Source organism: Crotalus tigris, unplaced genomic scaffold (genome assembly GCF_016545835.1).
Source record: "Crotalus tigris isolate CLP2741 ecotype Arizona unplaced genomic scaffold, ASM1654583v1 scf7180000019789.198917, whole genome shotgun sequence".
Classification (NCBI taxonomy): Eukaryota; Metazoa; Chordata; class Lepidosauria; order Squamata; family Viperidae; genus Crotalus; species Crotalus tigris.
The window spans coordinates 64,275-198,917 of record NW_024097710.1 but is presented as its reverse complement, the minus strand read 5'-3'; the positions used below and the strand labels follow the sequence as shown (position 1 = coordinate 198,917).

General features: G+C 38.3%; 1 protein-coding gene across 1 annotated transcript; it reads right to left on the bottom strand.

Moving 5' to 3' along the window:
- Nucleotides 1-13,460: 13,460 nt before the first annotated feature.
- LOC120317717 (metabotropic glutamate receptor 7-like) lies at nt 13,461-132,494 on the bottom strand (the record flags this gene model as incomplete). Its single annotated transcript, XM_039364529.1, has 5 exons — nt 13,461-14,491; nt 23,381-23,581; nt 55,065-55,205; nt 122,886-123,040; nt 132,353-132,494. Coding segments are annotated over 5 exons (806 nt in total), but the record flags the coding sequence as incomplete, so codon positions are not given.
- Nucleotides 132,495-134,643: the final 2,149 nt, after the last annotated feature.

Below are 134,643 nucleotides of genomic sequence, written 5' to 3'. Positions count from 1 at the left end.
CTGATTCAGTCGATCCCTCAAGACCGCAATGGCAAGTTCTTGCGGGATGGAAGTGAACAGGGAGACTACATCGAAGGAGACCATGATTTCATCTTCTTCCACCTTCAGGGCCCTAATTTTGTCAAGGAACTCCTCTGCCGACCTCACAGTGGTGTTGCTATTATCTGTCAAATGGCTGATGCGTGTGCTCAGCCAGTTAGCCAGTCGATAGATGGGGGTGCCCCGAAACGCGGACAATGGGGCGTACGGGGACGTCGGGTTAGCACTTTTGGTAAAAACATAAAACTGGCAAGCGCTGAATCGCCAGGGCGTATCTTCCTCAATACGTCCTCCCCCATTCTCCCAGTGCGTTTCAGGGCATCAAGGAGCTTGTTAGTATAATTCCTTAGCGTAGTGGAGGGATCTCTATTAACTATTCTATAGGCAGCACTGTCTTGGAGTAGTTCTAAAGCTTTACTTATATACACCTCTTTGTCCAAAACCACCGTTGCTCTCCCCTTATCAGCTGGAAGGATGACAATGGTGTCATCCTTTCTAAGCTGGCTCAGGGCTACTTTTTCCCTTGCTGACAGTGTTTGGTAGCATTTATGGCCCATGACAAGGCTTGTGACCTGTTGCCTGACTAGGTTCTTGGTCTCCTCTCCCGCTCCCATACGGAGCAAAGCAGGCTCTAACGCTGCTATGAAATCAAGCGCGCTAGCATCAGTAAGATTATAGCCTGTATCTCGCTGTAATAGGGAGAGTTGTGACTGGCTTAATACTTTAGAAGATAGGTTGTGTATCACTTTTCCCGACAAGGTATTATTACTGGACTCACGTAACGTGTTCACTCTTTTTAGGAACACCTCCGTCATGCGCTGAGTCATCTGAGTCATGGTTTGCCGGATGTATTGGTCTAGCATCACAAAATGCTGGTTTCTCAATTCCATGTTGCAGAAATCTCGGTGTTCTTGAATCCATGCTTTTAGGTGCCGAATCCTCCTATGTTGGTCATTGATTAGTGCATAGAGGGTACGTCGTTGGAATTGATGTACTGCTCGCCAGCATTCTAAGGAGTCCACCGTTGGTCTTCTCCTCAATGATTTTGGTGTTAAATTCTCCTTAATGCATCTATGGAGGAATGTTAGTTTGCAGTAGTTGGCCGATACGCGTCGTGCAGACTTCTCCCACTTCCTGGCTCTGAGCAAAACTGCTCTATCATATTCGCATTTAAGAAAATTAAAAACGTGAACCCTGGGAGTGTTCATGATAGGAAATAAAATGATCACCAGGGTAATAAAACTATAAAATTTATTAAAAAGCGCCTAGCTTTCGCCGTCACCTGCCGGCATCCTCAGGGCTAGTGCGCCAGGGAGTGGGAGGGTCATTCTTATAGGTGTGGTGAGGTCTGCGCACGACTCCTCGACCTCGTCATTGGGCCTAAATAGGATAACTGCGTGCGGCTGGTCTGTTCCTTTCTATTCATCTCAACCGCCCGTTCATCCTCCTCCATCCTTCTCTCCCTCAATCTTGAGGTGGGCGGGCAAATGTCTCTATGGTTGCAACAGTCTCTCTATTTGAGCTCTTTTCCCTCGGGGGTAGGTGGCAGTGTGCATTTCGTGTTTCTTTTACAGTCCTCCTTCGTTCCATCGTTCTTCCTATGGCAAGTTTTTTGTTGTTGACTTTTGGTATCTTTGTTTCTTATACAGGTATCATTTAAGTGATCACATGGGTCCTTTCGAGGTAGTTGTAATTCGTTAACGGTCTGGGGCTGGAGGGGGGGACCTTTCGAATGTGGAGGGGGTAGTGATTCTTCAATTGTCCCTGTGTGTAGTCGCTGTGTGCGCGCTACGCCCTGTTCGGGCGATCCGGAAAGGGTAGCGGTGGGGCCATGCCTTCGCTCTTCCTCTTGGGGTAGGTATCGTCCAGGTGATCTCACACGCCCCTCCCGACTAGATATAGTTCGTCGGCAGTCCAAAGCCGAAGGGCAAGCCACTCGGTCGTGGGTGGAGGGGGGCGGAGGCTCCCCGCCCGTCGCCACCCCCAGCTGTCCGGCGCGTCTCCTGCTATGAGTGATCGATCCGGGGGGAAGGTTAGCAATAGAGTCGTGATCTGTTTGGTCTTTGCAGTGTCCTTCCTCGCTACAAGTAGATATAGATCGTCGGCAGTCCGGAGCCGAAGGGCAGGCCATTCGGCCATGGGTGGGGAGGGGCGGAGGCTCCCCGCTCGTCGCTACCCCCAGTTGTCCGGCGCGTCTCCTGCTGCGGGTGATCGGTCCGGAGGGGAGGGTGGCGATAGAGTCGCAATCTGTTTGATCTTTGTAGCATCTTTCCTCGACTTGTCTCCTCCTCCCTGCGTCGTCAGTGGTCATACGAATCCTCCGAAGCTCTCCGGAATACGCAAGCGGGGGGAACGGTGGCTTGATCTCTTGAGTTCTTTCTCCTTCTTGCGGTTTCCTCTCTCCTAACTTGGTCCCCTTAATCCAGCGGGGGGCTCTCTCTTTTCTTTCTGAAATGACTGGCATATTTCCTCCCATATGCAGGTGGATTGCCATATCTAAGGGTCTCCCCCCTCCTCCAACCGCGATGTCTTCCTTAGTATTGGTCACCACATTTCGAGTATCTATATCTTCCTTAATGCCATTAGAGTTATTATTGGAACGTCGGGGGTGCTGTCCTTGATTACTAGTGCTCCACAGCCTTAAAGCCATATATGCCGGGCACAGGTCCACATGCCGGTTAATAGAATTGTCATCCGAGAGCCATGCCTCCTTAAGTCGGCGGCCCCCCTTGGTATTGTCGCTAGCCAATACGCTGACCTCACTGAAATTAAATTTGTGATCTAATTCCGCCATGTGTGCCCATATTTGAGAATGTGGATCTCCCCTTCTTACTGCTAACTTATGCTCGTGGACCCTGGTTTTAATCCGTTTGGCTGTCTCCCCAACATAGTTGGATCGGCAGTCCATACAATTGATCTTATAAAGGGCTGCCGACCTTTCAGTGTTGGGGAGCGGGTCCTTTGGGCGCATTACAGCTGCCCGCAGTGTTTGGTTGGGTCTATGGGCCACTTGTATCTTGTGCGGTGCTAAGATCCTTGCAGTGGCCTCTGAGACGTTGTGGATATAGGGGAGAGTAATACGTGTGGTTACTTGAGATGTAAGTCTTTGGGGTGTGTGGTCACTCCGGGGTCCAGATGGTTTGCTGAACCGATTAATAAATTTGGCCGGGTACCCATTGTGTTTACACACCCGGAAGAGATAAGTTCTCTCCTCCCTCTTGGCTCTGGCAGTGCTGCAGTGCGACTCCACTCGCTTGAATAAGGTCCTGACACAGCTGGCTTTATGAGCCATGGGGTGATTGCTCTCAAAGTGTAACATCCTGTCTGTACATGTGGGTTTTCGGTATACCCTGGTAGTCAGACATCCGTCCACCTGGCGCTGTACTAACACATCTAAAAACGCTAAACTGCCCTGGTGTTCCTCTTCCATGGTGACCTGGATGTCTGGGTATACCGAATTCAGGATGTTCATAAAGCCAGTCTTGTGCCGCTCCTTGATGACCACAAACGTATCGTCCACATAGCGGGCCCAAAATTTTGGTTGATATTGGGCCAACGCTATGTGTTCCAGTCGCTGGAGCACCACCTCTGCGATCACGCTGGAGATCGGCGACCCCATGGGAGTTCCCTTAATCTGTTCGTATGTCGTGCCCTGAAAGGTGAAATAAGTGTTAAGGCAGACCCCCATTAATTTTATAAGGTCTTCCGTTCGAAGGGAGTCTTGGTGTAATCTTTGGTCTCCCTGATTCAGTCGATCCCTCAAGACCGCAATAGCAAGTTCTTGCGGGATGGAAGTGAATAGGGAGACTACATCAAAGGAGACCATAATTTCATCTTCTTCCACCTTCAGGGCCCTGATTTTGTCCAGGAACTCCTCTGCCGACCTCACTGTGGTGTTGCTGTTATCTGTCAAATGGCTGATGCGTGTGCTCAGCCATTTAGCCAGTTCGTAGATGGGGGTGCCCCTAAACGCGACAATGGGGCGTAGGGGGACGTCTGGTTTATGCACTTTTGGTAAACCATAAAACCTGGCAAGCGCTGAATCGCCAGGGCGCACTCTCCTCAATACCTCCTCCCCCATTCTCCCATTACGTTTCAGGGCATCCACCCACGACCGAGTGGCTTGCCCTTCGGCTTTGGACTGCCGACGAACTATATCTATTCGGGAGGGGCGTGTGAGATCACCTGGACGATACCTACCCCAAGAGGAAGAGCGAAGGCATGGCCCCACCGCTACCCTTTCCGGATCGCCCGAACAGGGCGTAGCGCGCACAAAGCGACTACACACAGGGACAATTGAAGAATCACTACCCCCTCCACATTTGAAAGGTCCCCCCCTCCAGCCCCAGACCGTTAATGAATTACAACTACCTCGAAAGGACCCATGTGATCACTTAAATGATACCTGTATAAGAAACAAAAATACCAAAATTCAACAACAAAAAACTTGCCATAGGAAGAACGATGGAACGAAGGAGGACTGTAAAAGAAACACGAAATGCACACTGCCACCTACCCCCGAGGGAAAAGAGCTCAAATATAGAGACTGTTGCAACCATAGAGACATTTGCCCGCCCACCTCCAGATTGAGGGAGAGAAGGATGGAGGAGGATGAACGGGCGGTTGAGATGAATAGAAAGGAACAGACCAGCCGCACGCAGTTATGCTATTTAGGCCCGATGACGAGGTCGAGGAGTCGTGCGCAGACCTCACCACACCTATAAGAATGACCCTCCCACTCCCTGGCGCACTAGCCCTGAGGATGCCGGCAGGTGACGGCGAAAGCTAGGCGCTTTTTAATAAATTTTATAGTTTTATTACCCTGGTGATCATTTTATTTCCTATCATGAACACTCCCAGGGTTCACGTTTTTAATTTTCTTAAACGCATATAATATATATATATATATATATATATATATATATATATATATATATATATATATATGTTAGCAACCTATATATATATATAGGTCTTGGTTGTTCGGGTTTTCTCCCGCGTAAAATTGGAAGTGTCTTGGCGACGTTTCGACGAAGTCCCATTCATCATCTTCAGGCTGGTGTTTTCAGCTTCGTGCTTTGAGCAGCAATGTGTGGTCTTAGCTGTTTCTTCCTTTTAACTGCCAGTGGGGGTATGAACTGATTGGGTGGGAGCTTGGCTGTGTTCTGATTGGGTGGAGGTCTGTTCTGATTGGTTAGGGGCTTGGCTGTGCTCTGATTGGCTGGGGGGTTGGCTGTGCTCTGATTGGCTGGGGAGTGTTCTGCTTGTTGTGCTCAGGTTAGTCTGAGTTGCAGAGGGGTTTAAGATTTTGGGCTGCCTTGCTATTTTTTGGCTTCGCGTTCGTGGTATTTTAAAGTCAATTTCATGTCTGTGGCTTTAAGGTGTTGGACCAGGGAAGATGTTGGTTCCTCTTTTTTGACTGAGTTCTTATGTTCTTCAATGCGTGCACTTATTCTTCTGTTGGTTTGTCCGATGTATGTGGTGGGACAAGTGGTGCATGGGATTTCGTATACTCCTTGATTTTCTAATTCAATTTTATCTTTGGGGTTTCTAAGGATGGTGGATATTTTTCTGTTTGTGCAGAATGCTGTTTTGATGTTGTGTTTATGGAGGACCTTACTGATTCTGTCTGTGGTGCCTTTGATGTATGGGAGGAGGGCTTTGCCGTTTTCTTGTTCTTTGTCTTGGATTTTAGTGGGAGTTTTTTTTTGGATTAGGTTTGTAATCTTATTTCTTTGGAATCCATTGGATGTTAGTACATTGATGAGAGTGTGTAGTTCGGTTTTTAGGTGTTGTTCGTCAGCTAAACGTTTTGTTCTGGAGATGAGTGTCTTGGCTACAGAGTTGATCTGTGCTGGGTGGTGGTGTGAGAGAGCGTGCAGATAGCGGTTTGTGTGTGTTTTCTTCTGGTAGATGGTGTGTCCTAGGGAGCCATTGGATTTCTTGTAGACTAAGACATCCAGGAAGGGAAGTTGGTTGTTAGCTTCTGTTTCCATGGTGAACTGTATTTTGGGGTGTAGGCTGTTGAGGTGTGTGAGGAAGTTGTCCAGTTTTTCTTTCCCATGTGGCCAGATTATGAAGGTGTCGTCTACGTATCTGAGCCAGAGTTTGGGTTTGTGATCCGATTTTTCTAGAGCTTGGGTTTCAAAGTGTTCCATGTAGAGGTTTGCAATGACAGGTGAGAGGGGTGATCCCATGGGTGCTCCTTCTGTTTGTTTGTATTTTTGTCCATTATAGATGAAGTATGTGTTGGATAGGCAGTGGTTGGTCAGATCTAAGATGTGTTTGGGGGGGTTATATTTGTTTTGAATAGCTGTCAAGGCTTCTTTGATAGGCACTTGGGTGAAGAGGGATATGACATCGAAGCTCACGAGTAGGTCGCTGGGCTGTAAGTTTTGTTTCTTTATGATCTCTATAAACTGGAATGAGTTTTTTACGTGTGAGGTGATGGATTCTGCATAGGGCTGTAGTTGTTTGGCGAGAAATTTGGCTAGGTTTTGTAGAGGTGAGCCTATGGAGCTGACTATAGGTCTGAGTGGGGTTCCTTCTTTGTGTATCTTGGGGAGACCATAGAGTTTGGGGCATCTGGATGATTTCTCTCTGGGAATGATTCTTTGCTGGATCTCTTCGCTAATGGGGGAGGCTTTTATTTGGATCTGGTGGTTTTTTCAGGTAGGTGGTGGGATCTGTATTTAGGGGTTTGTATGTGGAGTCTTGGAGTAGGTTGGTTAATTTGGTTTGGTAGTCAGATGTGTTCATAACCACCGTGGCGTTGCCCTTGTCTGCTGGTAGGATTATTATGCTGGTGTCTTCTTTAAGGTTACGTAGTGCTGTCTGTTCCTCTTTGGGTAAGTTGCTTTTGGGTGGCTTGCTGGTGCAGAGGATGTTGGTGATTTCGAGTCTGATTCTGTTGGCGTCGTCGGGGTTGATTTTAGTCAGGCTGGTTTCAACTCCACATATAATGGTTTCAGTGGGGATGTGTTTGGGAGCGACTGCAAAGTTGAATCCTTTGGAAAGGACATTGGTTTCGGCTTTGGTGAGGATCCTATCTGAGATGTTATGCACTGTTTGCTTCATGTGTGGCTGTGAGGGAGGAGGGGTTTGTTTCTGGCGTTCTTGTAGTCTTCGGAGTTTGTTGGTGTGTGTATCTGTCTTGAAGGTGGTCTGTGTTTCGGCTCTCCAGACGGCAAGTTGTTTGGATTTGTCCCAAAGTGCGGGGTGGATCTTGTTGCTGAGTTTGAGGTGGAGTGTGAGGAGATCTTTGTTAATTCGGTCTAGGAGGAATCTTTTTGTGTGAAGTTCATTTCTGATTAGGGCCAATTCTGTTCTTTTCAGGATCCGTTTGGTGGCTGCAGAGTTGGAGTGGAATTTCAGTTGGAAACATGTGGGGATTAGATTTTGATCTCGGCAGTTGCGTAGGAATGCGAGGTCGCATAAAATGGAAGCTCTTTGGACTTCAAGTTTTTCATAGGTCCTGGTCAGATGGTGGATTTCCTCCCCGTAGAGGTTCAATATTTGTTTTCTGAGGTTTTCGCAAAGTTGAATCCTTTGGAAAGGACACTGGTTTCGGCTTTGGTGAGGATCCTATCTGAGATGTTATGCACTGTTTGTTTCATGTGTGGCTCTGAGGGAGGAGGGGTTTGTTTCTGGCATTCTTGTAGTCTTCAGAGTTTGTTGGTGTGTGTATCTGTCTTGAGGGTGATCTCCTCACACTTCACCTCAAACTCAGCAACAAGATCCACTCCGCACTTTGGAACAAATCCAAACAACTCGCCATCTGGAGAGCCGAAACACAGACCACCCTCAAGACAGATACACACACCAACAAACTCCGAAGACTACAGCAGATAGAGCAGCGGATCAGGAAGGAAAAGATATTGAGGAAGAGAACATCAATAAGAATGGTCGATGAAAGGCAGGAGCAATATGTTAATCAACAGGTGGGAGGGTTGAAGGAGGGGGGGGAGGGGGGGGAAGGATGATAGGAATGGACAACAAAGGGTGCATGAATCGGCAGGCTGGGATAGGAGGGGGTTGGAGGAGGGAGTTGAAATAGGAACCGGCAATGGTATGCAAAAATGGCAGACAGATCAGCAGCCCAACAGGATTCGTGTAGTGCCAAGTTGGAGGAGGCATCTTGCATTGGATAAGGAGGAGGGATTGAGGAGTGTGTTAATGATAACAGCGCAGGGAGGGGGAGACAATACAAGGATGACAAAGCAGGAAAATACAATGTTAGAGTGCAAAAAAGAGAGGGCGGAACAGGCAAGGCAGTCACAGACAATCAGGAAGAGTGGCCCTGTCACGAGGGCAATGAGTAGGCAATTGGATCAGCAAGGGGATAAAAAGAACTTCCCACCCCCTAAGCCCCACTCTGAGGATGCTGGCAGAGGACCAGCGAAAACTAAGTTGTTTTAATTTTTGTATATAACTGTTTTTATTGTTTTAAATGTTGTTTTAACAATAAATAACTGGAGTATACTCTTCCTGGAGATCGAAGATTGCATCATTGAACAATATGCCCGGGATTCGTATTTTTATAACCATTCCCGCGTAAAATTGGAAGTGTCTTGGCAACGTTTTGACGAAGTCCCATTCGTCATCTTCAGGCTGGTGTTTTCAGCTTCATGCTTTGAGCAGCAATGTGTGGTCTTAGCTGTTTCTTCCTTTTAACTGCCAGTGGGGGTATGAACTGATTGGGTGGGAGCTTGGCTGTGTTCTGATTGGGTGGAAGTGTGTTCTGAATGGTTAGGGGCTTGGCTGTGCTCTGATTGGCTGGGGGAGTGTTCTGTTTGGTTGTGTTCAGGTTAGTCTGAGTTGCAGAGGGGTTTAAGATTTTGGGCTGCCTTGCTATTTTCTGGCTTCGCATTCGTGGTCGTGTCTCCTCTTCATGGAGGGTGTCAGTTTGCTTCATGTATGGACTGGAGGGGTTTAAAGTGGCTAATCATGCAGCTGTGGTCTGGTTTCTGGTTTGTGGTCGTGCCTCGTCATCGGTGTGGCTTTGGGTTTGTTTTTTGTGTGGATGTGTGGTGGTGACCTCCTGTGTGGTTTTTGTGAGTGTGGGTCTGGTATCATTTTTTGTGTTAGGGAGTCGTTTGTCAATAAGGGCGGGTTTCCAAATGGCTGGTAGGCGGGAAGTATCATCTCGCTTGTTCATGCTGTGTGGGCGTTTTTCTATCTCGATGGCTTCTCTGATTATTCTGTTATTAAAATGTTCACTTTTGGCAATGGTTCTGGTATTTTTAAAGTCAATTTCATGTCCTGTGGCTTTAAGGTGTTGGACCAGGGAAGATGTTGGTTCCTCTTTTTTGACTGAGTTCTTATGTTCTTCAATGCGTGCACTTATTCTTCTGTTGGTTTGTCCGATGTATGTGGTGGGACAAGTGGTGCATGGGATTTCGTATACTCCTTGATTTTCTAATTCAATTTTATCTTTGGGGTTTCTAAGGATGGTGGATATTTTTCTGTTTGTGCAGAATGCTGTTTTGATGTTGTGTTTATGGAGGATCTTACTGATTCTGTCTGTGGTGCCTTTTATATATGGGAGGAGGGCTTTGCCGTTTTCTTGTTCTTTGTCTTGGATTTTAGTGGGGGTTTCCTTTTGGATTAGGTTTGTAATCTTATTTCTATGGAATCCATTGGATGTTAGTACATTGATAAGAGTGTGTAGTTCGGGTTTTAGGTGTTGTTCGTCAGCTAAGCGTTTTGTTCTGGAGATGAGTGTCTTGGCTACAGAGTTGATCTGTGCTGGGTGGTGGTGTGAGAGAGCGTGCAGATAGCGGTTTGTGTGTGTTTTCTTCTGGTAGATGGTGTGTCCTAGGGAGCCATTGGATTTCTTGTAGACTAAGACATCCAGGAATGGAAGTTGGTTGTTAGCTTCTGTTTCCATGGTGAACTGTATTTTGGGGTGTAGGCTGTTGAGGTGTGTGAGGAAGTTGTCCAGTTTTTCTTTCCCATGTGGCCAGATTATGAAGGTGTCGTCTACGTATCTGAGCCAGAGTTTGGGTTTGTGATCCGATTTTTCTAGAGCTTGGGTTTCAAAGTGTTCCATGTAGAGGTTGGCAATGACAGGTGAGAGGGGTGATCCCATGGATGCTCCTTCTGTTTGTTTGTATTTTTGTCCATTATAGATGAAGTATGTGTTGGATAGGCAGTGGTTGGTCAGATCTAAGATGTGTTTGGGGGGGTTATATTTGTTTTGGATAGCTGTCAAGGCTTCTTTGATAGGCACTTGGGTGAAGAGGGATATGACATCGAAGCTCACTAGTAGGTCGCTGGGCTGTAAGTTTTGTTTCTTTATGATCTCTATAAACTGGAATGAGTTTTTTACGTGTGAGGTGATGGATTCTGCATAGGGCTGTAGTTGTTTGGCGAGAAATTTGGCTAGGTTTTGTAGAGGTGAGCCTATGGAGCTGACTATAGGTCTGAATGGGGTTCCTTCTTTGTGTATCTTGGGGAGACCATAGAGTTGGGGGCATCTGGATGATTTCTCTCTGGGAATGATTCTTTGCTGGATCTCTTCGCTAATGGGGGAGGCTTTTATTTTGGATCTGGTGGTTTTTGCCAAGACACTTCCAATTTTACGCGGGAGAAAACCCGAACAACCAAAGACCTACATATATATTTTAAAGTCAGTATAAAAAAGTTAGCTGCTGCATTATTGAACATATTAGTATATTATAGAAAATATAACAGAACCTTTAAAACATAGAGTTGCTTCATTGCTTTTCCATTCTTGGGACTTTATCATGCAAATGTCACCATTACATACTTGAGTTTGATTAACTACAAAAGTGATAACATGACAAGTATTGATATCTGCCTCTTTTTTCCACCCTCCAAAGCCCATGAAAAAGTTCTTGTTTTCTACACCTTTTCTACTGCACCATCTACTATTATAGTTCAGTAAATGCAAAATGAATGGTAAACCAAAAAGCATAATATAAAACAGGAGAGGCATATGTCATAATCAAGAGTTGAAAGGTGAGTAACTATCCACAGATTGGATTTTAAAATTAGAAGATTAAGGAAAAATAAAGAAATCATAGGTGAACCCTCTCCAGATGTTTTTAAAACAGGCAAACTTTTTTTCTATCCATCACTAAATTGTCTGCCTTGGGAAGAGATTCTCTCCCAAGTTTTGATCTTTGTTTCCAGGTATGATTCAAGGTCCTGATGGTTACTTACAAAGCTCTACGTAGTACAGAGCTTCATTATCTGGGAACTGACAACTGCCTGACCAATTTGATCTTGTATGGTTGGCACATTCTGAATTTCTTTGATTAAACCATGTCATCTCTCAGGACTCCAGAAGTGCCTATTCTCTGGAGGAGAACCTGTCCTCTAGAATGATGTTCTTCCTGAGATCTGGATGCCTCACACTTTTCACCCAGATCTTTGAGGAGGAACATTGAGACCCCCTCACTTCATTGGGTCTGCCATCTTTTATCTTTATTTTAAATTTTATAATGATTTTATTGTAATTTCTTTGCTTGTTGCGAGTTACTCACAGTCATTGAGAGTCAAGAGGCATACAAATTCAATACATTACTAAATTACTATTATTATAGTAGTTGTTATACTTTAGCAAAGTGTAGACTGCTTCTTTAACATTTCATCTGTGCTGTTTCATGAGAAAGAAGACAATCAGTTATGAAGACGATCAATTCAAGAATATTGGGAATGCAATCAGGTTTCCATTTCTTTGAACATGCATGACACTCTCACCCATCTCAACTACCTGCCTTGCATCCTCAGTTTACCTGGGGAACTATTACTATAGCTGGGATACAAATATGTCAGAAAAAGAAAAAAAAATATCTCAGACTTTGGGTTTTGGTATCAAGAAGCAGGAGGCCTCAACATAATGCTCTGCTCCGTATTTCAGTCTGATACCTAAAGCAACTTAATGGGTGGAATAATTCTGCAGAGCTCTGCCAAGACAATATTTTACTGCATGGGTTTTCAGACTTGGCCCTTTTATGACTTGTGGACTTCAACTCCCAGAATTCCTCAGCCAGCATGCCTGGCTGAGGAATTCTGGGAGTTGAAGTTCACAAGTCATAAAAGGGCCAAGTTTGAAGACCCCTGTTTTACTGCATTCACAGTCATACAGGCAAAGAAAGTATTAGAGAAGGCAGATTTTCTTTTATGCTTCACCACAATTATTTTTTCTCCCCGAACTACCTTTAGCTAATACCCATTCTGCTTTTTTTCAGAATCATCTCCATAAATTTGGACAACAATATCACAGCTTTAAAAAGCTTTCCCCTTAAATTAATGCAATTTAGATAATTTGGCATTTTTGTAAAGCATGACATGGCCTGAAAATGCATGAGCAGCTGGACAGGTTTTAGGCATTGAAATCCAGTATTTGGAAGGGAGAGAGACTGACAGAAATATTCTTACCCTGATAAATGGGATACCAGACAAGGCTGTTAAATGATCATCACAAATTCAAAAGCAGGCACATATTCTTTAGCAGATCATGAAAAAGGACAGTTTTCTCCCTGCCTTTCTAAAGGAGTAATATTTAATCCCAACATATTGTAAGCTGAATAGCAGCCCATATATATCAAATCAGGCATCTGTTCGTTTATGATATTCAGAGAATACAGCCACTTTTTTTATTTAATCAAACGTAAATCCACAGGAGCTCAGACTTCAGTGCCAAATCAGTCATGAAAAGGTTTATAGAGGAACCTATATCTATGGTGGTAGTGTTTTTTTCAAAGTGTATTTTACAGTCTTCACAGGGTTTGCCTATGTTCATATTTCTGCAGCTTTTGCTTACAAAAATATCACTTCCTCATATTTTGGAATAGCAGCAACATGTGGCCATATAGTCTTTCACACACACACAGAGAGAGAAACACATACAAATATATGCATACATACACACACCCTTCTTTTATTTATTTATTTTTATTTTCAAGGATCTTGGGTAGAAACATTCATCACATTTTTTGGACTTTTTTTTTTTTGCTTTGCTCAAAATACATATAAACCACCACAACCATCTAAGTCTATCTTTGTTGTTGTTAATTGTGAAGTCGTGTCTGACCCATCATGACCCCATGGACAACGTTCCTCCAGGTCTTCCTGTCCTCCACCATCTTTTGGAGTCCATTTAAGTTCATACCTACTGCTTCAGTGACTCCATCCAGCCATCTCATTCTCTGTCGTCCCCTTCTTCTATTGCTCTCAATCTTTCCCAGCATTAGGCCCTTCTTCAGTGAGTCCTTCCTTCTCATTAGATGGCCAAAGTATTTGAGTTTCAACTTCAGGATCTGGCCTTCTAAAGAGCAGTCAGGGTTGATCTCTTTTAGGACTGACCGGTTTGAATGCCTTGCAGTCCAAGAGACTCGCAGGAGTCTTCTCCAGCACCATAGTTCAAAGGCCTCAATTCTTTGGCGCTCAGCCTTTCTTATGGTCCAACTTTCACAACCATACATACCTTTTTTCTCTGACACTACTCCTGCCATACACATAGACACACACGCACGTACGTATGTGTGTGTGTGTGTAATCGGAAGAACTAATGATTTATTAAATCAATCCTTTTTTCACTTGACTCAACATATTTTCATACATTTAGTATATTATGTTTAGGATAAGATAATATTGAGGAAATTATGGCAATTGAGATGTCAATATTAACAGAAGATTTCAGATTTTTTCAGCTAATGCAGTTGCAACAAAATTTCAGTATCAACTCTTTTTCTCCAGTCATTAGTTCTATTACATGAAGAATTTTGTCTGTGTGTGTCCAAGCAATTAAGTTTCCTATCATGTTTATTTGCCATACAATTAATGGCCCTTCCAAATGAGATATCAACCATATTGTTTCAAACATACTTTGAAAAATCATACACCGCTGTAAATCTTTTCATATTATTAGACAGGCAGACAGACTCAGAGTTATTAATCAGGGAGTTCTTTGCAGGGGGAAATTATATAATGGAATCTATAATACATACTGCATTTTTACTGAATGGAACATTCTGATTTAATTCTACAAATAAGGAAAATACAGACAATTGGTAAACTTATACTATGTAAGTCTACTTGCTGGAATCATTTTGGATTCTTCCCAACCCCAAGATTGTAACACTTCACAAGAATCACCATAAGTTCCAAGCACATAATGGGAACATACAATATACAAGGCTTTCATTCATGTGAGATTTCTCTCATTATCCAAAAAGAAACTTATACAAAATAATAGAGACATATTCAACATGTATTTGGCAAAAAAATTAGCATACTTCTTACTGTAACATCAATCAAAGAAGAAAATAAAGGGGACCTACATTGAGCTGTAGGTCATCTGTCCATTGGCCTATCAGATGGTAGCCTGGCAAGGAGGTATTTGTGGTTTGATATTGAAAGATGTCATAACGTCCTGGTGCATCACCATTCTTATTAAACATCACTGGAGTGCCAGCACTACCTAAGAAAGGGTGTGAAGCAAAAGAAAAAAGAAAGCAGGCAAAACTTTTTTTTTAAAAAAAAAAAATCCTTGCTTTGTTTTGTTTCTGTGAGCATGACTGACAAGCATTAATAAATTTCTTCATTTGTTCAATTTTAAGCTATCCAATAACAAAGTTCTCTTGGCAACAGATAGAGAAATTAAACATAAAAGACAAAATGGAGCAATAATGAAAAATAACATTAAAAGAACATCTTTAAGAAAAGAATAATTAAAAAATTACTTTTAACCCAGTAAAATACTGTATATATATATCAACACAAACCAATCTAAATGTTTGAAAAATGATCAGTTATGCCAGCTTAAAGGTTTTGAAAACTGAAATTAAACTTACCCACCAATTCCTATCAGCAGCATTAAATGGTCCTTTTAAAAATGCTCTACCTCTATATCAGTTTTTGATTAATAGTCATGAGCCATGTGGTTCTTGCTTAATAAGAAACTAAAAAAGAGCAGTAATTGTCCTGTTTCTATTTTAAATCATATGTAGGACAGGTTATATGACATTCCTCCATTCTATCACATAAGAATTATTTTTTTATCAAAAATTAGAACTTCAGAATATAATTTTGTGGGTTTTCTGCCCAGAAAAAAATCTCTTTGCTTCATAAAGAAACAGCCAGCAGAAGATAGTCTTGATGTGGCACATCTTGACCAGCATCCCGAAATAGCTTAATTTTCCAAAATCTGTTTTTATTCTACTAACCCCCATACTTATGAAAGAGAAAAAACAACAACATAGGTCATAGCAAATAATCCTTGTGTTTGGCTTATTTTAAACTCATGAATTTAATATTTTGGCAGTTTCTGAAAATTGCTAATTATTCATTGAAACTGTTGAAATATATAATTTGATTTAAAAAGTGAAATTACAACAATAGAAAGTAGTAGAAATTAAAAAAGGATAAAAAAGAAAAGCGAAAAGTGTAGAAAAGAAAGAAAAAGATACAATACAAATATAGTAAACAAAAAGAAAGCTATAAAGAAATGACTTTATCACAAGTATAAACAATTTTAGCAACATATAACTTTCTCTTAAAATGCAACAAATTATCTTCTCTTATCTATAATCATATCCCTAAAAGCTTGCTATTTCACTCCTGATTCATCATAAAATATGTTAAAGATTACCAATATAATGACATGCCTATTTTAGCCTTGATCAAATAGAGCAATATTATGTTGCTCCCTTTATTTCTAACAGTCCTGATCTTTAGTCCCTTTAAATAATGTCACTGAACGTGATTTCTTTTCATTTTTTATTTGATCCATTTCACAATATTCATCAAAATTTTAACAGGCCTTTTTTGGAAATCCAGTATAGGAAAATTATCTAAGTCATATTCTTGGTCTGTGGCTTGTATATTTTTAAAATTATTAAGGTATCAACCACTTTCTTTTAGAAGTCCAGTGTCACATCTTTTCCCATGTCATTCTTGTAGCCTGTCGCTTTAAAATACACTTTCAGATCATTCCTAATAATGTCAAATATTGTTCCTCTTTCATAAAATCTTTTAGAACTAGTCTATTTATAGAGGCAGACACTATTAAAATTAACTTCTGGGTGCATTCTTCAAAGATATTCTTCAATATATCCAATATTAAAGTATTTTTAATTCTGTAATTATAAGTTGAATTTGAATGTTCTCCTTTAATTGAAAATTTTAGTTCATTTTAGCTCCTTTTAGTATCCAATGTTAGTCTTATCTTATTTATTTTAAAAAAATCAAAACAAAACCATTTCTCACAGGAAGGTTTCTTTATAATTAATTCCAAAATCTTATTTTTAAGACTTCCAGTTTTTCACAATAACACAGAAGCCAAGGGATTGTGAGGCTCCGTACCCTATAGCTGATTTTCTTCCTGTTAGGGGACCCTAAATGGGCCAGAAGTTCCCCCAAAGAGGTGGCAAAAAAGGAAGGAAATCCCGTGGATCACAAAGAGATGGCGGTCAACCCGATCGGTCAAGGAGAAGCCTTCCAGAAACCAACAGGAGAAAGGCTAGCCTAACTTCAGAGTCTAACTCAAGCTACAAGCAACCAAAGTAAAAAAGTATTACTTTAAGCTGATTGTAAACAGCACATTTGAATCTGGGTAAGAACATCAATTTTCTCTATCCTACTGATCAATTAATTTCCTGGAAAAAAAATCTCAAGAAGCAAAAAACCTCCGAAAGTGAAGGAGGGGGATCTTTGCCCCATCCTTTTACTAATGGAAGCAGTGAATTAAACCTTTTATGGAGGACTAAAACATATAGAAATGAAATGAAATGAATATAAAACCTAAATTTAGATAAGTTTGAAATTGCTGAATGGTTAAGATTCTCATTTTAAAGACAACTGTTTACTTTAAAAAATGAAAAATGAACTGGTGCTGACATCTAGTGGTGTATGAAGACTATGACAGCTATGGCTTGGCAAAATCTGGAAAAACTAATTTGTGCTTCTGACCTTCAAAGCTCTAACAATAGAAAACAGCTGTGACAAAAAGAAAAAAGAAAAATATCTGGGCTATAGACAAAGAGAGAATTATAAACTTCAGGAAAATATCTACTTAACTGTGACTCCAAAGCTATTTGTACAGAAAAGAAAACCTTGATTCTTGGCTATCATGGAAAATCAGAGATTTGTAGAAAGAACTAATTAAGAAAAAAACAAATACCTTTCAAGAGGAGATATATGATATGCTGCAACTAATTCAAACAACAATGATTTCAAACCACAAAGAAATCCAAAAAAACTTTGAAAATATAAACCAATCCATGTCCAATTTAACTTTACAAAAAAAAAAAAAAAATCCCAGAAAACAACACTAGAGAAAGAGCAGATAAAACAGATAACTGAATACAAATTCCAGGATAGAGACTTAAAGATGGGACCTAAGAAAACAGCTGGGAAAGCAGATAATAACAAGACCTGGCAATGGCTAAGAGCAGGAAAATTAAAGAAAAAGACTGAGGGACTAATTCTGCCTGTACAAGACCAAGCCTTAAGGACAAATGCTTATAAAGTCAAAATTGAGAAGACAGCAACAGACAGTAAGTGCCGCCTATGCAAAGAAGCTGAAGAAACAGTGGACCACCTGGTAAGCTGCTGCAAGAAGATCGCCCACACTGACTACAAGCAGCGGCATGACAAAGTAGCAACAATGGTGCACTGGAAGATCTGCAAGAAATATCATTTACCTGTAAGCAAGAACTGGTGGGATCATAAAATAGAGAAAGTCATAGAAAATGATAAAATTAAATTGCTCTGGGACTTCAGAATTCAAACAGACAAGCACCTGCAACATAACACTTAACAATAGTTGATAAGAAAGACAAAAAAGTCTGGATAGTTGACATGGCAGTGCCTGGAGACAGCAGAATAGACGAGAAAGAAGTGGAGAAGATAACAAAATACAAAAACCTACAATAGAAATAGAAAGACTGTGGCAAAAGCAAGCAAGGGTAGTACCAATAGTCATAGGCTCCTTGGGTGCAATCTCAAAACAACTGGAGCACCACTTGAACACCATTGGCATTGACAAATTTGCCATTAGTCAATTGCAAAAGGCAGCCTTACTAGGAACTGCTTCCATCCTGCGACAATATTTTTAATACCATCAAACATCCACATCTGCCTATCCCAGGTCCTTGGTAAGGACTCGATAGATAGACAAAATGCTAAATCCAGTCTGAACATCTGGCTGACTGTGCGATGATCCATAACACTAATATTAGTACTACTACTACTAATAATAATAATAGGAAGGGACCTTCTTTTCAATAAACTAGACATATCCAAATCAAGCAATGTTCTTTATATGTTTTAGCCTTCAGTTCCCTAATCATCTTTGTTTCTCTTCTCTGTACTCTTTCCAGAGTCTCAACATCTTTTTTACATCGTGATGACCAAAACTGGATGTAGTATTCCAAGTGTGGTCTTACCAAGGCATTATACAGTGTTATTAACACTTCACACGATCTTGATTCTATCCCTTTGTTAATGCAGCTTTGCACTGTGTTTGCTTTTTTGGCAGTTGCAGCACACTGCCTGCTCATATTTAAGTGATTGTCCACTAGGACTCTGAGATCCCTCTTACAGTTACTACTATTGAGCAAGATACCACCTATACTGTAAGTGTGCATTTGTTTTTTCTTGCCTAAATGTAGAAACTTACTTTTTTCACCATTGAATTTCATTTTGTTAGATAGTGTCCAATGTTTAAGTCTGTCAAGATCCTTCTGTATCTTTTAGAGTTTTGACTATTCCTGCCAGCTTGGTGCCATCTGCACATCTGATGAGTTCCTCTTCTGTCCCCTCATCCAAATTGTTGATGAAGATGTTGAAGAGCACTGGGCCTAGCACAGAGCCCTGGGGCACTCCACTACACATTTCCCTCCATGTGGATGCGGTTCCATTGAGGACCACACACTGAGTACGGCCGGTCAGCCAGCTATGAATCCATCTGGTGGTGATGCTATATAATCCACATTTTTTCTATCTTATCAAGTAGTAAGTTGTGGTCTACTTTATCAAATGCATTACTGAAGTCCAAGTAAAGTGAGCAATCTCACATTCTCTTCTTGTCTAGAGAGGAATTATTGAAGAGCTAGTCTACCCTCCAGCTCTTCATTCCACCACAGTATTTAGCTCCACTTTTTGAGGAGCCATCTTCAGTTCACCATTTCTTTCCTGGATATCTCTTTCTCCAATAATATTTTCCTTATATATATGTACTGTACAATAAGTATAAATTAAAGACTGATAAAAGATTGTAAAGGCATAATAAAGCCATTTTATAAAAGAAAAGGCTGACTTTTGTAAATAAATGAGAGCAAAATCTATGCAAATGAAGATATATATATATATATATATATATATATATATATATATATATATATATATATATATATATATATATATATGTTATTCATCAGAAGACCAATGTTTAGGAAATATAAAATTCCCATTTATTTAGACATTGTGGTTAACTATAAACAGTGAAAGATTTTTAACAGAATATAAAAAGAAGGATTGCACAGGAGACAGATGTTCACACTGAGAGAGCAAGAACTATTGTAATAAGCTAACACATTGCATTCTATTGCTAAAGCTTGACTAAAACTTTAAACTAAAATTCTATCAGAAGGGAGACAAAGGAGCAGTCCATCACAACAGCCACTCAATATTACTTGACAAACCTGGGTTGAATAAATATATTTTCTTTGACCTCCATTGATCATCTAGTGTGTTTTATTATATTCCTGACCAGTGCTTTTTTCTAAAAAAAAAAAAAAAAAAAGGTGCCAGAACTCACACACATCATACAACCCGCCTTGCCTACCCTACAAGGTTCCATCTAAAAAAGGTACGGGAACTCTGTTCTGGGCGTACTATGAGAAAAAAAGCCCTGTTTCTGATTATGGGAAAAGAAGGTGTCAAATCCTTCCGATAATAGAAACACAGATTCTTTTGAAATTCATACTAAAATTGTCTTCTAAAACTCTTTGATCTTAGATTACTTCTAAAACCTAAGTAACCAATTGTAGCCTTAACTTCTCCCTTTTACATAATTAACAAATGTTAACATTAAATCTTGCTTCCTTTGTTTTGTCATCAAGTGTAGAAATGCTGGTCTCATCCATATAACCTCCTAGCTCTGTCAAGATGACTATTAACAATTTGCTAAGGTTATGTCTTCATAGTAGAGAACCCATCAATCATCATCATGACCATCATCTCTAAACAGAAATGTGTAATAATGTCTAAAGTATAGTGCAAAAATATTCAAGCAGCAATTAGCAGCATAGGGGAAAAAAGGGAGGGGGGGAGAAAGGAAGGGCTATCAGAATGTTTTTTTTAAAAAAATAATGTTTTGTTCTTTATTGTTGTTTTTTCTGCTTTTTAAATAGTTGTTTCCTTTTTTATAATCATCATTTGAATGTTTACATGTATCAATCAATCAATCAATCAAAATAGAGCTGGAAGGGTCCTTGAAGGTCTAGGAATCCAACTCCTTGCTCAAGTAGGAGACCCTATACCAGGGGTAGGCAACCTTGGCTCTTTTATGACTCATGGACTTCAACTCCCAGAATTCCTGAGCTCAGGAATTCTGGGAGTTGAAGTCCATGAGTCATAAAAGAGCCAAGGTTGCCTACCCCGGCCCTATACCATTTCAGATAGTTAGCTGTGCAATCTTTTCTTAAAAACCTTGAGTGAGAAAAATATCAGTTTTCTTTTTCTTTGTTTTTGCTTATTTTCTTTGCAAGTTTTACTTAAGTAATAGAAAGAGATGTTAAAAATACTGAAAACTTCAATACCACTCAGATTTACATTTATATAAAGTGCCTGAAGGTAGGACAAGAAGCAACGGATGGAAACTAATCAAGGAGAGAAGGAACCTAGAACTAAGGAGAAACTTCCTGACAATTAGAACAATTAACCAGTGGAAAAACCTGCCTCCAGTAGCGGTGAATGCTCCAACACTGGAAGTTTTTAAGAAGAGACTGGATAGCCATTTGTCCGAATCCCTTCCAACTTTATTATTCTTATTATTATTGACATCTGAAATATTTCCATTCTATTTTATTCATATGTTTAATGATTCACAGCTTCCAGCAAAATAATAGCAGTAGCACTTAATCTTATATATCTGTTCACAGTGTTTTACAGCCCTCTCTAACTGGTTTACCAGTTGCCCCCAACAATCTGGGTCCTGATTTTACCAATCTCGGAAGGATGGAAGGTTGAGTCAATCTAGAGCCAATGAGAATCAAATTTCTGGCAGTCAGCAGAATTAGCCTGTAATACTGCATTCTACCTACTGCATCACCACAGCTCCTTACTACATTTTAGATTACATTGTTTTCAATAAGAAATATTTTTTTCAGAAATGGCTTCATTGAAATCCAGTAAGAAATAATATTTCAGAAATTACTTCATTTAATTTAATGTAGTATAAATGGTGAGATTGCTGGGGATGAAGAAGAATTAATACTTTATTTAAATACATTTTTATAGCACTCAATAATTGTTCCACTTGGGAAAGAAGTTATTGCATGCATTAACTTAATTTTGAGATTTTGTGTTTTTAGATGTTTGTATTCTTTTGAAGTGTATCCCTATCACATAATTGTTCGGCATTGGAAAGACGAATATACAGCTCCAACTATTCAATGGCCTGTAGAATCAATCAGCCTAAGTAGAATAGCTATGAATGACTATAAGGAATTATAATTTCCATTTATTGAAATATATATATTATAATTTTATATATGTAGGTTTGTCTGTGCATATAAGTCCTATGTATTTTTGGGGGAGAGTTAGCTTTCTTAATAATGATGATGATGATGATGATGATGATGATGATGGAATGGACCTTTCCTGCTCAGGCAGGAAACCTTATACCATTTCAGACAAATGGCTGCCCAGTCTCTTCTTAAAAACTTCCAGTATTATTTTTCTTCTTGTTTGTGTCTATAACAATAGATACAGAGTTCTGTCTTGGTGCCAGCCTCCCACCAAGAAGATTAAAGCTGGATAAAAATTTTCTGACAGAGAAATGGTGTTTTTTACCAGAAAAATATATTCTTTTTTGAATAATCTTTTGGTTTGCAATGGGGAAGATCAAAAGCAGATTCAACCGCATGCTTCTATGCCCATTTCTACTCTGGCTGTCAGAAAGAATGGAACTTTTCTGGCAATCAGTTTCTTTTCTTTTTCAAGTACAAATAATGACTCATGCAAGCTAATATGTGAGAGTGCTATCCCTGCCATCTCCCACCACCTGTTTTCCAACCTTTTTTTCCTAACATGTGATGTTCCTTCACCCTTTTTTTTAATTCCAATCTTCCCTTATCAAAACCAAGAAATCAGTTCCACAAAAAGTTTAAACAATATATTTGTTATTAATATAACTTTAGTAATAGAATTCTTCAAGTCTGACAATGCTTTATTCCCAAAATCCTCAGTAGCCACTCATGTGAATTAGGGCAGTGTCTATGTCTGAGTCTTTTGTGTATACCCTCTTCCTCTTTTGGACTTAAATAATGTCTTTCCCATCACTGCCTTGCCAAAGGATCTGGCCTATTCCTGCAAGTCCTCTTCCTTACTCTCTGCAACAGACTAACTGCATAAATTTTATAAATGTGGGACTGTAAATGCATATATTATGACAATAGAATTACCACATAGTGAAGACCAGCAACAAGCAACATGGCTTTGAAGTACAATCATTACCAATAGATTGTAAGTATTAGTTTAATTTTATTAATATTCATTCACATATCTTATAAAACAGTGTTGAATCCCATTTCCCTTGGAGTTTTAAAACTGAGGATATAGAATAGAATAGAATAGAATAGAATAGAATAGAATAGAACAGAACAGAACAGAATAGAAATATTTTTATCCCACCTTTATTAATTTTATAATAGGTGACAAACATACTTAATTCTCCTTCCTCAACCTATTTTCCCCACAACAGCTACTCTGTGAGGTGGGTTGGGCTGAGAGAGATTGACAGCCCCAAAGTCACCCAGTCTACTTTCTCACCTAAAGTGGGACTAGAACTCACAGACATCTAGTTTCTGGCATGGTACCTTAACTTCTAGGCCAAACTGGATATCTATCTCCCATTACATTTTTAATTAGCCGTATAGTAACAGGAAAGTTGTTAGACAAAAATAAATGCCAGAAAGTTTCAAAATAATTCATCCCCCTGGTAAACCTGAGCAAAACAACTCTTCAAGCAACACATTTTACATTATATCACATCATTATTATTAGGTTAACAAAGTATTGGTTAACCAGTTATTTAGGATTATTAAGATGAACTAAGATATAAGATATAAGAACACGGACTCACCATTGAAGTTAACACTGCGTATATATCTCAGTAGTTTCTTGCCCCCTGCATGTTCCATCTCTGGGCAGATCCCAGAATAATCACTGCACAGATCCTTGTTCATCTGATGGAGGGCATGAGCCAAGGCATAAACAGCATCGATCACAAACTGCACTCGACCCTCCTGTTCATAGTGAGAGTCTTTTCCGATCCTTTCCTGCCCTGCATATTTAAGGATATAGACACAGAGACAGGGGAGATTTTGATAAACATCAGATAAAAGCATAAAGTCTATATCAAAAATCATGGGTGAGAATGAGAAAAAATAGTAATTATTTGAAAAGGACAATCTTAAAAAAAATCTAACATGAAATTCATAATAGGACTTAGTTCACTTTAGGAAATTCTGGAAAAATGATTTTGAAGCCAAATCAGCAGTAGTTTAGAAAAAAAAATATTCTCTCTCTCTCTCTCTCTCTCTCTCATCTGCCTGTCTATCATCTATCATCTATCATCTAGTACAAAGTCTTATGATCAAGATGGGCAGCATATAAATTTAAATAAATAAATAAATAATAAACAAAGGAATAATAAACAAAGGAATCTATCTGCCCCAGCGCTATCAGTAACCTAGAGTTAGTTATTAAGAACTTATGAAAATTTTGGTCTGATATTCAAAAACTAAATTTAGTTTTTCTAATCTAAAGCTAAAAAAAAAACATATTAATAACCAAACGGATAATTCTTTGTGGGATCATTGTTAAACACATAATACAAAATAAAATAAAGTGTATATTAGTTTTACTTTAATTGAATATTTAAATTTAAGATCTTTATTTATTTTTGTTAATGTTTTAATGTTTTATACTGTATTTTATTCAATGTCTGCAAGCTGCCTAGAGTTGCCTTTGGCAAGATAGGTGGCATGCAAGAAAAGAAAAAAAGAAAGAAAGAAAGAAAGAAAGAGAGAGAGAGAGAGAGAGAGAGAGAGAGAGAGAGAGAGAGAGAGAGAAGGAAAGAAAGAAACCTAATCATAACAGAAAAAAATTATCTGAAAAGAGATATTTTTTTCTGTTCATTCATTTAGCAAAGTACACATTTTTCCAAAGTTTTACACTTGGAATACTCTTCAGTCAAAGACTAACTGAAGTTCTTGACAAAATGCAAAATTATTTCTGTGTGTATGTGTTTCCTTTCTTAATCCAGAAGAAATAAAATAGCTGTGGGATATACAAAATGCCAATTAAATGTTCATTTGCAAGGCAGTCCATATTTCTTCATTCTTTGCAGAAGAAATTGTAACAATCATTTCTTGGATACCGCAAGTGCTGATTCTAAAACCAATTATAATAAAAAACAAAAATGGAGAAAACACTATATTTCCATGTTCACAGATTCTTCTTTTAAATGGCTTTTCTCCTCTGCTTTGGTAGGCAATTCACATTGAACTTCCTTTCCCCCCCCCCCTTACACTGCACTCCTAAATAGAGAATCTCATGAGGAAAACCAACACCATTTGTTACGGTGAAATAATTTGCAGAAGATCAGAATCAGGATCCTTCTGTGTCCAGAAATATTCACTTCATCAACTTTTCTTTACGAAAGTCACTCTTTCTCCATTCATCTGTAAAATATGCAATCCATCATTGTGGACAATGAGCTAAAGATCGTACATGTTCTCCAAAAGCATTGCTGCATGGTTAATAATTAAATCACATTCTAACATAGAATAATAAACTTGGGGGGGGGGAGAAAGGCTATTATGCTCTTAAACTATTTTGGGGGTCTTCTGTTCTAAAATACATTTTCTACCCATTCAAACATTTTGCAAGTGGACTGAAGCTAAAGATGCAACTCATTGAACACTAATATTTAATAAGTTCTACCTGTTTTTTGAATACAGGACCAGCCATGACCCCAGGAATGGGATGATAAAATGGCTATTCTTGTTTGCAAGACTTTCAATGGCTGTCTGAGGTGCTGCTTTAGAGCAGGGGTCTTCAAACTTGGCCCTTTTATGACTTGTGGACTTCAACTGCCAGAATTCCTCAGCCAACGTGCCTGGCTGAGGAATTCTGGGAGTTGAAGTCCACAAGTCATAAAAGGGCCAAGTTTGAAGACCCCTGCTTTAGAGATAGCTATACACTCTATCTGTAAGGCTGGACTTAGGAGATCAGATAACAATGTAGTTTGAAGTGGACATCCTGCCAAACAATTCAATACTATTGCAGGAGTGGTAGTGGAGCTCTTCAGAGCTGTGGTACTGGAGAATTTCAATGTAACTTCCCTAAGGCACAGAGTCTGAGACAGCTTGGGAATTCATATCTACCCTGGTCACCATGGAGTGGGTCATGACCCAGATCACCAAAAGTTTGATTGAGAGTCCCGCGTAAGATATAGTTTCTGATTCAGGCAGTTTCAGTGTGATTTGGTTTTTCAGTCTTAAGAAGCTATGTCATGCTAAGGTCAGAAATTATTATTATTATTATTATTATTATTATTATTACTATTATTATGGAGCTCTTCCATGTTAGTCCTCATTGAATGATGCCTGAAAAGTGCTTTGAAGGTTTGAAGGCAACCCATAATGATATGGGCCTATAGGTTTTATTGTTGTTGTTGTTAAAATCAAATCTTGTCCCTCCTTAGAAATTAATGCCATATTGACCCTTTTCCAATTCTCTGGCATTTTTCCTCCCTTTAGGACAGAAGTAATTGTGTTTTGTAAAGATTGTAAAAGTATCAAAACTTTGATAACAAGAACCTGATAATCCATCTGGTCCTAGAGCCTTTCCTACTTTACCCTTTTTTATAGCTTCAGAAACTTTCTGTACAATGACAGATGTATTTATAATCTGTCGCTGTTCCTCTGTAATACAAGATAAATTGTGTTTCTTTAGATAGTCTTTATTTTCTCTACAGAAAATGTCACTTCTATTATATAAATTAGAATAATGTTAATGCAATGCTTTTTGTAAGGCTGCAAGACAGAGGTAATACCTCTCTTACAATTTCAGTATAATGTTTTTCTTAATTTATATGCTAGCCACATCCCTGTTTTATTTGCAAACTCAATATATTTACTATACAGAATTCGTTTTTATTTCCATTTCCCTTACTCTTAATAAAGATAATTGTAGTTGTAGAAGTGTAATTTGTTGAGAAATACTTGTCTCCTCTAGAGAATGTTTTAATTCTTTTTCATTTCTCTTTATTTAATCCAAAAGAGTTAGTGTTTCCTCTTGACTCTTCTACTCTTGATGTACAACTGGACTTAATAGTCCTATTGGAGTGGAAAATATCCTCTTGGATAAACATTTGTATTATTGAGAATATGCATCAATTTGATGAGAATATGATTATATATTTTACAAATATTATGTGAAATGCTTTTTAAAATATATAAGGCAAAGCTGCTGTAGTGAACCACATTATTGCCTCCTGAATTGGCCTTATCATTACGGCTCCATCACACACTATTGGGCTGTCAGCCCCATTAAGTAGACTGGACAGGGAAATCAACTCCACAGGATTTTACTGAGATTAATCAAAGAATTTTTCAAATCTGATGTACTATACCTCTTCCTCCTCAATACATTTGAATTAATAGGTAGTTATCTATATAAGATGCTTTCAAATGTTATCTGGGGGGGGGGTTTCCAGACTTAATAATACTTTAGCCCCCTTTGCTTAAGCAACAGCTTTTGCATATCTCCATCAAGGAAATCCTTCTTATTCCCTACAGATTATTCACAGCTCATCTGAGGAGTCATAGGACTTCAGCTGTTATAGATCACCATTAACAGTGTCACAAATATACAATATAAAGATTATCAGTATGTGTATTAAGACATGTTCCCTAAGGCAAAACTATATATCCTATATCATTCACCCTTAACACTTAGATTTCTTTGCAGATAAACCCATTTCATTCCCATGTAGAACAAATGATAGATCTGTGGAATTAGAAGAGGTCACTTCTAATCCAACCATCGGCCACATGCAGGAAAATTATTCAACTGTCCATGAGAAGAAGCTGCCTAGTCTTTTTTTAAAAAAATCTCCAGAGATGGAGTCCCCACAACTTTCATAGGCAAATTTTTCCACTAATGAACGGGCCACTCTATCTGGAAGTTTTTCCTTATAATTTAGACAAAATCTAGGAAGCTGCAATTTATATACAGAAATAACAATGAAACATTTTTACTAGAGAACTCGAAGTATAGTTGCCCCTCACAGTAGCATTCATACTGGAAGTATTTCTGGTCTAATCAGATAAGGATATTTTTTATCTGATTCCCATTTTGAAGCTCTTTTATCTGCTCTTCTTATCTCTACATTGGTTAATGTAACTTCTAATAAACTGCAGTATACACAGTAAAGTGTATTTATTTACATTTATTTCAAATTATGACAAATCTGTGTTTTTGCAAAAAAATTGTTATTTTTGTTATAGCTGTACAGAAACAAGACATGTACACAATTCATATGCACATTAGGGTTTTAGAATATGAAAGAAGATTTTTTTACTAATCTGCAAAAAATACAAACTGAATTTTATAGGAAAGAAGGTAACTGCTCAAGACGGTAACTGTAGAATCTTGTGAAAATCTTGAACGGCTGGTTGCAATAAGATCTAAGAAGAAATATATATTTTCAATGTTTCCTAGAATTGCCTTGTTCTTCCTGTAGTCAAATAAGTGTGAATGGGTCAGACACGCGGTGGTGCCACATCAGTTGCTTTCAAACTCAATGAGTCGGAGAGAACTACATTATGGATATGCATTAGGTTTCCCTGAAGTTTAAATGTTGAGTCAAACTAGATTGAAATGGAAATGTTGCAAGATGTCTTAAGAACTGTACAGGGGTGTCTCTGGAGATTTAAGCATTAGAGAAAGGGGTGTCTGCAAAAAAAATGAGACATGTGTTGTGGTTTCTCCATAAATGCTAAAACTGGAAACTGGGGAAGAGAGCCAAGAAAAAAAAATGTGCTTTAAGGATTTTAAAGATAATTTCTGCATCGAAATACTTGCTACACTGTGGTTTTCTCATGCTAATCAATAAATCTTATTTTGAACATGAGCTTTGAGTAGAATCAGGTGACTTCAAAAAACTCTAATCCCAATTGAATCAGATGCTCTAAAAATCATAGGATTACATCTGAATTGAATCTGGTAATCAGTACAGGTAGTCCTCAGCTTACTACCACAATTGGGATCAGAAATTTGGTCATTAAGTGACTGAAAACTGATTATTACCTTTTTGCTGTGATTATTAAGCAAATCATTTGGCTTTCCCCATTGACTTTGCTTGTTGGAAGTCAGCTGAGAAGCTTCTAAATGGTGACCCTGGGATGCTATAATAATAATAATAATAATAGTAAAGTTGGAAGGGACCTTGGAGGTCATCTAGTCCAACCCCCTGCTCGGGCAGGAAACCCTACACCATTTCGGACAAATGGCTGTCCAGTCTCTTCTTAAAAACTTCCAGTGTTGGAGCATTTACTGCTTCTGGAGGCAAGCTGTTCCACTGATTAATTGTTCTCACTGTCAGGAAGTTTCTCCTTAGTTCTAGGTTGCTTCTCTCCTTGATTAGTTTCCACCCGTTGCTTCTTGTCCTGCCTTCAGGTGCTTTGGAAAATAGCTTAATTCCCTCTTCTTTATGGCAGCCCCTGAGATATTGGAATACTGCTATCATGTCCCCCCTTGTCCTTCTCTTCGTTAAACTAGACATACCCAATTCTCGCAACCGTTCCTTATATGTTTTAGCCTCCAGTCCCCTAATCATCTTTGTTGCTCTTCTCTGTACTCTTTCTAGAGTCTCAACATCTTTTTTACATCGTGGTGACCAAAACTGGATGCAGTATTCCAAGTGTGGCCTTACCAAGTCATTGAAGAGTGGTATTAATACTTCGCGTGATCTTGATTCTATCCCTCTGTTAATGCAGCCTAGTACTGTGTTGGCCTTTTTGGCAGCTGCCGCACACTGCTGGCTCATATTTAAGTGATTGTCTACTAGGACTCCGAGGTCCCTCTCACAGTTACTACTATTGAGCATGGTGCCACCTATGCTGTACTTGTGCATTTGGTTTTTCTTGCCTAAATGTAGAACCTTGCTTTTTTCACCATTGAATTTCATTTTGTTAGTTAGTGCCCAGTGTTCAAGTCTGTCCAGATCCTTCTGTACCTGAAGCCTGTCTTCTGGAGTGTTGGCTATTCCTGACAGCTTGGTGTCATCTGCAAATTTGATGAGTTCCCCATCTATCCCTTCATCCAAATCGTTGATGAAGATGTTGAAGAGTACTGGGCCCAGAACAGAGCCCTGGGGCACCCCACTACACACTTCCCTCCATATAGATGCAGTTCCATTGAGGACCACTCGCTGAGTACGGCCGGTCAGCCAGCTACGGATCCATCTGGTGGTGGTTCTGTCTACCCCACATTTTTCTATCTTGTCAAGTAGTAGGTTGTGATCTACTTTATCAAATGCCTTACTGAAGTCCAAGTAAATTATGTCCACAGCATTCCTCTGATCCACTAATTTTGTCACTTGGTGGATCAGAGGAATGCTGTGGACATAATCATTGTAAATATATGCCACTTGCCAAATCCTGAATTTTGATCATGTGACTATGGGGATGCTGAGACATAAGTGCAAGGACTTGTCATAAGTATGAGGACTAGACATTTTTCAGAACCATCTTAACTTTGGCCATTAAATGAAAGATTGTAAGTTCAGGACTACCATATACATTTTAAAAAAAATATAGTCCTTTCTGCAAATATATCTATATTTCTTTATTCTTTTGAATCTTTGGATCACAAACAAAACATAGTCCAAATCTTCTCCAAGCCGGCCGAGGATGTGAGCTGGGGCGGCGCAAGCGGCAAGAGCAGCCAGCTTCTGACAAACAAAATCAACGGGGGAAGCCAGATTCACCACCGACACCAACCCCAGCGAGGGACCAGCCGGTGCCGGGCTTGCCCGAAAGCAGCCTCGCCGGACGGGACGGCGTGTGGTGGAGGAGCTGCGCCCGCTTCGCCCTGCAGTCTCCAGGCCTTTAATCCAGTTCGGCTCTGCCTTGGACGCCGAAACTCCAGGCTGAGGAGCCGAACTTCGCCTGGGTGCAATGGCCACTTCTGTTCGTCTCCGAAGACTGAGAGCCCCCAAGCCCAGCGCGGGGCGGGCGCAGCTTCTTTCCACCGACAGAGGCTCGTTCGCGCCCTTCTTGTGGAGCCCGCGGCAGCTTGCAAAGGTTCAAGGACGAAGGAAAGCTCCAAGGCCGACGCCACCATTGCTGCGCCGGAGCTGAAAATAGGCGGGGACTAGAGCCGGGCTAGTGGTGGCATTCGGGCCTATCAACAAGTTTGGAAAAGAGGCAGGGCTCGGGCGAAGCAGGCGACGGAGCTGCCGGGTAGTTTCCCGGGCAGAGGAAAATTTCTCAACCTTCGCCAAGGAGAATGCATGCCTCGTCCGGGGCTTTTACAGCTGCCGCTGCCTCGCCTTACCCTGCTGCCCCGCTTTACCCTGCCTTACCCTGCCCGCCTTACCCCGCCTTACCCTGCCCAGCCCAGTGTTCTTACCCTCATGGCTTCCTTTCCCCTGAAGCTTGGTCTGGTTAGCCAGTTTTCTAACTGGGTTTGTGTAGAGCTTTTGTCTTTTGCCTCGGCCGCTTTGCTGTGCCTGGAGGCTGCCACCGCCTCGTCCCCGCTGCCCGGCATATCCTGCGTCCCGCATGGCAGCGACCCACAGCCTGACTTTCTGCCGCTGGAGAGTGTCGGCCTGCTCCACCAGCAGCCACAGCCCCCCCGTGGCGTCAGGACTCGCCGCAGCAGCCCACCTGGGCAACCCGTCCCGGCGCTCAGCCAACCTTCGCTGCCCCGTGTGTGGCTTCCTTTTCCTTCTCCGCTATCATCGCCGCCGCCGCCTCGTCGTTTTCCTCAGGCTCCGCAGCGGGGCCTTCTCCAGTGACCTGGGTCCCCCGTGTGACTTCGCCCGTTGCCTTGGCAGCAATTGCCGCTGTTGCGCTGACGGCCAGTAACAACTTGGAGAAGTTGACCCAGCTCTTTGAGGAGCATAAGGCTAAGTACAGTCTGCCCCAAGACAAGTACTTAACGATCATCTAGCCGGCCACATTGGACCAGCCTGGGACACAGAGGAGCAATACTATTTTTTTTAGAGAATGTTTGCTGTGGGTGTGAGTATGCATGTAGATGAATGGTGGCCCTGTTATATATACATTTATTATTGTATTTAGGGTGTATGAATGCAGACATTTTTTACTTTTTATGTATATAAATTGAGTGTGAATGTGTATTGAGTGTTTGGGGTATGAGAATGGTGGAGTCGGGGGTGGAGCCTGGTACCCCCTCTGCTGAGTGCAATAGCAAAAGTAGGGGGGGCAGGACTTACCCTTGGGCTTGGTTTGTATGGAAAGCGAGTCCGGTCAGGAAGGGAGAAGGCTGGTGAGGGTGGAGGTATTCCGGGGAGGGGAGAAGGTCGGAGCATCCTGGTCATGACTGGGATGGGCAGATATGGCGGGAGCCGAGGGGCAGGCCATCTTTGGGGAACGAGGACTCGCTATGTTAGAGCGATTCCTTGTTCCGGCCCCTCAAAAGGCTCATCCTGTAGTACTGGTGACAGGGGAGTACAGGGCCCTAATTGTAGGCTGCTGTTGCTTAATGCCAGGTCCGTTGTCAGCAAAGCCCCCCTTGTCCATGATTTAATATTGGACAGCGGGGCGGACCTGGCATGTATAACCGAAACCTGGCTGGGCCCTGAGGGGAGTGTTTCCCTCTCGGAGATGTGCCCGGACGGGTTTGTGGTGCTCCATCAGCCTCGACATCAGGGCAGGGGTGGGGGAGTGGCAGTCATCGCTCGGAAGTCCTTGAGCCCTCGTGGGATTCCTGCCCCAGAGGTTGTTGGGTGTGAGTCCCTCCTATTGAAGTTGGGTTCACGGGTTCAGTTGGGCTTGTTGCTGACGTACCTACCTCCCAGCTGCATTGCAACAGCCCTGCCTGCGTTGCTGGAGTCAGTAGCCGGGTTGGCGGTGGAGTTCCCCAGACTTATAATACTGGGGGACTTTAACCTGCCATCACTCGGTGATCGCTCAGAGGCGGCGCAGGAGTTCATGGCTTCCATGGCAACCATGGACCTGACCCAGGTAATTCAGGATCCAACTCATAGGGGTGGTCACACACTCGACCTTGTGTTTCTCTCGGGGCAATGGAGACATGATCTGGAATTAAGGGGAATAGAGATCTCGCCCTTGTCATGGACAGATCATTTCCTATTGAGGCTGGACTTCAGAGCATCACTCCCCCATCGCAGGGAGAGGGAGCCGACTAGGTGGTTCCGCCCCAGGCGCCTAATGGACCCAGATCGGTTCCAGGAGGAGCTTGGGGAAATACCTGACTCCCTTGTCCACAACTCGTCCGGGTCCCTGGTTGCGGCCTGGAATGAGGTGGCGTCCAGGGCCCTGGATCGAATTGCGCCTTTGCGACCTCTCTGTGGTGGTGGTCCCCGGAGGGCCCCTTGGTTTACTGAGGAGCTCCGTGAGATGAAGCGCCACAATAGACGTCTATAGCGATGTTGGAGGGCCAGTAACTCTGAATCTGACCGATCACTATTAAGAGCCTATCTTAGGACTTATTTAGTGGCGATAAGGGCGGCAAAGCGTGTTCACTTTTCCGCACTTATTGCATCCGCAGAATCTTGCCCGGCCGCCTTGTTTAGGGTGACCCACTCCCTTCTTTTTTTTTTTTTCTATTGAAAATTTTTATTTTTTTAAAACATACAATCATTTATAAAAATACAATAAAATTTTAAAATAGAGAAACCCCCCCTTACCCTCCCTCCCACCCCCACCCCCCTCCCTTCACTTCCCAGAGCAGAATACAGGGTTAAGAAAAAAAAAGAAAAAGAAAATTATAATAATTAAAAAAAAGAAAAAAAAAAGAGAGAAAGAAAAAAAATATCATAATTAACCTTTAACTCCATAACTTATAAAACAATTCTCTATAATATTTGATATTCATTCATAAAATAAATAAAACTTTTTAATTCCATATTTTTTCTGAATATAATCTATCCACCTTCCCCATACAGTAATATATCTTTCTTGTGTATGATCCTTTAAATAAGCAGAAATTTTTGCCATTTCTGCAAAACTAGATACTTTAAATATCCATTCTTCTAAAGTAGGCAAAGAATCTTTCTTCCAATATAGACCTACTAGTAACCTTGCTGCAGTTAATAAATTCAACATCAAAGTAGTTTCTTTTTCATTTAAGTCAACAAAAATACCAAGTAAAAATAGTTGAGGAGTAAACTTTATCTTCTTTCTAAAAATCTTTTGAATGTTCCACCAAATCATAATCCAAAAAGCCTTTACTTTTTTACAATTCCACCAAATATGAAAGTATGTCGCATCATTATTGCCACATCTCCAACATTTGGGCTGTATGTTGGAATACATACAAGATAATTTTTTAGGATCTAAATGCCATCTATAAAACATTTTATAAAAATTTTCTCTCAAATTTTGAGCTTGTGTAAATTTAACATTTCTTATCCAAATTATCTCCCATAAATCCAATGAGATCGGCTCCTGTATATTCTGAGCCCATTTAATCATACAATCTTTAACCAATTCTGTTTCCGAATCTAACTCTAATAAAACATTATATATTCTTTTTATATGAGCCGGACCTTGGTTTTTAATCTGAATAACCAATTGTCTATCTTCTAGTGTTATTCCCTCTTTCTTGTCTACAGTCCATCTATCCATTATTTGTAAATATTGAAACCATGACTGTAGAATATTTTGCTGCCTTAATACATCTAGGGATTTCAAATGCCAATTCGAACCAGAACAAATTAACAATTCTTTATATGAAATTTTATCAAAATTTGTCCCCTTAGAGGTTCCCTCAATTGCATGTCTGGGAATCCCCCAGATAGGTATTTTATAATTTAATCTATAATAATACTTCTTCCAAACACGAAGTAAGGCATTCCTCAAAATATGTGATTTAAAAGTCCGATCAACTTTCTTATTAAAAATTAAATATGCATGCCAACCATATATTAAATCCCAACCTTCCAAAAAAAGAATATCCATATTTGTTAAATTAAGCCAATCACTTAACCAAGTTAGGGCGGCTGCATCATAATATAATTTCAAATTGGGTGCCTTAAGTCCCCCTCTTTCTCGAGCATCCTGTAATATCTTAAATTTAACCCTTGGTTTCTTCCCGGCCCATATAAAATTATTGATACCCTTTTGCCATTCCTCCAAATTTGCCTCTTTTTTAAGAATAGGTATCATCTGAAACAAATAAAGAAACTTTGGTAGAACATTCATTTTTACAGCTGAAATTCTCCCCAACAATGACAATTGCAATTTTTTCCAATCTATTAAATCCTTTTGGACTTTTGCCCATAGTGGTCCATAATTGTTCTTGTACAATTTTCCATTTGAAGCAGTTAGATATACTCCCAAGTATTTAACCTTTTTTACCATCTGAAAACCTGTGGCTTTAATCAAACTTTCCCTTTCTTTAACTGACATATTCTTAGATAATATCTTAGTCTTATAATTATTAACTTTAAAACCAGAAACATTCCCATACTGTGTTATAAGTTCTAATAAACCATCAATCGCCTGATTCGGCTGTTCCAAAATTAAAACCAAATCATCCGCAAATGCCCGCAATTTATACTCATTCTTCCTTATCTTTACACCCTTAACTAACTTCGATTCCCGAATCTGAATCAATAAAATTTCCAATGTTAAAACAAATAACAATGGGGATAATGGACATCCTTGTCTTGTCCCTTTTTGAATATTGAAATTCTCAGTCAATCCCCCATTTACAACAATTTGTGCAGATTGCTGCTGATATATAGCTTTAAGTGCATGTAAAAAATTATCCCCAAAATTCATTTTCTCTACCAAAGAAAATAAAAATTGCCAGTCCAATTGATCAAAAGCTTTTTCAGCGTCCAAAAAGATAAAAGCCACAGGAATCTGATTATTCTTATCCAAGTACTCAATTAAGTTAATAATTTGTCTAACATTATGTTTCATATATCTCCCTGTTATAAATCCTGCTTGATCACTGTGAATCAAGTCTTTCATAACCTGCATTAATCTATTTGCCAAAATTTTTGTAAAGATCTTATAATCAACAATAGATCTTCTAGACAAATAAATAACCACATCTCTTGGTAGATTTCTCTGTCTAGCAACCCGTGAATTAACTCTAAAATTTTTTTCTATCTCATTCTCAATTATTTCAGGCCGCCAACCAATATTAGGAGCAATATCTTTCACAATAAGCATCTTTAAGTCTTCCTGAGGGTTCTCCCTCAGGCCTCTGATACGCAATGCGTGTTCCATCTCCCTATATTGTGAAATGATTTGTTCATCCTGTGTAATTTCTATCTTGTTCTCTACCTCCTGCATTCTAAATTCCATCCTTGATGCATTTTCAGTAATCTTTTCCATCTGGTCATCAATCCTTTCTATGTGCAGGGCTAGGCCCTGAAAGGCCAGAAGGATATGGTCTCTTACTTGTTTATTCTTTTTCTCCAATAATTCTTCTGTATTAGCCCTCTCTGCAATTATAAGATCTTTTACCTCCTCCTTAATATCCAAGGCATGCTGTTTTAAAGCATCTTGTAAATCATTAAGAGAAATTGCAGGAGGAGGAGGAGAAGGTGGAGGTGATTTTGGTTTCTGAGATGCAGGCTGAGGCATTGGAGAAGAAATAGGAACCTTAGGGGCGGGAGGCAGACGTTTTGAAGCCATTTTCTTAAGTTCCAAGAAGAAAGATTCTTATTGAAAAAAAAAAAGGGCACAGTTCTTTTAAGTGTTCTTAAAAAAAAGAGAAAAAAAAATAGAGAAAAAAAGAGGAAAGAATAAAAGCCAAATTCTTACTTCTGTATTTAAAGAGTTAATCTGTATCCAGGTTTTACTCTGTAATGCAAATCAGGCAAGAAAGACGATCGCCATTTTAGTTTTCACTTTCCCTTTCTTCTAAAGGGAAAGTGAACAAAAGAAAAGGAAGAGGAAACTTGCTGAAGTTAAAGGCACCATCAAACTTAAGCACAGTCTCTCCTGGTCTGCTCCGTCTGCTTTCAAATACTCACAAGCAGCTGGAAAAAAAAGCAGATGTGGAAGCGGCAACTTGCTTCATCCCAAAAACTTCGGAATGAAGTCTCCCTGGAACGCGGAGTTGCTCAGGCTCCGAGGGAGCTCTACCCTCCGATCCCCAAAATAACAGGAATCCAGGGGAGCTCTTACCTCTACCTGAGAGCTCTCCTCCTCCCTTTTTCCCAGGGAGGAGATTCAAGCCACGGGACAGCTGATTGTCAAAGTCCCGCGGCTTTTACACGCACCAGGAACGGGCGGCTTTGTAAAACGCCGCCATTCGTCATCGCTGGAACCACCGGAAGTCCCCCCACTCCCTTCTTAAAGTGGAGGAGGCGGAGGAACCCTTGCAGGGGAGAGCTGAGGAGTTTGTTCAGTTTCTGTCGGACAAAATCGCTCAGATTCAGAGAGACCTGGGCAGTGCCAGCCGAGTTGCCAGGGGCTGGTCTTAGTCATGTTATCTGGAGCGAGTTTGAGCCTGTGACCCCTGATGAAGTGGACAAGGCCGTGAGGGCAATGAATGCCACCACCTGTTTATTGGACCCGTGCCCCTCCTGGCTGGTTTCTGCCAGTAGGGAGGTGACACGAGGCTGGCTCCAGGCGATAATCAACGCCTCCTTGATGGAGGGGTCTTTCCCGCAACCTTTAAAGGAAGCGGTGGTGAGGCCCCTCCTCAAGAAGCCTTCCCTGGACCCAGCTGTTTTGAAGAACTTTCGTCCCGTCTCCAACCTCCCCTTTGTGGGGAAGGTTGTAGAGAAGGTGGTGGCGTCTCAACTCTTGCGATCCTTGGAGGAAACCAATTATCTGGACCCTTTTCAATCTGGTTTCAGGCCCGGCTACAGCACTGAGACTGCTTTGGTCGCACTGACCGATGACCTCTGGCGAGCCCGGGATAGGGGTTATTCCTCTATCCTGGTGCTTCTTGACCTCTCAGCGGCTTTCGATACCATCGATCATGGTATCTTTCTGCGTCATCTCGAAGAGGTGGGGGTGGGCGGCACCGTATTGTGGTGGTTCTCCTCCTACCTCTCTGACAGGTCGCAGTCGGTGTTGGCAGGCGGACAGAGATCGACCCCTAGGCGCCTCGATTATGGGGTGCCTCAGGGCTCGGTCCTGTCCCCCCTCCTTTTTAACATCTACATGAAACTGCTGGGTGAGATCATTCGGCGACACGGGGTGAGGTATCATCAGTATGCGGATGATACCCAATTGTATATCTCCACCCCGTGTCCTTTCAGTGAAGCAGTCGACGTGATGTGCCGGTGCCTGGAAGATGTGAGGGTCTGGATGGGGGTGAACAGGCTTAGACTCAACCCTGACAAGACCGAGTGGCTCTGGGTCTTGCCTCCCAAAGGCCAACTGGATGGTCCATCTTTAGTCCTGGGGGGGGCAAATTTACCTCCCTCAGTGCAGGCACGCAACTTGGGTGTCCTCCTGGACTCACAGCTAAATTTGGAACAACATCTATCGGCTGTGGCCAGGGGGACCTTTGCACAGGTTCGCCTAGTGCACCAGTTGCGGCCTTATTTGGACCGAGAGGCTTTAATCACAGTCACTCATGCCCTCGTCACCTCAAGACTGGATTACTGTAACGCGCTCTACATGGGGCTACCCTTGAAGGGCGTTCGGAGACTGCAGTTGGTTCAGAACTCAGCCGCGAGAGCGATTGTGGGCGCGCCAAGGTACACCCACGTGTCACCTATCCTCCGCGAGCTGCACTGGCTTCCTGTGGGTCTCCGGACGCAATTCAAGGTGTTGGTTATCACCTTTAAAGCCCTTCATAGCATAGGGCCAGGTTACTTACAGGACCGCATTCTGCCGCACAGCTCCCAGAGACCGGTGGGGTCCCATAGATTGGGCCTCCTTCAGGTTCCGTCGGCCAGACAGTGTCGGCTGGTGGGCCCCCGGGGAAGGGCCTTTTCTGTGGTGGCTCCGACCTGGTGGAATCAACTTCCCCCCGAGGTTCGAACTACTCCCACCCTGCCGGCCTTTAAGAAAGCCGTTAAAACTCTCCTGTTCCGGCAGGCCTGGGGCTGATGTCCCCGGGGGGCCGGGATATGATCGGACTCGCGGTATGACTGGATTATTTTATTCTTTTATGACTGTTTTTAACCTTGTACGTCGCCCTGAGTCCTTTGGGATTGGGCGGCATATAAATATTTGTAAATAAATAAATAAATAAATAAATAAATAAATAAATAAAATTTGGAATAGTTCATATTTAAATTAGGACAAATTTAGAGGCTTATGTCTCTCCTATTTTGCTTGCTCATTCCAAATGATGATGAGGAGCACTCCTCTTTGTCTTCTCCAGAACATGGCAAATTAGACATAGATATAGAATAATAGAGTTGGAAGGGACTTCGGAGGTCTTCTAGTTCAACCCTCTGCTTGAGCAGGAGACCCTATACCATTTCAGACAACTAGTTGTCCAGTCTCTTTCTGAAAGCCTCCTGTAATGGAGTACCCACAACCTCTGAAGGAAAGCTATTCCATTGGTTGATTGCTCTCATTGTTAGGAAATTTCTTCTTAGTTCTAGGTTGCTTCTCTCCTTGGTTAGTTTCCAACCACTGTTTCTTGTCTCACCTTTTGGTGCTTTGGAAAATAGTTTGACCCCCTCATCTCTGTAGGATCCTCCAAATATTGAAACACTGCTATCACATCACCCACACTTTTTTCATTAGACTAGACATACCCAATTCCTGTAACTGTTCTTTATATTTTTTAGACTCCAGCCTCTTAATCATTATTTTTGCTCTTCTCTGCACTCTTTCAGGAGTTTCAACAACCTTTTTATTGTGGTCTAAGACTTTGTAAAGCAGTACTACAGTAGAATTTCATATGATCATGATTCTATCCTTCTATTAATGCAGCCTAGGATTGCATTGGCTTTTTTGGCTGTTGCCACACACTGTTGGCTCATATTTAAGTGATTGTCCACTAGGACTCCAAGTTCCCTCTCACATATTATTCATATGTAATAATTATTAATATGTAATAATTATATATTGGTTGATGTATTTAATGAGCTTAATAAAACTAAAGGTTTATATTTGTTTTGTCGTCAGAGATAAATAATGTTGACTGAATCAGTTTCTTCAGTGTAAATCTTTTGCTACACTTATTAAAGTGAATCCAGATTATATTGTACAGAGCAAGATTAGGCCATCAGCAAGTTCCTTTGGTACTCTGAATGTAACTGAACTAGTTTCACAGTTGCCTGGTGGATGCATAATCTATTTTCTCTGGACACCATCAAGTTTGTCAAAGTCCTTTGAATACATAATGTTTTGTTGTGGTCTCACTAATACAGAGTTAAATAGAATTATTACCTCTCATAAAAGGGACTCCTTTAAATTTTTCTTTCAGTAGTTGCATGATATGACTTTCTTATGTTCAATTTAGAATGATTTAAGACATATGTATTGCTAGCAAGCTGTCTTTTCAATTTTTTCCTGGGTTTGATTCAATGTATCAAATTATCAAAATCAAACTGAAGATCCCAGAATCAAGATTCCATCTTAAAAGGGATCGTTATCAATTCTATCCAATTTTAACAGTCCAATTCTGTCACATCAACAATCCATTCTCACTAAAATGCTGCTTGAGTTCAGGAATATTCTTAGGAATCTTTTTTTAATGAAGGCCTATATGATTAGGCTTGGATATCTCATGCAGAATTGTCATATATTTTGTCAATAATTCTCTAAATGTTATTCACAAAGGCCATCAGCAATTTGCCTTGCATTAATCAAGTCATTAACATTGCTCAAAGTAAGCCTGAATATAACCCTGCAAAGGACAAACAATTACTTGTGAGGTTAGTTTCAAGTTCCTCAGGGAATTAGATGATTGAAATTGCCAACCTTTTTTTCTTCCAGTAATGCTTTTCATATCAGGAAAAAAGATGTTTTGATATTTTACTTGACCTTCATTTACATGATTTTCTTTGTAATTCATGGAAATTATATTTTCCCTCCTAATAATTTTGCTTTCTATCTACTATAATGTACATTAAAATGATATTTTTTTATAATTCCAACTTCTAATACCACCTGGGGTATCTATGATAAATTTGTGATATCTTGGAGACTACAAAGGCTAATTGCTCATCAAAAACCTCTTTCTGCAATCAAGAAGATAGTGCTTGTTATGAAACCAGCACATATCACATTCCACTTTTTAAATATACATACATACATACATACATACATACATACATACATACATATATGTTCAATGATGCAATCTTCGATCTCCGGGAAGAGTATACTCCAGTTATTTATTGTTAAAACAACATTTAAAAACAATAAAAACAGTTATATACAAGGTTAAAACAACTTAGCTTTCGCTGGTCCTCTGCCAGCGTCCTCAGAGTGGGGCTTTTTATCCCCTTGCTGATCCAACTGCCTACTCATTGCCCTCGTGACAGGGCCACTCTTCCTGATTGCCTGTAACTGCCTTAACTGTTCCACCCTCTCTTTTTTGCACTCTAACATTGTATTTTTCTGCTCTGTCATCCTTGTGCCGTCTCCCCCTCCCTGCGCTGTTATCACCAACACACTCCTCAATCCCTCCTCTCTACCCAATGCAAGGTGCCTCCTCTGATTCGGCACTACACGAGTCCTGTCACGGAGTTTCTCCTTTTTATTCTCCCTGTTGGGCTGCTGGTCTACCTGCCGTTTTTGTATTCCATTGCCAGTTCCTATCTCATCTTCTTCCTCCAACTCCCCTCCTCTCCTAACCTGCCGATTCATACACCCTTTTTGTCTTCTGTTTTCCATTTCTGTCATCTTTCCCTTCTCCAATATTTCCCTTTCCCTGACCTGCTTACTTGTGTACCATTCCTGCCTACCATCATCCTCTCCTATCACTCTTCCCTTCTCCAAATTATCTCTCCTCCTCTTCTGTCGGTCTCCCTTCTGTTCCTGTTTCCCATCCTGCCTTCCTATCAACCTTCCTCTCTCAGGTAGTTGGTCTACCCCCTCAGTCTGCTGATCCCCCTGCTGTTCCTGTCCTGCCCGATCCATTCCTGTCCTTCTTTGCTCCCTCAACACTTCTCCCCCCCACCCGCCGATCCGTCCATGCCTGTATTACATCATTCATTCCCATTACCCCTTCTTTCTCCAATTCTCCTCTATCTCTAACCTGCCCGTCCTGCCCTACTCCATCCATTCCTGTCAATCCTCCTTCCTTCAACCCTCCCACCTGTTGATTAACACATTGCTCCTGCCTTTCATCAACCATTCCTATCGATGTTCTCTTCCTCAATATCTTTCGCTTCCTAGTCCGTATCTTCCTCAATATCTTTCCCTTCCTACCTGCTGTTCCTGTTTGCCCTCCTCCACTGCTGTCCATCTTCCCCTCTCCAATGTCCCCCTTGTAATCTGCTGACCTGCCTGCTGTTCATCCATTCCTGGATGAACAGCAGGCAGGTCAGCAGATTACGAGGGGAACATTGGAGAGGGGAAGATGATGGGCAATGAGAAATGTGTAAAATAAGAAACAAATAAGCATTTTAAACCAAAATAAAATGTATAAGTCTCTCACATAAGTATTTCATTGCCTGAAATATACTAAAGGAAGACAGATATTTACTTGTGAATTTTCATGTGGATAAGATATATTCTGATGGGCAAACTTAGAGTGCAAATAAACTCATATAGGCATAAAATCTGCATCTGAAATATTTTCTTTAAGATCAGGAGAAAAGTTCACTCATGACATGACCAAAAGCACTGCCTTTAAAGTTATCACTCACAGTGCACATAATGAGGCAAAATGTGCCCTCTAGCACAACTTGTGTTATGTTTAAGGGGACATCAGCATATTTGTCACATGAGACAAACTACAGGGTTACATAAGACAAATCCCTATTATGGTCCTAAGAGCATGGATCTGTCTAGACTGGTTTATTTCTATTTGCTTCAGAGTTTTGACATTGCTGATTCTTTTTGGAGATATTTTTTTTCTTTAATAAATCTAATAAACATAAATGTTGTATTTAGTTTGCAGATTTTAAAAGGAAAACTAAGGGAAGATGATGTGATAACATTCTATAAAATCTGCCTTGTGAAAGAAGAGAAGAATGAGAAAAGGACAAGACCCAATGCAATGAAAGCAAAGTAAGGAGATTCAAGCTGAATTTCTGGAATTTCTGAAGTTCTGGAAGAATTCATGATAGTAAAAAGCCCTAGGCAGGGCTAGATGAATCAAAAGTTGGAATTAAGATTGCCGGGAGAAATATCAACAACCTAAGATATGCAGATGATACCACTCTAATGGCAGAAAGTGAAGAGGAACTAAAGAGCCTCTTGATGCGGGTGAAGAAGGAGAGTGCAAAAGTTGGCTTGAAACTCAACATTAAGAAAACCAAATCATGGCATCCGGCCCTCTCAATTCCTGGCAAATAGATGGGGAAGAAATGGAGGTAGTGACAGATTTTATTTTTCTGGGCTCCAAGATCACCTCAGATGGAGACTGCAGCCAAGAAATTAAAAGACGCTTGCTCCTGGGGAGGAAAGCTATGGCAAATCTAGACAGCATTCTAAAAAGCAGAGACATCACCCTGCCAACAAAAGTTCACATAGTCCAGGCCATGATTTTTCCAGTTGCAATGTATGGCTGTGAAAGTTGGACCATAAGAAAGGCTGAGCGCAAAAGACTTGAGGCCTTTGAACTGTGGTGCTGGAGAAGACTCCTGCGAGTCCCTTGGACTGCAAGGCGTTCAAACCGGTCGGTCCTAGAAGAGATCAACCCCGACTGCTCTTTAGAAGGCCAGATCCTGAAGTTGAAACTCAAGTATTTTGGCCACCTAATGAGAAGGAAGGATTCACTGGAGAAGAGCCTAATGTTGGGAAAGATTGAGGGCAATAGAAGAAGGGGACGACAGAGAATGAGATGGCTGGATGGAGTCACTGAAGCAGTAGGTGTGAATTTAAATGGACTCCAGAAGATGGTAGAGGACAGGAAGACCTGGAGGAATGTTGTCCATGGGGTCGCGATGGGTCGGACACGACTTCGCAATTAACAACAACAACAACAACAACAACAAAAATTGTTAAATAGAGGAAGAGTCTGTCTAGAACAGGGCTGGACTTCATCCTGCTCAGGTTAAATTGAATCTTGCACTGATCAGGACTACATAAATAAGAAGATTCCTTTCAAGTCATAATATCTGATGATTCCCTGGATAGATTAATAACTTAATGCAGCCTCTGCATCACAGAATTTGTATAATAGAGAAGAATTATAGACTTAATTCAATCATATTATAGTTCTTCAATCATATGCATCAGCCTTCTATTGGCTCTATAGCTGTCTAAAATAGTTGAAAGGGGAATACAGAGGCTTAAATATTATGTGTCAGCAGCAACTGGCCCATTCTGAATGAAGAAGTTAGTTTCTCAGTTTGCTCCTCACTCAGAATGGTGAAAATAAAACAGGAAAATGAAGCCCCAAATGAAGATCTCAAGGGATGTTGTTTCAATATTAGTCATAAATTAAAATAACTGATTTGAAAAGGTGTGAATGAATAAGAAAATATGCATTAGCATATTTGTCCTTAAAATAAATGTCATTTTGAATAATGTGAGAATTTAGACAGTCAGATGTTTGCACACTGGATCAAGTTCATGAGAAGATTTTAAAAATAATCTCCTTCCTTTAGCTATCTATTGGCCATAGTAAGATCTTTCTACTTGTCTCAAAGAAGGAAAAAAAGCTTAGGATTAATATATTCATTTATTTTGGAAAAATGTATCTCAGCAATCTAAACTAAACCATTCAAAGTAGCATGCATGCAGAAACTGACTTAACCTCTCTCCCTCAATAAATAATAAAAGTCAACACTCTAAGATAAATGTCAATAGGGAAACACTAAGATTAATGAAAAAAACTCTAAAAATAGCCCTCAGAACCCTGAGGCACATAGAAATGAACCTCATAGAGTACTCACATCCATATTCTTAGGGCCATAATAGAAATTTATCTCATGCATCCCTGTGGTTTGCTAGAGGTAAAGACACCATATTGAGGTTATAATTGCAACTATAATTCATTATGTTGCAGCTTTTTAAGAATTATTTTGAACTCTCTATGTATGAAGATATGGAAGTTATTCAGAGTCCTTTTGGGACTGAAGTAGCACACACACAAAAAAAATCAATCTGTCAGTCAACTGTTAAACCTTTCAAAAATTCAGAGTTTATATTTTTAATACTGACATTTTCCTACAGATCAAGCAATGTTAAATAAATTAAGTAGGAATTCTCATTTATTGGTAAAATGGGAGAGGGAAACTGTGAAGGAAAAGTTCTTTAGTATAACATACGTATAGGATAAATAAGAAGATTTAGTTTGGTTTAGTTGGTTAAGGATAGCCAGAAACTGGGAGATCGTAAGTTCTAGTCCCGTCTTAGGCCCAAAGCCAACTGAAGCCAATCATTCTCTCTCAGCCCTAGGAAGAGGGCAATGGCAAATCAATTCTAAAACTTGCCAAGAAAGCAGCAGGGACTTGCCCTTGCTTGCATATGCATTTGTTCCTACCCCTATATCAACATAACAACACTTGAAGTGTTGACTTCAACATTTAAAAAAGTTAAAAAGCTACAATATGGACTCTAAAGCATTATGTTTTTGTCAGCTACAAGGATCTATTCAGTTTACAATGAAGGACAAATGGCATTTATCATTAGAGTAGAATAGAATAACAGAGTTGGAAGGGACCTTGAAGGTCATCTAGTCCAACCCCCTGCTCAAGCAGGAAGTCCTATACCATTTCAGACAAATGGTTGTCCAATCTCTTCTTAAAAGCTTCCAGTGTTGGAGCATTCACCGCTTCTGGAGGCAGGTTGTTCCACTGATTAATTATTGTAGCTGTCTGGAAATTTCTCCTTAGTTCTAAGTTGCTTCTCTCCATGATTAGTTTCCATCCATTGCTTCTTGTCCGGCCTTATGGTGCTTTGGAGAATAGCTTGACTCCCTCTTCTTTGTGGCAATCCCTGTCAAGCTATTCTCCAAAGTACCTGAAGGTGGGACAAGAAGCAATGGATGGAAACTAATCAAGGAGAGAAGCAACCTAGAACCAAGAAGAAATTTCCTTCTTAAGACATGTTACCTAGTTAGTTAATAGGTTACTGTTATATGATATCAAATACTAAAAATGAGCTGATGTCAAAAAAAGATCAAAAATAGATTATTTGTATAATGGTATATTAAGAGTATTTGTTTCTCTGACAAATTTCTTTCCATTCCAGGTTAGGGGATGGAAGATGGATTGATATGCAGTGTTTATTCTCCTGCTAAATAGCTACCTTTGACAATTTCTGCCCAAACATGAGCTCATTGTTTGCCCCTTTGACCAAGTTGTACCTCCAAGTCAATTGTACATTATAGATAATTGAAAAAGCTCTAGGAATTGTCTTTCTTTTCACATGTTGCTACTTAGGATGATGTCATTAGGACCTCACTTCATTCTGTCCTACTATATATAACCAGACAACATTTAAAACAGTGAGTAGTAAGAAGAAACAGCTATCTCTCTTGGGACTCCATTTGTATACATGCCAGATCAAAGGAATACAGTTCATTAAACATAGTTTATCTGCTGGCATAGTAAAATAAATAGATTCATTCAGAGAATCAAAAACATAGAAACAACCAATGGATTTTATAAAACAATTTTATAAAACAATTCTTTATTGGCTCATTTGTACACAGAGGAGAGGCAGTGAATTAATTTAGTATTGTTTCAATTTATATTTGCCTGTTCTACTCGTATGGTAGCAAAAGGCTGAAGAATACGGTATTTTTGTGGCACTCTTCTTGTTTGCACTGAACTTCAAAAACTGTGCAAAATTTCAATGTCAGAGAGTTTTAGAATTTCTTTCAAATTCCTTTCTGGTAGCATTTTTGAGCCTTATTTCCTGTTGTATACCAGAAGTTTATTTTTGGTTTTCTATTACACTTATTGCTGTCACTTTGTAGTTTTTCTGGTTATCCGTGTGTTCCTGAATTAAAGGAGAACTTCTGATCTGCCCTAAATGTGAAGAGAATTATTTCATGATATCTTTCTTGGATTAAGTGAACTGTTGGAAGCTAGAGGAGCTGTAGGCATCCATGAGGGGCATCCATGGGGGTGGGGAAGCAGTGGTCAAGAAGACAAATGATAAACCATATAACTTGGTACACTACAGGGTGCAAGTACAAAAGATTAATACAGTATAGCTTTGACTGCATTGGATACACATTCAACATTGTGACTGCATTGGATACCCATGAGAGAGGCTGCATTGAATCCGTATCTTCCAAGAATAAGATTGCCCATTCAGTAGCAAGAATTCTTTCAGCCCCAGTTACTGTGTTTTTTTTTTTTTGCTTTATTTTGTGGCATGCATTTTTCCAGAGCTTGAAGAGAATGTATATTGAGATGGAGAAAGGAACTTAGACTGATATTTTTCCCAAGTATCCTCTGTTTTTATAATTGGAAACAGTACAGGCACACCTGTGTTTTTAATGATGTTTATTAGTCTACTTTTTAAAAAATAGACGTTGTTTGACTTTACTAATTGCTAGAATCTTGGGATCATTTGTTGGCAGACAGAGAAGCTCTTAAAGGGCAGCTACCTGTCCATGACAATAGAAGAATAAACATTAAAACTGTAAACAAAACAATAATACTAGATTGCACTGAAGAGAGAAAAGCATATCAAATGTGCCTTGAATTGTTAAGCCATTGCAGATAGGGCTGTCTCTGAATGTTGTTGATGTCCTCCAGAATATGCTGATCATGTATAGGGGTTCCTATAATATTGTCCCCATCTTTTTTTTCTTGAATAACCACTAGGAATTAAAAAAAATGCATGAAGTGGAAATTACTCATCCCAACTACTGCTGAGTGTAAAACATCTCTGTCTGGCAATGACCATTCACCCTCTGTTGGAAAATTTCCAATGGAGGGAATCAAGATTGGTATATGCAGTCTGTTCCACTGCTAAACAGGTCTTTCTGTTTAGAAAATTTATCTTAACATTATCTTAAAGCTTTCTTTCAGTCAACTGGTCATTAGCCTGCACTTGGGGTTTCAGCTGAAAAGAGGTCTGGCTTTTTTTTTTTTTTTGCACCTTATTGCAATTTTCAGGATATTTGTAAATTGCTATATTTTTTCTCCTTCATTTTATCATTTGGAAATGAATCATTTCCAGCACCTTCAAGTATTTCCCATTGTTCTTGGTTTCCATATCATCATCCTGGTTGCTCATCTCCTCCAAAAACACTCTATTTTCTCCATGTTCCTTTTAAAGTTTGGTGCTCAGAACTGAACACAGTTTTCTAAATGCAATCTAACCAATCCTGAATAGTAGATTATGATCTGCTCCTGACATAATGCCTCTGCAATGGAGATCAAGACTGTACTGATCATTTTAACAATTGAACATAATCTTGTTTTCAAGAATTTTCTTACTCAGAATTTTCCCTATCTAATTTATATGAGCTTAACAATAAGAACATTTGATTATTTCAGCTGAGATACCCATTTGCATATGTTTATAACACTGGAAAATGGTGGTACATAATTTGTGGGACCTAGACTTTACTCTTATAGGGCACTTAAACAACATCTAGCAATGTAATATAATTCCTACTGTAATATTCCTGAGATTTTATGGCATTGATTTAAAACTGCCCCTAAATGAACATTCAGACTAATAAAACTAAATCCATAATAATATCTATATCCTTTGGATATTATTTCTTATCCAGAGAGTTTACTTGTCATAATTGTATATGTATTGATTTCATTTGCCAGTAATACCAAGTTGCATATAACATCTATACTTAAACTCATTTGAATAGACTTTATAGGGTGATTTACTTATTTGACCTATGAATATAGTACAGCTTCGTTTTGAGATTATTGTTATTGTTGGAGAATCTCATAGAGATGCACATCAAAGTGGATGTCAGGATAATATGGGTGAAGCTATAACTGCAACACACAGTATGCAGAAAAAAAGGCACTCCACTAAATGTTTAGTGATATCCTTTTCAAAGGAGGAAAAGATAGAAGCTCATAAAGCTAAAAATATTCAACTTAAGTAATATGGACAATCACCACCAGAGAAAGGAGGGGTCTAAGGGAAAAAGAGTGGTCTAAGTAAATATTATTTTAGGCATCTTCAGTAGGTAGCTTCTCAAATGAGTTCACCAAAGGAATGAATTTTTTTTAGTCCAGTAAAGTGTAATACTAGGAGTGAATCAGTGGTGGGATTCAAATATGTGAACACCCGGTTCTCTGTGTGGATGCTGCTTCCGGAAGTCCATTCTGTGCCTGGGCAACAACAAATTAGCTACCAGTTATGGTGCAAACTGGCTGAATCCCACCACTGGAGTGAATGGATTTCAAAAATTCCAGTTCAAACCAACTGCCCGTCTTTCCTTTCTTACAGAATATTTATCATTCATTTTAAAATCAGCACACACCATTTTTTTTTTGCTTTTTAACCCAATGGTTTGCCAAGAATCTTTATTTTTTTTTAACCACTGTGTAAAATGGTGTTTAGCGTTCTTTCCAAAGGCAAAGCTTTGTTTTGTTTAATCAGTGTTTAGGGGAAAATACAACTGGTTGGATTTATACAACATTGATACATTATATGACATCAAATTGGTGCTGACCATTAACAATCACCTATAATTTTTTTCCCAAGATGATCTGTCCCCAAGCCTTGCACTTGACATCACCCAACCATGCAGCCCTATTTTCACTGTGCTTCTTGACTTTCATACTAGATTTATAAATCTTGATCCATAGAATTAAACCATGGTGCTCATCCAAAACCAGAGTTAATTATGATTTAATTAAAGTGTCAATAAGTGTAGTACTAATGTAAATCAATAGCAATTCAGAAATCACTATATCTTAGCAAGGTGGCCAGAGTTTAAATAGGAAATTTAAAAGGTTCTTCTCCATCAGAATTTGTTTTGTAAAGAGAGAGAGAGAGAGAGAGAGAGAGAGAGAGAGAGAGAGAGAGAGAAACACTAAGAAGATGGTTTAAGCCTGAGCCAAACAGAATATGAACATTTAGTATATGAACATTTAGTAAAATTGTGTTTTTATGTTTTCATGTTTCCTAATTGTTCTTCTTTATTTCTTTTTAATTTGTCATTTTAATTTGCAGGTTGAAATTTGTGATTAAATGTGGGTAGGAATTGTATTCTCTGTCAAAGAAAATAATTTAAACTGCAGTGTACAATTGGAAGGGTTTCAACATCTATTAGAGGACCCAAATAGAGGAAAATCTCAAGGAAGTCGACCCATATAAGACCATTCATACCTAATACAGAGATTTAAGTTTTCCTGCTTAAAACAACAAACAAACAAAACTGCACTCTCTCATTCAATCTGTCAAAAAAGCAATTCCATGAAAATTTCCTTAACATTGAATTCCATGAAAATTCAAATTCTGTGAAAATTTTCTGAATGGAAAGTAATATTCTTAGACATATTTAATGTTTTTTTGAAACTCAAAGAGAAACTCCCAAGAAAATGTATTCTGTTATGTTTTCTAGTCATGATCCTCCTATCACTCTTAAGGCTCGTGAGAAATGGTTGGAGGATTTGGAAAGGTCACTTGTGTCTTTAATTTATCAGTCCAGTTTGGCTGGTGGTCAATTGTTACAGCCCGCTGGTAGAATTCTTTCAATGGCTTGTCACATTCACACAGAACAGTATACGCTAGGATATTAAAGTGCTTGAAATCCTATATTATTCTTGTCTTTAGATTTTGGCTTGTTATGAAAGAAACACTCCAAAATTTCTGCTTCATGATAAATACCTGATAGGAAAGTTGCTTGGTTTACTGCTCAAGACACAAGGAGCAGCAGGACTGATCAGAGTGATTAATGATAGGTAAATTGGAATTCTTCATCCTTTGATCATTTTATCATTCTGTGTGAAAGGATCCTATGTTTATGCCATGAGATAGCAGATTAATGATTGGTGACAACAAATAAATGTCCTGAAACATATCAGGATTAATCCGGGATAGTTTTCTTTTTTTGTCATAGTTCAAAAATTTACCAGTATTCTTGTAATCTATCTTCGAAAAGCAAAGTTCATACTCTAAAGCTTCCAAGACGCATACACTGTTCCAAAGCTCTGTTTGTACCCTGTGACTGTTTCCTATTTTCCACTGGATTAATTTTTAATGTGGCATAAAGGGAAAATGATTAAACACGTGTGGAGTAATTATAGCATTATCCATAATTAATTTAATTTAATAACTTATTTTAATTGTTGTCCTCAGTCTACCCATCTTTTGGAGAGTGGCTCTTCCATGCCATGCAAAAACTTTTTATTTCTTCTTTTCACTACTTGCCTCAAAATGTCAACATCTAATATTTACAAACTCTCCAAAATCAAGCATAATGGAATGTGGGAGTGACTCTGGGGAAAGGGGAAAGAGATGCTGCCTAGGAAACAATCAGAGAAGAGAAGCAGAAGCCATTAGTGACTTCACAGTCAGGACAAAAAATAAAAAGAACCTAGCAGCAGGAAGTTTGGTATTTTCAAGCTTTCAAGATTCCATTGATGTACTGTATTTTCCGGCGTATAAGACGACTTGGCGTATAAGACAACCCCTGACTTCGGAGAAGATTTGCATGGTTAGAAAGTCATCTTATATGCTGGAGAATATGGTATTTTCCGGCGTATAAGATGACTCGGCGTATAAGACGACCCCCGACTTTGGAGAAGATTTGCATGGTTTAGAAAGTCGTCTTATATACAGGAAAATACGGTACTTTTATAATAATGCAGATTTACCTCATCTAATCTTGTTTCCCATCTGGCTTATCTGCAAGTGCTGACCTCAGTCTTGCAAGTCTCCTACTCTCTTCTGAAAAGAGGAATTTCAAGATCAGCCTTCCCAAGGAACCCCACTAACCATTAAGCATCTGGCAGCTGCACTGTCACAGCACCAAGACTGCGTACCGTAGATGTACAGATGACCAATTTACAGAATGCCATGCTACAACTAACATCACAATTGGGGACAAATTTGTCTTAACCCATGGCAGCACAACAGATAGCAGCTCAGCCAATGCACTTCTCTTCCCAGAGAAACTTTCTAGAGAAGTTTGGAGGGAACCAGGATCAATTCCACAATTCCATTTGTCACTTGGTATTAAATGTTTATGGATGGAATTTGCCACTGATTGTACCCAAATGACTTTTGTATTCAGGCTCTGGGAGGAAACAACTCTAAGTGGGCAATACTATTCACTGAGGGGAATGATTCAGTGCTAGACAACTATCATGAGCTAGACAACTTCAGGAGTAAACTTAAAGGACACTTGGGGGATCCTATACAGAGTTCACAGATTTGGAAGCTCAACCAGAGACAAGGAAGAGTAACGGCATTGTTTGTTGGAGATGTAGAGTGAAATGATTTTAGCCCTAATTAACCAGTTCAGAGAAAGACTGGCCAATGGCCTTAGAGATAAGCTGAGACAAGGCACCTCAAATAGCCTGGAAGAGCTCTATCAATGTTGTGTAATCATACATGCCTGGCTGGAAAGGTTGAAACAAGGAAGAATTGGGACGGAGAAAAGAAACTTATAGCTGTCATGCCTCTCAATGACCTCTTTGAAATACAACATTGGAGAACCCATGCAAAACAAGATAGCCAGGAGATCACTGGCACCCAGAGAGAAGCAAAAGAAGAGATCAAGGACTATGCTTTTATTGTAACTCCCCACAGGTCATGATCTGGCAATGTAGCCAGATCATGCCCAGTAAAAGCGCCAGTGATGGTCATAACAATAAGATATAAAAGTTGCAAATCAGCGAAGCATGGGACCAACAAATGTCCACTTCAGTCTCAGACAACACCTCAGGGAAACTTTACTAGCCTCCCTTCTCAGAGCTCTGAGGAGGGGAGGATCCAACATTTGAGGCAACTGAGAACAGCCAAGCATATTTCATTACTCCTGTTATTGTTACTTCAGATTCCAGGCAGAAGGTGGAGATTTCAGCTCTTCCCATAGACTCTGAACTCTAATTTCATAGATTCAGAAACAGCACAGAAACTAAAGTTGCCTACTAAAGCCATAGAAAGCAACTGACTGTTGGAAGTATTGATAGGCAGCTGCAAAAGGCAGGATGATTCCTACACGTAGTTCCTCAAAGATCACACAGAGTACTTACCACTTTATGTAACTGTCTTCTTACAAGTACCCATAATCCTGGGAATACAGCAGATTCAGTTTACTCAGTTATATGATGGAAGCAAGAAACACTTTCATTTCCCTCACCTACATTCCAACAATATCACTTACTAACAGTGAAAGCTGATTCTCCCCCATCCCAACTCCACTGCAGAACAAGGGAAGATCAGCACTGCCAGAAAAGTATGCACACTTTGCAGATGTATTTGGGGAGAAAGAGATGGCTGTCTCACCCTCCCCCCACCCAAATTGGGTGTGTGACATCATTATCAAGTTGAATGCAGGAATCCAAACCCCAGCAAAGAAACAGTACCCCATGTCTACATGTGAGTTAGCAATCCTCAAATAATATCTAGATACCAGACTTTCAAAGAGATTCATCCTCCCTTTCAGTTCACTAGCATTGTGCAAACAAATGCATCAGGTGAGGTGAGAGAAGTAGTCCTTCTTCATGCAGAGAAAAAGGGAAAGGAGTGTTTATTTCATCCATTACATAAACACAGATCATGATCACATGACCACTGTTCCACAGAGTTGTAACTTTGAACAATTGCTGAATAAATAGTCATAACTCAAAACTATTGGTATTGAATATATTTTGGGCTTGTTTTTTTAAAGTAGTAGTATTTGTTTACTAAATAATAATATAGTTGGTCTCACAGTTACTTAGATATTCAAACTATATTATTATTATTTAGCAATCAAGGCAAAATCTCCATGAAGACATCTAAAAAGAATCTAGTTTTAAGTTGTTTTTTTTTTTACTTTCCTTAATTTCATCCAGCTACCTTTATTCTGCTTTTGCAGTTTGAGTAATCACAAGCCATCCCACCAGTTATTTTATACAAATACATAAATTACCTTAATTTTACAGGATTATCACCTTTTAGATATCCTGCCAGATCTTGTGATCCTGAAGTCTTCCAGATTTCTGAACAATTTTTGTTTGTTTTCTACGTTGAAATGATCATGCCCTTAGAATAATCTTGCAGAAAAAAATCTGCATATTTAGACTGTATTTTTTTACCTCCAGGAAGTGCTGCTGAATTAAACATTATAGTACTTGAGTACTCATATGCTTCAAGTATCCATCTGGCCTCCAGCCAAGATAGCTACAAACAAGAAGATCAGACAAATGCATAGAAGAAAAGGTTACTCATAACTATTCATTGATCATCTTTAACCCATTCTCACTTTGGAAAACAACAAGTGTAGATTTGCTGATACAGGAGAATATTTGTAACTCAGAGTTGAAACGATGAGTGCTTGATGCTGTCTAAGCTTGGTTGTTTTGTTGTAGACCAGGGGTGTCAAACTGCCAGCCCATGGGCCACGTTTGACATGGTGAAACCATGCCCACCCCATTGCCGACAATGGAAGAACAGTCAAGATACGTCGCGACACGTCACGTGACGTTGAGAGCTTGACACCCCTATTGTAGACATTTCATTACCCAAACTAGATAACATCATCAATGCTGGTAGGGGGTGGGGTTTGCTCTCATTTTAATTTGCTCTCAACTTACCTATCCTGACATTCATTTATTGAATAGATCTCTGCCTTCAAAACACTTTCTGTTAAAAAAGAGAACAACCTAAGGTAGTAAGTTTCTTACATCACAACTCCCAGAGATCCTCTGAAGCTTGGTAGAAAGGGTAATTCTTGATTTCATTGAAAATATTCAGATACATAATTGAAGAGTAGACTTATTGATTTTATTTATTCATTATATTTAAAATATCTATGCAGTTGCCCAGCTTCTATCAAACACCGGGCACCTCCCAACCAGCCCAGCACAGTTAAAGATGCACCTTTAATGAACTGAGATCTCAGTGAATTGAAACAACATTTAATGTATGAGGTCTTTGCTTCATCCACCTGGCATATCATTGAAAGATCAGAAATGGCCTTTAATGAAGAGAAGTTGCACACCTGTTTGATAGGATCATTATCACAATTACAATAAGAAGCACAAGGGATATTTCAGTTTCAGGATAAAAAGATGAACCATTAGTTCATAGTCCTGTAACTATAAAGAGTGCACTATCCATATGATAACTATAAATAAAACTTGAAAAAAGTACCTCCTTTTCTTGAGCCAACCCCCCTTTGAATAATATCAATTATCACAAGATAAAGGGAATAAATGTATTTTAGTTAATTATTTGTCCTGTTTTTGCATGTTATGTCTTTCATTTTCCTTTTTAATTCACTCCTTTTTTTCACTTTCAGTCTAGATGTGTTTCCTCGCAACAATCACACAGACATTCCCATGCAAGTCAAATAAAAAATTTAAAAAATCAGAATGAGAATGAAATTACCAGTGCATTTACGATCAGTGTCTTCCTTTTTTGACCCACTAATTGTTAACTTGCAATTGAAGTTTTCTTCCCAATATTCTGCAAACCATACATTTCTTCTATTGTTTTCCAATGTGCGGGACGTAAAATAGGTATCAAATCCTAAAAAAAGACAGAGAGAACAAAAGTTGTTTGTTTATAAAAAGAAGTAGAATATAAGATGAATATTTTAAGTCTGCAAGTAGTATAAGTATAAGACATAAATAGAAATGGAGTATTAGTAATTACAAGGAAGACAGAGAGGGCAGCATCCAGCAAATGAACTCTTAATACCTCATATTATCTATATACTAATGTTGAGATTAATAGGCTCATTCCAGATTTTACTTTGATGAGAGAGAAAGGAGAAATTTTCTGTATAATATCCATAATTCTATGTAGAGTACTTCCAACATATGCCTTTCTTTAAATCAACAAGGCTGAATGTTATAATAAAATAGTTATGTGTTCTGAGCATACTGAGCTGGCTGATTCATATAATTTGGAGATCTACATTAATTGATTCATAAATTCAGCTATATTTGGCCTCTGTGCATTGCTTCAGTTCTTCCCACTAAAACATAACACAAATGTTGTAACATTGCTCCTGTGTATAGCTCAGTTTATACACATGGGACAGCAATATATTAATGAAAAAAGTATGAATCATTCCACTGAAAGCCATTTTGTTCCCCTAATGTAAGGCATAAACAGAATAAAATAACATTTTTTTAAAAAAAAATCACAATTTTAGCAAATTACCTTCAACTGCCAACTCACACATTTTAAAAGACTAACACTATAAGCCAAATCACTGACTTTCACCAGTTGTTATTCTATAGGATCCAAATTGGGTCAGTCACTGGGACCAGAGTTTTAATCTTCCAAGCTCTTGAACTCATGCCGGAACCCATTCTCAGGGAACTTCTCTCTAGTGGATATGTCCAGTTTTTATTCTCTTGGCATTGCATTATGAGTAGATGATTTGTGTGTGAAAAATCATGTGGTCTGTATTCCTTTAGCTTCTGCTGTTTTGTTTACAGAACAGGAGTAGAAGCAGATTCAAAGCAATGCAGAGACCCATTGTAATAAATCAATAGATGCAGCAGTTAAATCCTAGCCTTACATTCTGAATGCTGACCTTTGTACCCAAGGCATATAAAGCTCTCAGGAGAAGAGGGCTTGGGGGGAGGGGGGTGGCAAAGGGATTGGAGTGTCAAATTACAACTTTCAGTTTGGGCAATGAGGTGCTGACAGCTATTAATGGGACTTCATGCAGCATGAAAGAGCAATGACTAGCTGTGATAACTAAGCTGTCAGCACAACTCATGCATTACAGGATTATAAATCTTTTGCAAAGCTTGGTATCAGGTACCTATGTGACTGAGCTCTAAATGGAATTCTGCTTTTGTTTTATCTCTCTCTGACTCTCTCTCTCTCTCTCTCTCTCTCTCTCTCTCTCTCTCTCTCTCTCCCCCCCCCCGCACATACACACACGTGTGTGTGTGTGTGTTCCTTACTCTCACATTAATGAAATAACTTATGCACCTGCTTGATTATGCCACTTTGAGAAGTTGGATCACACAGCACAGACTATATAAGTTGAACAAAGTTTTGGGAAGTCATTGATACAAAACCCAAATCATAAATAATGAATAGTTAAAATTATTGGGATTGATAAAAATGAGGACCCAGATTGTTGGGGACAATATGTTGATTCTGTAAATTGCTTAGAAAATGCTGTAAAGCACTATGAATCTGTATTTAAGTCTAAATGCTATTTGTCAAGGTTCTAACTAATGAAAGTGAATAAAGTAGAACTCTGAGGCTTGAGAATTCATCAAAGAATATATTTATTGGATACATAATATTGGCACGATCAAAAGTGAAACCAATTCTAAACTTTCCCCCAGAGATTCAAAGTAATTAAATGTAACAATTCCTTCCCTTTTATTATGCTACTGATCACATTTTCCAATAAACACATTTGGCAGTCTTCCTGACAGTTCTCTCCCCCTTCAGGGTCTGGTGAGAATGTTTCTTTCTATGTTTAGTCTAATAAAAGTAAAAAAAAAAACCTGACCCCCCCTTCTTTTTATGTGGCAACTGAGAATGAATGACAAAGATGTCATTGCAGAAGTTGACAGTTGGACCCCCCTAAAGAAAAAGAAGTTCCTGCAAAACAAGTATAGATACATTAGGGATCTTTCCATCAGTTATGTACTGGAGGCTCTTTGAGCTTCTGGGGGTGCTTATCATGAAACTTTCCTTTACTTCACTACTTTTAACCCAGGTAGCCTCTGACAAGGGATACCCCTTCCACTGCATTAGATACCGTAACTTCCATTTATGCAGTCTAAAATCAAGGATACATTTTATTTGATAGTGGATCTCCCCTTCTACTGGAATGGGAGCTGGTGCTTTACAAGGGATTGGTCTCAAGGTTGAATCTGTCACTGGTTTTAGTAAACTACAGTGGAATACTGGATGAACCTTTTCCAAAAGCCGAGGAAGCCTAAGCTCAACTGTGACAGGATTTTTGATTCTTACTATGGGGAAAGGGCCAATAAATTTTGGTCCCAACTTTTTACAGGGTAGCTTTAATCTTAGATATTTAGTCAAGAGATAGACTTTCTCTCCGACATGAAATGTTTTTTGAGGAGATTACCACTTGTCGGCTTGCTCCTTGTGGATTTTAGCCGCTTGGTTTAAACCCTGCCTGACATTTGCCTAAGCACTCTGTAATGATATCATCCATTCAGTCAAGGTCTGTGAGGAGGGGGGCTCTTGAGGATATTCAGGCATGGGAACAAATTCCCTGTCCGTAGGTACTTTAAAAGGAATAAGTCCAATACTGTTATGCACGGTATTGTTGTAGTCCACTTCAGCAAATGGGAGGAGCTCTGCCCAGTTAGTCTGCTGATAGTTGGCATAGCATCTTAGGTACTGCTTCACCATTGTGTTTGCTCATTCAGCAGCTCCATTCATACTCAGAAGAAATGCCAAGGAAAGACCTTGGGTCAACCCAATCAGTTTCATGAACTTCCTCCAGAATTTTGCTGTAAATTGAATCCCCCCTGTCTGATATAATCCTTTTTGGGGCTCCATGGAGCTGGTAGATGTGCTTCAGGAACAGCTTGGCTAATTTCTGGGCAGAAGGAAGTCCAGGACAGGCTACAAAATGAGCTTGCTTTGAAAAATAATAACAGTCCAAATCATTGTATTCCCACTTTTCTTGGGAAGTTCTACAATAAAGTCTATTGCTTTCCTTTCCCAAGGTTGGGAAAGGTCTTCTACTTATTGTAATAATCCAGGGAGGTTACTGGGACATTTTTTCATGGATGCACAGGTTGCACAGCTCTTAACAAACTTTCAATGTCCTTCTTCATCCCTGGCCACCAAAATTGCCTCTTCATCAGATGCAAGATTTTCAGGAACCCAAAATGACCAGCTTGCTTAGCATCATGGCTCCATTGTAGGGCTTGGATCCTGAGAGGGTTAGGAAGGTAGAGTTTGGATCCCTTCCATGCAAATTCATCTCTATAGTTTAATACCTGTCTGTTGGTTCTGAACCATGGGTCAGACTTTAACTTGTCTTTGAGCTGCTGGGTTAAGCACCTGTCAGGACTGGTGGGTTATTTTTTTTAATTTGGTGCCTAGTAGTCACTTGAGAAGCCCTTTGAGGTGGGAGAATGATGGCAACCTGAACCCACATTTTCTTTATGTGGCAACTGAGAACAAATGACAAAGATGGTGTCGGCTAGGTTCATTGCAGAAGTTGACACTATTGCTATGGTGTGATGACACTATTGCTATGGTTTTCTTTAGGAAATGTAGTACTGTTCAGATAGAAATAGAAAAAGGAAACTACATTTTTAATAACAAGAGGTAGTCTTGACCAAGAGTATAAGCTATTTTAGGCTTCATTCTTTATTTTCATGATTCAATCCTAAATATTTACAAAAAGGCAAATTAATCTGGTAAAGAGGAAATATGATCAGGTCAACTAAAACTGTTCACTAGGTGACAGCAATGCATATTTGATATCCAGAACTCATTATGCCAATCTTACTGGAAATCAGGCACACATAAGGAGGCAATGGATAAATCCTATTCAATTTTCTGCTTGTTCCTCTACAACTTCCCAGACAAGAGAAGTAAGCAACCATGTCAAGGAATAAAAAGAGACAAGAAGTACATAGAACTGGAGGAACAGAAGAACACAACTATACAAATGAAAATATACTCCTTTTGGGATTCAGCCAAATAGTAATATTTTCTTCTACATGACAATCCTTCCCTTCCCTTCAAATGAAAAACACATTTGCCAAATGCCTCCATGTTGTTCCAAAATATTGAAAGTAAACAAGAGGGTTTTCAGAACAATGCACGTATACTTGGATTAGAATGATTAGTAGAACCATGATAAATTTTTACTTTATTTCATAAAAAATATTGTAATCAGCCTACTAATGTTTGCTTAATTAGCCAAACCAGCAATAGTATTAATACTCAAAAGCTTCTTTTTGTTGATAATAAAATACCCTACATATTTTCATTCATGAAATATTGGTTTCTTTTTGGCATAGCACACTTAATATTTTCTTCGTTATCCACACATGAAAATCTTTTGAATTAAAGTCCTGCAAGCCATTTTATATTTGTTATCATAAAAAAAGGTGTCTTTCAGGTCATGAAAACTGAAAAATTTAATTTGCTTATTCTGTACAGGTAATCCTTGATTTAGAACAGGTAATCCTTGACTTAGAACATTTAGTGACCATTCAAAGTTACAACAGGACTGAAAAAAGGGATTTATGACCATTTTTCACAGTTACAACTTTTGAAGTATCACAATGATCGTATGATCAAAATTCAGACACTTAGCAAGTAGTTCATGTTTATGACTGTTACCGTGTCATGTGATCGGTGACCCTTTGACAAGCAAATGTCAATGGGGAAGCTAGATTCACTTAACAACCATGTTACTAACTTATCAACTGCAGTGATTCACTTAACAAATGAGGTAAACGTCGTAAAAATGGGGCAAAACTCAAAATGACTCACTTAACAACATAATTTTTGGGCTCAATTGTGGTCATAAGGTGAGGACTATCTGCATTCCAAAAGCTATTCTAAATGTTGGGCCACAAACATAGCACACATCATCTAAAAGGTCACCAATGAGTATATAAAATGAATTCATAGTGATATGTTTTTGGTTTGTTCTGTTTCAAGTGTAGGTAAACTAGAGTTAATATGATTGTCTGATTGCATATGGACAACTTTCTGTCTACCATAATCTTTCTATTTCAACATGTATGTTTCCCATTAAACATGGAAGGAACTGGGGATATTTGTAGAGTCCGATTCTTTTACGTACTAGTACAAGCTGCCTTGAAACACATCTCTTAAACTAAAGTATAAACCAGAATAGATTTTGTAATTCTAAAAATGTTTTTCTGCCCAAAACCATACTAAAATGCATTTGATTTCAATATGAATTTTAATATGGATTATATAACTCTCATATTATATGCAAGCAGCATTTATTCATCTAAAAGTATTATAAACTGCCTTCCGGGAAACTTAAAGCTTTAGTCATCAAAAAGTTATACTAACACAAACATTTTACTTCAAATGTTATAAAAGAAAGTGATGACAAATTATTTTTTTAGTCACTGTTACCTTAGAGAATAGATATGTAGCACCCTGATGATATAATGATCTACGTTTCTGGACCTTTCACTACACAACTTTCGTATGTCCACAATATTGCAAAATATAATTTAAAGCATTTGCAGTGTGTATCACTATATGGAAAGACATTAACTATAATATTTCTTTCCAAAGTGTATTGCCATGTATTGTAAATGCAGTTGTCAAAAATTGTCTTGAAACCAAAATTAAACTATAGATAGACAAGATAAGATCTTATGATATATCTTAAGGAACCTGCAAATTCCTACCATAAATCTAATGTCCAAATCATTTTGAACATTCTTAGAAGAGTCCAATTAAAACATTTAATATTTACGGATCTGTTTCAAAATCATGTTATGTGTTACATTTTTAACACCTAGAGCCATAAATTCTCAAAATTGGATATTTCAGTTCTTGATTCATTATTCAGATAAATAATTAGTTTTTATTTTTTGTTTAATTGCTTATAAAATTTGATTGTCGATTTCTTTTCAAGCAATGCACCTGAAATTACATGTACCTCAAGAGCCATCAAAAATAAGGAAGATAACCTTGGCAGAAATAGGCCAGATACGTTATCAAAGAGAGAAATGAAAAATATTGCTTAAGTCCAAAACAAAAAGGCCACATGCATGAAAGATTCAGATAGACACCTTCTTAATTCATATTAGTATCAGTGGGGGAGAAGGGAGAAGTAAAACAGAGACAGATTTGCAATAGTCTATTACTATAGCTAACGTTACTAAGCATAATTTTGAGCTTTCTGTGAAGATGATTTCTTGATTTGGCTTACACAGAAGGGTTCTTAACAGCTTCTAAAGCAGTTGGACCATACTGTTCACAGTATATATATTTATTTATTGTTAAATGAATGTTTTAAATACATCATATTCCAAATCTCCAAAATCTTGTTTAATCATTAGAAGATTAAATAAGATTTTGGAGATTTGGAATATGATTAGAAATCAGCTAGTCTAAAGGGAACTCTTCAAGTATCCCAATTAAAAAAAAATCTTCCCTTATTATTTTCAATTTCAGTTATTCTACACTGTCAATTTCTCATGTGATTTGACATAAGACATAACCTCTTATCTATTAATGACCAAATAGTCCTTGCATTTTCTAAGACTGAAAGTGAAAAACCCTGTTTAATATATCTGACCCTAAAACCTCCTAACATTTCAGAAGAGTTATATACACTACTTTTCCAAGTAGTAAGAGTGAAATGTTAATTACGTCTTGCTGCAAAATAATACCTATGTTAAATATAAGGCCAGTGATATAACTGAAAATCTATATCATAAAGTAATCTCAATTTGGCCAAGAACAGTTGAGGGTTTTTAGTCTGCTGTAATTCACTTCAATATATTTGTCCGTTAAAGTATCTAATAGAGATTAAGATTGGAATCCCTCTTACAATACACATTAATATTGATGTAATATTCATTTTAATAGCACTAATCTTTCCCCAGACACTTAATAGAAATGTTAACCATTGAGTTATGTTTATTGAAGTTGTACCTACTTATTTAGATGCTTAATACAACTTATTATGATATATTTTGAGAAAGATTTCTCAATACCTCAGTATTTTATAGAGTCTGTACAAATTTTAATTCTTTATTCTATTGTTAATTTACCCCTGGGAATAAAAAAGGGGTGAAAAAGAAACTCAGTATAATACAACCTTGATTCTGTTTGATTAACAGGGGGCAGAAGAACACTCCCACAGACTTTCATGATTCTATTATCCACTAACAATAAAGGAAACATCCAGTAGTACTTATATTATGCATTCTATGACATATCAGGAATCTAGAAAAGTCATTTGATATGATTATATGATTGATACAAGAAGGGGAAACAACTGAGATATAATTGCATGGCTAAGGGTTAACTGGACGAGATTATCCAAGTTAAGATAAAATAGTTTCTAAATTATGATCTTGAACATATGCCCACCGTTACTAAAGGAGAACATCAGGAATTGCTATGAAATAGTGAACTTCATAGCAGTACTGAAATCAAATAAGTTGATAAAGATGAATATTAAAATAGAATACCCAAATACCAAGAAACAGGAACTATCAAACAAAGAATTACAGAGCACTGTTAGAAGAGAAAAAAAGTTGTATTGTGATATGATAAAGCTAGCAAAGATTGAAATAGACTGGGAAAAATAAAGAAAAGTTTTCCTGAAGAGCATCAAACTCTGAAAAAGTTTCCAATCTCAAATTGGTAGGTGAATGGATGCCAATGGTAAGGTGACCAACTTTTTTACAATGAAAAGGAGGACACAAATAAATTGAAGAAAAAAAATTGTAAATAAAAAAAAAAAACATTTTATTCATTGCAACAATAATACAGACAACTTGCATGTGCAAAGTTTTACAGCTGGGTGTTTTGGCACACTCAGCAGCAATTCCTATTGGCTTTCGAAAGCCAATAGTGGGAGTAGCACAGCTCATGCAAAAGTTGAAAAAAAAAAACCATCAAAAAAAGGTGCCAGAATGCCATTCTGAGTGTTTTATGAGGGAAAAAAAAAGCCCTGCAGATTAGTCTTCAAACATCAAAAAGGAGGACATAAAGGAGGACACTTTTTGAAGGAGGCCAGAACTTACAAAAGGAGGACTGTCCTCCCTAAAGGAGGATGGTTGGTCACCTTACCAATGGACAAATAATAATTGATTGAAAGAGAAAGAGAAAGAAAGGAAGGAAGGAAGGAAGGAAGGAAGGAAGGAAGGAAGGAAGGAAGGAAGGAAGGAAGGAAGGAAGGAAGGAAAACTTTATATGTTGTAATGGAATGTGTAGATGACATTGTGAACTAGGGGAAGAGATACTGCAATCAGACAAAGGAGGCAGGATTCCCTAGTGGTTTAATAGGAAGCGAAATGTAAGATCTGCCTTAATTAATCTTTAAGGTTGGTAGAGTACTTTCAAATTTGCAAGATTCTGTTAATACAAAGCCTTATAATAAAGTAAGAATTAGTTCATTTAGTATTATTTCCTGTCAGGCTTACCTGAGAAGACTGACAACTGCCTATCTCATAAGAAGTGACTCTGGGCAGCACATACAAAAAAAAAAGTATAAAATAATGGACAGTCATGTATAAAACACACACACGGGATTTGTTTACTAACAGAATCACCTCAGGCTATCACCAGTTTCCTGAGACTCCCCTGAGACTTGATAATAAAGCTGGGTCTTGAAGGAATACAACAGCAACAGTCCCAGCTGATACCTAAAGGCCAACTTAATGCTAAGGAGCTCACATCTGGTCATTTATGGATCAGCACCCCTGAAAATCCTAAGAGATTCCTGAAGGATCCATGCCTGTCCGGGAGTCTTAGCTGATACCATCCCAGCTGGACCCATCTCCAAAAGGGCCACCATCCCTCCTTCTGAGTCCAGCCAGGTCTTGGTGATATATGCCAGGCCAGTCCTTTTATTGATGACTAAAGTTGTAAAGGAGGAAAGATTTATTACAGCAGCCAGAAACTGGGGCTTCTGAAGTTCTGCTGACTGGGTAGAGAAACATCTGTGAAATATTTCAGAAGTGTTCTTAATAGGGTGATAAAAATTAATCAGAGCAATAATTACAGTAACTATCTTTACCATTAAAATAAAATAAAATATCTTTCACTTTTGGAGTGTTCATACCTTAAATCAAATTTAAAATGGTTGTTAAAGATATTAGCTACCTCACATATTTTTATTGAGTATCCATTAATACAAGTTTACCCCCCCCCCAGTTCCTAACCCCTCAAAAAGAGCTGCTCATTAGGTAGATTATATGTTTCTTGAAACATAGTAATACCTGGTTGCAGTTTTTCAGGTTACAAATTTGTCCTTTCAAAAAAACTGAGTCCATTTATGTTTTAGCTAACTACTTTATCATGTCACCTTGTAGATGAAATATAAAATATTTCTCAAGGTAGGCTTCTCAACATCAGAATAATATTGCAGTATAATCAGTTTAGTTCAAGGCTTTTCAACCAGTGGTACAGGTACGTGACCACTTTTCTAGGTGGTATGCGACCATCCTAGAAAAGTGGTAGCAGGGGAGGGGACTGAGCTGAACCGGTGGCAGCACTGCACAAGCCTGAGCGAGAGTTGGCTGGAGCTGCAGGGCTGTCAGGGCTCAGCGGAAGCACCAGGATCAGCACCAGGCTCCAGCTGGAGCTCAGCACTGATTCTGGTGCTTCTGCTGAGCCCAGAAGAAGCGCCGATCAGCCTCTCCAGGGTCTTGTGATTTCCATTCAGATGCTTGGCAAATGATTCATATTTATGACGGTCACAGTGTCCCAGGGTCATGTAAAGTGACCAAAACCTGCTGCAACCACCCAGCAGACAGGGGGAATAAAAACTAAACACCCTCCCTTCCCACCCCCGCTGCCAATCCTCAACAGAAATGCTCACAACAATGAAAACCTCGGACAGGAGGAAGAGTGCTGCTGGGTGGGCAGGCAGGTGATTTGCTGGGCTGTGGCTTGGGGGGCACTTTTTTCAGTGCCATTGTAACTTCGAACAGTCACTAAGTGAACTGTTGTAAGTCGAGGACTACCAGTACTTTATCACTTTTTTCCTTTTTTTTTTTTTTTTTTTGGTCATCAAGTTTTTGACACCTTGCTAGGCAACTGGTGGTACTCAGATATTGCCATATCCTAAAAGTGGTACAATGGGTGAAAAGGTTGAAAAGCCCTGGTTTAGTTGATGGTAAATGGATAAAGGAAAAAGATTAATTTTGATATAGGTTGAAAGAAAATACATATAATGCAAAAAATAAAACTAAAAAGTACCCACCTCAACTACATGAGTGAGGAAGGAAGGAAGGAAGGAAGGAAGGAAGGAAGGAAGGAAGGAAGGAAGGAAGGAAGGAAGGTCTCCCTCTCCCATTCCTCCTCTCCTGATCTCATGACTAAAAACATAGGACACCCATGTAAATTAAAACATACAGTAAAAATATCAGTTAAGAAAAATAACAATAGATATTATTTTAAAAAATATATGCTAAAAACAAACTTGTTATACTCATCAGGTAAATGCAGAAATTAAAAAAAAAATTCATGGTGGCTGAAGGGCTTGTAATTTTTAAAAAACCTTATTTCCAATAGAGAGACAAAGATTGCTGGATAGAAGAAAAAGATGTTTAATTTTCTTGCTAGGATACATGCTGAACTGAAGTTTTTCATTTGGTAAAGAACATGTAAAGAAAGATGTGGATAAATTTTGATTTTATGTCCACAATTTTATTTAGTATTTCAATTCAGTAGCTTGTTTTGAAGGTTATAAAGAATTGTCACTGGCACTCAATTTCAGAAAGTTAACTATTAAAGAACATATTTTCATGAGTGATTAATTATTGGTATTAATCTCTAAGCATCTGTTATCTCAAGTTTAAAATCAACTAGCAATGAATATTGTACATTATTTTAAGTAATATAACAAAGACTTCTGCTGTTCAGGTTCCAACTGTAGACTAATTATTTTAAAATTATTTTTGCTGAATTGTCCATGTATTTTAAGTACTTCAACTTGTAGATTTGTACTGAACCTATCATGAAATTTATTTTCTCCTAAGATCTTTATTTTGGTTTCTTGAGAAACAATAATTATCTCCAATATTTTCAAAACTTGGTTAAACCAAAGAGCTTGAGCTTCCATAATTTTAAAGAATACCCAAAAAGTCAACTTTGTTGATTATAGAAAGTCCTTTGATTCTGTCAATCATATCAAGCTGTAGAACGTGATTAGTAAAATAAGTAAAATCTCAGAATATCTAATTGTTGTCATGTGAAGCCTCTATTCAATTCATAACAATTGTTCATTTACAAGCACTTTTAAAATTAATATTATACTAAGTAAGTTAAGGCAAACTGAAAGAGTTACAGCATACTCAGCATTCAACTATCTTACAGTATTTATAATATATAATTTGTATTATGTAATTATAATTTTCTCTCAACTAGACACCCAATACCTGCTGGACATATAATAATATTTTGTAACTAATCTTCACTAATATACAGGTAATCCTAAACTTAATAACTGTTTGAAGTTACAACGGCACTGAAAAAAGTGACATGACCATTTTCACACTTATGATCATTGCAGCATCCCCATGGTCATGTAATTTACATGTGGATACTTGAAATTGGTTCATATTTATGATGGCTGCAATGTCATCAGTGTCATGTGATCACCTTTAGCAACCTTCTGATAAGCAAACTCAATAGGGAAACCAGATGATTTAACAACTGTGATACTAACTTAACAACTGTAGTGATCCACTTAACAAATTGTGGCAAGAAAAGTCATAAAACGGGGTATACTGCACTTAACAAACTTCTCACTTAGCAACACAAATTTTGGACTCAATTGTGGTCGTAGGTTGCAGACTACTTAGTTGGAAACTAATCAAGGGGAGAAGCAACCTAGAACTAAGGAAAAACTTCCTGACAGAACAATTAACCAGTGGAACAACCTGCCTCTAGAAGTGGTGAATGCTCCAACACTGGAAGTTTTAAAGAAGAGACTAGACAGCCATTTGTCTGAAATGGTATAGGGTTTCCTGCCTGAGCAAGGTGTTGGATTAGATGACTTCCAAAGTCCCTTCCAACTTTATTATTATTATTATTATTATTATTATTATTATTATTGTTGTTGTTGTTGTTGTTGTTGTTGTTGTTGTTGTTATTATTATTATTACTATTAATCATCGCACAGTCAGCCAGATGTTCAGACTGGATTTGGCATTTTGTCTACCTATCGAGTCCTTACCCAGGACCTGGGATAGGCAGATGTGGATGTTTGATGGTATTACAGATATCGTCGCAGGATGGAAGCAGTTCCTAATAAGGCCGCCTTTTTCAATTGACTAATAGCGAATTTGTCAATGCCAATGGTGTTCAAGTGGTGCTCCAGTTGTTTTGGGATTGCACCCAAGGAGCCTATTACTATTGGTACTACCCTTGCTTGCTTTTGCCACAGTCTTTCTATTTCTATTTGTAGACCTTTGTATTTTGTTATCTTCTCCAGTTCTTTCTCGTCTATTCTGTTGTCTCCAGGCACTACCACATCCACTATCCAGACTTTTTTGTCTTTCTTATCGACGATTGTTAAGTCTGGGGTGTTATGTTGCAGGTGCTTGTCTGTTTGAATTCTGGAGTCCCAGAGCAGTTCAATTTTATCATTTTCTATGACTTTCTCTATTTTATGATCCCACCAGTTCTTGCTTACAGGCAAATGATATTTCTTGCAGATCTTCCAGTGCACCATTGTTGCTACTTTGTCATGCCGCTGCTTGTAGTCAGTCTGGGCAATCTTCTTGCAGCAGGTTACCAGGTGGTCCACTTTTTCTTCAGCTTCTTTGCATAGGTGGCACTTACTGTCTGTTGCTGTCTTCTCAATTTTGACTTTATATGCATTTGTCCTTAAGGCTTGGTCTTGTGCAGCCAGAATTAGTCCTTCAGTCTCTTTCTTCAATTTTCCTGCTCTTAGCCATTGCCTGGTCTTTTTATTACCTGCTTTCCCAGCTATTTTTTTAATGTACTGGCCATGTAGTGCTTTGTCTTCCCATGCCTCTATTCTGTTCTTCATTTGGTCTTTCTTGTTGTTGTTGTTATTGTTGTTGTTGTTGTTGTTATTATTATTATTATTATTATTATTATTATTATTATTAAATTACCTGTACAACTTTCCCTTTTGATAACTAAAGTACACAACGACAAAACTGGGGGGGGCTTGAAAAGCTATAAAGCTTGCAAATAATAATAATAAAAAACATTTTGTTAGTCAATACCACAGAATTCCTTCCTCACTGCTACCTGAGTTTATCACAGCTGATTAGAGTATGATCTCTCTGATGGTATGTTTGAGACTTTATTATTTTTTAAAAAAATATTTTATTAGTTTTCTGTCATTAGAAATCATACGTGCTCAGTAAATAATGTGATGTCTGGGTTCATTTGTTACTCAATATTACATCTTAGCTTTTTCAGTGTAAGTCTATTAAGTACTGCACGGTCCCACATTTTCCTTGATCCTCTCTTCTTCCAGGATTATTCTCATTTTCCCAACATTAAACAAATACAGTTCTTACTACTATCAATATATACAAAATTAGATATACACATTTTTCTAGTGTTTATACAAATGACAATAAATTCGATTTATAACATCTTTTCTAACCAACTTATAGCTCAATTGTATTTGCAATTAAAGTCTTTTTATTAAATCAATGTAGATCCTGTTTTTCAAGCTCTTATTTAAATTTAATTTCCCATCAGTATTTGAGATATCTTTCTTAGTTACTGATTTTCTCAAAATTAGTTACATTTGGGTGTTCAAAAGTTTCATTTATATAAGCCATCCTCATATTTTTATATTTCCCCATATCATAAAAAAGGTGCTATTCTCATTATAAAACATATCTTTCTTATTGTAAAATCTGTTTATATCTAAAAATTATCTATTCTTTTAACCATCTTCAAACAAATGTTTGATCATATAGTACCCCATCAGGTGGATCAGATCTTCTGTTCTCTTAAGTTCCTTTGCTAACTTTCCAGGTCAGTGTTTTTAAATCACCAAGTAATTCTTCCTGTGTTTTTCTGGATCTTGTTTGGAATAGGAAAAACAATTTAGGTAGAGTATTTTGGGGGGAGAATTTTGCCCATTTATATTCACTGGACAACTCCCACTTTCCTTCTCCCCCAACTTCTCTTTTCATTTTTTGTCTCCCAATCTCTGATGATTCCCCTGATAGCACTAAAATCCATTTTATCAGATCTTCTTTCTTATCCTCAGGTATATTTTGAAGTCCTGAAAGATAAGGTACTTTTTCCATTTCCGACATTATAACAAAATCTTCGAGATTTCTGTTTGCCTGCACCAGTCTAAAATTTCTTTATTTGTAGCCTCTGTCTTTAAATCACTTTCCTTTTGTTTGTGTTCTGTTTTCTGATTTGTTTGTTCTTTCTTTATCATAATTTTCTGAGAATTTTTTAGTTGTGATCTTAAATTAAAGATTTGCTCATTTATATTATCCAAATTGTTTTTAATCTCATCATGGTTTCTTCTTGTGTTTTCTCTATGTGAAAAAATTGTATTTTGAGTTAATTGCAACATAAAATGCATTTCCTCCTGGAAGGTATTTGCTTTGTCTTGAGGTGTCATTCCTGCAGATCCCTGATATACCAGACTGGAGGCTTCAAATGGGATTATTAAGTGCAGTTTCCTGCCACTTTTGATTAAATATGAGGTATCCATTTTATCTCCCCCCCCTCCAGATATTCTATCAATCTTAAGGTCCTCACAGCACAATCTCATATAGTACTTATGATCTTTATGTGTAGCCTTTATAGTCCAATATATTCCCAGTTATCAATCCACCACTAAAAACAATTTAATAATAATAATAAAGTTGGAAGGGACCTTGGAGGTCATCAAGTCCAACCCCATGCTCAGGCAGGTAACCCTATACCATTTTGGACAAATGGCTGTCCAGTTTCTTTTTAAAAACTTCCAGTGTTGGAGCATTCACTGCTTCTGGAGGCAGGTTTTTCCGCTGGTTAATTGTTCTAACTGTCAGGAAGTTTTTCCTTATTTCTAGGTTGCTTCTCTCTTTGGTTAGTTTCCATCCATTGCTTCTTGTCCTGCCTTCAGGTGGTTTGGAAAATAGCTTGACTCCCTCTTCTTTGTGGCAGCCCCTGAGATATTGGAACACTGCTATCATATCCTCCCTCATCCTTCGCTTCATTAAACTAGACATACCCAATTCTAGCAACTGTTCCTTATATGTGTTAGCCTCCAGTCCCCTAATCATCTTTGTTGCTCTTCTCTGTATTCTTTCTAAAGTCTCAACATCTTTTTTACATTGTAATGGTTCTTCTGCTCAGGGGTCCAAAAATTATCAATCAGCTAGAGTTTGCAGTCAAAAATGTTTAACCACCTAAGAACAGTCCAAAAGTCTCCCCCCTACAAAAGTAACCAGGAGTCAAAGGTTGTTTTTTTTTTTTTTTTTTTTTTGCCTCTGCAAATAGTTCTCAAGCTTAAAAGTGAAACCTCAGCAGATGTTTGTAATCCAAGGTCAACAGATTTCAAAACAATGGTAGTTCTCACTCTGTGGTAGATAGTCCAATGTATTTTTTTCTCTGTTTCCAGCTGTTCTCTATTGAACTAAGGGTCACTGAGCATCAAAGAAACTGAATTGTTATCTATTTCTGGGCATCTTGCCAGTTCACATCCACCACTAGATGTCAAAGAGAAGATCTTATCAATTTTCTCAGTTTTCACACTTGTCCAAACTATAGTTTTATATTAGTTCCACTTCAATATTATACATTGGTGTCCCCTATAAAAATTAAAATGCCGCTTCCATCCATGAAAGGATGGGGCTGTAATCCCCTTCCTTCTCATGTTTGGAGAGTTGTTGGGTTTTTTTTTTACTTTTTGGTTTTTTTTCCAGGAAATCCAGTTATGAAATAGAATAGAAAGAATCAATATTCTCACCCAGTTCCAAACACGTTGTTCACAATCTGTTCTTGTTGGTGCTTTCTTTTTTTGGTTGTCGGTAGCTTGGGCTAGCCATGGAAGTGCAGCTAGCCTTTCTCCCCAGATCAAATGGATCAACCACTGTCTTTCTGTGATCTATGGGGGTCGCCTCCTTCTTCATTGCCTCTCCAGAGTGACTTTAGACCCATTTAGGGTCCCCTGGCAGGATGAACTCAGCTGTGGGGTGCGGAGGCCCGCAATCCCTCGGCCACATCACTATGATGCAAACTGGAAGTCATGTTATTAATATTTTTTATTAACTGTACTCAATCTGATACTTTACTTTGTGTTCATTTTCTTTGGTATCTAATTTAAAAAACAGAAGCCAATGTTGTTATAGATAATCCTTATTTAGTGAATGGTTCTTAAAGTGACCATTCATAGTTACAACAGGAATTTAACAACCAGTTCTCATATTTACACGTTTACAAGATTGTAAAGCAAAGGAGATCTGAAGTAAGATCATAATCATAATTAGTTTCACTTAGAATCCCTCTCTGCTTAATGATCAAGTTATCATTGCTTATATCAGGACTATCTATATGACAATATATTGGAAGGAAGGGGATGATCCATCACTCTCATATAGTAGGCATTCTGGATTCATAATACATGGATGGGGTTAATATAGTATAATCTATTTTAGACATCTCTATAGCCATGAAATCTGATTTCAGTAAGCTTGAAGTAAAAAAAAAAGTATAAATACCTTTATTCTGGTTTTTGGCCAGAATAAGCCTGAGCATTGACGGTATTTTAATTCTAGTTTAGATAAAAATCTGAAATAATTCTCTGTTAACTTATTGCAGGAACAGACAAGATTTTGTTTTATCTACATTTTCCAAACCTATATAAAAAGCAATTTTAGTTATATATTTATACCTGCAGAGTTCTGAAGTTTAAAATAAAATCTCTTGCAAAAATGCATACATTACAAAAAAAAAGAATATAAAATATGTATGGAAGGAAAAGTGCATATAAAATTTAAATATTGAGGAAAATACACTATGCACATACACAGAGACACACACCACACATTTTTTTTTGTGCAGAATTGAAGGAAACTGGCACAGCTTTGCCCTAATTGAATGGAATTCACTTAATGTTAGAAAGATTAAAGACTTGAGCGACATCAAATTTGATGAATGGGCTATTTCAATTAGCTGTCACACAATAACACTCATTCCCACATTTTATTACATCATTTAATGAGCTGCAGGATGGGAGCTGACAGTAAAAGGAAGCAGTTTGCATGGATGTATGGCAGAAAAGAAGAAAAATACTCAGGGATATGCTACCCAGCTTGAATTCCAGAAACTTCAAACTCAGGTTATCTACTCTATGTAGTTTGCAGTTGAAACGAAACACAGCTTGGATGTTTTCATTTCATCATCAAACCAAATGATTCCATATTGTTCCAACATTATCACTGAAATTCTCCTGGCTGAGTTTGCTCATATCCCTGCTGCTTTTGGCTTAGTCTGGGTGAGAGATGGTCTGGGGTGGGCATTTAAAGTAGGTTTTTAAGGCATGGAAGATATAGAGGAGACATTTTGGATCTGGTTGTGGTTAGAAAAAAGGGAAGGGAATGAGTTATAGAAGAAAAACCTGCCCTATTAGACTCCCTTGACTACTGTAATAGCTGGTAGTATTTATAAATATACCTGTTTTCCTATCTCTGAGACGAGCTCTAGCCCAGTCTATGTTCACCCTTTGAAGCAGAATAAGGTGCCTGCATAGTGGTAGAAGCATAGTGGAAGGGGGTTACTGTGTGCGCCAGTGCATAGGTGGTGACATTAGATGACCAGCCATTCAGTAGGGTGGACAATATTTCAAATTCTCACTGGAAATCTATCAATTGCTAACACCTGTAGCTGGTTGCCACTGACTACTAGATCACATAGATACTTCTCCCCAGCCAAGCTAAATCAAACTAATAGTATTCATATTTTTTGGTTTTCAAAATGTAACTGGAGTATCTGTGCAAGCTTTTGGTTGAGTTTCAGGATGCTTTTGTATACGCAGTGAGTGTATCTTCATCCTCAAAGATACTCTGAAAGCATAAATCAACAGGACAAAAAAAGCAGACCCAGAGTGCACCCACACATCCAAGCTCAGCAACTCATCAGTACAATTATTCCCACTACCCACCCATCCCCTAAAGCCGCATTCCCCAACCTTTCCAGTTCGTTGGACTGGCAGAGGTGGTGGCAGCGATGGGGGGGGGGAGGGAAGAGAGAGGATGGTTTTACATACACACATACACTGCTTTCACAAATGCAGCACATTTCTGCAGCCCAGTTACAAATGGACTGATACCTGGCACCAGGCTGCAGACCGGAGGTTTAGGACTCTTGCCCTAAAGAACAAGTGATGTCTTGCTTTGGTTTGCTTGGGCTATTTTGGAGTGTTTGAGCACATTTAACAAGCAAAGAATTATTGCAGTTAGTCAGCCTGCTTCCTATTGCGGTGTTCATTCATCATTCCCCTCTGCATTATGTTACGCCCTGTTGTTTATGAGTTTTTTCAACATGCAGTGAAAAATGCAAACAACTCTGATTGGCTAGTAAAGTTCAGGAGTATATACATTTTGTGCAGGTGCACAATTTCTGCAGAAGACATTCACAATATTTCTGGTACAAAAGACATGTTGAAATTGTTAGTTTGACCTCTTTTCTGCAGCTCTTCCATTCCTCCCCTTCAGCACCTCAAATTTTAAAAGATGAATTGTTCTGCTGAGCAAGGACAGGTACATGACTCATGATTACTATTTTGTTTTGCTAAATATACTTTACATTTAAAATGTAAATGCTGGCAACCATGCAGGGAAGGATTTATTTGTTTCCCAGGGTCAGGATTCTCTCCTGGGAAGTAGCAGTTATTTTCTTTCATTGTTCCTTTCCTTTTCTTTTCCTCTAATCTTCTCATTCCACCAGGCAGAAAGTGCAACACTTTATTTTTGTTTCTGTTTGGCAGGCAGGTAGATAATAAAAGGCATGACAGACAGCAGCTAAACCTTTAAATACTGGAGGGGGGAGAAGTAAGACATGTTTCTAACTATCTGCAAGGTTGAATTTAGGAATAGACAAGATATACATGTAGAAGATGTTTATTTTGAAAAATTTCTTAAAGTAATGTAATGATTTGAATTTATTTGCTCTCAATTAAATAGGATGTGTTTTGTGTGAGACTTGAGAACCACAGTGTCAAATACTAATTAATCCGGGCTTTTTTTTTTTTTTTGTCATAGAACGCCCAGAACGGAGTTCCGGCACCTTTTTGGGATGGAACCTTGTAGGGTAGGCAAGGCGGGTTGTATGACGTGTGTGAGTTCTGGCACTTTTTTTTTTTTTTTTTTTACAAAAAAAGCACTGCTAATAATCTTCTCTTGCACTCCTTCCAAATAGCCTATCCCCATGGCTAAGAAGAACATAGAACATAGAATAATAGAGTTAGAAGGGACCTTGGAGGTCTTCTAATCCAACCTTCTTCTCAAGCAGGAGACCCTATACCATTTCAGACAAATGGTTGTCCAGGCTCTTTTTGAAAGCCTCCAGTGTGGAGCACCCACACGTTCTGAAGGCAGGGTATACCGTTGGTTGATTTCTCCTTAGTTCTAGGTTGTTTCTCCTCTTGGTTAGTTTCCCTCCATTGTTTCTTGTCTTGCCTTTTGACTGTATATTTGCATGTATGTGTGTGTGTGTGTGTGTTATATCTCAGCATAGGAGGAAGAAGGTAAAGCAACCTTTCCTGAAACTTTCTACAGACTGGCTTGCTTTTAGCACTTATCACAAGCAGCTTAACTACCTAGTAGTTACCTATATCTATCTATTTTGGCGAACCTGAGTCAAAAAGGAAGATGGAAAAGATATTTTCTAAGCCCTTACCATTTTTCATGATTGAAATAATAAACATATCAAGTTTTATTTCAATAAAATCCACAATTCCTCATCAAGTTTGAATTTTGTTCTGGCAAAACATTGCTATTTTGAAGCAATTTGATGGAAATTTTAGGGTAATGTTCTTTCAAGCTTGACAAATACAAACATACACACACACACAAACACACACTCCAACTTTGCCTTCACATAAAGAATAGACTAGCAGCAACTCAAGTTCATTCTGGTTATAGAGAAACACAATAATATGTCTCTTTCTCCAAAGATTATAAATAGTTATGACCTCGCACTAATAAAGATTATTTATGTTATCCTTGGATGCATTCATTGCTTGACTATTTTTATACCTGGGTACCATCCCATGGTCTAATTTAATCTATGCCTATATTGTTAATGTCATTTAATTATAGGACAGTCACCTGATTTGGAGCTCTTGTAATGAAGAAAATATAGCATAGCGTGCTGTAGAATATAGATAAAGCGCAATAATATTGCCCCACTGCAACCATGAAATATTTATTATGTGAGGTTTATTTTCTTCTCTTATGTGCTATGTCTACCTATCTGGACACACACACAAAACAAGGGCACATAGAGAAGTGTACAGTTGATTCTTGCTTAATGTTAATTCATTGGACATTAGTGATTGTTTGAGATTAGGAGTTAAGGCTGGTCCTCAAAATTCTGGCCATTGCAGCACCTTGAGTGGACCTGAACAAAATTCAGGCTCACTTGGGACCACCTGCATTTACTATCCCCTACCTGCTGCTGTGGAGTATCCTGCCACTTGGTCTTCTCCCCACCACCATACCTGTCACAATATGTGCTATTATGTGCCAGCTTTTTTTGCACCACCTTCTTTTGCACTGATGCACTCAGGGTTTTTCTTGCACCCCAAACACAGCATCGTTTTATGCACCAGCCAGCTCTGAGAAAATTACATTTCCCACGTTGCTAATCCCAGAAATTGCCCTGTTGGAGTATGGTACATTTAAGGAAGGAGAAGAAAAAAAAATGGGAATTCTGGAATTCTGTGAAGCAGGAAGTGGGAGTGAGACCAGTGTTTGATATTCTTTGGGGAGGTTTTTAATAAGAAAAGAGAAATATATCTTCCATTCCACAGCCATTTTTAAAATATATTTTAGATTTTTTTTCAGTGTAGTAAAATACACAAAACAGCAATAGCAAAGATAGAAAATAAGAAGCAGACAAAAAAAGAGAGAAATAAATAAGAAAAGAATATACAATTATGCCTTCTGCTCTTCTTTCTACAAAGCAATTATTATTTTGAACTTTTCTCTAGCCTGTTTATCCTCTTTAATCCCCAAATCCTAAAATCATTATTTTTTTTCTTCTTTCAACAAAAAGTCCATATAAGTTTTCCAATCTTAAAAAAAGTCCATTTTTAACAGCAGACTTAAAGATCATATATAATAAAGCCTGTATTAAGAGCAAGGTTTTTTTGTTTTTGTTTTTGTTTTTTAAGGAACAGAAGCTTACTTAAAGGATTGAAGCAACTCATTAAAATAGGAGGGTGAAGGTTTGTTCTCCAAGCTTGTGGGTTGTTTTCTGAACGTTTGGTTACCAGGCTAGTCAACATCATTAAAATATTTTTATCAGGGAAATATGGGGGGGGCTGTCTCTTTGTGGTGGTACAGCCTGCAAAGATATAGTATAATAGTTGAAATTGTTAAAGAATCAGCCCAGAAAACTCACACTCAGATCCTCACCAGACAATTGGCAATAAAACCCACAGCTTGATTTTGATCTTTCTATGAACAATCTGCTTTGTGGAGTTTTTATTGTATACTACTTGAGGATATAGAGAAAAGGCAGATGGGGTATAAGGAAATAAAGGATATAATAAAACAAATAAACAAACAAATGAAGAAGTTTAATCATTATGGATCAGGATTTAGTAGAACGTTAAATGATCCATTAAACTCTCCTCTTAAGCTAAATGGAGGGAATCGTCTTTATTTATTTTAGATAATTGCTGGATCGAAAAAGTACAATATATTGATGAACATTTGTTCTTCTTCAGTATTAGCAATCGGATATTTTTAATACATGAAGGACCTAAACTAGTTGCATACATTGTATGCATATGTATGTGAATAAAATGTACATGTAAGATAAATATCTTCTTTTGGAAATATTTAAAGTTATACTCATATACATATGCACATGTTAGTAATATCAATATTTTATCGCTATCATTAACAAGATTGCTCTGAATGGGGAAAGTCCTTAAAATAAGCATTTCAAACGTCCAAAAAGTATCTAACACTTCCCACTCACCGAGAACCTGATGAATTCCCCTTTAAACTTTTACACCATTTTATACATTGGCACCAAAGAAAATCTGCTCAGACTCCAGCTGGTGCACATAAAATGAAATTGGGAGATGTTTCCTGTAGAGATTGTGTCACTGTAAATTCCAGTAAAAACCCATATGTATTTTGAGCCAGAGGGTTTTGCTTTATTTCTTTTTTTATTTTTCTCCACTATAGTTTTTTCTTTTCTTTTTTCCTGGCCGTGCCTGTTTACTTAAAGCTATTTCATCAAAGAAGATTCTGTATAAGCACCTTCTCTTCCCATATTAGAAATGCAAGCCAGAGATTCATGCCATGGCTCAGATTAAAAATATCAGACAACAGCTGTTAGGTTAAGCCTTTGTGGATTTTTTTGAAACTCCTTAAATAAACCTAATGCTCCAGATAGTTTCTTGTCTAACAGAGTCAATGGAACATAGTGATTTTTGTTGGATTTAGAGTGGAAATAATATGCCAAGTCATTTAACCTGGCATATTATTTATGCCACTCAATCTCAATTTTTCAGTCTTGCCTTTTTTTACAGGGTGGTAGTGAGAATAAAATGAGAAAATGGATAGAGCCCATCAAGTAACTTATTTGATTGACTGATTGTTTATGCCAAGGGGGTGGAGGGTTATTGCTTTTTATTATTTTTATCACTGTAAACTGTCTGGAGTCACTGAAAGTGAGTTGGGTGACCATATAAATTTCTTACATTTTTTTTAAGAAATGATGCAAAAAAAAAGAGAATTAATAAAGGAAAGGTAGAAATAAAAGAGAAAAAGAACAATCAATCTGCTACTGCATATGGATATGGATGCACATAAAAAAAATAGAGCTTTGATTGCATTATTACAGCTACTATCTATTTTTTTAACTAAGTCCTGCAGACATCCCTATAATCTGGGGTGATCCGGTCCTTCAACTGAAATGAAATTATGTTGTCTTAGGTTTTGAGATGACCAATATCAACTAGTTGCTTCAACACTGTGTTTCACACTGTGTCCTAATATGTGCTATCTGATCATATCTGCCGAAGTGTGAGTGCTTTTGTTGCAGTTGCAACATCACATATTCTGTCATTATTTTTACATTGACATTTTTACAATTTTTTGAATCGAAGTACAAGTACTTAGCAAATGCCTCATTTAGCAACCCTTCACAGTTACAATGGTGATGAAGACCACTCTTGCATTTATGACTCCTGCAGCTTTGTAAAGCAATGTAAAAATGAAGTAAGATCATAAACATAGTTTCAGTTTCCTTTAATGACTCCTTAACAACTGAGTTGCTGGTCCCAATTGTGGTCACTAAATGAGGACTGGCTAAGAAAGGGTGATTTCAATATTTGAAAAATTATGGGGACCCTTTCCCATCTTTCCCTCCCTCCCTCCCTCCCTCCCTCCCTCCCTCCCTCCCTATGGGTTTATTCTCTTCTGGGCTAAGAGTGTTACTCAAAGGCATAATAAATAGTAAGCCAAGACAGGAAAAAAGAAAATAGAAAATAATATATAGCTAACACTAGTGTTCATGAATACCATCTACAACAGCTCTCCTTATCCTTCTGATGTTAATTCTACACATCCATGCATTGTTTCTCCTTCAAATTTCTTGATTTTCTGTTTTTGAGGGCCTTATGATCCAATCACGACTATCAATTTTCCCTTTCCCTTTAACTAGTTTATTCTTCCTCCACGTATTTGTTGTGCAATTCAATCCTCATTCATTCTCTCTACATAACAAAACCATTTCAAGGTATTTCTTTCCCACTGGTCATATTCAGCTCCCATTTGTTCAACTCCCATAATTCCTAGCTCCATCTCTTGTTTTACAGCGCACACTTTGTAAGTGTCCCATTCCCACTTCATTCAACTTATTTTTTATATTTCTTCCAATATATCAAATCTTACTCCCATATTTTAAAATAAAGAGAAGCATGCTCTTACAGTTAGCCATTTTTTTAGACAAATATGCATTTTTCAACTGAGACCTCAACCTGCCCAGTAGCTTTTTGCGAATATTTGAAACAGTAAATTATTTGTTCTATTTTTCCCATATTTGATAATAGTTGTTTACTGGTTTCCAAAATAAACAAATATATCTACCTGCTCTAATTATAACAAGGTGACAGAATAACAGAGTTGGAAGGGATGTTGGAGGTCTTCTAATCCAAACCTCCGCTCAGCAGGAAACTATATACCATTTCAGACAAATGGTTGCCCAATCTCTTCTTATTTTTTTTTTTTTTTTAATTGAAAATTTTTAAATTTTTACAAAAACAAATCCCCTTCCCATACCCCCCCCAACCCTACCTCACCCCCCTCCTCCCCAACCTCCCAAACCCTCCCCTAGACTTCCCAGAGCTGAGTACAGGCTTAATTGAGAAAAAAACTTAAAACACTTTTAAAACCTAAACAAATTTAAATACAATCATCATTCTATATAAACTCCCTCCAAAAACGCAAATTTAAACATTACTTTCTTTGAATATCTATAGCTATAATGTAAAATCTAATTTCTCCCTCTTTCTTTATCCTAATACAAAAAAATAAACATATAAACCTTTGTTGTACCATTAAAACTAAATACTCTTAGAAAACTTAAAGTAAATACATATTTCCTTCAATCTTCATAATCTTCTCACCTATCCAAAAAAAAAAAAAAAACTTAAAAATCCTAAACAAATCTAGACACATTTAGTTAAACAAATTATTTTCTCTTAAAAATATTAATAATAATATTTAAAAGCTTGAAACACTTTTAAATCCTAAACAAATCTAAATACAATCATCATTCTATATAAACTTTCTCCAAAAACACAGATTTAAGCATTACTTTCTTTCCTAAACAAATCTAGACATTTAATTAAACAAATTATTTTCTCTTAGAAATATTAATAATAATATTTAAAAACCAAATTTAAGCATTACTTGAAACTTAAACAAATTATACTCCCTTCGAAACACAAATTTATTAGAATCCCCTCACTGAAATAAACAAATTATAATCCCTTCAAAACACAGGTTTAAACAATATTATCATTAAAGGTTTAAAACTTAAAACTGAAATATATTATTATCCCAAAACACATATTTAGACATTACATAAGACTTTTTCCAAAAACAATATAAGTTTTACTTCTCCCACAATCTCAATAGTAAACTTCTTGTCTAAAGTTCAGTTGCATCTACTATAAGCACAATCCATATCGGTCTCTCTTGCCCGCAAGCATCGAAAAAAATGCGTGGAATTCTGCCCTTGAAGATCGCTCCAAAGAGTTTATAAGTCCTGGTTGACCCACCAGCTCAGGAATCAGTACCTGTGAAACTTCCTCAACCTCCTTCTTCTTTTTCCAAAAACAATATAAGTTTTACTTCTCCCACAATCTCAATAGTAAACTTCTTGTCTAAAGTTCAGTTGCATCTACTATAAGCACAATCCATATCGGTCTCTCTTGCCCGCAAGCATCGAAAAAAAATGCGTGGAATTCTGCCCTTGAAGATCGCTCCAAAGAGTTTGTAAGTCCTGGTTGACCCACCAGCTCAGGAATCAGTACCTGTGAAACTTCCTCAACCTCCTTCTTCTGTTGGTCTTTCTCTTTACATTTATATGTTACTTTTTCTTTACATTTATATGTTGCACAAGTCTCAGGGACCGATACCTGTAAAACTTCCTCAGTGAATTCCTCCTTGTGTTGATCTTCACAGTTGTAAGTTGTACAAGTTATCCTCTGCCCGTTCCTCTCTTGTTGGTGCCCCTCAAGCTGAAATTTCCCAATTTCCATTTCAGGCAGCAATTCCACCCTTGAAGATTGGTCCAAAGACTTTGTAGGTCTAACTTCTCCCAGAGCCACCCTTGAAGATTGCTCCAAAGACTTTGTAGGTCCAACATCTCCCAGAGATTCAGAGACCGCTGAATATGAAACTTCCTTGACCTTCTTCTGTTGCTGCTTTTCTTTAGAATTATGTGCTACACAAGTTGTCTTCTGCTCCTCAATCTGGACTTGTTGAGACCTAATAGATGGCGATGCACATACCCCCAGGACCGAAGTATAAAAATCTTTTGCTTGAGAAACAGTATTAAGTCTATAACATGTCCCCAGGTAGTTCACCACCATTCCAGTCGGAATATCCCATCTGAATAGAATTTTTCTCTTTTTAAGTTCATTTACTAGAAAAGCAAACTCCTTTCTTCTTCTTAAAATTTTAGATGGGATCTCCTTAAAAATTATGACATCTTGTGAAGCAATTTGAAATCTCTTCTTATAATAGGCTTGCACAATTTGATTGCGTAAGGATCTTTTACCAAAGTAAATTACCACATCTCTTGGCAGATTCTTCTGTGCTGCCACCACAGAGTTAACCCTAAATAATTTTTCAATTTCACTAAGTATTCCCTCTTTTTCTTTATTCAAAATCAATGCAAAGTCCTTTGCAACCATTTCTTTCAAATCTTCTTGCAAAGACTCTTCCAGGCCTCTGATTCTTAAGGCATATTCCATTTGTCCATATTGAAGCATAAGAATCTCATTTTCCATTTCTTTTTCCATACTTTCAATTTTCCCCTCCATTATGTCCACTTTTTCAGCTACCTCTTCCACATGGGAGTTCACCTTTTCAAGAACAGAAGCAACTCCTTCTAAAGCCAAAACAAAATCTTGTCTCAAGATCTTATTATTTTCCTCTAAAATCTTTTTCATTTCTGCCCTAATTTGAATTATAACATCTCCCATCATGTTTTGCAAATCCTTCATAGTTATTAGCTGACCCCCAGAAGAGGGTGAAACTGTTGATTTAGAAGCTGTAGAAATCCCTGGACGCTTTGGAGCCATCTTAAAGAAAAACCTTTAGCCCTTCTTAAAAAATTATAAAAATTCCTTCAAAAATCATAACTCCCTCCAAAGAAGGTCATTATAATAAAAAGAAAAAAGGGAAAAGAAAAAAAAAGGAAGAGAAAAAGAATTAAAAAAAGCTTTACTCCTTCTTAAAAATTGCAAAAAATTAAACAGAAAAAAGTCCTTCAAAAAAGAGTCATTACCATAAAAAGAAGGGAGAAGAAAAAAAAAATAATAATAATTAAATAGAAAAAGTCCGTTCCAAAAAAAAAATACTTAGAGATACCAAAAACAACCATTCCAATCATAAGAAAATAAAAAGGGAAAGGGAAAGGAAAGAAAAAGAAACACCAAAAAGCCTGCCGGTCAGCATTCTAACTTCAAAAAAAAAAACACCGAGAGATTTGCCGATCGCCATTTTACTTTCCCTTTCAACAAAGAGAAAAAAAATAAAAAAAAAAATAAAAAGAGAGAATAAAAATAGAAGCAAGTCTTAAAACTTAAAATCCAAATAAATCAAAGAAAGCAAAAACTAAATCCTCTACTCAGCTCTGTCCGTTTATAAAAAAAAACTCACCAGTTCTCTTTAAGCACGGAGGTGTTTGCAGCGGCTCGTTTTGTCCCTGAGGACAAAAACAGCTGGGAAGCGGAGACAAGTCTGAACTCCGTGGGAGCACTCCTTTCACCCCCCCCAAAAAAACTTGGGGGGTGCAAAAGAGGCTCTACCACTATTCAGACACTCTCTACCCCCCCCCTTTGCCCGGGAGGGGGATTTTGAACCGCTGAACAGCTGGTGTCTGCTGTTCATAGCGGTTCTTACACTTACCCAGGAGAGACGGCTAGAAAGTAGCCGCCATCGCGCGCGCAAAATCCACCGGAAGTCCGTTTTTTTTATATATAACTTGCCAACTAAATTTCCTTGATCTTTGATTTTCAGCTCTGTACTCCTTATTGTACCACCCAATCTAACATTTTTAAAAACAATTTTATTGATTTTTTAAAAAATAAATACATTCAGAAAGCGTAAAAAATAAAGTGGAAGAAAAGAGAAAAAGAGGAAAAAAGAGGACTGCAGTGTTCTGAAGAAAATTCTGGTTTTACTGCAGTTTCAAGCACACTGGAGCTGAGCCAGAAATGAACCATTCCAGCTGTCAAACATTGCTGATACCATCAGATTACAAAGCTCTATAGTTCTGGAGCTGGCACCCATCTTTCTGTGGAAGTCCCCATACACAGTTAAAACATTTACATATTAGCTTCTTGTTTATGCTTGTCTTCATTTTCTCAGCTTCTTTGTTTTTCCATGCTGTCATATTAAAGTGGCTTCTTGTATTCTGTAAAGCACCAGGCACATTATAGCCACTGATTCAGATCATCCCCTATGTGTGTGAAGAAATAGTCCTAAGTGCAGGGAATGAATCAAAATTGTGTATATGTATGTATTTCATTTCAATACAGTGTTTCCAAAATCAGACTACTCATGCTAGCTTATTTACATTCATTAAAACAAAATTTTAACACATCTGCTTAATTCAAAAGCAAAAATCAACAACCCTAACACACATCTGATGGCACCAAACCAATTTTGGGGAAAGGACCTATGGAATTACTCTGCCTTGGAGGTTGTTTGAAGAGATGTGATGGTATCTCTAACCTCAGATAGGAGATTATTTTGCAGAGAAGTAGCCACCACAGAACAAAGCCATTCCCTTTCTCCCTACTGATTTTTCATAGCTCAAGTATCTTCAACATTCCCAACCAAGATGAGTGAGCTGAAGAGATAAATTATTTCTGCAGGAGGTAGGATTTGCAAGTAGCTAGGAGCCAGGACATTTAAGACTTTAAAAATGAAAACCAACACTTTGAAATGTATTTGAAAACCACTGGAAGTTAGTGCAATGACCACAAGGTATAGGTGTAAATGCTCATAAATCCCAGCATGCAAGCAATTGCCTTCCTGAAAGGAGTACAGATAACCCCAAAGAAGGAAAGTAAGCTACATTAATATCAACTAATGAAAAAAAGGACGGGTGGAAAAAAAAATCTCAAGATTACCTCACCTTGATTCTCTTTGGTATAAGAGGGTGAGATAGATTAACTCTGACAAGCTTTCAAGATTGTTATTTTACCAATATTGGAACCATAAACTAGAGATCAGGAAATCCTTTTGGAATAACCTAACCAATTGGAATGGCTGACACTTCTGTTCCCATTTCAGTTTCTATGTACAGATAGTCCCCAACTTACAACTGCCATTGAGCCCAAATTTTCTGTTGCTAAGTGAAACATTTTGATCCAACCTTTCTTGCCACAGTTGTTAAGTGAATCACTGTAGTTGTTCAGTTAGTAATGCAGTTGTGAAGTGAAACTGGCTTCCCCTTTGACTTTGCTTGATAGAAGTTCGCAAAAGGTGATCATGTGATCCAGAGACACTGCAACCGTCATTTCTATGAGTCAGTTACCAAGCATCTGAATTTTGATTGTGTGAGATGGGGATGCTGCAAAGGCTGTAAGTGTGAAAAATGGTTGTACGTTTCTTTTTCCAGTGCCACTGTACCTTCGAATAGTCACTAAATGAATTGTTGTAAGTCGAGAACTACCTGTAATCTTCAAAGATAGCCTCATACAGAGTACATGGAGAGCTTCAGTCACTGTCCTCACTAAGAGCTTTTGCTCCAAGTAACACTGCAGCCCTCACACCAGCCAGATCTGATGAAAGTCCCCAACCACAGGATTCACCTTATTTTCTAGTAGGAGCTAGGTGTGTATCTTCTGGTCATTTATACTTAATTGGTTACAGGAGCTTGGGAGTTGTACAAAGATAAGCAAATCAGTATGTGTTGCAAAGGGTAATTAAAATTAATGTTAAAATTAATGTTAATTAATTAATGTTAAAGTTAAAAAGTCACACTCAAAATAAAGGCATTTAGTTTCTTCTCTATGACCCCTCTACCCCCCCCCCACCACTCCCATAGAGAGTATATTAGCAACCAACGAGAATGAGAAATTACTTTGGAAATTTCCCTCAGCAATTTTTTAAATTAATAAACTATGTACTGTATATCTGGTAAAAAAAACAGATATCATGCTGGATATGCTGATAAAGTCAGGCAAATAACACCAGTGGTGGGATTCAAATATGTGAACAACTGGTTCTTTGTGTGGATGCTGCTTCCAGAAGTCCATTCTGGTCCTGGGCAACAAAAAAATAGCTACTGTTCTGCCGAAGTGGTGCAAACTGGCTGAATCCCACCACTGAATAACCCCCATTTACTTTATTTGCATAATCATCTAATTTCCAGGTTGATAAAAATGGGTATCCATAAAAAGGAGACCATATTTTCCAGTGTATAAGATGACTTTCAAAAGCGTTGAAATTGGCGCTGAAATCGGGGGTCGTCTTATATGCCGAGTCGTCTTATAGCCGGAAATAACAGTAGTTTCCGGCGTATAAGATGATTTTCTAGGCATGCGACTCAGCGCCGAAGTTGGGGGTCATCTTATACGCCGGGTCGCCTTATACGCCGGAGTATACGGTATGTTGCAAATTATCAGTGCTATATTTATTGTTGTTATTTTACAACAAGCATGCTTGTCATATGATGGTATTTGGAACTTTCATACAGACAGGCTACTTCTTGATGATTAAAGAAACAAAGTTGGATTCAAATGGAATAGTAATGCACAGTTTTGAAGCAGATTCAGATCCATTCAGTGCTCATCTGTATAGATGGATGAAAGGCAGAACCTGTAAGATAAATAAGGCTGGATAATTTTACTCTTAGAATCTCATGGACTTATAAGGGTGGAAAGCTGTTTTTAATGGAAATTTGTTTGTTTGTTTATTTTCTATAGCTGGCCAGTTCCACCAAGTGACATATTTCAAATAATTATTTTGAGCTGTAATAATCACCTTAATTATTTTTGTGAGAGCTCTTATTTTGCTCAATGAGTCAAAAGATATCTACTGAATGATGATCTTTGACCTTGGAAAGATTACTGGCATGCTTGATTGTGTGTTATCAAATCAGTGTTGACTCTTGGAGACCACATATATACATTTTCTCCATGAAGAGCTGCCCCTTATCTGGCCTTTCAGAATTTCCAACTCGCCGTGGCCAACTGGCCAACTTGCTGTGGGACGATTTGCTGCATGACAAGAGTTACACTAATATCAGAGAAAGAATGGAATAGAATGATGAAAGAAAGTTTGCCAAAAGAAAGACAAAATGAAATGTGAATGACAAAAAATAAAGTAATTTTTAATTATTTTAAATAATTAAATTGAATTGTTGAATTGTCTTACAGTGAGTTGTCCTGTGGCAAATTGGCCATGGTAAATTGTTCTACAGCTAGTTGGCCGTGGCCAGTTGGCTCTGGAGAATTGGCCAAGGTGAGTTGGCTATGGCGAGTTATCCCATTCCATGTAACTAAGCCCATCTAGTGCAGTGGTTCTTAACGTGGGCAATATTGCCCCCCAGGGGGCGATTTCATTTTTCAGGGGGGCAATGGAATGAAAAGGGGTAACACGGGGGCAAAGAAATGAAAAGGGGGCAATATTGGGGAAATGGAGCGAGAAGTTTTGGGGACACTTTTGAGACTTTTTCGTACAGTGAATCGCTGCATATCTATCGTACAAAAACATCAGATCATTCGCTATTAGTGGATTGAATTGTGTTTTCAAATGTTCCTCCAGCTAGCTTCAGTACAGAGTGCCATACATATGTGAATGTGCATCGCTTATCTTCATGCGCGTTGCACAGCAGCTTCTACCCATACAGTGGCACACCATTGGCCAGAATATGGGAGATATGGGAAAAAGATTGGAAATAAATTATTTGCATCGATATGTCCTGATGACAATTTTAAAGAAAACAAAGAAAGTGTTTGCATAAATTGAAGAATTATTTCCTATGTTGTGATTGAGAGGTTATGTTGGGGGAGGGGGGCGATGATAACGTCCTCATTGGCTCAAGGGGGTGATTCGTTCAAAAAGGTTAAGAACCACTGATCTAGTGTATCTTGCAGCAACATCATCAGTTAAAGCAGAGGTCCCCAACCTTTTGGGCACCAGGAACCGGTTCCATGGAGAGAGGTTTTTCCGCGGACTGGAGGGGGTTGTGGTTTTATGTGTTGCCTGCATCCCATGGATAAGGCTTTGTTTGTTTGTGCGGCCCAGTTGCTGGCATGCCACGGCCCAATACTGGTCCATGGACCAGGGGTTGGGGATCCCTCAGTTAAAGCACAGTATTCCATTGTACAGTAATGGTTCTAGAAGTATCAGGTAAAGATGAACTAGCTACATCCACACATTTCTTCCTATTCAATATAAATTATAGCAGATCTGCAGCTGGATTTCAGGAAGGTTAAGGCAGAGAGATGTGTTTTTCAAGAAATATTAACCAGAAAAAAATATGAAAGACAGTAGCAAAAGTGAAGAGGAGAATTGTTGAGATTGAAAAAACTGTACTCCAGTCCCATTTTTGTAGAATCCCAAACAGAAATATTTGCACATGTATTTGAATAGGAAAAAGACAAATTTTATTTACTGGAGAGGAGTAAAGGTTTTGCAGTTATATTAAATTACACTAAGAACTTTCTGTGATGTTGCTCATTGTTATTCCCTCTGTTAGAACAGCCCAATAGAGTTTTGCTTTGTGGTGATGTAACATTATTCCCATTGAGACACTGTATTTATTTAACACTGTATTTCCATTTGTAGTCTATTATTCATAAATATTTCCAACAACAAACTAAGGCAACTTATACTAAAACATTGATTTCTTAAAAAAAAAATCAATGAAACAAGCAACAAAAGAGGGTGACAGCATTTCCAAGAAGAGGTTCTCACATTAAAAAGTAAATTAATTAAAATTCAGAGAGCTAAATGAGTAAATCTTTGGCTTTCTCTAAATCAAATAAATGTATATCACTTAACTTTTGATGTAAATACCATCTAATCTAATGTCATCATAGTGGGAAACAGACTGTATCATTTATACCGAACCACTGCTTAACGACACTAGTAATGTTCAACAATAAGGAAAATGGTGTTACTGTGTATCTGAAAGTCCCAGGAGTCTAGTTTGTTTCTGTAAGAATCATCATGCTGTGTTTTTCATTTATTCCATCCTTTTTTTCTTACCATTATATATATTTTTTCAGAATCACAAGTCTTCTTTAAACTCCCTTTAGAAAGATACAAATAACCAGCAGGTGCTTGCTATTTACTCTATACTTTGAAAGGGAGAAAAAAGACTTTAGCTTTAGCTAATATTGTTCTCTGTATTCATTTAACCAAAAATTGACATCGTTCTTTTTGAGATTTGTGCAGAATCTGCTGGGTTTTTTTCCCCTTGATGTTATGGTAGCTTGAAAATGCATTTTTAAAAAGAGTTCCATCACTTTTTGTTCATATATGACTTCAGGGCTTGAGGACAAGCAAATGTGTTTGATTATGATTCATAGGATTATAGTTGAAGAACCAATTTAAATACTCATAGAGAACACTTGGCAGTATCTTCCATGTGACTCAGGATCTGTGAATATTTGCAAGTGTCATCATTCTAAAAGATCCCTGGGTAAAGGGAGTTTGCTTATCCTGAAATGGCTAGTCAGTGTTTCTCAACCTTGACAATTTTAAGGCATGTGGACTTCAACTCCCAGAATTCCACAGCCAGCCATGCTGGCTGTGGAATTCTGGGAGTTGAAGTCCACATGCCTTAAAATTGTCAAGGTTGAGAAACACTGGGCTAGATTCTAAGCCTTCCTCTCATTGATGTGTTCCACAGACAAAATCATTCTTATAATCCTATAAATGATCTGAGTCTATTTATGTATCAATTCACAGAAACATACAAATAAGATAGCCAATAACTCACATTTACTATGGAAAAACACATGTACTATCAATTAATGAAACTTTTAATAAATGAGCTGGAAGGAACACTGTAACCAGTACACTTTCCCTTCATTACTCCAGTACCAACAACACTACTCTTCTCCTAATGATAATTGGGCTGAAATTTTTAGAAAGGTGTTAACAAGATGACATCAATCTACAGTCTGAATCCTTCCAAACTCAAAGAATTCAAGTGATAACATAATTCAGGGGAAATATTTTTCATTTGATTAAGGCATTTGACCTTTGTTTTTATCTATCTTTAGACTATGTGCCTCTGGAATTCTTGAACACTCATTCATTTAAAGCAAACAGAAACAAAAAGCCACATCCAGTTGGCATCCCAAACAACCATTGAATGAATTACAGGACTTTTCTAGCTACCTTTAACTTAAATCTATTCTTGGTGGTATCTATTTGAGATGCCAGCATGGTATAGATCACTGGTGGCGAACCTATGGCATGGGTGCCAGAGGTGGCATTCAGAGCCCTTTCTGTGGGCACGTGTGCTGTCGCCCCAGTCCTAGGCCTTCAGCTGGGTTTTATAAAACCTTTTTGCTTTAGGCCTCTGCCGCCATGTGCAAAAGGTTCAATCAATTAATTTCAACTTCTCCCGGGGGAAAAAAAAAAGATCTTGCAAAGTTGGAATTGATTGATTGAACTTTTTAGTTCCACCAAGTCTGCCGTTGCCACCACAGTGATGCCCACCCAATGGGCCACGCCCACACAGCACTCGACAATGCATAAGTGGGTTTTGGGTTGCAGTTTGAGCACTCAGTCTCTAAAAGGTTCGCCATCACTGGTATAGATATTATAGTGTTGAACTTGGCTTAGAAGATCTACACTGAAATCTTTATTTGATCATGGAATTTACTGAATGACTAAACCATGTTTCTTATCAAGAGCCATGAGTGAACCCAGTCTCTGTCTAACATACCTCACTGGCTTTTTATAATGATAAAATGAAGATTTCCATGTGTGCTGCCTTGAACACCTGGAAAAAAAACTCAGAATGTAAATATAGTAACCATATAGACATATTGCAGATGTACAACATATTATTGGCTAGCTCTATCATCACTTAATATGCCAGATCTGGCAATCAACTAGGATAGAGCCTAATCTGTCTCATTCTACCAGTCATTCCCAATGGCTGGAAGATGGAGCTGAGTGCAGATAGTCCTCGATTTATGACTGCAATTGGACCAGAACTTCTCTTGCTAAGCAAGGGAGTTGTTACGTGAATTGCATAGAATTTTACAACTTTCTTTAAAGTTTTGTAAATTTTAACTTTGTATTCCATTGAGAGCTACATAAACAAGCAGTAGATAATCTGATTTTTAAGAGGTTATACATCTATCATTACTCTAGAAACCTTAGCATAAAAATTGATATTCAAAGGTTCCAAATATCTGTCAACATGGTGTTGGTAAATAGGGCAGCAAGAAGTAGGGACTCCTATCATCCTTAATTGTGATACACTTTCCTTTCTGATAGCTTTCAGTTGCTTTAGAGAGTTTACTAAGGCTAACATCTATGTTAGTAGAAAATCAAATGCATGCATATAATCATGAAGAGAATAGCTGATTATATATAGTTCTTTTTAAAGGTATCAACAGTAAATGAAAAAAATGCTTTTTATTTTTTAAATATACATCATAAGCAAAAGAACTTAGGAAAAACTATAGGCTATTATCTGCTGAGAGGATGAAAATAAGATTGAAAAGAGATGTGGCTACCTCTAAAGAAGAGGCAGAAAATACTTTTCTGTACAGCCACAACCAATTAAATCAAATCCAGTACAGTTACTGCATGAATGGCCTCCATTGTTCCTGCTTAGGTATTAGCTGTACATGAATGCAGTTCATAATACCTGCTGGCACAGATCTTCAGTGAGTACTGTTTAATTGGCATTCCAACAGAAAAGGGAGAGAAACACTATATTAAAGTAATGATTTTCCTGCAAGTTATTTTTTTTAAAAAAAATTCAGGTTAAATGTTCCTGTGTCAAAAATGAAAGGCGTGCATTTTCACAGGCACACTCCATTGTGTGTACGTTGCGTGTGCAACTTGCTTAACATAAATAACCTTGTTACTCAATACAGAGTGAATAAAGAGAAGAATGTGCCTGTGGCTTTCTCATTTCCTCTGGAAACAATTGAAATCAGCATGGTAGGCAAGAGCCATACTGAGCCCAAACTTTATTTCACATTTATTTTCCCAACTCTTCTAATTCAGTGAGATACTAAGGTTCTTAATGCCATGAAATGAAGTAGGGGCTTGACTCCATTGTTAAGTAGCATTTTGTTGTCTTTTTGCATTAAAGGCAGAAAAACATTTTTGGATGATGTTTGATTGCAAACAATAACTTTGGTCCATGATAATCTTCCATTACTTCCAGTTTCCATTACATGCCTCTGACATGTAATCAATTCAAGAGTGAAACTCCAGCATCATACCTTCCAATAATTGAAGAACAGTATTTTTTTTTCAGAGCCACCCATGCTTGGTAAACCCATCATTCTTTATACAGTGATAAATTCAACAAAATTGGGTATATAGTTGACCAGAACATATAAATGAAAAAGCAGCATCGCACCATTGCAACACAAGATCAATCCCTTTTATGTGCGCTTTTCTATGTGTGATAGATGTCATTAGGCACATTCACAAGTAAGGGAGCTTGCATCAAAAAGCTACTTTCACCATTTTACACCCCCCATTCCCACCCCATACTTCACAAAGGTTCCTCTGAGACTTTCAATATATGAACCACCTCCTAAGTGGTAAAATGGAAGGAATGGCCAAATACTATTTAAAATGGTCAGGGTTTAATGATATGTTTATAAACTGGGCTAAGCAATTTTCATGATATGCAATATGTTTCTGTTATTTTCTCATTTTCATTTTTTGTTATTTTTGCTTATTTTGACTTTGTTAAAAAGATCAGGGAATTTTAAAATGCTTGAGAAATAAGGTAAACAAATGGAATTTTTTTCCAGTGGGGTATTTGGCAGAATAATCACATACCATGTGTTCATGTGTCAGAATCAATAGAAATAAATAATCCCTTCATATTATCTAGTCTCTGAAAAAAGATCAAATAAATCCCTGAATGCTTGGGTTTCTTATTCCTTGAACAATTTGAAATGAATGATTTTATACAAGTGTGATCTATTTCTAGAGTGAAGCATTTTTATCTTATTTTATTCAATTTATATAGGGGACTAAATAATAGCTTTGCAGTTCTTCATTAGTTTTTTTTTAAGGATTAATGATATATTCTGCATTCTACAGTGCAGGGTTCTTTTGTTTGTTTGCTTCTGGTATGTTGGAAACACATGATAGGTAATGATTTTGTGTTAACTCATCTAGGAAAAAAATACAATTTAACAATAACAATATTTTTATTGTTTATCCATTTAATTTCTTGCATGCCGCATTGCTGTCAACATCTGCATGACATAAAGTTGCCATGTCCTCTTTTTTATGCATTTAATAATTTATTTTGGACTATCTCTTTGAGACAAAGAAACAAAGAAGAAAAGCTTGTACTTTAATTATTGCCCATTGCTTTAATGTATTCTAAATGTATGACTGTGTATATTTGTGGTTGTAAAAAAGAATGGGCTGTCTTATATGAGCTACTTTTGAGTAATTTCAAAAGCCTGCTACAGGGTTCAATTCATTTTTCTGACAAACACCATCGGTCTCTTACCTAACAGAAGCTTGCATGAGGAGGAGAGAGAAAAAAAAGAAAAGAGGATGTTTGAAAGAGAAAGCAAGAGAAAGGAGATTTTATAAGTGATTTAAAAATGTGGATTCATCACTTTTGACTTTATTTGCTCCCATCAATACATAGGCAGTCCATTTTACTGATGAATCTAAAACAAAAGTGATCCTACAGAGAGAAAAAAATGTGGAAGACCCTTGGCATAAAACATCTTAAACACAGTAACTTAACCACAGAGCATAGCATAGCATCTCTATTATAGAAGACAGTAATCAGAGTAATAAAGAGTGTTATGGCACTATGTTTATATCCAGTGGTGGGATTCAAATATGTGAACAACCAGTTCTCTGTATGGATGCTGCTTCCGGAAGTCCATTCTGGGCCTGAGCAACAAAAAATTAACTACCGGTTCTGCCAAACTGGTGCAAACTGGCTGAACCCCACCACTGTTTATATCTCACATGCATATGCCCCATAAAGTACCTTTTATCTCCATTTTTAACTATGGTACTCTCTATTTATGACATAGCAATTAGTCATTAAAAATATTCAGTAACAGTATTTTTCCTTTTTTTCCCCTTCATTAACCATGGAGGTTGATGCGGGTGAAGAAGGAGAGTGCAAAAGTTGGCTTGAAACTCAACATTAAGAAAACCAAAATCATGGCATCCGGCCCTCTTAATTCCTGGCAAATAGATGGGGAAGAAATTGAGGTAGTGACAGATTTTATTTTTCTGGGTTCCAAGATCACCTCAGATGGGGACTGCAGCCAAGAAATTAAAAGACGCTTGCTCCTGGGGAGGAAAGCTATGGCAAATCTAGACAGCATAATAAAAAGCACAGACATCACCCTGCCAACAAAAGTGCATATAGTACAGGCCATGGTTTTCCCAGTTGCAATGTATGGCTCTGAAAGTTGGACCATAAGAAAGGCTGAGCGCCAAAGAATTGAGGCCTTTGAACTATGGTGCTGGAGAAGACTCCTGCGAGTCCCTTGGACTGCAAGGCATTCAAACCGGTCGTCCTAGAAGAGATCAACCCCGACTGTTCTTTAGAAGGCCAGATCCTTCTAAAGGCGTACAAAATTAAAACAATCATCGAGAATAAGACAATAAAATAATTCAATCATACCGCAAGTCCGATCATGTCCCGCCCCCCCCCGGGGACATCAGCCCCAGACCTGCCAGAACAGGAGAGTTTTAACAGCTTTCTTAAAGGCCGGCAGGGTGGGAGTTGTTCGAACCTCGGGGGGAAGTTGATTCCACCAGGTCGGAGCCACCACAGAAAAGGCCCTTCCCTGAGGGCCCACCAGCCGACATTGTCTGGCCGACAGGACCTGAAGGAGGCCCAATCTATGGGACCTCACCGGTCTCTGGGAACTGTGCGGCAGTATGCGGTCCTGTAGGTAACCTGGCCCTATGCCATGAAGGGCTTTAAAGGTGATAACCAACACCTTGAATTGCATCTGGAGACCCACAGGAAGCCAGTGCAGCTCGCGGAGAATAGGTGACACATGGGCGTACCTTGGCGCGCCCACAATGGTTCTCGCGGCTGCATTCTGAACCAACTGCAGCCTCCGAACGCTCTTCAAGGGTAGCCCCATGTAGAGCGCATTACAGTAATCCAGTCTTGAGGTGACGAGGGCATGAGTGACTGTGATTAAAGCCTCTCGGTCCAGATAAGGCCGCAACTGGTGCACCAGGCGAACCTGGGCAAAGGTCCCCCTGGCCACAGCCGATAGATGTTGTTCCAAATTTAGCTGTGAGTCCAGGAGGACACCCAAGTTGCATGCCTGCACTGAGGGAGGTAAATTTGCCCCCCCCAGGACTAATGATGGACCATCCAGTTGAACTTTGGGAGGCAAGACCCAGAGCCACTCGGTCTTGTCAGGGTTGAGTCTAAGCCTGTTCACCCCCATCCAGACCCTCACATATTCCAGGCACCGGCACATCACATCGACTGCTTCACTGAAAGGACACGGGGTGGAGATATATAATTGGGTATCATCCGTGTACTGATGATACCTCACCCCGTGTCACCGAATGATCTCACCCAGCGGTTTCAAGTAGATGTTAAAAAGGAGGGGGGACAGGACCGAGCCCTGAGGCACCCTATGATCGAGGCGCCTAGGGGTCGATCTCTGTCCACCTGCAACACCGACTGCGACCTGTCAGAGAGGTAGGAGGAGAACCACCAGAATATGGTGCCACCCACCCCCACCTCTCCGAGATGACGCAGAAGGATACCATGGTCGATGGTATCGAAAGCCGCTGAGAGGTCAAGAAGCACCAGGATAGAGGAGTGACCCCTATCCCAGGCTCGCCAGAGGTCATCGGTCAGTGCGACCAAAGCAGTCTCAGTGCTGTAGCCAGGCCTGAAACCAGATTGAAAAGGGTCCAGATAATTAGTTTCATCCAAGGATCGCAAGAGTTGGGAGACAGGATGAAAGTTCTTCAAAACAGCTGGGTCCAGGGAAGGCTTCTTGAGGAGGGGCCTCACCACCGCTTCCTTTAAAGGTTGCGGGAAAGACCCCTCCATCAAGGAGGCATTGATTATTGCCTGGAGCCAGCCTCGTGTCACCTCCCTACTGGCAGAAACCAGCCAGGAGGGGCATGGGTCCGATAAACAGGTGGCGGCATTCATTGCCCTCATGGCCTTGTCCAGTTCATCAGGGGTTACAGGCTCAAACTCACTCCAGATAACATGACTAAGACCAGCCCCCAGCAACTCGGCTGGCACTGCCCAGTCGGAGTCCAGGTCTCTCTGAATCTGAGCGATTTTGTCCAAGAGAAACTGAACAAACTCCTCAGCTCTCCCCTGCAAGGGTTCCTCCGCCTCCTCCACTTTAAGAAGGGAGCGGGTCACCCTAAACAGGGCGGCCGGGTGAGATTCTGCGGATGCAATAAGTGCGGAAAAGTGAACACGCTTTGCGCCCTTATCGCCACTAAATAAGTCCTAAGATAGGCTCTTAATAGTGATCGGTCAGATTCAGAGTTACTGGCCCTCCAACGTCGCTCTAGACGTCTATTGTGGCGCTTCATCTCCCGGAGCTCCTCAGTAAACCAAGGCGCCCTCCGGGGACCACCACTACAGAGAGGTCGCAAAGGCGCAATTCGATCCAGGGCCCCGGACGCCGCCTCATTCCAGGCCGCAACCAGGGACCCAGACGAGTTGTGGACAAGGGAGTCAGGTATTTCCCCAAGCTCCTCCTGGAACCGATCTGGGTCCATTAGGCGCCTGGGGCGGAACCACCTAGTCGGCTCCCTCTCCCTGCGATGGGGGAGTGATGCTCTGAAGTCCAGCCTCAATAGGAAATGATCTGTCCATGACAAGGGTGAGATCTCTATTCCCCCTAATTCCAGATCATGTCTCCATTGCTCCAAGAGAAACACAAGGTCGAGTGTGTGACCACCCCTATGAGTCGGATCCTGGATTACCTGGGTCAGGTCCATGGTTGCCATGGAAGCCATGAACTCCTGCACCGCCTCTGAGTGATTGCCGAGTGATGGTAGGTTAAAGTCCCCCAGTACCATAAGTCTGGGGAACTCCACCGCCAACCCGGCTACTGACTCCAGCAACGCAGGCAGGGCTGTTGCAACACAGTTGGGAGGTAGGTACGTCAGCAGTAAGCCCAACTGAACCCGTGAACCCAACTTCAATAGGAGGGTCTCACACCCAACAACCTCTGGGGCAGGACTTCTGAACGATGACTGCCACTCCCTCACCCCTGCCCTGATGTCGAGGCTGATGAAGCACAAACCCGTCCGGGCATATCTCCGAGAGGGAGACACCCCCCTCAGGGCCCAGCCAGGTTTTGGTTATACATGCCAGGTCCACCCCGCTGTCCAATATTAAATCACGGACAAGTTGGGCTTTGTTGACAATGGACCTGGCATTATGCAACAGCAGCCTACAACTAGGGCCCTGTACTCCCCTGTCACCAGTACTACAGGATGAGCCTTTTGAGGGGCCAGAACAAGGAATCGCTCTAATATTGTGAGTCCTCGTTCCCCAAAGATGGCCTGCCCCTTGGCTCCCGCCATATCTGCCCATCCCAGTCATAACCGGGATGCTCCGACCTTCTCCCCTCCCCAGAGTACCCCCACCCTCACCAACCCTCTCCCTTCCTGACCGGACTAGCTTTCCACACAGACCAAGCCCAAGGGTAAGTCCTGCCCCCCCTACTTTTGCTATTGCACTCAGCAGAGGGGGTACCAGGCTCCACCCCTGACTCCACCATTCTCATACCCCAAACACTCAATACACATTCACACTCAATTTATATACATAAAAATAAAAATATTCACATTCATACGCCCTGAATACAATAATAAAATTTATACCTAACAGGGCCACCATTCATCTACATACATACACATACCCACAACAAACATTCTCTAAAAAATATTGCCCCTCTGTGTCCCAGGCTGGTCCAATGTGGCCGGCTAGGTGATCATTAGGTACTTGTCTTGGGGCAGCCCGTACTTGGCCTTATGCACCTCAAAGAGCTGGGTCAACTTCTCCAAGTACCTCTCGTGCAGCTCATCAATGGCTTCTCCGGATATCCAAAAATTGTGTAAAGTAAACCCAGCCACGGCGGGACTGTAATTCGTCTTTTTCCACGGGGTGCCAGTATAGGCCGGCTCCTCCGGCCTGCTCGACAGCCTCCCCAAGGGCCCGTTCCCCAATGCGGCAGGACCCAGCAACAGTGTACAATTGAAGCTGAAGGTGCTAGCATTATTGTCGCGCTTCCTCTTGTTGCTGGCCGTCACTGCAGTGGTGGCAGTTGCTGCCAAGGCAATGGGCGAAGTCACGTGGGGAGCCCAGGTCACTGGAGAAGGCCCCGCCGTGGAGCCCGAGGAAAACGACGAGGCGGCAGCGGCGATGGTAGAGGAGAAGAAGGAAAAGGAAGCCACACACGGGGCAGCGAGGGTTGGCTGAGCGCCGGGCCGGATTGCCCAGGTGGGCGGCTGCGGCGAGGCCTGCCGCCACGGGGGAGGCTGTGGCTGCTGGTGGGGCAGGCCGACACTTTCCAGTGGCAGAAACTCAGGCTGTGGGTCGCCGCCACGCGGGACGTGGGACATGCTGGGCAGCGGGGACGAGGCAGCGGTGGCCTCCAGGCACAGCGAAGTGGCCGAGGCGGCAGATGAAAAAGTCGAGGAGGCCGAGGAGGAGTGCAGGGCGGGGCGGCGGGCTGGGACGGCAGCAGTGGGCTGGGGCAGCGGCGGCAGCTGCTACTGGCAGGCGAGGTCTCGCGCCAGCTCCCGCTGAAGTGGGGGGGGGGCGGCGGCAGGAACGCCGGGATCTTCTGGGCGACGCCAGCTACCGCTATAGATCTGGGACATCTGAGGTCTCAGGTTGATCTCCTTGAGATTGAGGGCGTGCGAGCGCAAGTTGTTGTTGAGGGTATATAGCCAATATAATGCTTGGGTCATCTTGAGAAGCAAAGCAGGCTCAGCCCTGACTTCCATCTTGAATGAATGGCCATGAAATCCATGCTGTTGGTTAGACAGTGAAGATGACGGCATTGGCAAACACATGACCCGCTCCATGCTTCACTTCAATAGGAAAAGCAGCCCCAGCATCCTCCCCCCCCCACCACTTCTTTCCATCGTTCCACTGGGTTGTAAAGAAGGAGGGTAATAGAAGAAGGGGACGACAGAGAATGAGATGGCTGGATGGAGTCACTGAAGCAGCAGGTGTGAACTTAAATGGACTCCAGAAAATGGTAGAGGATAGGAAGACCTGGAGGAACGTTGTCCATGGCGTCGCGATGGGTCGGACATGACTTCGCAATTAACAACAACAACAACAAACCATGTAGGTCTAGAGAGCTTCTGTAAAATATCTTAATAGTTCCATAAAAAGTATGGAGTGTACTGTTCAAATAAGGTAATAAAAATAGGCAGGATGTTCTGGGTTAATAAATAAATAAATGGAGAAAATCTATCAAACAACCTTCGCTTACATTAATCAAAGGTCAGTCATGGTTGCTTATGACATCAATAATCTTAGCCACAGAAGAAAAGCTTGTGTTCTGATTATTGCCTATTGCTTTAATGCCGTCTTTCGTTCTGAGAAGAGCAGTGGTGAAACAAAATAATAGGCAACAAAAGCTCTAAATGAAGTAGGCCAGCATATTGCAGTCACAAGCCATCTTGCCTGAACTAAATATATGCAATTGTGAGGTGGCAGATCAGTATATATATTTTATAATTCAATTGTGTGCATCTAAGTATTATGTGAAAGCATTTGGGAAAAAGCTGAAAGAGTGTAAGTATGAATAGCTTATCCAACTAGCCTGAACATATTAGTGCCTCCTTAGAATCTTTATATAGACTGTGAAATCATTCTAACAACTGTGTCTGGGTTCCAAGAGGTTGTTTTATAGTACCTGGGGAACATTTCAACGTTTCACTTGACAGCTACGAAGTTTATTATCAACTGCTTTTTACAGCTTCAGATTTTATTTTCAAAGTATGTAAAAAAATAGATGGATTTCCCCCCCATACCTATCCCTTCTGCTCAGACCTCTTTGTGTTGACAAGGAAACTAGAGCAAGCATGTCCAGCCCACAGCCCATGGTTACTAATCTGGCACCATAAGATCATAAACATTTAACATTATTATGTGATTTATATACATTTATACACATTATTATTATTTGTTGTTGTTAGTTGCGAAGTTGTGTCCGACCCATCGCGACCCCATGGACAACGTTCCTCCAGGCATTATTTACGTATATATTTATTACATTAACTATATTATGTATTTTTTTCATGTGGCCAAAGACAATCCTCCTTCACTCAATGAGGCCCAGGCAAGCCAAAACTTTGGACAACCATCCTCCAGAGGAAAACTGTAACAATGTTTGAATGAAGGTTGGTATAGTAACACCAACAGCCAGTGGTGGGATTCAGCTGGTTCGTACTATTTTGGTAGCTATTTTTTTGTTGCCCAGGCCCAGAATGGACTTCCAGAAGAACCAGTTGTTCACATATTTGAATCCCACCACTGCCAATAGCTATGATTTCTAATCACATATAGCAAGACCTATCTTGCTTACAAAACACAAACAGTAGTTTTGTTTCGGGTCTTCCACATTTACAAAAGGTCAGATATGACATCTGAAGAGCCAAATCATACATTCCTATCTGTTCCGTAGACTTGGAAACAGAACATCTAATGAGAGGTAATGTTCAACCTATTCTTAAAAAAATTTCCTGTCAAAATCCCTTGTGGCTTAGTCTAAGAATAGGCATTATATTGTCTCAGGAGCAGTTTCCCTCTTACAGGATAAACTCATTTGCCTACTGGAAACTTGGCACAGATGTTTTCCATCAACTCTCCTAATAAAAAAAATGGTGATGCCACCCATAGTTTCTTTTTTGCCTCCTATCATTGGGATGTAAGACATCTAGCAATATGGTAGGTAATTGCCCAAGGCAATAATACATACATTAATTAAGAGACCATGTCCATCTTATCACCTCCACTCAAGCAATTCAAAAGCATGCTTTTCCTTCTTAGTAAAGTGGTTCTTTAAAGTGTTCAGTCTACATTTCAAGGATAGACATAAAAGTGTATATGATTATTGTGCTACTACGTTTATTATGCTGTGCCACGGCTCCAATGGGCTTCAGCTATAGGGCAGCAGATCCCTTTGGGGTAAAACAGAGGTAGCAATAAAATCAATTATCCATCCAAATAGTGGAAGAAAGTATAAAAAAATTAAGAGGGCCAAACTCATTCATAGTGCCTGAAGGTTATTTAAATTATTATAATGGATGTTTCACCAATAATTGATGCTCCAGACATGTAACAATGTAAGTTAAATCAGAAAGAGGACAGCAATATATTTCTTGCAGGGTCCAATAAGCTGTAGAAGGGTTTTTTTCAAGAACTAGAAAGAAGTTTTTTCATGAAATTAATGGCCAAAGCATAGACTCTTTGTAGGAAAAAATTAAATGAATAGAATAAGATGGAATGGATGAGACAAAGTAGAAATAAGGAAGATGAATTTCAGGCACGTATAACAATGAATAAATAATATAGATTGGATAGCTATTGAAAAAGAAGCAAAGGGGATCCTCAAGGAAGATATGGTGATTGCAGACAAAATGAATGAATTAGTTGCATCTGTCTTTAGTACAAGAGATATTGGATAGATAATCAGAGCCTGTATTGACTTTTTTCAGGGAAGAAATCGAACAAGCAAAGCAGGTTGAAGTAGCAAGAAAAGTTATTCTAGGTCATCTCAAGAGATAGCACTGTAACAAATCACTGGTTCCTGATGACATTCAATCAAGAGTTCTTTAAAAACTCAGATATGAGATTGCTAAACTCTAAATACAAATATGTAACTTTTCATTCATGTCTGGATCACTGCCAGAGGATGGGAGTATAGCTTATGCAAGCACATGTTTTAAATGGGGATCCAGAAGATATCTGGGAAATTATAGGTAGTCAGTTTAACATCTTTTTCAAACTAAGATGGAGGAAACCATCTATATATTACTATAACAGTGCATCATAGGGCAATTCATTAGGTCTGTCATTGTTGAAAGCATTCAGGAATTTAAGTAAGGAAATGTCTGTTAAGGAAAGGATGGTCCAATGGCCTTAAGTTGTCTAGTAGTCAAATACAAATAGCTAGGTACCGGTGGCATGATGTGAAATGATGACACACAATGCAGCCATTAGATTCTGGTATTACAGTGTCTGAGGCAAATGCATAAGTCATTGTACTTATATAATGATACTGTCATACATCTGTCCTTTGTTCCCCATGTTCTGTAGAAGAGATGCCTGTGCAAAGCAGCAGAGGAGTGACGAGTATCAAAAAAATCTAATTGAAGTTGCAACAGCATAATCAAAATTCTACCCCTTTTCCATATGACCCACCATGCATTAAGGGGTTGGGCTTTTGTTGTACTCCCAATTTGACTTTTTTGGCACACACCTCAGTTAGGTGTGTCTCTTCATTTCTTTGATTAAGGAAAAGGAATTATGTACATTTATTGGTGACCGGTAGCCTATTCTGGACATTTTGCATAAAAATGAAAAAAGAAAAGAAAAAAGAACCTGTCATTTATGGTTTTAATTAGACAGGAAAGAAGAAAAACACGATATAACTTTAGAGAGAGACAGGTTAAAAAAGTTGTAAATAATAATAATAATAATAATAATAATAATAATAATAATAATGTTGGAAGGGACCTTGGGGGTCATCTAGTCCAACCCTCTGCTCAGGCAGGAAACCCTATACCATTTTGGACACATGACTGTCCACTTTCTTCTGGAGGCAGGTTGTTCCACTGATTAATTGTTCTAACTGTCAGGAAGTTTCTCCTTAGTTCTAGGTTGCTTCTCTCTTTGGTTAGCTTCCACCTGTTCCTTCTTGTCCCGCCTTCAGGCGCCTTGGAAAATAGCTTGACTCCCTGTCAAGCTATTTATAAGTATTCTGAAGAATATCAGAAGCCACTTCTTTATACCTTTTTTTCTTTTTGTTTAACTTTTCTTCCCGATTTCTACCTTCAGCTTTCTTCTGGTAATAATTGCTTTATCAGTGAAAGGGGCAGCATATAAATGAATGAAATAAATAAAATTAATAAAATAAAAATATATTTTTATATGAGCTTGCATCTATAACATCAGAATATACCAAAGGGACAAAATGTTAATATTGTTATATAACATTTGTAAAAAGGTGGGAAAGAATTTATAGCAAAGTGACGATGGCACAATGCTAGCTTAAAATTGCATTCCTCAATCTGTAAGCTCCATATGTGTTGAACTCAAATGCTAATATGACTAACATTCCATATTTCTGAAAGGTACCAGCTGGGAAAGCTTGATATAAGATTAAAAGATAAATAGATTAGTTGGTATTATTCTACTTCCCAATTACATGGTGGTATGAATCTGCATCTACTGTGTTTCCCTGAAAATAAGAGCCGAGGTGGCGCAGCAGTTAGAGTGCAGTACTGCAGGCCACTTTAGCTGACTGTGTTCAGCAGGTCAGCGGTTCAAATCTCACCGGCTCAAGGTTGACTCAGCCTTCCATCCTTCCAGGGTAGGTAAAATGAGGACCCAGATTGTTGGGGGCAATATAAATATATATATACATTGCTTACTGGTGTACACCGCTTAGAGAGTGCTTGCACTTAAAGCGGTATATAAGTCTCATAAATAAATACATAAATAAATAAGACCTGGCCTAATTTTTTTGCCTCCAAAAGAGGCCCCAGGTCTTATTTTCAGGGGGTGTCTTTTCTATTCACCTCTGGCACCAACAGCCCCACGCAATCAGCCCACTGCAGCTGAAAATGGAGCTCTCGCCTGCATTTTGCCATCAGAGGCCTTTCTGGAAGGCCTGTTCAGCCGAGAACAGAGCTATGGATTGAATTCTGCCGCAGAAGAATTGGACTGGTGAGGTACTGTAAGTGTTGATCCATGGGAGATCTGGCTACAATGGTAAGCTCCAACTTTCTACCCCCACCTTAGCTTGATTTTTAGCCATGCTTATTTTTTGGGTAAAGCTTATATTAGGCTCACCCCCAAAAATCAAGCTGGGGCTTCTTTTCAGGGTAGGTCTTACTTTCAGGGAAACATACTAGCACAAGAATAATATTATGGTACACAATACAGTCCAATTAACTTATCACTGAAGCAGTCCATGATGTTGTTTCCCAGATACAGCCAAATCACTAGTCGAAAGGTACATGTTAATCTTTTTCTGGCTGGTAGTTTTTTTTTTTTTTTTTTTTTTTTGTTAATTCAGCCACCTTTAAGTTTCCTACATAGATTGAACAGTTCTAATTGAGACTCTCTAGAGATATACAATTAATTAGCTACTATTGTGAAATGCTGCAGGACATCAAGGTATGGCTAAGACAGTTTTTCACCTTCTTTATCCTACTAAAATGTGTTACTTGAAAGCTTCAATTAACCAAAGCCTGATGGGTAGCAGATGTCAGAATTGATAATCTGAATTGGTAAAGACCATGGCACATGGAATACTATGACTGGGAATGTAAGAGGAATAAATGGTGGGAGTATGAAACAAAAGAAAGAAAGGAAAATAGATATGATGTGTGTCTCAAAATTACCAACCAAAGAAAACAAAATTATAAGAATGGAACATATATAAATGAAGATGGATTGATTGGCTGGCACAGAAATGATTAATACAGTGGTTCTCAACCTGTGGGTCGGGACCCCATTTGGGGTTGAACGACCATTTCACAAGGGTCGCCAAACAACGCAGTCCACCATTTTTTCCCCCTTTTCCTTAGCTGTGCTACTCCCTTTTATTCTATTGGCTTTTGAAAGCCAATAGAATAGACTCTCTTGAATAGAGTCTAATTCTATTGGCTTTCAAAAGCCAATAGGAATTGTCCAGGCTGTCTCTGCCTGCTGAGCCCGCCAAAAGTCCCATTCTGCAAACGGTGCTGCACCAGTTGAGTAGTCCTCGACTTATGACCGGTTGAGTAGTCCTTGACTTACGACCGGTTGGGGGTCGTGGCATTAAAAAGGTTGAGAACCACTGGATTAATACATGCAAGGAAGTAAAAGTGTAGGCTTAATAATGAAAGAATGGGCTAAAGTGTATCTCAAAAGCATGAGTTTAGGCATTTAGGCAGTTGTAGATGTATAACAAAACAATAATCCATAGCATGGTGATAGTTGTATTCTATACTGTACTGGATAATTGTAATAGAAAAATCTGCTGTTGAATGAATTTGGACTCAGTATAAAAGTTGGTGGCCAAAATGAAAGAATTAGGTTAAAAAAGTATAGTTATACAGAGACAACCAATGAGGATCATATTGCAAAGTAAATATATAAGGAAGAGTGAGTCAGTCAAAAGAAAAGGAAGAGTGGAAAAAAATATGACTGAATGAAGTTAAGGAGATGCTAAAGAAAAAGGGTGAGAACAGAGTATAAGGTGATATGTGGAGTATGAATTGGGCAGTAAGGATGATATGCTAAGACAGAAATATATGGAAATATATATTGAGTAGCATTTGTTTAAAATGAAATTAGTTGCTTTCTCTTCCTTTCTGATTGTCTTTAATTCTTTAATTTGTTATTTTTTTCTGACTTTCCAGGCTTTGTGCAATGTTGTATAGCTTGAAAAAGAATAATGTGATGGCTATGAACTGTTTACATATTTATATATAAAGTTTAAGTAGCCTGCACTTCTGAGGCTGAGCAAACAGAGAATGAACTTTTTTTTCATGAAAATATGGTCTAAAAGCTAATTTATTCTTTCAGTACCTGCCATATATCTGCTTGCTCAGATGGTTAACAGAAAAGAAATATCCCCCAAAAACCCCAAAATGTGCTATTGTTTAGTTTGAGTCACCATGGTATGACTTAAGATCAGAAAAAGGTATTTCCTTTATTTTCTGAGAGCCCTTTTTATTGAAATCAGAGATTATTCAGTACCAAATAAGATACACTCAACTCTTCTGTCAATTCTACCAAAGTCTTTTGTATCATAAGAAAAACTCCCAAAATATATACACAGGGTAGGGAATTTATTTAAAGGATGGTAATCTTCCCTCATAGGCTCACTGAGTGAGTTTTGCACTGTATGAAATTCTTGTTATATAATTAACAAAACCCATAGTAATCTCTGCTGATATTATCACATCTAAATATTTCACTGCTTTAGGCTGTCCCATGAATATTTGTTTTTTAACAACCAATTACAGGGTATGTATAAGGACATGAGTGTTGATTTATTCAAGCAAATATCTGCAGCTCATGTTCCTGGAAGCTTTATATAAACATTAAGGTTTCATTGTTAATACCTGCTATCTTTACTAAAGAATGATCTCACCAATCATATTAAACAGAAGACAGGAACAGAAGGCTGGTAGTTCATTTGTTATTTTAGATGGGGTCAAATATAACACCATTTGCTAGGAAGAACATTTTATCGTTATTATCACTGCCACCACCACACTGTTCCTCCTGAAGAAGCTCAGAGTAATGCAGAGAGAGGGGGGAGGGAGGGAGGGAGGGAGAGAGAGGGGGGGGAATAGAATAATATTTTTTAAAGCAACTATTTAATCATACAATGAACAACAAAGCAATATCACACACACACACACAAACACACACACACACAAAAAAACCCACCTCCCGACCCAATATAGAAAATAAATTAAAGTACAGCAATTAATAGTTGCAGGCAGTCTGCTCCTAAAACAGTTTTTATCCTGCAAATGTATGACTGAGGAAGCAAAACTTTAACTTTATTTAAAACGTGACTGGTCAAGTCTCTTTCCTTCTCCTAGAAGAGGCTTTACAATCATCATCTGCAGTATTTTCAGAGGAGAAACATCTGTCATGGCTGATAGACCTGCATCTCATAGTGTATTTCTGAGAATGTGTGAAGGGTGGAAGTGGTCAGTTCAGAGTGAAATAATGTATGGTTCAAGGAAGGCAGAATAAGATCCTTCTCAACTCTGCCTCTTGGTAAATAGGAAATAAATCTCTTTTTGCTTCCTATGTCAAAGCATTAGATTTGAAATATTTAGGAACAGAAGAGAGAAGAGAGAAGTTATGAGATATGTCAATATATGCTTGGCAGCAGTAAGATTAGTGAGTAGACCCGTGTTTCTCAACCTTGGTAGCTTTTTGATGAGTGGACTTAAACCAAGACTTCTGGAGGTTGAGATACACTAGGTAAGTGTTGACCACCCAAGTGGGGGAAAACCTTCCTTCCAGTTAGTTAGCAAGGATTTGTAAGAGAAGAAGCTAATACAGAATCCCAAGAAGATGGGGATTGGTTGTGAGAGTAATATTTGGAGCAAGTGGTAGACAATGGGACACAAGAAAGCAGAATTTATCCAGATGATGAACTTTGCCTGTAAATGTCACAAAGGCAAAGCACAAAAGCAGTCAGGATGAACATTGACTACAGTCCTGTACCATTGTGCAGTTGAATGGCTCCTCTAAAAAACACACAATTTTACTAGTTTCTATATAAATATGTACCATTCCAGCCCAGAAAACACCTGTATATACCTTTGGCTTTCTGCCAGGTGTGTCATGGAAATACTAAAGTGGTACCTGGAAAAATATTAATGGTCTGACAATGAATGTGGGTAAAAAGCAGATGGCCCACCAAAGAATGTGTATGAAAGGGAGGTTTGTTTTGCTTACAAGACAGCTCTTAAATTTAGGATGGCCAGACATCCTGTTCCCAGCTCTGTACATGATATATTACTAACTGCCTATCACATGGTGTAACTAAACTGCTTAACACTTGATATATTGCTGATTGCTAAAAGCATTCCAATGTAAACGAGGAGCTATCGATTATAGATCTGTCTAGTAGTTTTCCTATGTTAGAATAAGGACCTATAGAATGTAACCATGTGAGGAATGTGACCTGCTCAGGAAATAACTCTGCCTGAAGGATTATAAAAATGGTCATCAATGCCCAGGCTTTTGTTCAGAATCTTTAGCCACGATGGCTCTCTGAACCTGCGCAATAAACTTCCCTTTCCTTGAAAGAGCTGACTCAAGTCTTTCATTTCTACAACACACAGTGCTAGAGGCAAAGCAGTCTTACAATACTTCAGAAACTAAAATTAATTCAAGAAATGGATCTTTTGTATCCATTTGGGTGAGGAATCACGAATAAAGCATTCTTGAACCACGTGCTGCAAATATAATTCTAGGATCTGCTAAATGTCAAAACATGTTCAAAAGCATAGTTTTCACTGTAATGATATATAATGAGAAACATCTTTATAATTATTGTTTTGTGAATATTATAATAAGATAACATCATAATATAGAACTTGGATCCAGGTGACCATATGGAGATATTCATGTAGTTTTCTTAACAATAATGAAGAATTAATTGCTATCATCTTCTTCCAGGATTTTTTTTCCTAAAACTTCCAGGTTGAGTCTACAACCCTGGCATTTTCTACTAGTATTTCATCCCTGTTATAATATTTCAAAATCAACCAAAGTTGGTAAGTTGCTGCCACAATAGATGAACAATTAGTAAGAAGCTTCAGTTCAATCATTGCCTGAGTAATTGAGAGAGAACCTGCTGTGTTAATGAAATTTAGTTACTCAAATTTAAATCATTTCCTTTGGTTGCTACATTTTAGGATGGTTACCTATACAGGAGTAAACCCCAGTGAACCCAGTCAGAAATTTCTGAAAAATAGCACCAGCAATAGCACTTACAGTATATACCACTTCGCAATGCTTTACATTCCTCTCTTAGAAGTTTACAGAATCAGTATATTACCCCCAACAGTCCTCATTTTACTGACCTTGGAAGGATGGAATGCTGAGTCATCCTTGAGCTGGTCAGGATCAAACTGCTAGCAGTCTGGAGAATTAGCCTGCAATACTGCATTCTAACCACTGCACCACCATGGCTATACATGTACGAATTGCTTTCCCCCCTCAGCTTTTGCAACCCAAAAAATAAAGTCATGTATTGCATTTAAAAGATCAAGCTGGAAGGAGCTATAGTTGAAAGACTATTATGCTCCCAAAAGGAATTAAAACAGGGGTGTCAAACTGCCGGCCCGTGGGCTGAACGTTTCACGAGGAAGCTACGCCCACCCCATTGCCGGCAATGGCAAAACAGACCCAATACATCACACAACGTCACGTGATATTGTGAGTTTGACATGTCTGAATTAAAGGGAAGAAAAAAAAACTACATTAATTTGATAACATGAACTTGCTGCAATAAAATTGCATTTCCTAGTCTCCCAAGACCCGCATATTAAGCAGTAATGTTTCCTGTGTTTATTGAAATTCTCCCAAAATTTTGTTTTACATTTATAAGTTAAGCACTGAATCACTCTGAGCAGGAATCTTAGGAATGCTTCCCAAGTTGTCAGAAGTTTGCCATGCTTATGTAACTATCTAAAGGCTGTTGCATGGGAACCAATCCAGTACTGGACTGTGTACTTCTATATTCTGCTTTACATACATAACAAATAGCAAAATGTTAAAAGCAATAAAAATGGCATGCTGCCTGGATGGAAACAGTACCTTGTTTCCTTAAAAGAACTGTTTCTAACATTGAGATTCAGTTTCCATTTGGCTTGTTGCTAACATAGATACAGACAAATAAATGACATCTAGAGGCTTGCAGACACAATCAGTACAATAACAATCATTTAGGGCCAGCAAGTGAAAATAAGGGCCCCCATTAAGGGAAGAGGTGCTGAAGAAGATTGCCACTCCTCACAGTCAATTTGCAAGACAGTAAATTCTCCCATCATTTGAGGGATATTTAAGTCTCTCCAATGCTTAGATATCTGCAGAATAATTAAAAATCAATTAACATGCCACAGCATGAAAATATACTTACTCCAATTGCCTTTGCAAGCCCAGACGTATTAAACAGCATGATTATTGAAATCTGGAAGTAGCTTGTTAATATTCAACATGTACCTGCTTGTATTGAATGTTTTTGCAGACCAGGAGCCATACAGTATTAAATATACGAACTCAGCTTTTGACATGTTCAGAAAGTTTAAATTAGAGAAATTAATTATCACTTCTATGAAAAACTAGTTTAGATCGGCAGCCATATAAGTTGTATAAATAAATAAGAAAGATCAATACAAGACTCTGCAAAGACTTCATTTTATATACTAATTTTTCTTTTTTCTCTCCATCAGTTAACAGTTATAAATATACGGTATTTTATCCAGTTCACTTAATTTTGTAGCTGATTATGATAATGACATCATCATCATCATCATCATTATCACCATCATGAATCAAACCACTACGAGATAAAGATCTCTTCTTTAAATATTGTGCACCAAGAATCATTATAGTCCAGTGCAGGATGGTAGGTAGATTTTTGTTTTTGCTTAATATTATAAACCATTAATTTCCACTGAAGAAGAATATGAATAGATATCCTAACAAATATGTTTTCATTGCTTCTATTAAACTTTTTAAGTATTTCAATACTGTACTTCGTGGACCACTCAATCATGCAAGTTCTATCGAAAATCTGAGAATAATCCTTGAGAAAGGCTGGGCCTACAATATACAATAGCAATAGTTCTTAGACTTATACATTGCTTCATAGTGCATTACAGCCCTCTCTAAGCAGTTTACAGAGTCAGCATATTGCCCCCAACAATTTGATTTTCATTTTCCTGACCTCGGAAGGATGGAAGGCTGAGTCAATGTTGAGCTGGCATAGCAGAATTTGCCTGCAATACCACATTCTAACCACTGCACCACCAAAACTGCATCAGCACTTTGAGCTGAGTATATACTTAGGTACATGCTAGTAAAATATATACATACTAGCGAAATTTGGTATAAAAAATATTCTATTTGCTAGATACAGCTGCATTTTCCCCAAGCTAATATCCCAACTGATTTCAGAGCATGTTAAGGTAGTCAAAGATAACACGTTCAATTAAAGAACAAAAGTGTCAAATCCTTTCTCTTTAAGATAGGTCTTGTGTTCTCCATATGAAACCACTCTGGCTGTTGTTAATATAAATATGTAGAGTATGTCTTTCCATCTCCTTATCCTAGGATCTGCTGAATTCAGTGTGACTTATGTCTGAATAAATCTGAATCATATTGTATAATACTCTATTAGCTTGTGATTTCCTCACCTTTAATTCTGCAAATCAGTTGAGGAGCTGAAACTTTTTCTCTATTGTTTGACAGAAGAATAATTTATAATTACAGTTATTATCCTGCTTTGTGGCTTTATTTGCCTTTTTTGTCAGAGGACAAGCTGAGAAAAAGGTGTTCACAAGAGAAAGAGGAGATGAAATGAGATGCACATTGCATTGCTGAAAGAGAAAACGACAATGAGATTATCACATTCATATGCCTGTGTAATTAACATTTGAATGCTCTTAGCTAAGACATAAATGTAGTCCTAAAAAAAATAATCAACTTCAAGCAGCTATGACATCTGTGCAAAAAAGCTGGTGGGATCCATTTGTCAACTGCCACATCTTCACAGGAAGCAAATAGTTCAGCTCCTGGAGCTGTGCATTTCTTGTCTTCATCTGGCTTTTAACTTACAAATATCTCTTAGAAGCACAATGTAGAAAAGAGTGAGAACTTTGATCAGAACATTAGGAAACATGGGTAGGAAAGATGGATGAACCTCAGTGCTCCTGGTATATGGTCTCTGCTGACAAAGAAAGACTTGAAGAAAATTGTACCAGGCAGTAATCTATAGGGCAATGATAAAATTGTGTTCCTTTAGAAGCTTGCTAAGCCAAAGAGTAAAGATAATACAACTGATAGATGTTGTTATCTGGCCAAATGTGATATCATATTATATCTTTATCTGTTTTAAGGCTATAGTGATAGAAAGAAAGAACATATAAAGCTTTGCAAGGGTCAAGTCAGACTAAACTATATGTTGATGCTATTCCAGAAGACAGTTGCTATAATAGAGAAAGTGTATTTCCTAAGTCCTATCAAATGACACTGTTTAATTAATGAGACATAAAGCATATTCACTTTGTCAGATTTTACAAGACATGAAGTAAGAGAGTCAGGACCTCATATAACCAGCTTTTATAATGTAGTTAAGGTTAAGTGGTAGCCAGCACCTTGAATCTACAAGAAATGGGTTATTAAATTAATATTGGCAACTAACGCAGCTTACATAGCAGTGGTATCACAAGACTGTACTGTAACTGCTCATAATGCTGCATTCTGATACAGCTACAGATTCCCAATGGTCATTAAAGACTGTCTTATATAGAACATGATGCAGTAGTGTAGATGGGAAGTAACTAAGATGTGAATAACAATGGAGACTTCCGGTTTGCGTTGCGGTAGAATGGGATGCAGGAAGGCAGGGTCCTGCCTTCTGTGCCTGATTTCTCCTGTTAGGGGCCCTAAAAAGGGCCTAAAATAACCCCAAAGAGGCGATGAAGAGGAGGGGTGCCTTGCTGATCATGGAGAGATGGAAGTCTTTCTGTCGATCCAAGGAAAGCCCTCCAAACCAGCAGGGGAAAAGCCAGCTACATTCCTATGGCTGGCCATTAGCTGCTGACAACCAAAGAAGAAAAAAAGCACCAATTAACACATTGTAAACAGCATGTTTGGAACTGGGTGAGAATATTGATCCTTTCTTTACTATTTCACAATTGAATTTCCTGGGAAAGGCTCCCAAGAAGCTAAAAACCTCCGAATGTAAATGGAAGCAGCATTTTAATTTTACCGGGGACAGAAACTAACAATATTGAAGTGGAAGTAACATAAAGCTACAGTTTTGATAAATTTGAGAACTGAGGTAACTGTTAAGATTTTCTCTTTGAAAAAAAAAACATTGAGGCAAAAATATAAGAAAACAATCCTTTGTTTTAAGAGTGGAAAATGGACTTTTAATGACATCTAGTGGTGGATTTGTGTATAGCACTATAATTTGCTTCCTGGCTACTTGGTGATTCCTAGCTCAGGAAAACAGTTGGCAATAAAGGAAAATATTTTGGCATACTTATCACCCTGACCTTCTCAGATTATAAATACCTACTGAGTTTGGACTTTTATCTTCAAGAGCTAGTGGGAGAGAAAGAAAAAATTGACCTTGGACTATGCCTGAGCTGTTTTCAGAGAGAATGAACATTTTGAACACTTTGAACATTGTGGATTACAACCTTGCCTGATTGACAATTTTTGGATACTTGAGACAAAGGATCACTATCAAATATTGCTTTCAGGACAGAACCTATACTTTGGAATCTATTGGATTATAAAGGATACATATAAAGATCAGAAAAGTAGAGGAAAATTTGATCTACTCTTACTGAGACTGATGATACTAGACGATCTCCAGGAATGATGCCTCAAGAAAAAACAAACACCTTTCAGAAAGAAATATATTCTATGCTACAACTAATTCACCAAACAATTGTTGGATGAAAAGAGGACATAAAAAGAAATCATAATGAGACTAAAAACAATTTAGACAATATAAATGAGTAAATCTCCAAATTAAATCTACAACTAGAAAGTTCCCAATAATGACTACAAAGTATGAACAAATAATCCAGAAATCAGAAGATGAAATGGATTTAGAGATGGAAGAGATAAAAAAGGGAAATATAAAGACTATATACAAACAAAATACTGCAAGACTTAGCTATAACAATGAAAATGTAAAAGACCTTTTACCCCTTAGGTCTTCAAAATGTATCTGATGGCAAGAAGAAGATTTTAAAAAATGTAATATAGAGCTGTTAGGGGAAATGTCACAACCTGGGAGATAGGGAATGAAAAGAGAAATGGAGGGAGAAAGGAACTGGGAGTTGTTTAAGGAATATAAATGGGTGGAATTCCCTCACAAAAATACCCTACCTAAATTGTCTTCCTCATGCCAAGCAATTTTTACAAAAATAGGAAGAAAATTCCTGGGCAATCTAATTGCCCTGGCTTGGAAAGCTACTTGGCAAAGAAAGAAGGCGAGAGTCAGATTTAAAAAACAAGATTCGACCTTTTAAAGGGGGCATTATATGTTTATATACTTGTTTGAATAAGATTAAAAGAATGGATGGCCTTTAGATATAATTAGATCTTTATAATGAAAGATATGATTTAGAACTAAAATAGCATTTTTTTCTATTTTTTTATATGGGAAATATGAAGATAAGAGGAGGATTGATATGAATAAAACCTTTAGCTATATAAATGTAATTAATATTGAGAAAATCATAACTGATAAAGATATTTCAAATACTGATGGGAAATCAAACCTTAACAGGAACACGAAAAACAGGATATTGATTAATAAATTAACATTATTGATTTATGAATTGATATTATTTTTTGTATGATATTAGTATAATATGATGAAGATGCTTATATCTAACTCTGTATACATTAACAGTACCAAAAATTGTAATGGTGTAATGAGGGGAAAATGGAAAAAAATATGGAGAAGAAAGGAGGATCAGGGAAAAAATACTGGATTGTGTAGAATTGAACAGATTTATATTGAAGAAGTTAATGTTAAATATTTAAACTCAGACAACATGTTGTTTACTAAGCACTAAAGACTGTAATTCTTAAAAAAAAACTTTTATTAAAAAAATGTGAATAACAATCAATAAATCACTGGATAGGCAGAAACTGATAATTGTTTTCCTGCTTTATTTTATTTATTTTCATTTATTAAACTAATTTGCATAGCCATTATCATCCACCATACCTCTGGGTGGTTTTAGCAATTGGATAGAAACCACACATATAAAACATTTATTTTTGTTTCCCAGACCATATAGTCTGGGAAACTACATTTTCTTCCTTAATATTTACAAACTTTGGTATTCTAGTCCCCAAACACAAGCAGTGCATCTTTCTTTCATGGTATGTCAATTTCTTATTGAACTTGACCCCAAATATGTCAACCTTCTCTTCTTTTGGGTCAGTGTTTGGAGCATTAGCTTGGATAAAGGTTTTCATAAAGGCTAATCAATATTATTCAGATATTGAATGAACATACAGAAGTATTTTCTTTATTATAGCCTTCTTGTCTATGAAAGCCATGCTGTTCCTTCATTTTTCATGTCCTAAATAGTAAATATTATGATCTTCAGGTCTATTTCCAGTCCATTTCAATTTGCTGATGCCTAAGAGATCAATGTGTAATTAGTTCATTTCATCTTTCACTGGGTTGAGCTGTCTCATGTTCGTGCTTGCTACACTTCATATTCTCAATGTAATTTTGTTTTTGCATCTTCTGATTTACTTTCTCTGCATGCCAACATTAGCTACTAGATGCCTCCAAATTTTAATGTAGCTGCATCATAAGCACTATTGGTACTTTGCAAGTAGCACGTTGAATCCAATCCATGAGGCCCATCATCCAACCACTCTATGTGGTTTTATTGGTAAAATACAGGGATGGTTTACCATTGCCTGTTCACATGCAATATAATTGCCATTGTCACTGCAGTGGTCATCCACCTCCAGCATTTTTCAGTATCACTGATGGCTAATATGAGTACCTGCTTGCTTTAGCAACGTTCACACCTTGGAACATATGCTCATGCTTACATTCCGAACATTTTTTGCTGATCCCTCCCAACCCAATGAAGCAGTATAGCAGTACTCCAGAGGTGGAGGTGGAGGCTGATATAGAAAAGGCTGCTGTCTCATCCATGATCTATGAGCTAAATGTCTATAGAGATTCTCAATCATTCAGGTCATGATTGTCCCAAAGGTACTTTTTCAAAAGGCAACTGGACTTTGTTTTTTTTCTTGAAGATATTTTGCTTTTTATCCAAAAAGCTTCTTTTTAAAAAAAGTCAAGTTGCCTTTTGAAAAAACACCTTTGGGACAACCATGACCTGGATGACGACTTATGAGCTACAACCTTTTCTCCTGATTCATTTCTGAGAAGGGAAGGAATTTTCAGTAGGCCCTCCATTCAGTGGTGGGATTCAGCCAGTTCGCACCACTTCGGCAGAAACGGTAGCTAATTTTTTGTTGCCCAGGCCCAGAATGGACTTCAGAAAGCAGCATCCACACAGAGAACCAGTTGTTCACTTATTTGAATCCCTCTACTGCCTCCATTGATGACCACACCAGATGGGAAGATTACATTCTGGCAAAGTTTTACCTAATGTATCCCAGGGCTTTGCTTTTTAGGGATTAAAATGTAACAACCAGGATTTTAAATAATATTATTGAATTCAATATTAATTATTGAATAATTAATTTGATTATGATTTTCTGTTTGCGTGAGTACTCAAGGTGGCCTCTATTACGTATATGCATACTCTGCAGCACACAATATTGTTATATTGCAGAGAAGGAAGATAGCTGCTTACAGAAATTGTTATTTTTTTACCCAAGTCAATCATCTGAGTACATGGCAAGCTCTCTTCTTAGATTAGAGGAAGAGAATTTGCAAGGAAAGACCTATATCAAAGAGGAAGGGAAGAAGCAGGGCCTGTAGGGTCTGAGATCAGATCTGAGCCGTGGGATGGAGGGAGGGAGAGAGAGAGAGAGAAAGAGACTTCTTCCCTTTTGCTGGTGGGGTTCAAATATATGAATAACTGGCTCTCTTTGTGGATGCCGCTTCCGGAAGTCCATTTTGGGCCTGGGCAACAAAAAATTAGCTACTGGTTCTGCCAAAGTGGTGTGAATTGTCTGAATCCCACTACTGTGCTGATCCCATGAGAAACAGCAGCATCAATTAACCAAATTGAATGCCTAGCTCTTAGTTGATTGTTATTGTGAGCAAAAATGTAAGAGAAGCAAAACCTTCTTCTTTTACCAATGGCTATAGGATTATTGTTATTTAGGACACATTCAGAGAGGAACACTTGAGCTCCACTGATTTTTGGGAAAAAAAAAAAAGCTCAAAAGTCAAACTGTTTAAAACCAAGAAGAATTACACTCTAGGATAGGGAATATATAAGTGATAACTAATAGCAAACCTCACTGAACTCAAATGCTGTACACACAAGAAAATTGTGTTATCTAGTTAGGGCTGAAATGTCTCAACAGAGAAAGGAAAGAGAATACGTGCAGATAGAAACTGATGAAATGTAAATATTTGCACACGTGTGGTTGTTACTTAGATGTGGATGATAAATTTAAACCCAAAGTATTGAAAATGAAACAGAGACATGATAAAAAGATCCTGGGTTATAGTACACAGAAAGAGAGCAACACTAACACAGACAGAGTGTCTTAAACACTGAGGAGTAAGCAGTCTAAGTGACACCTCTGATAGCTTGAGCAGTGGCTAAGAATGTGGAGGATTATGACTGAAGAGATACAAGTTCAAGTCCACCCTCAACCATGACAGTCACCAAATAATTTAAGAGCAATCTCTGCCTCTCAGTTTAACTTAAATTGATGGTGGAATACATATCTATAAAATATTGATTCTAAAGCAATGATGGGATTCAAATACGTGAATAACCCATTCTCTGTGTGGATGCCGCTTCCGGAAGTTCATTCTGGGCCTGAGCAACAAAAAATTAACTACCGGTTCTGCTGAAGTGGTGCAAACTGGCTGAATTGTTCTGTGCTTTTTTATATATATTATGGTGGTTATTTATTCCCTTATTTGAGTGTGAGAAATATTTGCATTTCTAACCAGCTGTAAGATTGTTGTAAAACTCTAGAACACTTTAGGAACCTGGCTTTTACATAAAGCATTGTTCACTGACTGTATAACACATCAGAAGAAAATTTCACATAAACAACTACATTTTAACAAACATTTTCTGGAAACACTCTTAATTACCTGCTAATCCTAATAATATTGAGAAGAACATATCCATTTCTAATAAATTTAAAGATTCGGTCCTTAGTCCTATCTTCTTTACAAGACCCCAAATGTTACTAGTAGTTTACTTGAGAAGGAAGATCTGGCAAATATAGAGAGATTATAATAAATGGTGGGAAAGCCCACCTCTATTAAAACACCTTCTGGTAGTAATGAACCTCTGGAATTAAGATTAACAATCCTTATGTTCAAACAAGTCTTAAAAAGTAATTATTAGGGAAAATAACTAGTTGATTTCATGATTTATGCCATTCTGAACATATGGAGGAGGAAATGGAATAATGATTTTGTACTTTGGCACATCTGAGACTTTCTATTATATAGCCTTTAATGATTAAATAATAAAGCCTCAATGACTTATTTCCAGAAGACTGTGATTCTCTTATATACTACTTCCTTTTCTGGCAGGGCTAGAAATATAGAAAGGTTTTCTTCCATATGATTGTTTTGAGTCCCAACATAATGTTTAAAAAGATACCAAACTATATTTCCCATACTGCTTGTTCCAACAAGTGAACAAAGAGTTTGGAAAAGCCATGTGAGTGGGAAACTGTTCATGTGTTCAAATATGCATCTGATCAATTGCCAAGGCAACAGTAGTAATTGACTAATTGATTATTTGTCATCACATTTCTTAGCAACTTATTCTTTATCTTAGTTTGGTTTTATACTTTTTAATGTATTTATTATTTGTTTTTAGCTCTCTTGTATGCTTCTCAGAGTCCCTTGCTTATGAGACAGATGTTTATGTAAATTGGTTTTATAAATAAATAAACCACATAGATATTTTCCAAGATGATCTTTTCACAAGATGTACTCCTCACTTCTGCAATCAAGCCCATTCATCTTGCCGCTGATCATTCGCTTCCTCTACTGCCTTCCATATTTTAAGATTTTATAGACTTCTCAAGTGAGCTAGGAGTTTATACAAAGATCTATTTGTTTGCTTTTCCAGCTATCTATTGGTATTCTCAGCAATCTTCAACACCAAAGTTCAAAAAATGTTATTACTCTTTCTTTCCTGCTACAGAGGTCCTTTTTTTCTTCCCATAGAGAATCAAAGGGACAATCATTTCTCGCATTCTAATTCTTGTAGGTATAAACACATCAAGACACCCACAATACACTTTCTAAGGACTTCATAACTATACTACTATGTGCATCTTTTCTGCTTATTCTTTTTAACTCTAAAGATGATTGATGCACTGGTTACCATTAGCATGGTCTTTTTAATATTTAATCTTAGCCTCATTTTTTTTTTATTATACTCCTTCGGTTTCATTACTGAAGGTAGCAGATCATCTGCATTTTCATTTGACAGAATAGTGGCATCAGGATAATTCAGGTTACTGATGTTTCTTATCTAGTTTTAAAACTGTCATCTACTTCAAATCCACCCTTCTTCAATATATATTCAGGATATAGGTTGAATAAATATGGAATATACAGCTTTATCTCAACCCTTTGTTGACTTGGAACTGACACTGACTTCCTATCCTATCCTGTGTATAGGTTTCTCATCAGTACATTTTCCTAAGGTCATTACTATGGCCAAAATCTGTCTCACCTAAAACAATCAAATCACTTTGAAAATACAAAATAAATGTATTAAGCCTGCAAACAACAATGTACACCAAGATCCCAGCAAAGCACTAGTAGTTTGCTAAAGACTCCTAAAGTAAAAGCAGAACCAAAGTTTATATGTCTTTGGTCTACAGACAAAGGCCATTACAGCATGATGTTGAAGGGCTGTTGATAAAGGCATCTGGGTGACCTTATTATTTACACCTTCCTACTAATTTAATACGCTAGCTATGCTATTTTTAACATATGATCGGTGAGTATAAAAAATGGTTTACTGGGCTAAGGGAATTAGGTTTATGTAGTCTAATGAAGAGAAAACTTAGGGAGACCTGATAGCAGTCTCCCAATACTTGAAGGGCTGTCACAGGGAAGAAGATGTCAATTTAATTTCCATAACACCTGAATGCAAAATAAGGAGCAATGGGTAGAAACATGTCAGAGGGAGACCCAACCTGAAAATAAAGAGGAATTTCCTGACAGTGACAGCAATTAATCAATGGAATAACTTGTCTCACAGAACTGTGGAGATTTTCAAGAAAAGATTGGACAACCATTTGTCTGGGATGATATAAGGACTCCTGCCTTGGGTAGAAGGTTGGACTAGAAGACACCAAGGTCCCTTCCAGTTGCCTGATTCTTCCCCCTGTTGCCACTCAAGATTAATCAAGTTTGCTATGAATGTCTTATTACAAGGGCCTCTTTGAGCAATTCACATATATTGGGGGGGAGGGCATCTCATAGGTTTGGTAGTGAATACAGCTCACATGTGAATGGGGAGGTACCTTTTATCATTACATCCCCCCATTTCTTTTCCATGCCTTTTCCATGTGCAATATAGTGGAGGGGTTAAAGTGGCCAAAAGGAATGAGTATTTTTATAGCATCTATATTGAGTAGAACAGAAAGAACAATACATTTTACAGCAGCATTATATATACTAAAGAGAAACACAAGAAAAATTAAATACCTAGGACAACAACTTGTGTTCTAAATTAACTAGTCTACTTGAGCAACAAATTGTGCTTGTTTGTGTATAATAGCAATATCGAGTTGTATAGGAGAGATATCTTTTACTGCCATAACATTCCATAGCTTTACATGGTTAACACAATCAAATGCGTTTCTTTAATCAATGAAGTACTTGACTTCTGTTTTTGTATTCTTTGGCTTTTTCAATTACCTATAACGCATCATGATTAATAACCCTTGTTCCTTGGCCTTTTCTAAAATCAGCTTGAACATCTGGCATTTTTCTTTCTATGCAGGGCTCTAATCCCTAACGGATGATCCTAAGCATTGTTTTTCCAGGATGTGAAATTAAGGATTTTATACAATAGTCTGCATACTTTAAGTCTTTTTTCTTTGATATTGGAATGTAGGTTAACCTCTTCTAATCTGTTGAACACTGTATCATTCTCATTCTCCAGATTTGCTGGTTATTGTTAGAATCTTTACTGATTACCCTTCTTGACATGTTTCTGCAAATAATACATTAGTTCCTATAACTTTCTGACAAGGTAATAACTAGAATTCTGTTCTACTCATCTTCTAGAAGTACATGTTCTAATAAATATTGACATACCTATTGTACAGAATTTCAGTACAGTCCTTCCATGTTTGATCTTCTTTGAATCTAATATTAAGTATCCTTTAGCACATCAATTTGAGGCTGGAACAGCCTTCTGAGTTCAGAGACTTTTGGAAATGTTTGTTTTTCTATGTCTGTTTCCAGCTATAGAGTATTTACAGATATCATTGTAGTACTGCTTCTTGCCTGATCTATCAGCTCTGTGTAATTTTTTAATGAGATTCCTTCTTAAGATCTTTGTCTTTCCTAGTTTGGGCTTCTTCTTCTGCACAATTTCCATCATCTGTCCTTATATCTGGTTTGCTCTCTTCTGTTTTTTTGTTTTCTGGCGGTATCTTTTTGCATTCATCTATAAGAATATTTTGGTATCACTCCACAATTCCTCTGGGTCTCTATCCAATGATATTCAGGACTTCAAAGTTCCATGTTCCATTTGGAAATGATGGATATATGCTCATCCTGGAAACTGCTTGCATTTTTTTTAATCTTCCACTTTAGCCTAACTTGAAATTTGCACATGAACAATTCATGATCTGTTCCATAATTGCCCTTGGGTATATTAATATTTTGATTGAGCATTTCCATCTCTTTGTATCAGTAATATAGACATCTATACTTCTGTGTTATCTTTCTAGTGATGTCCATGTATGTAGGCATTGCTTCAGTTGCTTGAAGACTGTATTAGTTACAAAGAAGCCCTTGGATGGGCAGAAACTGGTAAGTCATTATCTTGCTTCGTTTCTCTTTCTTGGACCATACAATCCAATTTCATTTTCATCATTACTATTTTGAACTTTGGCATTTCAGTTTTCATACACAAAGAACATATCTTGCTTGCACGTTCTGTACATTTCAGATTGACTTGAGCACAAAACTCATCAAGCTGCTGTTCTTCTGGCTCAGTGGTTGGAGCATAAGCTTGGATAACCATCATATTAAAGGATTGTCTGCAAAGGCTAATTGATATTATTCGGTCATTGACTACATTGTACTCTAATACCATCTTTTCTATATCTTTCCTATGAAAGCAAAGCCATCCTTCTTTTTTATTTTGTTTTTTATGTTCTCAGTAGTGAATAGTATGATCTTCTGACTGAAAGGATCCAACTTCACTCTATTTCAATTCGCTGATGCCTAAAATGTCAATGTGTAGTCAGTTCATTTAATCTTTCATTTTATTGACCTTCCCCATACACATGCTTCCTGTGTTACATGTTCACCCTATATTTTTGTTTTTGCATCTTCTTTTCCTGCATAGCAATAGCAGCAACTAGATGCTAGTTCTATCATAGTTAATCTAGTTCTATCATAAACACCATTAGTACTGTGAAAGTTCTACAGTTGTTCTTTAATAACATATTGAGTATCATCTGACCTGAGAGGTTCGTCATCAAGCATTAGGTCATTAATAACTTTAGATTATCTATCCCTGTCATTTTTAGTAAAATATAGAAATGATTTACTGTTATTTTATCTTAACCAATATGATTCCATTGCTATTGTCATTATATCAATATCATCCCATATTGCTGCTGCCTACTAGAGATTCCTGCTTGCTTTAGCTAGGCAATTGGAGTGATCCCCATACTGGAAGCATGTACACCCCCATCCTGGTTTACTATTTCATAAGCATCCTTTGCTCATTATCCTTATCCCCATCTTTACCACCACCAACGAAACAGCAAATGTGGTGTTGAGGTAGGAGCTGTAGTCCTACAAGTAACAGAATCATATACTTGGAAACAGAGTCACCTTATAAGGGAGATGGGTGGCAGAGAAATTTAACAAAAAACAAACAGAGAACAAAATACAAGAAGAGTTGAAGTATAACTACTCCCGATGACTAAGACTTCTTTCATACCAGACTTGGGAGGCACCCAGGAACAAAAAGGAAAACTCCTGACAAACAGGCAGATATATGCATACAGAATCCTGGATATTGCTAGAGAATCTGCTGTTTGTTGCTATATATCTGACTCTGCATTCATCAAGAGTCTACATCAGCACTCCACACTTTACGGTACTAGTGTCTTGTGTGAAATATGATTATAGCATTCCCAGCAAAGCATCTGCACCTCAGATATCTACTATGCTGTCTATTTCTTGCCATCAGAAGTGATTCAAAGCATCAACTGCAAACATCTCAAGCCTTTTTTTTTAAAACAATGCTTAAAAAACCAACAGCCCTACTTATAGAAGTAGCAGAATTTGGAAGAGAGGTAGCATAATGGCTCCTCTCCAACTAGGTTGCCTTGATGTTAGCTTTCTGAAGACTGTGATGTATGAAAAATATCTTTATATGGATTCAGTTTATACAGACTGCCTTTATGTAAGTAAGGAAAAAAAGTATACATGGAGGCCAAAATAATAGTAGGGCTTACCTTCAATGGTTGCCCGCTTAGGCAGGATGGTGATTGCTCCCTCTGCAACATCTTCTTGTTGAATTACTGGAGTCATTTTGGAACCCCAAGTGTCTGAAGCCACCCACAGAAAATGACCAACTTGATCAGCCCTTTTTGCTGCTGCAAGGATTTGTCTGTAAAGAGAAAACAGTTATCATTCTCAGGGGGGGGGGAAGAAAAAGAGTATTTATTCATATGGTGGAACATTCACCAGCAGAAAATAATTACCTAATGAGCCAAAACAATGAATCCTACAGACTGGAAAATCAGAAATGTTTTAAAAAAAACAAACCACACACCTCAGTTGAGTAAGAACTGCTTATCATTGTCTTGTGGCTTGTATCATCAGCTGAGAAACTTAATATATTTGAAAATGCAGAAATATAATTTAGAAAGTAAGCATTATTTCTTAAATAACACCATATTCCATAAATCAAGTCATATTGCAGATATACATAGTGTTCATTAGTACTACTGATGCTTGCTAAACCATACAATATACTTTCCATCCTCATCTTTGGGTCTTCTGGAAAAGTACCAGTTTTGATGGAAGGATTTCTAGCATAAGGAGAGATAGAAATGTGCTTAAATGACATTTTAGTTGAAACCTGACTAATTCATACTATGCAAAGGTACAATAAACTTGTTCATGCAAAATTTGCCAACTCAATAGCATAAATCTTTCTAAAAATGACTATTAGGAGGAAGCATACAAAGTAAAATAGTGTATTAGGACAATACACACAAAAAGCACACATTTTGTTTTCATAGTATAGCACAGTTTGAATTTTGTTCTGAGATTCTACTAAAGAAATTTGTGGAAGATAATACTATTAATGATTATTAGTCTTGAAAACTATATAGTCACCTTAGTTGTAAGATACAGTATCAATTGGAAGGAATACAAGTAATACTCAGTTGTGAGCAGTTTGATTAAACGGGTATGTGTGTGTCTGATTGCATATCCCAAAGGAGCAAGATCTTGTTTTAAGACAGGCATGTCAAACTGCCGGCCTGCGGATCAGATGTGTCACCCCAAAACCACGCCCACCCCATTGCCGGCAATGGGGAAAAGTTGTGATACATTGTGCGACGTCACATGATGTTGCGAGCTTGACATGCCTGTTTTAAGGGATGATAGTGAATCCAGGTCTTATGCTATGGCAAAAGTACCAGTATAACTTGGGACATGAACATTTTTTTTTAAGTAGGTGTGAGTCCCACATGAATTTATCCTGGGCAACAACTGCTTAACCTGAGGGTGTTCTTGAAAGCTCCTCATATTTCTATAGGATTCTTTCTTTTTGAATTGTTATATGGCGAAGAAGTCAGGAGAACCTTTCAGATGGCTAGGGAAAATAAGGAAAGGCCAGGCCTCTTTCAAGCAATATTAACTATATCCTGCAAATGGGGGACAAGCTAGATCTGATGGGAGAACTGGCTTCAGAGAATCTTCAGCAATCTCAAGTGCACCAAAAATCACAATGCTGTCAGAATTTTAACCAGGACAGAAAGAATTATTATCTCTTCCTTCTTTTGACAACAAATTACTAGCTCAGTTACAAGGGGCTTTTCAGTGCAACAGTATTTATGATCATGGGAAGAAAATGCTGGACAAGATGGACTTTTGATATGACTAAGAATGAACTTAGGATAGATCAGGACCTACCAGAGATGTACTATATAAGTAATTCACAATGTATTACAAAATATTTCTAATGCCCAAATAATGATAACATTCAATAAGCATCAAATGAGCTTTCTCAACCAATTCTGGTTGCATGAATGAAGAAATCTTAGGATCTATATGAAGCAACTCTCAACTCGAGGTCTGCATTTAATAAAATAAAACAAATTCTGGACTCAAAGCAGCTTGAATGTCTTTTGGATTTCTAGCTACTAATAAAATTACATTCACTCTCACAGGTTCAGCTGAAGAAATAAGAGCCAATTATAATTTTGAATATTTTTCTTACAAAATGACTGCCATGAAAGAAGATTATTTATTCGTAAAATGGCTGTTGCATTGGGTTTCATCACAATATATGTACAGGTAGTCCTCAACTTGCACCTTTTCATTTAGTGACTATTCAAAGTTTTAACGGCATGATTGTTTTTCATATTTATGACTGTTGCAGAATTCCCAGGATCACATAATCAAAATTTGGATGCTTGACAACTGGCTTATATTTATAATGGTTGCAGTGGCCCAGGGTCGTGTGACCACCTTTTGCAACTTTCTGACAAGCAAAGTCAATGGGGAAGCCAGACTCACAACCAGGTTGCTAATCTAACAATTGCAGTGATTCACTTAACAAGGGTGGCAAGAAAAGTCATAAAATGGGGGGAAACTCATTTAATAATTGTCTCACTCAGCAACAGAAATTTTTAATTCAATTATGGTCATAAGCCAAGGACTACTTGCACCTGGTTTTTTTTGTGGAGGAAAACTGCTGAAGTTCTTTCCCATTGCCCCTTATTGATCACAGTTACCTCAAGCTTTCCACACCACTAATTTTATTTTCTAAAGATGTTTATATATTCTGTGTTGGATCCAGAAGTACTCTGAAAATAAAGAGGGTAATGTTTGCTTCACAGCAAGTCATCTTCCTATATGTTTTAAATTAAAAGATTCTTTTAAAATACAGTGAAGTGAACCATGTAGCTAAGGATAACAATTATGTCTATGAGCTAGAATATGAGTCATTAGGCATAATCTTTTAATTTAATCAAGTTAGAGACACCTGAGGAAGAAGATTGATCAAACTGGATTTGGTTCAGGCTAATGGAGGTAGAAATCATTGTTCCACTTGGGAAAAATAAATGTGTAACACCGAATACAATTATTTATAGCCATGACCAGACAAAAATTGGACAGAGTATTCTCAATCAGAAATTTGTTCAAAGATATACTTTTAGATATTGCTAATCCCTGAGATTTTCATTGGCCAAGAAATAAATGGTTTAATTTGTTTGGTAAAAAATAAAATAATGCAACAGGAAGATGCCATTCAACTAAGTTATTGCAAAAGTCTAATGAAGTTCATCACACATGCAAAATTACACTTGAATAATTCTCACTTCTTCATCACAAACAGCCTGGAAGATTATTCAGTCCGAGAAGATTATTCAATCAACCAAACCATTGTTTCCAAACCTAGCAGAATCCCATTTTCCTACATATACTACTTTTTTTACGAAATTACTGTTCATTGATCCATCTAAAATTATTTTCAGGGGCACTATTGATTCTTACAAAGAGAATCAAGCATAATAACAACTCTTGTTTCATTTCTGAGATGAAATGAGAACACAAGAAACATTGTTTGAGCATATAGCAAGAATGGAATGAGTAAATTTGGGAATAACTATACCAGTCCAGGCATTCATGCTATTTGAACCAATACACCATTCAGTTCTATCCTGGCATTAACAATGAGGTAATGAATGAAAATATTTGAATGCATTATATTTTTCTCCTCCCCACCTCCTTATACTATGCAGAAATGTCAGATGAATGATCTCATATAATTCTTCAAAACAAAATCTTCAATATATATTATATTCTAACAGACTGAAGTACTTGCTAATTCAGAGGAGAAAAGATCACATTCCCTAACTTCCTACCAATTTCCTGTATGCTATCCTGAAACAAAGCAGTGAAAATTCATTGGTTACAAAGAAAACAGAATATAAATGAGTGTACCAAGAGAAAAAATGTTTCTGTGATCCACAAAACAGTTTTTAATAAAATAGTGCCAGGCCTGAAGATTTACACAGACACACAAAGCACGAATATGGTGTGATTATAGAGTATGGCAATATTTATTTTTCTTTTTGCTGTTCTTGGAAATATTTTTTATTTTTCTTTCATAAAATATCACATTAGCCACATATCCAAACTATACACAATAAAACCAACATTATGTAAGTCTTCTCTTATGTGAGGGCAACATGTTGCCTTGCAATGCATTAAATATGAAACCATGAAAATACTCTGAAATTTTGCATTAAGTAGGGGATTTATTTCCCAGTCATAACCAATATGAAAATTCTCTCTTAACCTGATTGAATGACTCAGGGGCAGAAAAAAGTAACTTTGTGAGGCCTTCTTGGCATTGTATTCTTAGAATCATGGAATTTGGGGGAAATGGACCAGCTTCACTCCTAGTTCTTAGGGCATAATATGTTATTTATAAAAGAGCCAAGAACAGGTTGGTGTCCCCAAATTTGGGTCTTAGCCTGGTGCCAAAGCTGATGAAGACTACCAGACATAAGGTGCAGGATTGATTTCCTTTTATAGAAGTGCTTCAGCAAAAGGGTCCCAGCCAGCAAAATGCCAGGATCCAGGACAAAGGATTCAACAAGCTTTTATACAGTTTCTCAAGGCAGGATAAAGAAACATTGTCTAGTAGGCTTTTTAAAAGTTATTTAACGCCATCCCTATTTCTAAGTCTTAACTAATAAACACTTCAAAAGTTATCTAACCAGTATTCTATTGGCTCTACTTCAACCCTATTCTTAAAAGTTAATAGGCATCCTCTACTACTCTGTCTTAGCCTTATTCCTTATCTTAGTAATATGTCTTGTATGATATACCTGATGGTCAGCTCTTGCTTTCTACATTGAAAGGGGCCCCACCTAGCCACATTCCCTCTTCCTTTATCTTTGTTAGGCAGGCTTTGAAATACACATCTCTTCCCTTCCTTCTGAGTTCATGCTATAACCTTGCATTTTGCAGCAAATGCCCTACAGCAAAAGGCCCATCAAGTTATTGCAACAGTCCTAGCTATGTTATCCCTCTATATCTCTCTTTTGCCTTTCAGCTTATATGCTTTTCTAACTCAGCTGCTTTCTATTGAAGAATAACAAACTAAAGAAGCCTTGGAAATTATCTACTCTAAGCCTCCATTCAGGCAGGTATCTACTACTAAAGCATATCAGACAAGTTACCATCTAGCTTCAGAAGAAGAGTGCCCTTGCCAATATATAAGGCAATCCATTGCAGTACAGGACTTTTTTTTTAACATGGTATCTCACCAACTCTATCTCCTTGTAATGTAAAATGCTTCTTCTTCTTCTTCTTCTTCTTTTTTGTTTTTGTTTTTGTTTTTGGAACAACTCTGTGCAATCTTTAATAATTTTTCAGTTGCTTGATTATATACACTGGGGAAAAAATAGCTGATTTCTAAATGTGTCATATACATACATACATAAATAAATGAATGAATGAATGAATGAATGAATAAATAAATAAATAAATAAATAAATAATTTTCTCCAGAGTTCTTCCAACCATTCTTTGCAAGTTTTCTTCTATTTTAGCCCACTTATCATTTTAACTGTTCTTTACTAGAGCTGTTCTTCCTCCCTAAAATGCAGACCTGAATCAGACCGAAGATTTTAGGTTCTGTCTGAACAACGCAGAATAGAATGAAATTTATCTTTACAATGTCTTGACATTATACTTCTCTGATGCAGCTGAGCATTTGCCTGTTCCTTGCAGCTATATGGTATAGTTGGCTTAGATTCAGCTGCTGATTAATCAATATTACCCGTTCTTATTTGTGTTACTGCTGCCTGGTAGGATTTCTCCCTCCCTTTCCTACTCACAACTTTTATTCCTCCCAAACAAATGTAGGACTTTGCATACATGTCCTTGTTGAAATTCCTCCTGATGGTTTCTGCCCATTGTTCCAGTTTGTCAAGATCTTTTAGAATTTTAATATTCTCCTCCAAAGACTTGCAATCCATCTTTCATTTTAAGTTTGATAATTATATTTTCTGATTTATCATCCAAGTCATCTATAAATATTTGAAGAACACAGGGCTGAGAATTGATCTCTGTAATATTAAATGGTGATTGTATATCTGTCTACTGGTATAACTGACCAGTTTTGCAATCTTTTTTATTAGACCACCATTTCTGAATGTGGACTTTTAATTTTTAGAATTCTCATCAATATCCATGCTGGTTGGGGAAGGATACTCAGTTTGGGATAGGATGGAGCTAATTTTAGTCATAAATTGTAAGCCAGGGGTGTCAAACTGACTGCCCATGGGCCGGATAAGTCATGCACAGGCTATGCCCACCCTGCTCCACAAAAGCAAAAAACGTTGTGATACATCACGATATGTCATGTGACGTGATCGAGTTTGACACCCATGCTGTAAGCCTTGTGCATAAATATTCTTTCTTCCCTTTTCCCCCCAGGTCTACTGATTTCAAATAAACCTTATTATATCAGAACAGAGACCTGTTAGTTGCATTTGTCCTTCCAGTCAAAAGTGGAAATTGAATTCCAGTATTCTAACTCAATGGTTGACACTTGGGGGAAATAATGTCAAACTGGATTTTGCCTGAGGAAAGAACTCAGAGAAAAAATCCATAAAAGGAAATTCAGATCCTGGGCAATCTTTATTTTGGCATGATATGAAAAGTAGAGGTAGTGGATTAAAAGCAAATATTAATATTCAACTTCAAGTTAAACTTGTTGCTTTCACTGTTTTCCTTTTTTAGATTAATGGAAAATCAATAGTTAGGGTTATGGAAGCAAAACCTAATTTATTGTGTGATAACTAACACATCTGTCGCAGACTATAGACGTAGGATTGGCTGCTATGAACCTTGTAAGGTCAGCAGGTTTTTTTTATAGTCAGCACACTTTTATAGCCTTTCTAATCAATAGGCTTCATTGGCTCTGATGGTTTCAAGTCTCCCAACTGCTTGTCTTTTATTTTTTCACTGCATTGCAAAACAAAATCTAAAAGACCATAACTTATTAGGAGAATCACAGCACTTTAATTCAACCCTTTATATAGGGCAGTATCATAGAAAAACGGGTCAGCTTTCCTGACTAAAATGGCTATATTGACAAGTATTTTATTTTTATTCTCATGGACCTCTCTTTTACTGTTTCTTCCCCTTTCATGACTTCATTTTGTCAGGATATTTTTTCTGGAAAGTTCTGAAAGTTAACAATTCTTTGATGCTATAGTATTTCAGATTCCTGTCTTTGAAGCCAATGGAAAATATATAGACATGATTCTAAGCCTCTTGGCCTTAGAGCTGCAAAACTGGAATTGTGAAAAGAGAATAAACAAATAGAGTAAGAGGGAAGTGAGGTGACTGTCTACCTATTGCAGAGCAATCTGCTATCTCTTTGACTCAGAAGAGGAACAGAAACTATCAAGAAAATATGTTAGAATTTCTACTTAGTTTATGAAAGAATAATTCCTTTGGAAACTACTACTTGCTAATTCTCTTCTGAGCTTAGTCTCACTTGCTGATACCTCCAGACCATAATTTATACTTCAGAAGTACAGATGACTAAAAGTATGCAAATGTTAGTTTCTCATAAGAACCCAAATAAAAGTAGCAACGTATCAGCCTCTTGAGGTAACCCAGATCAGGAAACAAAGTCCACAAGAAGACTAGATCTATATTTTATTGAGATAGGTTGTAATAATAAGAATCTTGCAAATGTGACTATGTTTCCTCTCCCCTCCCTTTTCTACCCCAGTGAGTCAGGGATGACTCAGCCTGAGTGCCTTCTTAATACTATCTCTCTTCACAGGACTTAAGAAATGCTCCTCTCACTGGCTCTCTATATGATGTCAGTTCATGGGTGATTTAGATAAACGAAGTACAAATTCTTATTGGATATTTTTTTCTCATTAGTCACATAGAAAACAACACACCTCCGTGTCTCAAGCACTGCACTCTTGCAGGCTTTTCTAGACCACTGTCATCAATATGTAATTCAACTTTCTTCAACTTGACACCCTCCAGATGTGCAGCCAATATAAGTGAGGGATAATAGGTATAATCCATTCTGTCTAGAGACACATGGTGTTAATAAATTATATAGTTTACAATTGCTCTTGTTCTCTCCTTTAAATTAACAAGCGTGCCACTTTAGAAATGGGTAATAATTTGAAGCAGGGTTGCTTGATTATGCATGCACTCCTGCTTCAGAGTTATATAAATTATTGCAAGTTAATATTAAGGCACACACAGCCACTCATGCAATTTCCCTCACATATTTTGCTCAAGCTCTGAGCATGAGACCAGAGGCATTCTATTAAACTGAATCTCCTATGCATACTCAGGAAATGTGGTCAGCATTCCCAAATTGGCTATTTTTATGTCAGATGCTGCTTAACAGGTGCTACTAATCTAGTTTGTTATACTGTTAGGTGACTAATACTATTCAATTTCTTCCCCTTAGTCAAAGGTACCACTTTTGTCACCCTCACCATTGGTTGCTGGTGCTATAGTAACTCTCCCCCCTCCCCTTTACTGAATTCTCAGCTATCCACTCTGAACAAGAAGATATGGCTGGAATTTACTGTTATTTCTAAATGCGTGCTGAAAAGAAAATTGCTAAAGTTCTTCATATCGAAATACTTTCAGAAAGAATGAAAGATTAAATATTTCCTTTCTATTATGTGTAGTTTTAGTTCCATATCTCTTCCAAAATCTGTTGTAGCACATTCGATCTGCATTATTAAACCAGTTTAGGTTTATAAAGTCTATATTTATGAATCTGCATAGAATTCTTCAAATATTTTGCATGTTTGGTCCTTCAAATCTTAATGTTCAATAACTAGCATACCTAATCAAAACATTTTGCCTTGTAGCTTAGCCTTGTTGCAAACTTATTTTCCACAAAATTGAATTACCACCAAGGATGGTTCCTGTTGCCTGCTCTAGAGCTACGGTGGAAGAGACAGAATCACAAGGCCAGTGACCTCATCATCCATCCACCCAATTCAGCTTCCCAAGCTTCCCAAGCTTCTGATTTCTTTCTTGCTTTAACAGATGAGAAGAGGCAGACTTCAAAGTGCAGAATAATGAGCTTCAAAAGTCAGTGTGGAAAGAGAAATCTGTCTAGAACGTAAGCAATTGATTGGAGATAGAGTTGTTGTTTTTTCCTTTTTTTACAGCAGCATTTGTTGCGCACAAAACATATTGTAACCAAGCTCACACAGAAGATATTTGGAAATGATTTCTAGGTTTTACCATTACTACAGCAGCTGAGGTTTTATGTAACCAAACATATTGTACTTGCTGTCATGGGAAAGTTTCTTCCTGATATTCTCTGCCAGCTTGCTAGAGTATTATTCAGGGAGTTTTTCTTCTACCCGGGAAAAAAAAAATCCATCCATAAATCCTGCTCCTTTAATCTGAAATTACACTACCCAAGAACACGCTTATCACCTCATTTATTGCTCAGATGATGACTTAAGCCTAAGAATGTGGATACCATAAAATATATATTCAGGCAACCCAAGCCACAAATTATGCTATAACTATTTTTCAGATCAGACTCCCTGCTCTATGTATTCATATATATCTGTATAAAGGTAGGTTCTCATATGTTCTAAACCATCTTGCTTGAATTAATTACATGTAAACAAGTTAATTTCTCCAGGCATCCTTACTTTATATCCTCATCGTAGGCAAAGACAATGATAGCCCTGGCTCTGGGTGTATCTAGAAGCAGCTTGATAATTTTATCAAATTCGTAGGTCTTGTTTTTGCGATCCTGAGGGATTTTCAATGACTGGGCAATGCAGAGATCACCTGTTAACAGAAAAAAAGAAGACAATATGCTAAAATCTGTAAATCAGGAAAAAAAATAAGAAAGAAAATTGGGAGAAAAAAGTAGTTAAAGATAGACTTGAAAAGAAAAGAATGAAAAATGGATTTTGGCCTAATTGGGTACAGGGGATGTGGCTCTAAACTTTTTACATGCCTCTACAGGAAGATTTTTGGACTTTTATAGTTCACTCAATTGAGTGTGTCTGATTACTCTTCAGTTAGCTTAGAATTCATCAGAAACAAAAAGAAAACACTTAGGAAACTAAAAAAAAATCAGTACAAATAATTGGACTTTAGAGTTTTCTGTACTCAGAATTAAGTTTTTATTACATTTCTCAGATTTTATCCCATCTGAGTCCTTGGTGGATGACTCACAAAATCTGGGGAAAAAATATTCTAAGTATCCGACTGCATTTTATGTCTTCTATCTTTGGTTTTACCCACTGCTTGGATGCTCTTGTGGAAAGTCCACAGCATGGATTTGGTCCATTATATCCACCATCACAAAATAATAAAGCGGGGAGTCCAGGACCCCTCAAGAGAACCTGATCTCTTCCATGTTATCTAGAAGCTCAGATATTGTTTCTAGCTGGTTTGTTTTCAAGTCCCCTCTTGTGACAGATTATGTATCCCAGCAAAATTAGGTCATTTTCCATCGCAGGGAAATCAGTTGTCTACTCTACACAGGATGGAGCTTCATGCTGAATGGTAATACTTGAACTATATCTCTTTAGAAACTTTTCCTGACATGAAATTGCAAAATGAGAAGGTACTGTGCTTTCAAAGAAGAAAACATGGATTTTCATGAAGATCAAACTGACGTAATGTGCAAAGGAAACATTCTCAATATAAAATTCTGCTCTGCGATACTTTTAGTCATCAACTTTTTCCAGGACAGTTAACCCTTTGCATGCATCCCTTTGGAATGATAGATCTATTCCAGTGATGGTGAACCTTTTAGAGACTTAGTGCCAAAAAACTGCACTGCCACCTGGTCCATCCCACTCTGCCCTGCCCCACCTGCCCACCACAGATTACCCAGGGGCCCAGCAGTGCCATGGCGGCCACACCCTCCGCCCATGTCCCACAGCATCAACTGTGCGCAATGGGGCATGAGGCTGGAGTCTTGTTCCTGCTATCCAGCTGCCATGTGCTTGGCTGACTGCTCCGTGCGGGCTGCATACAGGGGCGACTCTCCTCTGGGGTGGCTTCTGGGGAGGATGGGCGGCGAGGAAGGTGGGACTGGGGTGATGGTGCGTGTACCCACAGAGAGGGCTCTGAGTGCCGCCTTTGGCACACATGCTATAGGTTCACTACCACTGATCTAGTCTATACTTCCATAAGTCATTTTTACATCAGCCCAGCAAAGAGAGTGAGAGGGAATGAATTTTAAAAAGAGAGGATAAAATTTTCATTTTTCTATAGATATAGATTTAGAAAATATTACACCTATTTTCCTAGAATGTAATATGCATTAACAGAGTGAAAAATATTGTATTCTATCAATATCCCTCAACTAAAATTGTTTTGCTTTGTTTCTCTTTCATCTAGACTCAGACTGAAAAGTCTTTGAATCAGCTGTCTGTTCCCTGAGTATCCTGCAAATAAAGAAGCCAGTCCCTTGATAAGAAATGTACCGACTCCATTTCCCACCTTTGCAAATTGTTTTCAAGAAAAATAGCATGCTAGTGGAATACTGCAATTGTAAAAAAAAAAGTTTTTTGAACAATAGAATCTAACTACAGTACTTTATTTAGTACAAGGGAACGGGTGCTCAAAAAACATATCACAGTAGTATTTATAATCTTATTTTTATTAATTTTGTGTTTATTATTTTAAACCACAAACTAATAGGAATTCTTATTAATTTCATGTGTTCAACCAATAAAATCCTGGTTCCAGACCCAACTCATTGGCTTGTATTGGGGCAATCACAACCCTCAGGGCTAACTATCTCAAGACGTTCCGTTGAACAGAAGAGCACTTTCCTTCGGGAAAAAAAGCCTTTATCTGAGGTTTTCTTCTGAGCTAGAAACCCACAACCTCAAATCACAAACCTTCCATTGTTTACCTGGAGACACTTGAGCCTTGATGGGAGTTCAGGTCAATCACCTTCCTACTGATGGGACCT